The 144,179-nt window shown below is 43.1% G+C and overlaps 2 protein-coding genes across 2 annotated transcripts; both read left to right on the forward strand.

The window, feature by feature from the left end:
* Positions 1 to 36,010: 36,010 nt before the first annotated feature.
* Positions 36,011 to 71,744, forward strand: LOC149281939 (protoheme IX farnesyltransferase, mitochondrial-like). The gene is made up of 7 exons (XM_089498836.1): positions 36,011 to 36,128; positions 41,282 to 41,412; positions 42,668 to 42,959; positions 45,561 to 45,685; positions 62,287 to 62,357; positions 69,238 to 69,470; positions 71,332 to 71,744. The coding sequence occupies exons 1-7, from the start codon at positions 36,011 to 36,013 to the stop codon at positions 71,742 to 71,744; spliced, it is 1,383 nt and encodes a 460-aa protein (XP_089354962.1).
* An 11,342-nt stretch (positions 71,745 to 83,086) lies between these two features.
* On the forward strand, positions 83,087 to 95,640 carry LOC149281940 (heparan sulfate glucosamine 3-O-sulfotransferase 3B1-like). Its single transcript, XM_089498905.1, has 2 exons — positions 83,087 to 83,415; positions 95,022 to 95,640. Exons 1-2 carry the CDS (start codon positions 83,087 to 83,089, stop codon positions 95,638 to 95,640), a joined length of 948 nt encoding a protein of 315 aa, XP_089355031.1.
* The last annotated feature ends 48,539 nt before the right edge of the window (positions 95,641 to 144,179 follow it).

The following is a 144,179-nucleotide window of genomic DNA, read 5'->3' on the forward strand; positions in this document are numbered from 1 at the left end:
TCAAGCTCAGACGAGGGAGAGAGCGAGGGAGGTGGGCAGAACTGGGGGAGAGAGTGAGTAGGTAGTAGGAGAAGGGAGAGGGATCAGGAGAAGGAGTGATAGGTAGTAGAAGAAGGGAGAGGGATTAGGAGTGATGGGTAGTAGGATAGGAGAGAGGGATGAGGAGAAGGAGTGATGGGTAGTAGGATAGGAGTGAGGGATGAGGAGAAGGAGTGAAAGGTAGTAGGATAGATGAGAGGGATCAGGAGGAGTGATGGGTAGTAGGATAGATGAGAGGGATCAGGAGAAGGAGTGATGGGTAGTAGGATAGGGGAGAGGGATCAGGAGAAGGAGTGATGGGTAGTAGGAGAGGGGAGAGGGATCAGGAGAAGGAGTGATGGGTAGTAGGAGAGGGGGAGAGAGATGTGTCGCCATCTATGACACATGCTGCCAATTAGTATGATACATAAAGCCCAAATATTATCGTTCTGTTTTATTTAGAAAAGCACCAACGTATGCTGCTTGTGGGAACAGAATTCAGATAAAAGGCTTTATACAGCGAACATAGCGATATCGGGCGACATGTTGGCAACATCAGGGCCAAGCCAATGAGAAATAATGTTAATGCCTGTTGGATCCAACTAGGTCTGGCTGAATGTGCTGGGAGTTGCCAGGAAGCCAAGGAGGCTGTCTTCAGAAACTACCTGCCATGGCACAGGTTCTTTGGCACAAATAAGAGGGGCTTAAGGGTAACCTGTCAGGTCTATTGCCCCCTTTTAATATTTGTCAATGACAGAAAAATCCTATTTTTATATATAAATGTACAATCTAAATAGATAACACATAACACATCTCTCCTAAATCTCTACTAGGTCATGAAAAACATCCACTCTTCTCTTCTTGCCACAGGTAAGGGGGCTGGTGGTGATTTAAAGTCCCCCTCGCTGCGCCTTTAACACAGGTAGGTAACGGTTGCTGACTTACTGCGACTTCGTGGAAATGCTTAAAAGTCGCGTGGAAGAGAAAAGCGTTGATTAGCGGAATAATGAGGGGAAAAGTCTCACAAATACCTGGAGAAACCGCAGGGAAATTCTGCTGGTTTGTTTGGCGCAGGCCTGGAAAAAAGTTCAGAAATCGGAGCGGTCGTTTTAATTAATCGGAGCACATCTGTTTCTGGGCAGCTGAAATTGGCTGGAAAATTCGTCTCTTATAGAAGTATGCGCTAATGATTTACTTTACTGAAATAATAAGCGCAGGACTGACCTCAAGAGCACATTTCTGAAACCCAATTTCCAGGTGCCAGTTGGCAACGTTCAACCCCATGGAGTCAGCCCAGTCTATCTATAGGACATTATGGGGTCCAGACCACACCGCAAGGTCTCTATCTGCTGGCCGCAATTCATTAGCCCTCCTTGCAATGGATTGCTTGCTATAGGGTGTGTAAGGAAGTTTTACTTCACTTAGTAGGGTGGTAGAAAAGGGGAACAGTCTCCCAGCAGAAGTGGTAGAGGGTTATACGGTGAGGGTATTAAACATGCATAGGATAGACATACGGCTCCTGAATCCAAGACGAGACCAACGGCAGATGTGCGGCATCGCTGGGGGGCGCCGGCACAAACACTTAAAATCTTATCGGGTCTCCAACACCAGCGTGTGATTCTGTATCTCAAACCAAAGGGTAACACCGGGGTAAACGGCCCTGCACCAAAAGGAATTCAAGCTTTACTGTGAGTTTTTATTATTAAAAAAAACCTGAAGTCTTTGGTGGCCTCGCAGGGGTTTCTTGGGGGGAAAACGTTCAGATGTTCTATTCAGCCATGAAGAACTTTATTAGAAAGGAAAACCCACAATTCCGCATATCGTATCATGTTGTGGATCCTTCCTGGGATTCCTTTTCAAATTGTGTTAGTGGGTATGAGTTACTGAGTCACCCTGATCTCTTCACTCAAAACTTTTGTCAGGTTTTACCAAGAGTGAACTACCACCTCTGCTGGAATAAGCTCAGTGCATCCACTACTCCCCGAAATCGTTACATTCTTGCGATTCAGACCACAGCCTCCAGTTCTTAGCACTTCTTGGCTAACGTGATGGGCTATCACAGTCCCTTCTCCTCTTTCTCTGTACTTTTTAAGAAGGAATGTATTGAATTACCCGAGTCTCGAGGCTCTGGGAAAACCTTGCAAAAGCTTTTTTACCAAAAAACCCAAAGAAGGGGTTTTCTGTGCCGCACAATGCAAGTTTGTAGCAGTGCGATGGCGGCTTAATCCCTTCCATCTGTAAATCAGTGAAATCATTTTGTGGGAGCTTTCATGTTTCTAAAAAGCTTAATGAATCCTGCTTTGTTTTGGTTTAGTGATCCCGTTAGCCGGACCGCCGAGTCTCCTGTACATAAGGCTTGCCTTGTTTCGTGTTGTGTGATGTCATATGTGTACAGTCCTCCGGCTACAATGCCGGAGTTATTACAAGCCCCAATTACTCATTTATTAACGTCTATTACAGGAGGCTAATTTTCTATACCCCAGTAGGGCTAACTTCCCCCTCGCCTCCAGCCCCTGGGTAATTGCAGATCGGGGAGCTTTGCGGGTCCCGTGCTGTCGCTGCGGCAGTTAAAAGGATTAAAAAGGATTTTTTAGCGGTGTTCTAATGGTATTTTTTGGTACGAGAATAATATATATTTATATTCCATCACGGTATGCGGAGGGGATGCCGACTGCCAGATGCTAGAAGGATTAAGAATCACAAAGCATGTCTTCCAATATGTTAAATGCACAAATGTTTTATTTAGGGGTGGGGCTAGGGGCGGGGTTTTGCCAAGATTTTTTCACTGGGTATTTGTGTAACAATGAGGCATTTATCAGAAGAATAAGGGATTTTATTGATTAAAAAAAATAATTATTAAGCCGTTTCCTGCTGTTTCTATACACATTATCCGGGCTTTTAGGGCTGTAGAACCCTGCGATACCCTCATACCCAGCAAACATTCTGACCTCTTAGAAAAGAGGGGCATCAGGGGAGGAGAGAGGGGCATCAGGGGAGGAGAGAGGGGCATACGCTGTCCATGTATTGCTTCTTTCTTCGCATACATGACATAACTATTTAGCAAACCAGGCGTTGTCGGTCACCGGGTCGTTTCCAATCGCGTTACCTGGTTTTGTGAATCGGGTGGAGAGAGGACACAAAAACCTTCTCCCAAGGAACAATGATGTGTTCGGCTTTAATTAAACCCGTTCTGTTATTTTTGTTCCAGGAGTAAAACCCACTCTGAAATATCCTCGTTCCCCTTAACTAAATAAAACGTGGGTGATTTATTGCGGGGGACGCCGTTTTAGAAGAGGTCACATCTGCAAGCTGGAAAAGGCGATTATCCGACAACTTGGAGAAGTGTTTGTTTTGCGTGTTGTAGGAGTTTAACGTCTCTTTCATTCTCACCAATTCCTGCATCCAGATAATTGTCCTTCACAGTAGCCGAGTGAGCAGGTTGGAATCTTATTATTTCTAGTATAGAGTGTGAGCTTCGTTGCCCGCGGCTGGGCGCAGGGGGGTGTGTGTGCGCACGTTCCAAGTGCTTCCTATGAAACCGATCTTGTTCTTCCCCAAACTTAGCACCCAAAATGCACCTGAGCTGATTGTGTTCCTGGTTGAGATAAACAGAAATAGGGAAAAAGGCTATTAAAACATATTTGTATAGATACATTTCTTTGGATACATAGACAATGATCTTTTTAGAGGATTTTGTAAACTTTCCCCAATAAATCTCTCCACTTCCCCGAATAGTAAATCGGCGCAATCTACAAAAGCCAATTTTTTTTTATTTCTTTGCGTTTTACTGCCGCTCCATAAATACCTGCCGAGCGCGTAATTAATTGAATGTTTTTCATATGAGCATTTATTTCGTAAGTGCATCCATATGGTGTTGATATGTAAATGAAACTTCATTCTTTTCCTTATTAAAAAAAAGTGTCTAGACTGTCTGCTTGGTGTTATAACATATGTTCTCAGCTTCTTCAAAATTGGTTACAGGCACCCCGGTTATTAATAGTAATTATGGCACTCTTGGTCGCTTAATAAGCTTCCACTAATGTTAGACAAAGGGCGACGAGGCCAGAAGGAAGATATTTATTCCAAACCGGTGTATTCATTAAAAGTCATGGGTCGTTAGCAGGATGGCATATCTCCCAAGTGCCCTTGCTTAGTTTGGCCAGTCCCCCCCCCCCTTTTGGCTCCCCAAATCCTCGTGCCCCTCTCTCCTCCCCTGATGCCCCTCTTTTCTAGGAGGTCAGAATGCTTGCTGGGTATGAGGGTATCGCAGGGTTCTACAGCCCTAAAAGCCCCGATAATGTGTATAGAAACGGCAGGAAAATGCTTATATTATACATTTATCAATTTTTCTTCTTCTAAATGCCCCAAGTCTGTTAAAGCCCCGTCTTGTTCATAATGATTTCAGGAATTTATCTTCAGAAAGTCAGCCAATGTCTTTGGAGTGCACACAAACGGTTTGAAATTAATAATAATAATTAAAGGGTAGGTATGCAAAATAAGAAACACATTTCTTCGTAAAGTAAGGTTTTTTTTACTAGTATTTCCCCCACTTTAGTATATGGCTCGCTACCTCTTTATCTTTTTAACTAGATATTTTTGGGAGGAATGATGCACTCGACATGCTGTTACACCCTAAATAACTCGACCCCTCTGCGCATCGGCTGCCTCCCTAGATTCTTGGCCGGACGAGACGTTCCGTGAGGTGTCACACAGAATTCCATTCTCTGATACAATTCCACCGAGACCGTGGCTGTTTGGAGAGCTCTGTTCTGTAGAAAGCCATATGTTTTTACAATGCCATTAAAATTGATAAAAACATCAAAAAAAGATTAGAGGGTCAGCTGCCGACCAAAGGCGGGCGCTGGTCTAATTTTATTTGGGAAAACAAGCCAAGATGAATGAAGGAGCGAGAAGCCCCGGACAGAGGCTGCAATCTCTGTAACAAAATTAAACGCCGGCCGGGTCTGGGTGGAAACGCGAGCTCTTTGTGAGAAGGTGAAAAGTGTTAGATGAAGAATTCACAAAAATATCTCCTCTTTTTCCTTCAGCCCCTCTGTCCTTCCTATAACAATTATTTTTTTACCTTCCCCACGTGATTTCACGTGTACAGCGTCCAGATGAAGAATTAAAGGGGTTCTGTACCTTCTTTAATATTCTAAAGTATTAGAAAGTCTTTCTTTGGAAATCTCAACATTACTTTATTGGAAGAACTTTGTTGGTCAACCAGGAGCCCAACGCACCCAGGTCATGCCGATGGTGTGCCAGCTGGTGGACCTCAGGCGGATTACTATTTTCTGGGGGCGAAGTACAATATTATAACCCACTTGGTTCCTTCTTTTCTCTGTTTCTGTAACATTCTGATATACGTTACTATGTACTATTTCATTTAAGTGGTTTACCAGGGAGCATCTGTTTCCAATGTTGCAGAAGAGGATTTTAATTGCACAGCTCTCAAAAATACACTAATTTACACATGATTGTCATGATTTAGTTGACACCATTTCGGTTCTTCAGTCGGACAGATCCAGCAGCTGGAAATAAGGGCTAAGAACAGGGAGAAGGTTGATTAAATGCTCACGTCGATAAAAGTGTCAGAACACGTTCCTTGCCAACTCTTATGTTGGCAGCAAAACCTATTAAAAGGAAGTTTCGGCGTATGTGACAGACAAGTGGGATGACTTCAAAAATGCATCTCTATAAATCATGCTTAGTCAGTGTTAAGATATACGGTGCATGCTGAGGCTCAAATCAGAGTCTCTGGAGGTAGTTGCTATCAGTACTGGGCTGATACTACTGGCCAAAGCGTTTCTTACCAGGGCCACTTACTAACGGCTTGATTTAAGTATGAAAATAGTTTTATCATTGACTAAGAAGGAATCCTGATGGCTCCTTCCACGGCTCCTTCTTCTGGCCAACGCCACGGCCATTTTGGTTTCTTGGTGGTGCATTAACATCCCTCTTACCGGGTGAAATCAGTTACTAAACCGCAGCCAAAAGGACAAAGGGCAAAAAGACCCCATACAAGTGGAATCTCAAACCTGCTCCTTCAAACTTCTCGACAGAAGGGTCTGGTTACAGGCGAGCCCCGTATATTTAAGCTACCACACTCTATCTTTCCATTTGTTTCTTGGAATCCCCAGATATGTTCTGTCTTGCGTATCAACCTAACAAGGAGTTTGAAGATCAAAGACAAAAGATGATGAGGCTTCTCTGAGGTTCAATGTGAGGTGAGGTCAGAGTCTCTCGCACGGCACACAATGCATTTCTCCTGTAGGGCATCTCAGCGTTTAGCAACAATGGATAAAAGGTTGCGGAAAAAAAATGAAACAGAAGAATGAAAGAAATGATTTGTCATGTTGAAGATGATAAGATGTCACTCACACACAAGATGCAGTCTTGTCAAGATTAAGGACACACTTTACTGACAAAGAGCCCTGAAATATTATCTCAGGTGAGCACTTCAGAGAAGCGAAAATCGGCAGGGAAATTTCACACCGAATTCCTGTGTTTTCTTCTCCTTTGCATCGTAAAGCCGGATATGTAAATTTGGGATAGAAATCTTTTGAAGTTGGGTCAAGTATCAAAAACTCATTTTTCTAATGCAATAAAAATATCGGGACATTTCTGGAAGGAAAAAAAAGGTGGAATCCATTTATTAAATGGATTTCAATGAAGATAATTGGATGACGGCTCTGATTTGCATAGAAAAACAAAAAAATTCCCACTCACCGGCAGATTAGATATATTTACTTTTTCATACAAATGGAATTCTGGGAAAAGAAGATCGGCATCTGGAATGTCTTGTGATTCATACAGTATGAAGTCGTTTCGCTTGTATCATGTATAGATCAATGTTTTTTACTCTTTAAGATACCTTTTTTCCGTTTTAGAGCGCTAAGCACCTGGCTGGACTCTCTGTAAACGTTGGGACTGGTCTCTCAGTACGAGGATTACTGTCGGCATATCGACAATCTATAGATGGTGAACAGAAACAAAGTATCCTCAAACCCCTTATATCTCAGACCCCGCGCTAGTTATCTGATTCTTTGTATCAGCTCTGTAGATCTGGTAACATCTTGGTCTTTGAGAGCAAAAAAATCAATAATAATTCCTTGGCCCGGAGAAATTCCTCCCCGCCTGTACCTACAGCTTTGTTTTAAAGACGGACATCCTCCGATAGAGTTGTCAAGGGAAGCCACCTTATTTCATTTTTAATTGGGGATGTCGTCCGAAGACAGAGCATCCACGATTTGTTCCTGTAATTTCACATGCAAATGTTCGGCTCGGAGTTAATTAAGAGGGTGAGCGGCAGTTATCTGATTTCGGAGAGCGATGGAGCCTCCATGCAGCTGGGACCCGTGTCCCCTGCACCCCAGCGCACAGCCGGGGCCAATCAATCGCTATCATTCATACTCGTTTAGCGTGAGCAATGATGCCGTATCACTGTGCTTAGGGGTCCTCGTATCCGGGATTTCATGAGAATATAACAGATATTAAGTCCGGTCTCCGAACCAGCGCCTGGCCCCCGGCTCCCTCTGTCTGACCATGCGAGGGCCCTTTATATTTAAATTATTGTTGCATGAACTGCTTTAAAGGCGTTCGATGCTTTACTGTACCAGGAACACTTCTAGTTATTAAACTGTCTTTTTTCTTTTGTGATTTTTTTGAGCGGGTATGAAACTATACGGAATTTTACTCAGCTGCGTAAACTGCTGGCGCCATATGAATAAAAGCTAATATTAAATTATAATATTTGAGATAAAAATGTTACACTTTACGAAAACTTTCTCTCTCCTTTAACTCATCGGATTTTTTTAAAAATAAATCTGAATATTATTTGTAGATGAAACATTCTTAGTTTAGAACCATTCTCGATGTTCGGATAAGACCTCCTTAAGCATCCTTTCTTTACAGAGCTGGACCCGGGTATCTCCGACCATCAGGCAGCCGGATGGTAAATGCCCTAAATGCCCTAATGTTACAAAAGGAAGCTGCTGTCCATTTTTGTTACATTATTAAATTTTTTGAATTTATAAAGCGTTCTGGACACCTGGTGCCGTGTAATTATAATCACGCGATGTATTTAAGCAGCAGCCATGGGGCAGGGTGTATATTAAATATATTTATCATTAGAAGAGACAGGTCTTGCTATCTCATCACCTGCCCCGTGGGTTGCCCCAGCCCGAGGGCACAAGCGATTCCACAATGCTTCTCTTTTATACGCTCTGTCAACATCCCACCAAGCCCTGGATTTCCTCCACCTGCTCCCCTTTCCACCTTCCCCTGCTCTCTGATTGATGAGCTGATACTCCGGCATCTTGCAACGTTCGCTTCTGTGGCCGCTGGATCTACGGCGCAAACATCTTGCCTGTTTCCACCTCAAAAAAAAAATATAAAAGACTTCAACGTCAAGGGTGCGGAAAATCCACGTTCCCCGGGGACCAATTAGAGAGGACTTGGGTGAGATCCAGGGTCTGCCAGACTCCGAATCTGTCCGCGGTCTCTCAGATTCACACGCATTCTTTAATTTGTTATTCTTTTGCAAACAAGCAAGTAACACAGGATGCCAGGGGGGCGAGAGGTCTCACCGGTTGTAGAACTGGTTGCCAGTCGAGACCCCAGCTGTTTGCAAAAATTCAAGATATACGGTGGAATTGGGAAAAGCCAACGCTCTAATTATTCATTACCTTTATTTCATGGTTTTACCTATTAAGCGCCACGCGATTGTGCAAGGCGTTGGGAATACATGGGAATTACAAGACCCTGAATGTTGCCGGTGGGAGAAAGCTGGAGAGCTCTTAGTACATGGCGTTCATAATGTAACAAGAACCGGAGAGCCTGCTGATCCCTGAATATTTCGTCCCGATATCTTTGTTTAACCATTTAAGCCCCAGAGGAGCATGTAACACATTTTCTCATATTGGGGGGGGGTGTCACACCAGGGCATCTTTTTATTCATTCCACTTTAATTCAGAGTTTAATCCACAAAGCAATGCCTCACACGTTCCTCTGGCACTCAAGAGGTTAATGCTAGGATGTTAGCGAAATTTACAATACAATAATACATGAAAATAATACATTTTTGTTCTCGAGAAATATGATAGGTTTCCCCCTAAAATAATGTCTAAAAAAACTTTACTTCTGTGAAACCCCTTTTTTTGGCCAGTGGAGGAATTTAAAATAATTCCTGATTTAAAGTATTTACTATTTTATTTCTTAACGTTTATGAAAATAACAGATTGTGATTGTGTGTCAAGGCACTTAGTTTTTTTTCTGTGATTTATGTCCAATATATCAGATAAAATAAACTCTGATCATAAAATACATTCCCATTGAGTAAACTTTTATTTATAAATATTATAATTTATTTTGTTCAAAAAAATAAATTAGCATTTTTATTTGGGGTGGGAATCTTAGAATTCTGTACCTATATGGAAATATTTACCCGCGATATATTTGTGGATACATTTACATACACCTAGGCGATATGTTTCTGTTACTTTCCCTTATTATTTTTACCCTATTGTTTGATATCCATTGGATTTCGATAACAATGATATTTCAAAAGACAAAAAGAATCTCTGATTTTACAAGGTATTATCATTCCTCAATTTACTCCCGATCACAATGTCGTCGTTGAGAAGGAATCCTACCCCCTCTACCCCCTGAGGTTTGGAAATGAAGTCAACAGGGCTTATGAATTTTGGCCAATTAAAGAACATCCCTTTGTTTTGGGCTGACACAGAAGGTCACGATTTTCCAAGGCAGATGTGACTTCATATCTCAAGAGAGAAGATGCTTGAAGGAGAGCCCAAAAATCCAACAATTATTTCGCATTACGAGACTATCCGCGCATGCTGATGTCATGTTATTCTCCCCGTTCCTGGCTTCTCTGTCAGAGGATCCCAAGGTCCCCCGTGGCAAACGGGTTTTATATCTGAGGTGAGATCCCTCCTGCCAAGTATGACTTTGAGCTTCAACAGTTCTTAAAAATAATTTGTTCTAATAAAATACTATGAAAAATCGAATAAGAATTTTACAGTTAAAACCACAATTTTACCAGGTGAAATATTCACTGCAATAAATTCTTTAAAATTATAATTCCACATTACCAGAAAAATCCTAAAATAAAAAGTGATGAAGAGGTGGAATCCCTGAAACATTGAGAGCTCCATATCCAAAGGGATCGCCATAACAACCAATGGAATGACCCAATCAACATTATATTGCTTTCTATGACGGTGACATCACTTTTCAAACTTTGCACCACTTTTTATACACAACCTCAATAATTTCTTATTATGATTATTAGGTGATGATGTAATGGTTTTCAGATGATATCACACTTTCATGTTGTAATATGATATTGTGGTGTGGCTGGTGTAGGCATAACTGGTGAACAGGAGATTTCCATGTTTTTTAAAGAAAATAATATTGCTTGTTTACTTCAGTTTCCCTGAAGATGCTGAGAAGTCCCCCATTCACCCCAAGAATCTGCCATTCAACTAGAAAACCTCATCAACCAGCCTGAGCTCTTAGATTGGATTAAAAGGGCCGAGAATCCGTGTCGCTGACTGGGGTTCTGCTGTGGCGCGTGGGGCATGTCAGGCTTCAGAGATACAATGAAACTAAAACTATTTCCAGAGGCAAGCGCAGCCAAAGAAGAGAGAGAGACTTAGTCGTGGGGGGGGGGTCCAGGCTCCACGTCAGTTGCCAAGGCAGAGGTAACCTTTAGTACAGGAGCTTTGAATTGATATGGATAAGTCCCAGTAGCTTTTAAAGAGCTGTTCACTTGTAACAAAATGTTAAACTGGGAGTTTGCCAGCGGCAAAGTGTGTCCCAGCCGCCCCAAGCGAGAGTCGTAAAAGCATCTGTGTGTGAACAGAGCGTCCCTGAATTAATGTGCACGGGAATACCGACAAGAGCCGCTCCACAAGGACCAATAAATGGTCTCTGAGAAGGAGTATATCAGTCACATTGGAGAGTCAGCTACCTGTCCTAATCAGACGGCTCGGTGACCAGGACAGGCCCCCTATAGCAAGGAGTAAATGCATTCGTCTGAGTAGTTGATTTTTTGCTGTATTGGGCTAAACTTAATACCCCTGAAACACAACCTGAGAAAATAAAGTGTTACTTGTCCCAAATCCTGCATTTTACACTTAAATTATGAATATATTTGTCATAAAATCCATTTTGTGTGTGTGCCATGGGAGCAATCATCTTAACTCATTCTGAGCTGAAGGATTATTCCTCCCCATTAGCTTGCTCATTGTTGTTAGCTTGCTCATTGTTGGTTCAGGCAGTCTTTGTAAGGGTGGAGGAAGGAAGAAAACATCAGGGCAGGAAATTGATCAGATAATGCTGCCTCTGCCACAGGCTGCCACCCATCTCCGTGAAATAGCTAATTTTAAACTAAATATTTAGAAAACGCTGATTGGCACGGAAAATGTACATTACATCTTCACGTTCGAGTCCCCAAATATCCCGGACCCATCCTTAAAAACAGAGCGACCCTGGATATCTTTTGGTTCAAGCTAATGTTGTGTGTAATACGTCTGCCGGCTGGAAAACACTATCGCTCGCACACTATCGCAAATGATGATTAATGCCAGGATCCTAATTAATCCACGGTGACAGATTAGCAGAGATGTGCCGAGGTCTCGTCTTTTTGCCGTAAGACTTTCCTGATAGGACAGGTGGTGGGAAGGGACCAAAAATTCAATTTACTTCTCATTTACATACATATGACAACCATCTGGGCTAATAGCTTTCAAATGTCTTTATTGCGGCGCTTCAACTGCAGGGATTGTGCGACATCCCAATCACACCCCGTAATCCGGCAGCGCAGCGTGGAACTGGAGGGGAAAGTGTGTCACTTCTCTGCGTTCTTATAACGTTGCGAATTTCTTTCAAGTAAAACAGAACCTTTAGGGAAGAAGCTTCCAAGATCTGAGATTGCAGCATCATAACGGTCAAAGCCGAAAGTCAGGGCGGGCAGCACACGATTCAGATTCCAAAATGTCACAAAAAGTGGATCTGGCAAATTAAACCAGATTGTCGTCAGGTTGTAGGTAGGAGTTGAGACATTATGTGTATATTATATATATATATATATGTATGTATTATATATATATATATATATATATATATATATATATATATATGACCACTTGGTGGTAGGTCTCTTATGTGTCAGGATTCCCATGGTTGCCCGTCCTGTTTAAAGTGTGATTCCTGGATTCTGGAAGCTGCCATCACTAGATTTACAGGTTCATGCGGCTGCAGTGAGGATTATTTTCATGTTCAATATCATTTTTATTGAATATTTAAAAATTACAATAAGTCAGGCGTCAGAGAAACCAGGAGTGTAGTTGTTTTGTGCGAAGAAGCTGAATGAAGGCATACAGGGACACGATCCTCCGGAGGTGGATGAGAAATACGAGGCTTTGAGAGATAAAAGAAGAGGAAGATAAGGAAGTGCAAGCGAAGCCAAACGAAGAGTAGAACCGTCACACTGACAGAATAAGCTTGCCTTTATCAAGGGAAATCATGCCTGAAGTAAATGATTACATTTATATCCTTGTGTTTCTACTTATTTTTTAATATTACTTTAATGCATTTGAAAGTTTCACTGATGGCCACCTTGTTGGGTGAAAAAGGTACTTTTATTATATGGGGGATGCAGCATTTCTAAACAAAGCTGACCCTTTCAACACATTCATTTAATTATTGATATGTAATTCCCGATATGACCACGAGGGGCGTCTGTCATCAGGCTCCTTTGGGTAACCTTGTTCTCCGGACGTGGATCCTTTCTCTGCTCCAGAATGGACTGCTTTGTCTTTGAAACAACCAACGTTAATTATCCTACAGAAAAAAATCAGGAATGGAATCTTTCTCATAAAATGGCTACTAATTTGACGAATGCGGCTTCCTAAGGAACCAGTTTGAAAACCCCTAGCGATGTGAGGGTATTTAAAGCCGCAATCAAGCTTATTACCCCCTAAGTAATTATATCTAATATTAAGGCTCCTCTTAATCTGCCAGAAGGACTAACCTCTGGTCCCTCTCCGGAGCTGCCGTCTTCGGTATTGTGCAGTTTCGGCCCATTTCCATTTATTGATTTTTTTCAAGGTATTGTTTAAAATAAAATTACTGTTTCCATTCTCCTGTCCGTTCCTTTAATGTTTTTCTTCATTTCTTTCCCTAATTGTATTTAATGTCCTGATGGATGGATCACAAATCGAGCCTCGGCAGGCTCCGAGACACCTTCTCAGGTTGGCTTTCTTTACCCCAGATTGCGTGGAGGCTCGTTGCTTTTTTTTGCATCTGGGGCATTCATTTCCCTAGTGAGCTGGGACTGGGCTCCAGTCTGAAGGTCAGGGCATTTCATTTGCTCTTAGACTTTCTTATGAATACTCAATATCAAGCCCACGAGCTACATAGTTTTGGTAAATCTAAGGAAATGGCTTGGCTTTTCTTCTAATCTCAAATGATTTATTACGGTTTTAGTGTATTAATTATGGCGGATATACACATAAATAAACCAGCCGGTAGACAGTCTTCTCAGGCACCAAAGGAACAAACTGAGAGCTGCATGGATATAGTATCGGGGTAGGGTGTGAGCGCCGGTGATGGAGGGCAGTCAGGAGGTGCTTCGGGAGAGTCGGTAGCTTTTTAGGGTAGGAGGGTAGACGGTTAGAGGTAAATTAGGAAGGAAGGACACTTTGTGGCTGATCAGGGGCAGATAAGCTGTAACTGCCCAAGGTTCTGTAGGGAAAGTAAGTCCCTGTCCGGGGAAACAGTCAGTGGGCGATCAGGGAAGGGGAGTTGGTGGCCGGTCAGGGAACAGGAATCAGTGGCTTGTCAGGGAAGGATAGTCAGTGGAGTAATATGTTTATATGGAGTTATATGTTTGTCTATCGCTATGGCAACTGGAATGTGTGGTTATAGTGTTTGATGTAATTTCCTGTGAAATGACACATCGTAGATGGTTAATCTGTGCTTATGCCATGGATTTACCAAGACGCTGCCATTTTTGGTGAATAAAATATCACGACGCGTTTGATACTTTGCGTTCTTAAAACATGATGATAAAGTCTGACGATCTCCTGAAGAGAATGGACTTTCACAGGATGCCTCTGTATGTATATATCTCATGAAAACATGCACCGTAATGCTATAATACTGGGTTATCCGGCAGCAGCGCTTACAAGGTTAATCGCGCCGGCACCTACGATAACCTTATTTCCCCGTCCATTTAAAAGTACAATTCCCTTATTTAATTCCTTGTTGATTTGAATAGGGCACCTGACCCCGAGTGCATAAAAGGCAAAATCCTTTAGATCCACCCAAAAGCCTCATAAATCATTAATCTGCATCGTTTGCCCCAGAAACCAACCCTCCCTATCTCCCCCCACACACATACGCATGCTCGCCCTCCTCCGGCGGATGGGAATGTTGAGTACCTTTTGATGAATGAGCCCCTGATTTTGTACATACTACGGCCCAAGCCCTAAGACTGAAATCTCATTATTGGTCCCATTAATCTTGCCGGGAATTAAAGTAGAGACCTGAGATTGCGAGGGGACGTTTGGGGACCTCCGTGCATCCGAGGACAGTTGGAAAATGCCGCAGACATTTGTCATTGAAACATAAAGAGGATCGTAGCCATCGGTTAAACTTATTTGGAATCAAGATGGGCATGAGTTCTCCCTGCGCATGTTCATCTCATACATTCCAAGATCCAAAATGAGAGCCCCGTTCTGCGGGAGCCGCTGCCTTCATGGACAGTAATACGTTGGCCAGTATGCGTCCGTTCCCCCTACAGCTGCTGCCCCTCTCACACGCGTGTCCGGCTCCGGGTGGAATGATTTGTAATGTAATTATTTAGAATTTTTGTCTCATTTAAAATGTTTATGGCCGCGCGGTTAATGAGGTCAGACCGAGCTTTGAAGGGAATTGCTTGTCCAACCTCTTCAAAAGGTGGTTTCTCTGACTATAGAGAATGAGACCCAAAAGATCTGGATTCGGGGATAGAAGATTCACATCTTTGTAGCCCCTTAACTCGATATCTGTAGTGTGATATATCCTTGGTCTATCCAGTGACACGCAGGGCTGGGCTCTGTTATCTGCGATAAAAGGAATATTCATTATATATTTCAGTTAATTGTAATAAAACTTCCCCATCTCTGTCTGTGTTTGTGAAGGAAACATATTAACAAACTGTTTTCATAGCAAATTGACAACCGGAATCATTTTAAGAACAGAAAGTATTAGAAGTGAAATCAAAGGAATTTTGGCCATTTCTGATTAAGTCAAACTTATTACATCACCTGTGGTAAAGCACCATGATCCTGGTTTATAAGGAGCTCTATCCCAGTGAAGGAAGGAATTTAGACCTTGCAATACGAGCAGAAATTAAATAGTTAATTATCTGTCCGGTGACCCAATTAGCTGGTGCTTCTGGGGGTCCGACATCATTCATACACCCACGCCATGCTCACTTGCTACCAAGTGTTTGTGATACCCCGCAGGGCGCTCACACTGAAGCCCCCTCCGGTTATGGCGGGGAAACCCCTACCGAAATCTTCCCCATTCGCAGCCCCTGAAATAGGCGCTGACAGCGAAGTGTTGGAACGCCAGCCCGAAACAATGTAGCAATTAAGCTTTCTTTGTTAATTCCTTGTAAAGCTTGAAGATATCATTTAGTTTGGAAGAGATAATTATTTCCAAATCGTTGGCGTCCCGCGGTGACAGTGACATATCACTCCACCGGTGGACAATCGAACGGCGGCCCGGCTCCATGACACAGGATTTTCTCATTAGACACATTTTCCCGCATGACATACGAGCGAAGAGACCTAACCGGACGGACAATCTCATGGCAGCTTCACGAGACGGATCACTTTCTGAAACGCCTGGATTATTATTTCCGGTTGGGGCGAGACCGTCGCAGCCTCTCGGCGTTCGGCTTCTGGAATGGAAACGCTTACATTTATTTACTTATTTGACATGATTTGTCTTATATATTCCTATTTCCTAATTTAAAGTGAAATGTATCCGTTCCATTCTATGTAACAATCCCAAAAAGATATAAATATAAAGAATGAGAAAGAAATGTAACAATATAAAGAATAAAATGGCCAACTCAGGAGATGCATCGACCTCGCTGTGCGAAGCCAGGGAAGTTCTCTAATCTTTGAAACTCTTTCACCAAGTGTATAATCCACTTCTTTAATTATTTACCGGGGGGGACATTTCATTAACCCTTGCAAGGTGCGTTATTTAGGTGAAAAATGATTCAGTCAGCACTCTCATTCCACATCGGGAATGATCGCCAACTGTCTCTTTAAGGCCCAAACAGCTGCGGAGGTGAGAGCTGCTGACGCACCATATGCCGGGCGATTTTCCATCAGCGTGATCGCTCTCCGAGGACGAGAGCGCTTCTAGGACAAATGATGATACCGAGCTAAAAGTGTAATTATTCATTATTGAAACTTTCGATTGCTCTCTGGTCGGTGCTAAAACGAGGTAACGAGGAGAGGAGCGAGCAGCGCGCCGGACCCATAACCTTAGCTTCTGGCGTAAAAAGCTTCACAACACCGATAAATCAGAGGCAGGCTGGAAAGGAAGACACTTAAGTCTTCTATTAATTCATTGGGCCTCCGAGAGGACGGAACGGAAAAACGCCTGTCTTAACCTTCACCAAAAAATGCATTTTAAACCCAAAACGAGTTCAAGAACTTCAAAATAAAAAGAGGCAACGTCTGTCTCATCCTTTACTTCCTAAAAATGCTGATTTTCACCAAAAACATGTAAAAAAACATGGCTGACGATGTCTAGTGGAGGGAACTTCTCCCGCCGGTTATACCGGAAACACTCTGACACTTTTTCCACCTCCATTAATCGTCTCCATTTAAGATGGGAATATAAATAATTTACATTCTGGATATTATATGGGATTGCCTCCGGATTACATTTTCTTTTGGGACGTGTTAACGCCGGGCTTTTTAGCGAGTTCGCCTCAGAGTTTGTCTAAAGCTCCCCGGTCATTTGTCAACTTCAGTCAGCAGGCTGGAAATGTCGTCTTAACATCTGCTTTAATGGACTTTGAATATACAATTTAAATGGCCAGGACTCACGGGGTTAAGCCATCGGCTCCTGAAGAAGGTGCCCTTTTGTATAATAAATCGCCGTGGGTGGCCGGAGCCCCCCCCCCCGTCGCCGAATGTATTTCTTTGCCACCTGGTGGGGTGTTTTTTATTTCCATTAATATAAATTATTTAGACACGCGATAAACACGGACTCCTGGGCTCTTCGTGACGATCATCGGCGTGTGAGAAGAATTTCACCACCAGGGTCTGTTTATTGCGCCCTGTACCGCATACCAACGTTTTAAAGGGCCAAAGAGGGGCATCTTTGTTTTAGTGGGCGTGGTTAGAGGCGTGGCTGTACTTTGTGCCCCACTGCTGGGTATTTGTGTCACTGGGTGGGGCATTTAGAAAAAGAATAATAATGTTATTTACCCTGTTTCATTTATAAAGCCGTTTCCTGCTGTTTCTATACACATTATCGGGGGTTTTAGGGCTGGAGAACCCTGCGATCCCCTCATACCCAGCAAACATTCTGACCTCCTAGAAAAAGGGGCATCAGCGGCTTAGGAGAGGGATTGCTAAAGCTAAATAGGGCCTCTAGAGAGGTTGCCACCTCAACGCTAATCCGTGACATTGTTTTCTTGTGGCATTATCTGTATAGTGGCCCCCACGCCATATCATACTGATCGGCGTAAGACATCGGACTCTGATCCATACGTCGCCACTTTAATAAGACGTAGAACGTCCGGCGTGTGAAGGGAAATGTTGTCCTTCCAGAGGAGGCCACCCAAGCAGAACAATATCCTCATCGCTGCCACCAACGTCCAGCTGCAGACGGATGGAAGTCCTCTGAGGTCTGCATCGTGATCAGGAAATATTTTGATGGCAACAATGTTAGTGATTTCATCCAATAAATGTTTGTTATTATTGGGGTTTATTTACAAAGATCGACGCAAACAATTAATCCCTGAGCCCTGAACCCCCATCCCTGAGCCCTGACCAGCCGGAGGCCCAAGTGCCGTTAACCGCCCTGAATCGCTTCTCTGGGAGGAGGAAAGACTAATAATTCCTGTAACAAACTCTACAAACCCCGAAAATCGAGGCCGTTTCTGATCCCAACGTTCTGCTCAGTTGGTGAATTTTTATAACGCCGCTTTTGTTGCGTTTCTGTGATCTCAGCTTCTGGAATATGTTTTAGGAAAACGTCTTTTTCCCTTTTAGATAGAAGCCAGATATCGGTGTGGGAAAGAGCGAGTGCCTCGAACATCCATCACAAAGGTGATTAGTTGGAGTGAGTGATGGGAGTGAGCTCGGCTCCCAACAAACCCCCCCCCCCCAGTCTGCTAAGTAAGCAATATTTACCCTGGATCCGTATAATCCATCCTGGCGGGGGTTAATGGCAGCGATGGTGAGCGTCTGATGGCTAAATGACGTGTTACATTAATAAACTTTCTGAAGAAGTGAGACATCTGCTTAAAGCTTTCAAACAGAGTTTCGGCCCCTGGATTCCCTCTGATTTATGTCTCGTGTGTATACACCGTCAGGAATAATGCGAGCCGTGAATAATTATTATTGCCGTCTTTGTATAAACCGCCTTTCAGAAAGTAGCAGCTCTGGGATCTAGTCAGCTTTAAAAGCCACTGCAGCATGCGTTGTTACAAACATAGAATGTGCCGGCGGATCGGCCCCATCCGGCCCCCGTCTAGTCGCCCGTTTCTCCTGCTGTAAAGACTCAAACCTTAATCAGTCGTTGGTCTCGTCTTAGATTCAGGAGCCGTATGTCTATCCCATGCGTGTTTAATACCCTCACTGTATTACCCTCTACCACTTTTGCTGGGAGGCTGTTCTACTTATCTACTCTTGGTGAACTAAAATTTCTTAGATTAAATCTAAGCTTCTGTCCCTTTTTAACTTTTAATAAAGACTGGATTTTCTTTGCTGTTGGTGCTCATTCAGAACGTCTTGTTAATGTAACAGCGTATTGCGTTATTTTAAACGTTTGGAAAGACGCGCAGTTATTTTGATTGACCTTGATGATGAGCGGAGGTAGTTGAGCTCCATGGCCGCCTCCCTGGAAGTTTAGTACAGAGCGTAACCTAAGGATTACATTCCGGAAGGATCATCGCAATCTTAAAACAACATTTTCACGACCTAATCAAACTGCTGGCGAGAAGTCAGATTATACTCCGCGCCAGATGGAAATCAAACGTTTTTATACAAATATGGGAAATCTCTGCGCTTCCTCCCTGCCCCCCCCCCCCCCGACGAACCACCGCGACAAATAACAGAAAATAATAATAATGATTCATTCCGGGAACTTCAGTACACGATGCCGGGGAGCGAAGAATATTATCTGCCCGTCCCACCGACTGAATTCTACAATCAGAACTAAACGCAGCGCCAGAGAAACCTTTCCCAGAAATCACTTCAAAGCTTACATCATTTAGAATTTATTAGGGGATAATTAATTGTCATGTGACGCCGAAACGATGCCACAGAAACCCCAAAAAAGATTTTCTATTATTATGTATTATAGAGGAGAGTGCAGCTCGGATGGCCGGGGGGGGCTGGGGGCTGCGGGGGGTAATAAAATTAAAATATTCCAAAGCAATAAAGATCGGGATCTCACCTGCCAAACAACCATCACCCCTGACTGCTGGGAGATCTCATCTCCTTAATCAAATTATTCCTCCACTATGAAAACATCGCTCAGTTTACACAGAACGCCGCGGCCGGCTACCTCGCACTATGTAGCCGATCCGGGAGATTATCCATACGGGGACGGCGCGGTGCGATTGCGAAGGTCACACAAGGTAACGGCTTTAGCGTGAAATACCGGCTCATTCCAACGATTTAGGCCACGGACTCTGACCTGTAGCTCCAAACACCTCATTAACTCCCATGACTTCTAGGCAGCCAAAGGCTCATAGAGGATCCTGGGAGTTTTCGTTGAGTGACAGACAGTAACCGGTTGGCTGCCACCTCCCATCCCAGAAATCAAAGAAATGCCTTATTTTAGAAGATATTTTGATCCTTAAATATCAGACAGTAATAGAGATTTATTTAACAGTATACTTTAGATAACTGAAACTCTTATTACCCCCAGCCATCCGTCTCGGTATCGCTATATAGCGCTAAATACTTAAGAATATTACTCCCGAGATTAAAATCCCTCTAGAACTTTCAATTTTAAGTGACAATTATCTGATACATCGACAGATAAATGCAGCTGTATAAATTGGCTCCTAAAAAGTGCTTTTCAGGATTATGCATTACTTCATGCCGAGGAATTACCCGGCTGTAAATCACGAAGGATGCTACTTGTAGCCTTCCTCTGGTGATATAATATTATATATGTTATATACATTATATATAATATATGGTATAGACAGCGAGTGTCCCTAAAGCCGCATGCCCGATACTTTAATGTTACACCTTTAAAACTCTACAACTGAAAAGCTTCAAAATCGATTGGGAACCAAAATCCCACAATATTTCCTGACCTTTATTGCTGAAAATCTCATTATATTTGTAAGATTCTGTTGCAAAAAGAGCTGTCATAAGAAAACAGAACTTCACGGTGTATTTGGGCAATCCATTAATCATCGCCCGCTGACAGATCTCTTATTATTTGGAAGCTGTTTTTGTTATATTTCCGATAATAAAAATACCGTCGTATTTATGAAGTTCTGAAGCAGAAGTTCTAAATGTGAGGCAGTCACCATGGCAACCAATTACCAAGTGTTGCATTTAGAACTGTGCACCCAAACTGCTCTTTATTTATATGGTGCCATGTGTATTATAAGACGTTCCTCGTCCCTTAGGTACGGATGGGGTTAAAGATCCTCATGGATCCTATCACGTTATCGCGGGTGCAGCTGAGCTGGGGTCTCTCGCCCAGAATATCGGGTATCTTGTGTTCGTTTTAATAAGAAGGGGATTGTATGGATCCTGGGCTACAAACTCGTTATCTGGCATCACGCGGCTGCTGCCTAATGATGGTGATAAGCGGGGATTCACAAGACTCCGCGTCCTCGCAGAGTTAATAATAATTCCCAGCGAATGCCCCACGCAGCTGCTCAGAAAACACCGGCTCACGGCCACAGACCCCCCCCCGATGGCACGAAGCATAGAGAAAGTAGAGTTGTTCATGGGGGGGGTTAGAGGTCTCCAGCAGGGGCCGATAATGTAACTACCCCGTGTTTGCCCTGTAGGCAGGGGTATTGGGTAATAACTGGCTGTTTTGCATGATCGCAAAATGGGCATTTGGGGCATTTAAAGGTTCCAGTGCAGCGAGGGGTTCTGAGCAATTACCACCCGTAACTGGTCATTTCAAGGCATTCCGTTTCCGCTAGGGCTTCTGGGTAATATCCGACCATGGTTTATAATTACACATCATTCAGGGCTATTACAGGCCCGGGGAAAATGTCACAAGCACAGCTTCCTGGGCATTGAAAGGTGCCGGTGCACCAAGGGGTCCTGGGCAACAACCTAACGTATTTAAAACCACAGGGGATGCAACAAAACACCTGTAACAAGGGGCTTCTGGGTAATTATCGCTTACACCATTATTGTACATACAGAGCATCGTGGCAGACGGGGGTCCTGGGCATTCTAATCGGAGACAATATTGTTATTCAGGTGAATGTTTTGGAAGCACGTTGATACAAAGTAACTTGTGACCCATTCCTTTTAAACAATCGGTGCTCTTAGAACAGAATTTCCCATCATGCACTCGATCTCCTCCTCGCGGTCCACCACATGATCTACTGATTCAAAAACTGGTGTGGGACTCAAAACATTTGGTCATCTTTTTAATTCTTAATGACCAGAACGATGGTGAAATTTGCTCCTAAAGACGCCTTTAAAGTTGCTGAAACGTTTTAAAGAAGGTGTAATTCTGATATATGCCGTATATTTTTTTAGCAGGTCTATTTTAGAAGAGAGACCTGCGTGTTTTAAGGTGGGTCAGCCCTGGACACCGTATTCTTTTTAAAATAAGCATTATAAGAGCTCTGTTTAAAATAAAAATGGCTTATGGAAGACATAGATGGATGAATATAGAGCGGTATTATCTGCTGTTGATTTAACTTTTGAGTGCTTCGTTGTGTTAAAAATAACAAGGATTACTAACCGTGCGGACCTGAAATTTCCATAAATAAACTGTGAGGTCTGTTAATAATTTTGAGGGGGGCGACGGCCCCCGCCGGCTTCTCTGACCCAGCCACCATTTTAGGGATCAGCGGGTTTCTCCTTGTGCAGGGGATGGTAATGTTTGCCTTGGGTCAGCTCTAGCGATCCTGCAAACATCTCCCGTGTGTGTGGAAGCAGATGGTATCGAGGTGGATCAATGTGGTAGCAATTGACAGTTACTAATAGTTTCCGTCTGCTTCGGGGCTCAGGAAATCAGGCAGAGCCGGTCCGACGTGGAATGAATTGAGGGCCATTGTGGGTTATTCCTGACTTCTCAAGAACGTTACAAAATATTCATCTTCTAAAAGCCGAAGTCTACGGTGTGAACGATTCGTATTCGTATTCAAACGTATAGGAAAAAGGTCCCGAAAATGATCAGCCCCAGGAGGCCTCTTTGTCTCCGGAATCTTACGATTTGGAAATTCGTAGAAAATTTGATGCCGGTTATAATCAGGTGCATCGTATATTCTGAACAGCATGGTTCCTATTCATTTATTATTATGTATTATTAGTATTATAATATCCAATATCAAACACTGGAAAAGTATGCTTAAAGTGTTAAAATGAACTGAATTATCTAATAAATATTTCCCCCTATTACACAGAAGTATAAGTATAAATAATTCCCTATGTTAACAGACGTAAGATACTCAAATCCATATCCCCACTGTGGCGAGTAATATTATGCATAAAACATTAACATGAACCATTCCTTTTTAAGCCCAAAATTTATCTTTTCTCTCATTTTTATTCTTTCTACGGTATAAACTTTTAAAAACCTTTTCTGCTGCTATGGCAACGCAGCATTTTAACCTATTAGGATGCACTTCCTGTATTACATGGCTACAGGCTCGACATAAATTAAAAAGCAGACAGAATATGTTGTGATTAAAGAATCACTTTAGGCAAGTTTTGGGAGGTCAACAGTAATAATGACGATGTTCGCTTTGCTATTCTTGGTTTTCAGCAACGCAGATGGAACTGCAGCTTTAAAATAAAAGCTGGGAAAACAAGTGATCTCCGGTTACTTTCCTCACCTTATCAGCTGCTTCTATCTCCTCCATAGTAAACTCCACATCTGGACGTCACTCTATTCGGCCCTTTACCCTCCTGATGGGGAACCTGATTTTAAAAGATGACCTCATGTCACTTCTCTGGATTGACAGGTTACCGTGGAGAATATATTTGTATATAATAATCATATCCCCTCTTCTTCTAAAGTAAACAGAACCCATTTAGCTCAGTTTTCTCAGAGCTAAAATTCTTCTGACTCCGGGGGGGGGGGGGGGGGGGGGCGATTACCGATGCAGAATTTACAACTAAAAGCTTTAACTATTCGCTGTAACTGTTACTCAGAGTCATTCCGAACACGTTTAGGATTCTCCGTTTTTTTGATTATTGAAATGGTGATTTTTATATAAAGAACATAATACAGTTTACATTTTTTAATGTAGAATAGGCTGATTTGGGTAAATGTGAGACCGAGCTTCTGTCCTCGTATCGTATCGTAGAGCTCCGGTCTGCTCCGCGATGGATCTGGAATCTGTTCAAATCTCTGCTCCCCCATCTTCATAATTAGAAGACAGGCTATCTTTTATGTCGTGCCAGAGGACAGATCAGCCCATCGTCAGCGAGGAACCTGTTTGAAGTCAGGCACAGCAGAAAAAATGTGTATCATATGTTAAACTTCATCATTACGCCAAACGCCTGGGGTAGATTGGGGGTCTGGCCTACGGTACGTTTCAGTGGCTTTGTGATTATGCTCTTTTACCGTCGTCTGAATTATGGCGCACATTATTCATACATGCTTCGCACTTAATGAATTTTATCAGATAAAGGATTCCAGAACTGGAAAATCCTGCGCAAATACATAAAAAAAATGTGTTTCCGTCCCGAGAGATTAGCAAAGCCCAAATGATTCAAAGGAAACGGAATTTCCCAAAGAAGGTCATTTTTTACATGGTTTGGCAAAGCTATTAATAAAATGACACCAGACTTGGGTATTTTGGTTGCTTTTACCTTAAATATGCCTTACTGGTTATTTTTTTATTGATTTATATAGATAAACATTTTATTTTTGATCTGTTGAACGCGAAGCGAGGTGCGTTAAACTTTGATGATGATCGTTGTGGTTTCCCTCTAAAGGAAGACCCAACCTGTCTGATGAAACTTTATAATATTTTTATAGAATTATTAAAAATTAGCTATTATATTTTTGTATCCGGGCGCTGGACTCATTGGATTAGACCCAATGGCTCACGTCACAGTAGATTGTATTAGGATTTCAAACACATCAATGATTTTGGACCTAAAAGTTGGCTCATCATCATTATTTGCGATTCTTTGTTCCCCTCGCGTTCTGTTCTCAGTTTATAGAAACCTTACGCTCCCCGCAGAGTTTTTGTTAGGGACACAAAGGCAATCAAACGGTTCTAATGTAATAATAGTAATATTGTAACCATACAGACAGACGAGTCGATGCTTTGTATCCAATGGTTAAGAAGACTTTTATATAGAAACGTTTAATTATAGCTCTAAACAGTTGTTAGCGTTCCGGTCAGCATCGTAGTTTCAGGAGCTGCAGAGGGTGAAGCTGACGGTAACTCTTGTCTCGCTCGGAATTTTGGGAGAGTTCAACGAATCTACAATTACTCACATCTGAGGTGAAGCTCACAAGTGGAAGAATTACTCAACACGTCCATCACAGGCTCTGCTGTGCCAGACCAAAGCAAAACAAGATTAAATGGACAATAACTCTTTAAAGACCGCTGGAATTTTTTCCACTCAAAGGTGGTCTTCAAAGCTTGAAATTGGCCGTTTTCTTCTCTTAAATGGATAACAGGTGTTTCATAAAAATGACCATGGGCTGCCAGCTCCTGGGATCTCTGACATCATCCCGTGAAGAAGCTGGCCTGCTATGTCCAGCGACCGCGTATGAGCTGAAAATAAAAGCAGATACAATGTCCTCCCAGGTGAATAGGGGGACTCGTGGAGATACAGCACTGACCCTTGTATTAGGACTGAGCCCAAGAACTATCTGGTATATGGTTCCTCCGAGTGATTTGGGGTAATACCCGTCAGATCAGCCTTTGCCTTGGTGTTTTTTTTTAACATTTACATCTGCATTTTATGGGCTCTGCATCCAGGACACTTCAGTCTATAATGCCAACTAAATTAAACGTTCTTGCTGTTCTAACAAATATGAAGAGTTTTTGGTTCTTTTTTAGTTACATGTTCAAGTCACTCACCTCCTCGCTATTAAGCACTAAGCCCCACGATACCATCTATAAAATGCTTGGGGCGTCTGTATGACCTTAGTGATGCTCTACACCGTGGCAGAGTGCAAGTGAACATTGGGTTCTGTTAGGTGCTCTGAACCCTGCTGGGGTGAAAATTCATAACTGCCAACAGTCCTCATTCGAACAGTGCTTTTACGAATTTGACTTTCACATGCATCATATGTAGGTGGGTGTCCCACCCGAGATTTCTCCAAATCTGGGAAGTATTTGTAAAGTGTTTTAAACATTCTGGCTCCTCTGATCTATTGTTAGATAGGGGGTCTGTGGGGGGGGGGGGGTCATTGTGTAATAACAGCAATGGACTCCAGAAGTTGTTGGTGAAAGGATTTTATTGCGTGGTGGCCTTGAACCAATTTGCTTCATGCCTTCCTGAAGACAGCGGTGCTTACCCCTCTCCGGGGTTTATTGAATTCTCCTTCAGCGATAAACGTTTGCTTTTTTTTTCTTAAAAGAATGGGATTGTAAAATTTCTCAAGTACCTTTCAAGCCGCTTTGGCATCAATAGCGTTAATGGCTGAAAGACGAGGAATTTATTGGCGCCTTATTACAAAATGGTGATTTATTACTTGACCTTCTCCTGCAGGAACTGACTTTTCAATAAGCCCTCGCTGATGCCATCTCTAAGATATTAAACGGCACTTATTGCTTCCACTGTGAATCAGACCAGGAACCAATATTTAAAGGACTCGTTCCACCATCAAGTAGATCCTCGGGTGATGACACTTATACAAAAAGCCGGCCCTCGAGCTTACAATTACCTTCATGACAAACAGATTTAAACAATGTCCACGCCAACGCACATTCCGAATGTCACTGGATGTTCCACGTGATCGTTATAACTTACACATGCCCACTACTGCCTTAACCCTTCGAGTGACTCCACAGTGTATGTCCAACAACCTGTTGACAATGACGTGACCTAAAAAATATTATTTTCCAAAAATAATCTTCCCTTCTCCTTGTAGTCTTAGTTTTCGGCAGAGGCGGTGATTTTTATTAAGATCCCAGAGCCTGGTATGGAACATGTAATAAAGTATCTTTGCGTTAAACACGTAACATAATGTGTATACACGTGCGTATAAAATTGCTAAATCTGCTCCAAAAGAGAAATCTGATCTAATTTCTGTTTGTGCAACAGGTGAACGGAGCACATTTAGGAAAAAAGACCTTTAAAAGCCATAGCCAGGGGTAACACATTTTATTAACTATAGTGGTCTGTGTGGCCGCTGTATGTTTAACCTTAATTCCAGTAATGTAGTGTTTGGATGTGTTTACTAAATACCCTTGTTTTCCCCCCTATTTTCTCAGCCGAGAGACTTTGACGGATGTGTCCCGCTGTTTACTGGTCTCTGAGAAGGACCTGTCAATTAATCACTCTGTAGCAATATTGCTAATGTCTGTGTGTGATGAGATTGCAAAGTTAATGAGCTTCCCCGGCTGTCTCCAGCAAATTAGCTGGAAGTACCAAGAGCTCACACACAATTTCCCTTCTTATCAGAAATGTGAAGGAGCCAAGTCGAAAGCAAGCCAGCCCTGCCGATAATTAATATGTGACAACAGAAAACGCTAATGGCTTAACGGAGAACATCCCCCAAGTAATGGACAAAGCCGATGAATTTGGTCTGACGCTCACAGCCAAGATTCATGGCGACCATGTTAATTCCGCAAGTAATACTTGACTAATTTGCTTCCTTGGTTTGATATCAGTTTATCCCGGGCAATGTTTTTTTATTATTCTAACTTGTTATCCAAATGAAAGGGAGGCAAGATATTCGGTATGAAATAATAATTTGCTAATTGCCCAGGACAGGAGCATATATAATATGAGGAATATACAGGGATATATAACGGGTTATAAAGACGGGATTAGTTATACGGGGGAGAGTATATAATATGAGGAATATACAGGATATAACGGGTTATAAGGACGGGATTAGTTATACGGGGGAGAGTATATAATATATAATATGAGGAATATACAGGATATAACGGGTTATAAGGACGGGATTAGTTATACGGCCGGAGAGTATATAATATATAATATGAGGAATATACAGGAATATAACGGGTTATAAGGACGGGATAAGTTATATGGCCGGAAGGTATATAATATGAGGAATATACAGGATATAACGGGTTATAAGGAGGGGATTAGTTATACGGCCGGAGAGTATATAATATATAATATGAGGAATATACAGGAATATAACGGGTTATAAAGACGGGATTAGTTATACGGCTGGAGAGTATATAATATATAATATGAGGTATATACAGGATATAACGGGTTATAAGGACGGGATTAGTTATACGGCCGGAGAGTATATAATATATAATATGAGGAATATACAGGAATATAACGGGTTATAAAGACGGGATTAGTTATACGGCTGGAGAGTATATAATATATAATATGAGGTATATACAGGATATAACGGGTTATAAGGACGGGATTAGTTATACGGCCGGAGAGTATATAATATATAATATGAGGAATATACAGGGATATAACGGGTTATAAGGACGGGATTAGTTATACGGCCGGAGAGTATATAATATATAATATGAGGATTATACAGGATATAACGGGTTATAAGGACAGGATTAGTTATACAGGGAGAGTATATAATATATAATATGAGGAATATACAGGGATATAACGGGTTATAAGGACGGGATTAGTTATACGGGGGGGAGAGTATATCATATATAATATGAGGATTATACAGGATATAACGGGTTATAAGGATGGGATTAGTTATACGGGGGGGGAGAGTATATCATATATAATATGAGGATTATACAGGATATAACGGGTTATAAGGACGGGATTAGTTATACGGGGGGGGAGAGTATATCATATATAATATGAGTAATATACAGGGATATAACGGGTTATAAGGACGGGATTAGTTATACGGCCGGAGAGTATATAATATATAATATGAGGTATATACAGGATATAACGGGTTATAAGGACGGGATTAGTTATACGGCCGGAGAGTATATAATATACAGGCTGGGGAATATATAAACGTTAGTTCCGCTGTCTAGATTTAATCAGCTCCCGCATGTAGCTTTCGAAGGGGACTTCTTGTACCGCTACTATTAACTGGGGTACTATTTGGGGTGCTAAAGGAAAGATTTGAATCCTGCTCTGTAGGTTAACCATAGCTCACATTCCCTTAATGAGTAGATATGTGCATATATTTCAATATATTGTATACAATGTGTTCGTCACAGAAGAAGAATATAATTAAGAGTAAATGTCCTTGGATCTTGGTTAGAAGGGCAACCTTGCTGCTCTTTTACATAGTAACATAGTAACATAGTTCATAAGGTTGAAAAAAGACCAAAGTCCATCAAGTTCAACCTATATACATATTGTGTCCCTACTGTGTTGATCCAGAGGAAGGCAAAAAAACCCTTATGAAGCAGATGCCAATTGCCCCATACCAGGGGGAAAATTCCTTCCCGACTCCAAATATGGCAATCAGAATAAATCCCTGGATCAACGTTCTGTCCCTATTAATCTAATATCCATAACTTGTAATATTATTGCTTTCAAGAAACACGTCCAGGCTCCTTTTGAACTCTTTTATTGAGTTTACCATTACCACTTCCTCTGGCAGAGAGTTCCATAATCTCACCGCTCTTACTGTAAAGAACCCCCGTCTGTGCTGGTGCAGAAACCTTCTTTCCTCCAGCCGTAGAGGATGTCCCCTTGTTATAGATACAGTCCTGGGTATAAATAGGTCCTGGGAGTGATCTCTGTACTGTCCCCTTATATATTTATACATAGTTATTAAATCCCCCCTAAGCAGTCTTTTTTCCAAACTAAATAACCCTAATTCTGATAATCTTTCTGGGTACTGTAGTCCTCCCATTCCCCTTATTACTCTGGTTGCGCGTCTTTGAACCCTCTCCAGCTCCACTATATCTTTCTTGTACACTGGTGCCCAGTACTGTACACAGTATTCCATGTGTGGTCTGACTAGTGACTTGTACAGTGGTAGAATTATTTCCTTGTCGTGGGCATCTATGCCCCTTTTGATGCACCCCATGATTTTATTTGCCTTAGCAGCAGCTGCCTGACACTGGTCGCTACAGGTAAATTTACTGTTAACTAAAACTCCTAAGTCCTTTTCCATGTCAGTCGTCCCCAGTGTTTTCCCATTTAATACATATTCCCAGCCTGGATTTTTCTTCCCCATGTGCATAACCTTACATTTATCTGTGTTGAACCTCATCTGCCACATCCCAGCCCAAGCCTCCAACCTATGCAGATCCATTTGTAATCGTGCGCTGTCCTCTATTGTGTTAACCACGTTACAGAGCTTAGTATCGTCTGCAAAGATTGATACTTTACTATGCAATCCCTCTACAAGGTCATTAATAAATATATTAAAAATAGGACCCAAAACTGACCCCTGTGGTACCCCGCTGGCAACAGTAACCCACTCAGAGTATGTACCATTAATAACCACCCTCTGTTTCCTATCACTGAGCCAGTTACTTACCCACATACACACATTCTCCCCCAGCCCAAGCATTCTCATTTTATGTACCAGCCTTTTATGTGGCACCGTATCAAATGCTTTGGAAAAATCAAGATATACGACATCCAGCGATTCACCCCGATCCGGTCTTGAGCTCACCTCCTCATAAAGGCTGATCAGGTTAGTTTGACCGATCCCTTGTAAACCCAATGCTGATATGGAGTCATACACTTATTTTCATTGAGATTCTCCAAAATAGCATCTCTTAGGAAACCCTCAAACAGTTTACACACAACAGAAGTTAAACTAACAGGCCTATAATTCCCCGGGTCACTTTTTAAAATTGGAGGAAGGATTTGCACCGAGCAGAGCGGTCAGGCAGCTGCTGCAACAGTTGATTTTGGTGAAATGTTAAATGTCTTTTTATTGTTTCGGGTGTGCGTCACGCTGATGGATCCCAGTCCAGAGAATACAGGGCAGCAGCTGGATGCGGTGTCGTCGGCAGTCCGGCCGGCTGAAGTCTGCCTTCTGGCGTGGGTGGCGAAAGTTTCGGAACGAAGCCGGTGAGACTCATAATTCTTTCACCGCCTCACGACAATATTCTGTATCTATCGGAAAGGATGTTTAATTCCATGTAAACGTTTTAGAAACCTATCGAATATTTCTCCTTGAAGAAAATGTGTAAGTAAAATGTTTAAGTTCTTAGCAAGTCTATCACCAAAAGTAATTTCACAATCATCAGAATGATGTGTGTTTTGTAAAAAAAAATGTATAGAATGACATTTAGTTGTGTGCCTAAATTGTATTAAACAATACCTCTAGAGTATCCCTGTTTAGTTTTGCCAATCTCTGTCCCAAACCCCTGTGCCCCTTTTTCCTCCCCTCATGCCCCACGTTTCTAGGAGGTCAGGGTGTTTGCTGGGTATGAGGGAATCGCAGGGTTCTACACCCCTAAAAGCCCTGATAATGTGTATAGAAACAGCAGGAAACGGCTTTATACATTAAACGGGGTAAATAATATACAATATTCACAATGGATCAATCATTTCATATTTTTGGAGCATTTGCACAAAATAAGGATGAATGAAATACCCTAGACCATGAGAATTGTTTTTCTGTAGCAGTTTTATTTTCTACTCTGGTCTTTACTCCCAGAACCCCTATAGTTAAAAAGGGTCTTTCTGTACGGCGTAGGGGGGGGGGCCTTATCTGCTGTCATATTCTTATTCATATTCTATTTTATGTCTTTTACATTTCTTTATTTAAAAACAGCTAAAAAATAAACAGAACTTTCAGAGAGGCCGTTCAACAAAACAGGTACTGTACCCCTCCTGTGTGCCTCCTTCATTCAAGCTGCAGCCTCATAGTGGGCTCTGTGTTACGGAACTGCTCGGTGCCAGCGTTTATCCCATAAAATCATCTGAATGCCTTATACTGTTAGCAGGCATTTCAATCCCCCGAAAAAAAGGCTGCAGTGATAACAAGCCGGGCCCTGCATGGAAACGTTTCATTAAACACTGGCTCACTGATATGAGTTCAGAGGCAAAGGAGACATTCATGGGGGAGCTCCTTGCAGGGATTTATAAAGGTTGGGGACATGGTGGGAAGATGTTGTCAGAAGGACATTGCTTTCAGGGCCGCTGAGTACAGTCTGGATTCCAATTTAGATTTTAAAGCATGTGGGCAGAAATGTCTGCTTTGCTGGTAAGTCAGAGTGAGCCTAGAGTTAGTGCCCCCCCCGAAACTAAAACACAGGCACATACATTCACCTCACTCCAACACCAAACCCTTACACACACTACCCCCTTCTTCTCCATCCCACCACTAACAGTGGGTTCACCTTGGACATTTAAACACCATATCCCGACACACACACATGCTCACACCACATACTAACACACATGCTCATGCTAACACTATACACTAACATACATGCACACTCTACTGCCATACAATAACACACACACCTACAAACACAATTACACATACACACTCATTCTCTCTAACATCATACACGTCCATACACACACATGCTCTCACCGTTATCCATGCGGTTCACACAGCTCTCCTTCCCTGTTCCTTCGCTCCCTCTTACCTCGTCTGGATCCGTTTTCAGTGCAGTTCAGCCTCCTTGTGCAAGCTGTTGCCTGCTGTGACATCACTACGTTTCGCCATATTCACATTTAGATGCCAGGGTCGCACTAGTTCTATTAGCATTACTAAGTTGATGGGATGGTTGAAATATACGATTGCAGGTTTTTCCAATTAAATACAAGTAAAGGACATAATTAAAGAATTAGGACAGGTTATATCTCCATATAAACTCTTCTGGGGGGGGGTGATTCATATCATCGGATTAGCTGGTACCCTTTCAACAAGCAAAACTTCTATGGAAATGTCAAACCGATTTTGTATTGGGCTAATTACCATGTAGCCACTAGCAGGGATTAAATTTTATAGCACCGGCAGTCCGATTTAAATCCAAAAAGCATAACTGCTTTAATAATGCGGCCTTCACTTTTAAAGGTCAGGAGCAGCCAGTGATGATTCGAGGTCCGTCCGCGGTGACATTACACCAGCTCCCTTTAATTCCTTTTCCGAGCAGCTAAACGATAATGTCTACCTGGTATTCCGCAGGGAGCAGGGATTCATCATTTAAACTTTAAATAAAACTCTCGTGTCCTCGGATGGGATTGGAGAACATTCACAGAATAAAAGGGCTGCGGGTCTCGCTGGTTGGGAAATGGTTAATGTATGACTTATCCTCGGAAACGATTACATTATTATTCAAATAGAACATCTCTATTTTTATGGCTTGTAGAAAAAATGAAGTTTGAAAAGGAGAGTAAAATATATATTCAACCAACAAACAGTTTTAATAAGAATTAAAATAAAGTTTAATAAAATGTATCAAATAGTAACTGTTTTTGGACTATCGCCTCTAAAAGTTATTCTTTAGTGATTTATGTATCTGCATCATAGGCCACAGCGCTGCACGGGGGGGGGGGGGGTGATTCTGCTTCCAGATTAAAGCAGATCTGTTACTTTTCCTAAATTCCATATTTATAGTTCTATAAGTTAATTGCTGTTAATTTTTTGAGGCAGCAGAAAAGAAAGAGGTTCATCCCATATATATTATATAAATATATTTTTATATATTTATATATGCATATTTATGTGTATTATATATTTATATGTATTATATATTTTTATATATATATATATGCGGTATTTATACGTTTTATACATTTATATGTATATATATATGTATTATATATTTATATATATTTTTATATTTATATATATTATATATTAGAAGGTTTAAATAAAACTCATGTGGATACTTTGACCCCTTTTATGCCTTAAAAGCTGAATGTTTTGAGAAATAAATTATCTTAAATAGCTAATCCATCAAAACAATTACTTAGAATACATTTAACCCAAACTATGACTAACTGCTAATGGTACTTTTGGGTAATCTCCCTTTAATTCTATGGGTACGTTGAAAAGATAGAATTCCAAATTAGGATGCCTTTTCTAGATGTTTTTTTAATTTTTTTTCTTCCACCACAAATCTCCTGACGCAGGAAAACATGTTGTGTAATGGTGTGGAACGCACCATCTATCGATTTAATGAGACATGCCAGGTTTTTTTTACATTTTCCCCTAAATTAAAATTTGCATTAAAAAAGATGAATGTGTTACCTATGGTAAACAGAAGCCATTTACAGATTAAAGTATGCAAATAGACTCTTTTTTGGCCCTTAATATGCGTTTTAGCCGTGGGCCGGCGGGAGACTGAGGATTTTAGGAAGTAATGCCCTAAAATTATTATGTAAAGTGAATTAATATGGTTCAATTAAGTTTAATCGCTGCCGTGAGATGCATCACAAGTGGAAGATGTCGTCGTTTAAAGCTTTCTTAGCCCTTCTAAAGACAAATTGCAGAAACGTTAACTCTGGATTCAGAAAGACAAACAGACGCACGTAACGTGTATACCTGGGTCGTAGTTACATAGCAAGGTGGAGAAAAGACAGACGTCCATCAAGGTCAACCTATTCATTGGCTTTTATGACCTCATAAGTATTCAGCATAATCCATAGGGTAGAAGCTTTTTAATTAAGATTATATCTCCCTAAATACCATTTCTTGCCACAAAGTGATCCTGTTGTCCACGGGCAGCGCATTCCAGAGCTTTACAGCCATTGCTGTCATCAATGATTGTTACTTTGTAACCTGTACCTGCTCTGTCTGTGAGGTTAAGGTTTCCCCTGCAGGATTTTTACTCTTATACTCTTGATATTTGTTAATTATTGAGAATTAATATTTGTTTGTAATGAGCAGCCTCGGGGAAAGAGTAGGAACATTTTATTGGTTTCCGTAATTAATGCTTCTTGCTCAGGACATGGCCCCAGAACCCTCATTCCTTCGCACCATAATTCCTCCGCACGCAGAAAACGCAACAGCTTCTTAGCATATCTTCTATGGAAACTAAAATGTATGAAACACGGCAGCGGTGTACACGGTGCTTCACCACGATTATAGTTTAATACTGAGAGGCGGCCCTGGATCCGTGGTTTTATTTGGGAAATGTGTTAATACAGATATGTAATTAATACTATATTGTCTTCTACACAACTCCATCTCTGCCGCGATAACCAACTAACATTCATTGATATCGTTTTGACATGGTTTTAGTAATATATAGAGATATGTATATATATTTAATAGTGTGTAAATATATACATATAATGTATGTCTTTATATTTTATATGTATATGATATATATATGTATGATATAGTGTGTAAATATATATATGTGATGTATATGATATAGATATATATAATGTATTTCTTTATATTGTATATGTGGTGTATGTATAAAATATAGATATGTATATATGATATAGTGTAAATATATATATTTCTTTATATTGTATATGTGGTGTATGTATGTATATAATATATATTTCTTTATATTGTATATGTGGTGTATGTATAAAATATAGATATGTATATATGATATAGTGTGTAAATATATATTTCTTTATTGTATATGTGGTGTATGTATATAATATAGATATGTATATATGATATAGTGTAAATATATATTTCTTTATATTGTATATGTGGTGTATGTATGTATGTATATGACATAGATATATATAATGTATTTCTTTATATTGTATATGTGGTGTATATGTATATGATATAGATATATATATTGTATTTATATTGTATATGTGGTGTATGTATTTAATATAGATATGTATATATGATGTAGTGTAAATATATATATTTCTTTATATTGTATATGTAGTGTATGTATATGACATAGATATATATAATGTATTTCTTTATATTGTATATGTGGTGTATATGATATAGTGTAAATATATATATTTCTTTATATTGTATATGTGGTGTATATGTATATGATATATATATTGTATTTATATTGTATATGTGGTGTATGTATATAATATAGATATGTATATATGATATAGTGTAAATATATATTTCTTTATATTGTATATGTGGTGTATGTATGTATATGACATAGATATATATAATGTATTTCTTTATATTGTATATGTGGTGTATATGTATATGATATAGTGTAACTATATATATTTCTTTATATTGTATATGTGGTGTATGTATATGATATAGAATCACACAGACAGGTGAATTAGGGTTCTCGGCGCCGTGCGCTCCCGTCTGTATAATGACTTACAGTAACCTCAGTAGGGATCGGATGTACGTCACCGGAAACGCCTGACTGACCTCCGGGGCAAGATGGCGGCGCTCATGAAGTAGAGAGGGCAGAGCGGGCACAGAATGAGAGGTACCTGTGAAGGGAGCGGGTACCCCGGGCTGGGAACTAGCGAGCGGAGAGGGAGTAATGCCCGTCACAGGGCGCGACGCCTGCCGGGTATACCCGCAGCAGCACGGGGTGCGGGGCATTCAGAGTGCAGGCGCAGCTGGTCCTGTAATGCCCTCAGTGGGTGGCATTGTGTACAGTGGGGTGGATTTATCGTGCTGTGTGTGTGTGTGTGTCGCACGGGGCTGTGTGTGTGTCGCACGGGGCTGTGTGTGTGTCGCACGGGGCTGTGTGTGTGTCGCACGGGGCTGTGTGTGTGTGTGTTGCACGGGGCTGTGTGTGTGTGTGTCGCACGGGGCTGTGTGTGTGTGTGTGTGTCGCACGGGGCTGTGTGTGTGTGTGTTGCATGGGGCTGTGTGTGTGTGTGTGTGTGTGTCGCACGGGGCTGTGTGTGTGTGTGTGTGTGTGTGTGTCGCACGGGGCTGTGTGTGTGTGTGTTGCACGGGGCTGTGTGTGTGTTGCACGGGGCTGTGTGTGTGTCGCACGGGGCTGTGTGTGTGTGTGTGTCGCACGGGGCTGTGTGTGTGTGTGTGTGTGTCGCACGGGGCTGTGTGTGTGTGTGTGTGTGTCGCACGGGGCTGTGTGTGTGTGTCGCACGGGGCTGTGTGTGTGTGTCGCAGGGGGCTGTGTGTGTGTGTGTGTGTCGCAGGGGGCTGTGTGTGTGTGTGTGTGTCGCACGGGGCTGTGTGTGTGTGTGTGTGTGTCGCAGGGGGCTGTGTGTGTGTGTCGCACGGGGCTGTGTGTGTGTGTGTCGCACGGGGCTGTGTGTGTGTGTGTGTCGCACGGGGCTGTGTGTGTGTGTGTCGCACGAGTTGCGTGTCACTGGCAGCGCCGGGGGGTACGGGTGATGCGCAGTCTGCTTTTATGCGCATGAACCGGTAACGCCGTAAGAGAATTTGGGTGTTCTGTGTGGTGTTTCCGTTCGATAACCTCTGAGTTAATGTGAAACGCGTTGACGGACCCGACGCGCTAAACGTACAGCGGGGCCGCGTCACCGCTGAGCTGCGGTCGGGGGCTGAGTTGGTTTAATGCTTGTGCTGTTACTCGATGGATCCGGGGGCCGTTCGGGTCGTCGGACGTGTTTACGTGTCTCGTGGTCAAGCTCTTCATAGTTTTTGCCCTTCTTGATTAACAAGTTTTGGGTCATCTTACCGTCGCCATAGAGATAAAGCTAAAATGATGTAGGCTTTGTAAATTGATGAGTTGCTGTGCACGTCGGCCGTCGTCTTCACTTATGTTGTCGTCGGTGCCGCGTTGGTCCCTGTCGTCTGTAGGCGAGTTGCTCGATGAACGCGGCCAAAGCCGTCATTCCGTGAATAAACCTCGTTATTAAACGTATTCCTTCAGCAGCATTCTCATTATTCCGGTCATGCAAATAAAACGTGTTGGATCTTATTCCGTGATATTTGCCCGTGTGCCCCGCGCTTCCCGTGCGCACACAGCATCTCCGTTCCATTTATTTATATAGCGCCAGCAGATTCCGTAGCGCTGTTATAACAGTCAGTAACACCACACCCGCACTAACAACTAAACACGGACGTCCGTCTCCAGCCGGCGGTGCGATACGTAATTCTCCCAGGTCATGGAAATATGTGTCTGGTTAAAAAAAACACATAAAGAAGGTTTCAGAATCTTTTTATTATGTGTGATGTCATACATCGTGTTCACTTTGTCACAGCACAGGGCGTTTTGGTTTCTAATACCCGATGCATTCCGCTGGGCGTGCGTGCGTGCGTGTAAGTGTTAGAAACGTAGCAATATGTCTACATCAGAGGTTGTCTATCATCCGAGGGATTTATGATCAGGGAAGCTGTGTATTTATCGGAGCGACTGTGAGTGCTGAGAAGGGAAGCTTCGTATTGACGACTTGAGAGCGTCGATTGGAACATTCATAGTAAATAAAGCCGCCAGCTGCCCCGCTTGGCAGAAACAAATGTTTTGCTCGGTTAACCCATTCTCACCCGTCATCTGCTGATAGATGCAGAATGTTTTCCAGGTCACGTTAAATGCTGATAGGTCACATGTATGTTATCCGTGTGGCTTGCGTGAACAATAACATACTGAGTTGTTTTTTTTTGCTTTTCCTCTACATAAGTTGCCTTTTCTTTTCCGTGTTGTGTCTCTCCTAGCACTGTGTGGGTTAATGAAAGTAAGCCTGCCCTATAAAAATCCTGAGTGTTTTTATTAGCGCCCCGCTACAAATCCAGCCGGCCGTGCGAATATGGAAACTTTCAGAAATCTGTGCTTTCATTCCTCCAGCGTCAGGCTATCTAAACAACCCCGTGAATAATCCGCGCGGCCGGTGAACGCTTCTCAGGATTTTCTGCCCGGAGTAGTGGAAATATTCCTGCAGGATCAAACTTCCACAGATCATAAATTAGCATTTTATTGACCATTGATTTACCGGCTTCGCTGCTTTTTTATGACGTGACAGCTGCCGCCATTAAAATGGCCCTCTTCTCACTTTTGTTTTTAATAAGTGAAATTCTGTAAGCCTGAAACTGCCTTTCTTTATTGTGGGTCTGTGAAAATAAAATAAAATCCGCTCTTCGTTTCTTTAATTTTTTTTTTTTATTTTTTTTTTAAATAAAGCGTTCCCCTAACGGCCGAGTGCTTTCCTTTCCGGCGTGCGTTAAATCATTTTGGGTGATTTTGTTTACTTTTTATGTTCACACAAACATTGAATCGTAGAACCAACCGGCCTCATTCCTTCTAAAAGTGACAATAGGTGGTAAATAATAATTTAAAATCATACACAATAACAAACTGGTCCAGAAGGAGGAGAGGGTCCGGCTCCGGGGAGCTTACAATCTAGTTGGTGGTTGAGTTGAGTGAAGCAGTAGGAGAGGACGGCTTCGATGGGGATGATGGGTCAGGATTGTCTGTAGAGGTTGCTGGTCGTTCAGATCTGTCAGAATGATGGCCGAAAGGTTGTGTTTCTCGGAAAAAGAGTTTAAAATTTGGGAGAAGATGGGATGGGGAAGGGAATTGCAGAGGTCACCCCCCCCCTGAGGTGACCTTGCTTCTTGTCATACCGTCTGCTACATGAAAGCCAGAATCCCATCCATGTGAATCAGGACCATCCATGTAGTCATATCAACTAAGCCTTAAGGGGATATAGGCCAAAACCAGTGGATTTTAATAAATATGACAATCATCATTGTTGGAGTAACCCAAGTAGCCAGGTGGCGCCCAACATCTCCCTGCGCTCTCTTGGCACCTTGTGGAATTATTGCTCTTCATATGTGGATCTATCCTATCCCCTCGTAACATGCGCATACTGTACATGGAGTACACATGGACTGACGGAACGTGTCCTTTATCAGACTTCTATACGCCGTGTCCTTCCTATACCAAGCATGACATGAAATAAAAGCGCAGCGTAACCGGAGATTATCTGATCTTACTGATTATGGAGGTTCTCAAACCTGCTTCCTGGGTCTGATCAAAGTCTTTTTTATCCAGCTTCCTGAGCCTGTATTTGCCGTCTGTGCGCCGGAGTCCGTAACCAACAGCTTGCCCGTCCTGATCTAACACGACCTTCCTTTAATCTCCTGATATAGCCACACTTTGCCCTCTATCGGGGGGGTTTCACCCACAATACCCAGTTTGGCTCTCTGGTGTTGTGACTTTGTGTCTGTGTTAGGGGTTCACGTAGACTTTGCGAACATTTTGCGGCCCGGGCGGATATCGTTTGGATTTAACCCGTTTAATTTAGTTGCCGCGTGCCTAAGAGGAGTCGCACGGTCCGCCTGTTCGATGTTTCGCTTCGTGGCTCGTTCACCTCTGCGCTTGTTTGCATAATTACATAAAATGTCACATTAATCTTTCCAGTGAGGTAACTCACCGCTTGTTGGAATAACAGGGCTCTGTGTTTTCGTAGCAGCAATTTAATTTCCTCACCCTTCCACATCAACGGGCTTTCTGTAAGCCGTGCACTTGGCCGCTGGTTTCGGGAGCGACGCTTGGACTGGAAAAATCCGAGCAAGTGTTTGTTTAATGCCGGGCTAATGATCTTGTGAAAGTGCTCGGCCGACGTGTTTTTACACCAATTACGGCTCGTTCGATGACAAAACAATATCTCATGCGGTGGAAGTTTGCTTTTTCTGGGAAGTGAGAAAGCCCCAGTGTTTTTCCCCAAACCGCTCTTCCATATTCAAAGCTCTGATGAAAAGCCACCATCTGAAGGAAAGCTTTCCATACAGAGAACATTCCTGTAAAGGTTTTCTGCGAGCGTCTTGGGGCGTGCCGGCATCAAAGGGGTCACCGAAACGCTTCCCAGAACGTTCTTTAAGATCGTCTTTCATTTGTGATTTCTTCCCGAGGGGGTAAAGTTCCACGGAACAGTAATGAAGGGAACTAAAAGTTTTTAAATCCCTTCAGCCCCGGCCCCTTGGACTGCCAGAATATCCTAGCGGAATTGCACCGGACGAAAAGGGAACGTTTCATTTTAACACCGTCTCATCCGGTTTCTCGTCTTCTCTCATTATCGCATCTCATTTTAGCAGGGTCGCCACCAAAAGTGTTAATTGGTATCGTGTCTCTCTCACCGATCGTTACTTGAGTTATTTTAACCACCGTCGTGTTCTGCCGGAAGTGCAGATTCTACCCGGGATGGAATGATTGGGGTCTCGTTACACGCGCGCGCGCACAAACAGTTAATAAACTTTGAATGGCGTTAGAAGGAAGCCGATTAACCAATTAACGGTATTTTTGGAACTAAACATAACATTAGAATCGCCATTCCCGCTACTGAGAAGTAACCAAATCATGTTGCATCACGTAATACATTTGTCTCGTTCATAATATTTGGTGGGAACGCTTAATTATCATGTGACGCAACAGCAGCCACTGATAGGTTGTTGCCATAAAAACAAAAAAGGGTTCTTAAAAGTTTCAGTGTTGTTTTCATGCGAGGAAAGAATAAAATGACGTCTAATCTGTCATCTGCTGATGATGCTGATTTGCTTGTCATGCTAGTGAGAGAGATTCACGTTTTGTAAAGGGACAGCACCTTTAACTGACTGACTGTCCCCGACTAGCTCTGGCCGCAGACTATCTCCGTATAAAACAGTTTATTTACTCTTCTCACATTATTTTGGCAAAGGGCCCCGTTGCGGTGAGATTTCTGGAGTTTTGTCGCCAATGCTGAAAATCTTATTCCATTGGAGGGTTTGGGGAAGTTTTCTGTAAATGCTCATAATCTGACACTTATTTCCTTGCGTTTCACATGTGATGCTGTTTCTGTTCGTAGTCTGATTGTCTGACGTTTCTCTTTGTGCCCCTCTTCAGGTTCGGTAGGAACGTGCCTGGCGCACATTCACCGGGTAGTCTTGGTGCCGCCGTCAGCTTGCCGCAGGCTGAACATCTACACGAGGCAGAGGGGCAGCTGGACGGCCATTCATCATCCAGCCAAACGCAAGGTAGGTGTCAGAAGAAGCTGGGGTCCAGCTACCAGTGATTTGCAAACTGGATTAACCCTTCCCCAGCTGCCCCTGACCAGTCTGCTGCTTTAACCCTGTATGTGCATGTCTTTTTCCTGACAATTATGTTCCTTCCCTGTCTGGTGCTCCTGCAGCCATTAGAGAAAGTACGTTCCCTTCTTGCAATAATCTTGTCCTTAGAAGTCTCCTTCCCCAGTTCTAAGAGGGATTCATAAATCTCTGCTAGAATTGCTAACTAGCATGGAGTGGTTTTGTGTGTATGTACGTACGTATGTACTCGACGGAGGCAACCGTTTTCTGGCGCTTGGGTTTGAACGGCTTTGCAAGCACCTCTGGGTCCCTCTAACGATACATAACGTTCCCATCGTAATCTTTAGTTGTCTTTAGATCCCACACTACGTCTCCCACTCGCCCCGGAATCTCCCTCCCCAGATCCAATCTCCATATAACATTTCCTGCCCTGCTTCCGGTTGTCTTTCGCCGGCACTGATGGATATCTTAAAACCCCCACGGTCAGGAGGCAGCATATACTGTGCTTTATTGTATGGATTCCCCTGTCGTCCCATCCGCCGCCCTTATAGTTTGTAATTGTGCGTGCGGCACGGCGTAGATGTTTCGCTGTATTTGCAGAGGCGCGCTTTTCATAAAATGACCATTTATGGAGATAATAAATAAGACTCCGCGTGAAGCTCGTAATTTACTTTGTATCTCGTCTGCATGAAACCCACACAATGTAATTATTATAACTTAATAACTTCCTGAGATATTCCCAGCGGGGCTGTGTGAGGTTAGGACTGAACACTCGGGTTAGAGAGTTAGTGAGGGTTAGTGAGGGGAAGATGAGTATCGTTCGGGACTTTATGCAGTTTCAATAACGTTATTTGAAACGCCTTTTTGCTCTTATCCGTTCTCTTGGATCTTCTGATCGTCTTCCACATGTCTGTGCATAACCTCAGCACTAAACCAGAGGAAAACTTTGTATTTTAAATATCTCTGCCAGGTGAACTTGTCTACCATTGCCATTCTCCTTTTTTAATTATTTTCCAGCCTAGGGCTGAATCATTGGTGGCCGAGAGACTACAATTCCCATGAAGCGCGGGGTAGCCCTGCTCTAGGGTGTGAATCAGTGGTTTTCTGTCTCTGCTCGCTTTTGCTTGTAATGTTGGCAGTGTTAAGATTAGTGGCGAGGACTTCATTCAGCCGCAGAGATGTAACGTCCCTCTTCCATTTTCAGTATGTTACCCAGCACCAGAGCCTGCGCCAAAGAGCCAAACCAAAACAGGAGATTACAGAGCTGGCGGCCCAGGAAGAGAGAGTCGCGCAAGACTTGAAATCAGTAGCGGCCGTGCACGCTGCGTCGCCTGCCGAAGTGTCCAAACATGAGCATCCCCAGGGTCCGTCGGAGGCTGCGCCGAGCGGCACTCCGTCCCCGGCAGGCAGTGAAGATCGGGGGTGGAAGGAGATGAAGCTGGAGATGTCTTCTCTACCCGGCACCCTGGCCAGGCTCTCCAAAATCAGACTGTCCGGTGAGTGCCGCAGTGTGACTCAAAGGCTTATCCTTTATTTTCCTTTAGCAGCTAACAGAAAAAACATCTAAACAATTACCTCCGGCTACATAAGTCACATTTTTTCATTAATCTTCCTCAAAATTCAAGGTGAATTAACCAAATAACGTACATTTAGACCCTCAGAGGGACAAATTACCCAGAACCCCCTCTTTCCTGGGCACTATTACAGCGCTTAACTTCCTATTAACTCTTCCCACTCATGTTTGGTTTGCAGCCAGCTCTATAAATGAGGAGGCTCTAAAAAAGACCTCAAACAATTCTGCAATAATAGTCCCCAAATCAACATCATTTATCGTTATTGCCATTAAAATAGTTGTTTTCTAACTAAAAACGGCAATTTGTGGACAGTAAAAAGACGGAGCTCCCTTTTGTTTCCGAGTCATTTCCGTCCTTCCAGAAACAGCCCCAAAGCGTGGGGTCAGTCGCTCGTACGTATAATTAATACTTGACCCCGTGGGGCCGCGACCTGTGTGAGGTCAGCGCTATAACACATGTCTGATCGCCTGGCACTGTACGATACTTACCCAAATTAACGAGTGTAAAACAACTCTTATTTAATTAAAGCCCGAGCTTTTGTGTGAAAATGCAATTTGTGAGGCAGATATTAATTTGACCTCATCACACGATATGTCGCAATAAGAGAAAATCATTCATTTTTCTTTGGCTTCTCTATTAAAGATCCCCCCCCCTCCGAGCGCTGGAAACCTAAGATCTTTCTTTCCTCTCACAGATAATTACATATGGGTCTATTCTTGGCTGAAGTTATTGCCCCTTATTATCCAAATCTTGCCCCACAGCCACGTTACAAATAATACGATGCAGCCCGCGACACACCAAGAATTATCGGTACTTTGATTACGTCTTCTGATATTTGGGGCTGAAATGGGCTTAAGCAGGGCCAGCTTGGCATTAATTTTCTTTTCAGAAATGTATTTCAGTAGCTGGAAAAACAACATTAATATGAGCAATTTTTGGCAAGTTAAACATTACACACGGATCGGACTCCCTGCTTCTGTTAGCCAGCAGGCATTCAGCATCGGTGATGAAAACGTTTCCACTTTCCAGGGGCTGGACTCACTCCCAGGTGCCGCTAGGCACCAATATGTGCCCCAGCCCCGGACATCACCGGAGGGGTATTGTACAGCGGGGTGGGAAGCTTCAAAAGCTTCCTTTAATCCCGAGGACGTTTCTTGGCACGATTGTGGAGCCATCACCAATAATATGAATCCTAATGTCTTATTCTGAGATAATCAGAGTCCGTTTACTGCAAGGGAAAGCGGTGTAGACTACAACTCCCAGCATGCTCAGCTGTTTAGATTTAGCAGCGGCTTCAGTGACTTACTGTGTGTCATGCTGTGCGTTGTCAGATATATTGTTGGTGGGCTGATTATGCTTTGGCTAACTTTGCTGCCCCGAGGAGTCTTATTTTGGATAAGAAACAGAATATTGCGTAAAAACTGAATATCTTCTTCGGAATGTTTTCTGGGGAGCTCCAGCTTCCTCCTTCCGAGTAATTTTCCTTGAAATCTTTGGATTATAGCTCACTTTGTAATGGTAAATTAGCATCTTTATGGCTGATCTCCTTTGAAGCGGCGTTATTATCTGTTTAAAGTTTTTTCCTCTCTATTTAGTTACCTGCCCCGTCTTATGTGGCTAATTTCAGCTTTCTTAGAAGTCCGTTTCTGAGACAAACGCCGTGTTATGGATACGGTTATATCTCTTCCGGTATTCCCGTGAAAAGCTCGGCTCGGCTCTCGAAGGCTTCGTAAGATAGGAGTTGCTACAACAATGAAATGTGCTAATCCTTAATACGTTACCCTCCCCCGCTGATACCATAGACCTGCACACAGCATCGCTTCTATTGTAGGAAAAAAAATCCTGGTGAACCGGTGATAGGATGGAAAACGGGGGATATTGATATTTTAACCTATAAAAACATGTATTTTGCATTTCTAATGTATAAGCGCGTACCAGATGCTTGCAGATACCCCGCCACCCAGTATGTCGCTGTGGAAGGAACGTTACCTTTTCTATTGGGATTCCCCATCTGTACGGCAAACACTACAAAAAGCTTCATTTTGGGATTTGTGATAAATAACTTTTTTAATTAGAATGTTCATAAAATATGTTTTGTGCCTTTAACTTCACCCACTTATATTTTTTTACCAAAATACCCAAAATCAGATGAGACTTATTTACTTACAATTAAGTTCCCGGAGCGTCACTGTGTTAAGCGCTGGTAATATATAATAATATAATGTATATAATATAATGTATAAGATAATGTGTATAATATAATGTATGTAAGATAATGTGTATAATATAATGTATGGAAGATAATGTGTATAATATAATGTATGTAAGATAATGTGTATAATATAATGTATGTAAGATAATGTGTATAATATAATGTATGTAAGATAATGTGTATAATATAATGTATGTAAGATAATGTGTATAATATAATGTATGGAAGATAAGCCGTGACTGTTCGCTTGCTGTGTTGGTTGAGCCGCCTGCATCCTAAGCCCTGAACCTCTTCATCTTTTCTTTCTGCAGCCTTGGTGGTGATCACCGCGTCGGCCGGCTATGCCATGGCACCCGTGCCCTTTGACCCCATCTGCTTCCTAGTCGCCTCTGTTGGAACCGGGCTGGCTTCCTGCGCTGCCAACTCCATCAACCAGGTAGGAACACGCCATCATCACGCCATCATCACGCCATCATCACGCCATCATTTCTCAATGTGGCTCTGCCAAAACCTTCCATGAAATGTTCTTTTCTTTAATGTTTCAGGCTGTTCGGTGACTGCGGTTATTTGTCGCACGGTTTATTGAAAGCGATTCTTTGCTTACGTTGATATTTGCTGTGTATTTATGTCGCGGCGCTTGCGTTATCTGTGTGCTGTATATTGTGAGCTGCGTCTCGTCTGTTTGGTGCGCCGCTGCGTGACGTTAGAAGGCAGTTTATACAATAATGGCGAATATGTATTTATTTCAGTTGGAAAAAGGGGCTTTTGATTTCTTTTTCTCCTTGTTTTAGTGAAATTCTGCTATCTGGGGTTGGGATTTTGGGCTCGTAGGGCAGACTTAGCATTAATGCCGCTTACAGAAAATGCTGACTCGAGTGCCGGGTAACTTATAACCGGGAACAACGTCTGGCGTCGAGTGTGTGATTTCGCAGTCTTTCCACATCCTCCTGCATGCGGCACTCGAGGGGTTACGGTGTAATGGTGATTGTATTCTTTTGCTGGAATCAAAGCCTTTGAGGATAAGGTGAGGGGGAAACGTCTTTTGAAGAGCAGCTGACTGCTGTAGATTTGTTATCTGTCGGTAAGATCTGCAGATAAGACTCAGACAGATCATTTACATAATTGGAAGAGGAGGCCATTATCTACTTAACGCACACCTTTCAGTTTTTGGCAGATCTGTCCTGCTAATGGGCACCGTGGCAGACATAGCGGGATTTATATTGTATCAGAATACAGCTTGTCTTCTTTAAGCAGCCTCTCGGCGACCCTGAAGGTGCATTTCCATTCACCGGCGTGCGTCTGTTACCGGCGTCTGGGTCCGCCACACCGTCGCGTTGTGCCCAGATCATTCCGTATTGTGGGGGTTATTCTGTTCTTGGCAGGCTGGGTAGCTCTTATAGCCAAAGTCATTGCCATTATGGACATGACCGTCCGTGCCAAATGGCGGAATGTGTCCCGGTTCTAGATACTCTTCGTCCCGCCGAGTGAGGTTCCCCGACACGGTTTCTCCCATCATTATCACGACAGCTTTAATAACGTTTTCTGCAGCGTTAATTGTTAATTAGGTGTGTGTGTGAGTGCGTATGTGTGTGAGTGAGTGAGCATGTGCGTGTGAGTGAGTATGTGCGTGCGTGTGAGTGATCGGCGTTCCGCTCCCAGACCAGGAGGGTTAGCCATACGTATCAATGCACTCCGCGTGTTATAAACAGTATCCCCAGATAACAAGCCTGAGACGTGTGAGCGCCACGTGAGGTTAAAGGTCAGCTGTCTGGCAGAAGCACTTCTTTTTGTTGTGTGATTACATTTTCTAATACCCTTTTTTTGCACACCCTGCGAGTTATCCTCGGTGCGTTACGCAGATAGGGGGGAGAATGGGATCCTCCGGAGGATTTTGCATCAGGAATATCTTTGTCGTTATAGAAAGCTGCCCAGTAGCGGAGGATGGGCACAGGCCGTGCAAAAGGGGCATTTTGCCATTTCGGTGGCGCCACGGGGTGTCGGAGGTCCGCAGTTATGGGGGATATGGCTGATTTATAGAGTGGAACAGCTAATTCAATACGGTCATCCATATAATATTTTAATGGTGTTCGTGGGGAAACCCTCAGCAAACAGGGTCTCCATCCTGTGCTGTGGGGGGGGGTGTAAATATGCATATATATATATATATATAATATATCTATATGTGCAGTATATATGATTACACTATTAAAGGTTGAGCCGGTGGAGGGGTCGGCGTTGGGGTCTCCGTCTGACGCTCGCTGTCTGTATTAAAGCGTCGCTGCAGCTTCAGACTGGATCTGTCGTCTCTGTAGTTTTTATGATTAAACAAACACTCCGAGTACAAAGCGCTTTCATCTCCCTGTAATTTGAAGAGTTTATTGCCCAAAACACCCTTCAAATACAATATACCCCCCTGTCCCGTTCTATTGCCCTTTAACAGGAGAGGCTATTGATATCTGCGCGGCGTCCGCTCTCATCTAACACTTACCTTTACGTCTGAGCCTTTCAGATATTCGGCTGGGAATGACTTTGATAAAGTAAAGCGTTGTAGCCGGTTTGGTTTGACAGTCGGATCGGTTTATGAGACGGGCGTCACTCACCGGTAGGGTGCGAGCTGCACGGTTTATCGGTTTATTATAGGTTACACTGGTTCCCGGGACGCTCCAAGCTTCGATTCACCGATAAATGCCGTGTCTCTTGGACTATACCGTTTTCACCGGGGAGTGGGGGCCACCCCAAATCCCTCCTATCCCCCGATCATTTATTCATCAGACAGAGAGAAGGCCCCCAGGGGCCACTGACCCACCATGGACTCCTCATATAAAGGGGGTGATTCGCTGTCCCACCAATGAACGAGGCATCTCGCAGCTTCACGCGCATCCTAAACTCCTGCGTGTAAACTCTCCCGCTGGCCGGCACTCGCAGTGTTAGACGGACAGATTGTTATTATACAGATTTGGCTTTTATTGGTGTTGATTTAAAGGCCGTTGATCATTCGGTGGATTATGACATCGTTATAAAAGGATAGAACTGTTTTTTTTGCTTCTGCGAGTTCTGTGCCGGGGAATCAGCGTTTATTATCTGAAAGTGGCTGCTGGAAATGTTTGCGGTTATTCATTGCAGACGGGATCAGACGGGGTGAGAGCTGCGTTATCTCGGAGCAGGAAACTCTCTCCGCCACCTGCCTTCCGGAAAGGATTTCTCTGCTCGTATATCTGCTACCTGGCTGATAAACAGAACGTTTCCTTCTCACCTGCAGCCAGGTAGCAAAACCTGCCCCGGACCGCACTGCTCCCCCCCCCCCCCCCCCGGGACCACTCCGTTATTATCAGAGCTAAGCGGGGTATTCTGCCAGGTGGCAACACTCGGGGCTCAAAGGGGTGCAAATCTGATTTGTGTGGCTGTGTGCACCAATACCGGGAAGGGCAGAGAGCCCGACGACTCCTAGGAATTTATTGTCACCCGCCCTACTGGGGTATTCATCATTTTTGCTGACATTTTTCTTAAAATGTTATGAAATAAAGTCATAGCATCCTGTATGTTACCGTGGGGGCCGGCCGCTTGTCCGGAAACTGTTACTGGGAGGATTTTTCACCTTCTGGATCAAAAGCCGTAATGTACCCCGCTGGGCCCGTGCCGCGGGGTCCGTGCCGCGGGGTCCGTGCCGCGGGGTCCGTGCCGCGGGGTCCGTGTCGCCGGGGCAGAGGAGGTGCGATCCTCACGCCGCTCCCTGTGAAAGGCAATATGGATGGCTGCTCAGTAAAGAGATACAGAGATCAAAGCCACCTCTCCCGGCCTTCCCAGGGGTCACACAGACATTCCTGCAAGAGAGCTTCCCCTGGGGCAGACGGAGTGCATACTGTCAGTGCGGGGCGCAGAATTTAACCTGTTCACCGCCTGCACAGACTGCGTGCTTACCCAGGCACATCAGACTATGGCATGAGTTTATAATTTGGGTATTAATTGCTTTGTGTTAGTGAGACAACATAATGAGCCGTGGGTATACCCAGCGCTTGTCATTATTAGTCTGAACAGTAAGGGGTTGGATGACAGGAGGGAATAAAAGCTATTTTCCTGCGATATTCATAGCCCAGGGTATAAGCACTTTCACTGCGTGTTTTCCGATCGTATCTTTGATCTGTCTTCCGGTTCAAACAATCCGACCGTCTGTCAGAAAGAAGCCGCTCCTTTGATTCATTGAGTTGAAGGAACGGCGCTGCGCCCGAGCGTGAGAAAGTCGCGCATGGAATCGGGCAGGATGATACAGGCCTCGCTCTACTCCAAACAACTCTCTGAATTAGGGGGACTGCGATCCTCACTCCCAGGATAGCTTGTTATATGAATGTGGGGTTCGGTGGCGCTCCGAGGGGCCGAGCTGCTCTGTTTGTGTAAGGTGGAGGCGTTCGGCTCGAGCGACGTGCAGCTGCTCCCGTATCAAACACCCCGAGCTTTGTCTGAAACATCACAACTGTACACTTTCCAGTGTCCTGATGTCATCGCTGCGCCGCCAGGAGCCACGAGACGAGTGGCCCCTGGTACATGCAGCTCAGCATTAACCCTTTGCACACACCGCCTACACTTATTACTGGTTAAAACAGCTCCAGTGACCAGGTTTTTACTGGTTTCGGTTGGGATTACAGACTTCTCATAAACATGGAAGTGAGCTTTACAATATTTCTGCACCATTATAGCACGCCGGGTATTGCCTGCCGCAGGGGAGCATGCCGGGTATTGCCTGCCACAGGGGAGCATGCCGGGTATTGCCTGCCGCAGGGGAGCATGCCGGGTATTGCCTGCCGCAGGGGAGCATGCCGGGTATTGCCTGCCGCAGGGGAGCATGCCGGGTATTGCCTGCCACAGGGGAGCATGCCGGGTATTGCCTGCCTCAGGGGAGCATGCCGGGTATTGCCTGCCGCAGGGGAGCATGCCGGGTATTGCCTGCCGCAGGGGAGCATGCCGGGTATTGCCTGCCTCAGGGGAGCATGCCGGGTATTGCCTGCCTCAGGGGAGCATGCCGGGTATTGCCTGCCTCAGGGGAGCATGCCGGGTATTGCCTGCCGCAGGGGAGCATGCCGGGTATTGCCTGCCTCAGGGGAGCATGCCGGGTATTGCCTGCCGCAGGGGAGCATGCCGGGTATTGCCTGCCGCAGGGGAGCATGCCGGGTATTGCCTGCCTTTAGCATATTGGACATTAAGGTAGATTTATGAGCCGTATATTTCCATATAGAGTTTATTTCCAGGAAGCGGTGAAAATCGATGAACAAATACTCGCGTTCCAGAGCTGAGCGCATGAAACCGGAGCTGCTGCGGGTTTATGGGGTCCCTGTGTGTTTTTGTGGATGAATCCGCAGAACAGGTGCATAAAAACCAGGCCGCCAGACCCCAAATCAAACCCATATGGGTGTGCATTAACCCTCGCACCTCCGGGCCCCCTCGCGCTCTCTCGCCCGCAGTAGTAGATATTGGTCATTCGGTAAATACAATTATTATTGTTTGTTTTATATAGCGCCAACAAATTCCGTAGCGTTGTTCACTGAAATTGATTTCATTGTCCAATAGGAAGCTTTGATGTGTAAATGCTTTTTCAGTTTCTATAAGATTACTGTTGGGGATAAAGTACATTTTCCGAAGCTTTTATGCAGAAATATTGGATCCCTGGGAATTCCGTGGCATTCAGATGATGATCGGCTCTCTCAATAAACCGAGCGGGCGGGAGATGCCGCAAACGCTAATTATTTTTGTTGCGTTTTCTTTTCTGGGAATGAACGACGTGTTTTGTTTCAGGCGTGTTTTTTTGGATGTTTGTTGTTTCATTGAAGTGTTTACCGTGCGTCCGGTAACGTGTTTTAGGCGTGCTGTACAGAGAGGTGCATCTGAGGGACAATGCGGGCGTCAAAGCATTTTTTTTTAATAGATCTCGTTTTAGTTAAATCTGCTTTAAAGCCCTTCAGATGTAATGTTCTGGGCTGCGAAGAGGCAGCATCTCTAATCGCAGTGACGCTCTGAAGCGAAGGCTCGGTTACACGTCGGCCGCTGGAGATTAGCTTCGTTTAGTTAGCGAGGCCCTCGGCTCAGAGCGACAACGCCGCTCGTTTCTCCCTGTGCTAATTCTATGTAAATTTGCCAAGCGCCCCCCATAAGCATTCACAAAGCGGCGTTACACCAAGTGAAGCTGTCTTCCCTCGGCGGACATGCCGTCACTCTGCATTCGTTGTTCTCGATGTCACAATGAATCTGTTTTGTTTCTCTGGTTTTATCCCACACTTTGAATCCAAATTTTATTCGGCATCGTGGAAAGTGAAACGCGAGGCTATGCTCATTCATGTACCCATTCATGTATTTAAGCGCCGATGTGTTTATAGCGCCGTGCAAAGGGCGGAGGGGCACCAGATTCTGGGACATGTTTAAAAAAGGAACAGTTTCCTATAAGAACGTTCCAAAATCCTATAAATTCCGCTCGTCAGGAAAAATATCTTAAATTTTTAAATGTCTGTGTATAAAGAAATGAGTATAGTTTGGGGTAAATGGTGATTACGTTTCGATGCTAATAATGTTGTCGGCTCGGAGCTCCCGGGACGGCTGTAATAATTACAGGCAGGAAGTCTCCGAAACGGTAAAGTCGGATCCATGAACGATCTGCCGTTTTTTCTCTTATCTGTGAGAATTTCCCGTGTTTTGGTGCCGACCCCTCGTTCCAGGACCCGTCTCTGAAATGTTTCCTCGCTTCACCGTCCCTTTAAGAAAAGTCATTTTAAGGAATATATTGTCAGGTGATGACTTCATTCCCTGTGATGTCACATCGTAGCTCGTGTCACAGGAACATTACCGCTTCAATATCCAAACGCTGTTTCCATCCGGCAGCGAAGCAGAGAGATCCCCTTAAAAACATTAAAAACATGCTTAAAAAACGCTTAAAAACATGAATTATTTCTCCGCGATATTTCCCAGCAGCGACAATACAGTAAAAAATGAAATACAAACTAAAAACCCCAATAAAGGAATGCTTTAAATACATTTTGAAATGTAAAAGTCTAGAATAACCAATTTCCTTTTTTCTGATCAATATTTTAGTGCATAATTCCGTTTCTTTGACCCCGCGTTAACTTTGTGTTAATTCATGGAGTAAGGGAGGGCTCTTGAAGAGGGTGGAGGGACGGATCAAAAAGAGAAGCGCCAAAAAACAGGTTTTACGTTCTAGGAAACGTACTTTTACGTTAATAATTCTGATAAACTCCATAACCTGATCGCTTATCGGCTGAACTGACAAAGTTGAAGAATATTTGGGCCGGAAGCACGAGGACGCCAGGGTTTTGATTTATGACCTTTTGGGCGATATAAATGAAAACCATTGACTCCAAGTATTAAAAACTCCCTATCCCTCCGCACCCTGCCAGTCGGCCAAACTTGTTTTTATGAGCCGGTGGCATTAGGAAATGTCATCGTTCTAAATGAGAATTTATGGCCGTGATTGAGGAATCTCGGATGGAAATAAAGGAGCCATTGATTTTAGAATCAATTTTCTGCCGTCGCGATACGTTGAAGGCAAGTCTGGGGGTAACAAAACCGCCGTCTGTGGCCTATTATCTCTACCGCTTGTCTTCCAAATGGTTTTGGGTTAACCGTTGGAAGACTCGTGGGTTCTAGAACCGCAGAGTAACCTTCAAACGCAAAAGCTTCCTACCAATGATGAGGACTCGTTACTCTGTATATCTCATCAATCTACAGAAACTGCCGACACAGCATTTTATTTATTCAAATCTTATTGTTTTGTCCGATCCTGAGTATTTCTAGTGTCGGTTGGGTGGGCTTTACATTGATATTTAACTAGTGTTTGTGTTTTGACACACGGGTCCTGCGATATTGAGTAAGCAGTCCCTGTAACCTGGGGGTCTTGGGGTGTATATCTATTTATTTACGTTAGCAGGAGTATTGAGCACTGCAGCCCCCTTCACCGCGCATTATGAAGGGGCAACCTTAGGAGCTTCTCCGGCAGGAATGCTTTCCTCTCGCTGGCCGGATCTCTGCATTCACGTGAAAGAAAATGATTGGGGAAAGTGATTGATGAGGAGCCTAAAGCGATTCGCAGGTAATTCCTTCCTGTGTTTCGGCCGCCGGACCCCTTCGTGCACCAAAAACAGAAGCACAGAAAGGGTCGTACCTGCCGGCTCAGGTAGCCTTATAATACCTGCCACGTCAGCATTCTCTGCAGTCAAGCGTCATAGGAGTTGTAGTTGGAGCGCTTCCCGGAAGTTCAGTTTTTTGAGCATTTTACCCCATTTAACAATACTTTATGAATTACACGGTTTACGCTCTGCGTATGGAGCATGGAGTATGTATGTCCTCCAGCCCTGCCGCAGACTACTTAACCCCTCGCTAAGACTCGCTGCGGCTTCATCTGGACTCTCGCGGGAGAATGAGGTCAGCCTGAAACCATTTCCATCCCAAGCCTTTGAGATAATGAGGCGAGAGCCGGCCCGCGGCTGGATCGCTTTATTTCCAGTCACCTCGCTGGAGACCCTCTGTTTGTTTTTTTGTGTTTTGCCATAAAGCTGACAGTCTAATTCTCACCGGGAGCTCACTTTCCCGAACTTCCAGGTCCCTGGCGGATCTGTGTAATTCTTTCAGCAGATTTCATGGAGACTTCTTCCCGCCTGCCGTGTGTATTTCTCCGTGTAGCCTCGCGTTACACGTCCCTCTGCCCGATATTGTGCTGCGTTTCTGGATTATCTCAAGTCTTTGTTATTGACAGAAAACACTAAGCACAAGTTTCGTTAGCAGCAAAGTTTCTCAGACTTCAGGATCTCCCGGAGAACGGTCTGAGCGGAGAGGAGAGACGGACCCGGACCGCTCGGGTTTTTGGGGATCAATGTGGAGATCAGAACTTCTTTACGTTTTCTGAAGTGATTGAAACTCTTCAAAGAGATTGATGGAAGATCGATTGAATTTAGAGCATCATTGAAGCCGTTAGTTGCTCTTCCTGTTTTTCATGCCGTAGGGCTGGGGGGTCCGTCTGTCCGTCCTTCCAGGACCAGCTGAAAATGACTATTGACATTCACATTGCGGTTCCCAGACTCTCCGTGGTGTAAATATGTAGTAAGCGCTTTCTGTCCCAGTGGGGGGGGGGGTGTATTAAAATCTCACCCAATTTTCACCATCTTCCCATGTAGATCACGCTTTCCCCAATAACCTCGGCGATAAAAATCAAACATTGAAAAATCAAATACTATGATTCCGTCCGATACAATCACTGATCGGTTATGGAGCCGGCAGGGGGAAGAACGCGGCAGGTTTAGGTTTACGGATCAGACGCCAGACAGTCGATACGTAGAGATTGTGCGAGTCTCGCGTCTTGTGATCGTAGATGTGCCGGCAGGTTTGGGATGTGCCGGGTAAAGAGAATGACTCGGCCGACCGCATTCCCCGGGCGTTATGTTTCTTATCGACAGAACAAAGCTGCGAACACATTTTCTTCCTGCTGTTTGCCTTTCTAAGGCTGTGATAGCGAAGTAGAGATTTTTATATTTAGATACTCGGCGGTGGTTATTCACGCCGTTATCTAGGCTTTGGTATTAGCGTCCGTATCAGCACAGAGTCCGCTCTTATCTGGGAACCAACAGTCATTTTATCGCAGGTTATTGAACGAAGGCGCTGATCTGACTTGTTAAAAGCTCAGCTTTTTCCCCAAATCAAGCTCCTTATCGCCAGCGACGATGGATTGGTGCAGCTATTACTTGCAAATCTAATAATCTGCGCAATTATCTCTGAGGTTTTTTTTTCTGAGCGGCCGGATGATTGATTTGGGAGCCGACGGCCGCTCCGGGAAATTCAGCAAACATTTGGCTTTTCTTAGCAGGTCGATCGGCACAACCGAATTTTAGAGTATTTAGAGTTCAGGAGCAAAGGGATCAGCCCCCCTCTGCGAAGCGGGGGGTGAATCGTAAAGGCGATACACGGTTGTTTCACGTGGTTAAAAGCAGGCCACGCATTTAAATTTTCCCGAAAGCTGTTATCGTCACGTGAATATTTGTCTGTAGATGAGAGTGACACGCGCAGGACTGAAAAGAGGTGGACTTCCGGGTAGAATCAGCGTTTTCTCGGTAGATCGTCGTAAACCCACCGCTTTGCGGAGGGAGCGCTGCGTGGCGGGCTGGATCCCAGGTGCTTCATCTGTATCCATCCCGTTCTCCTGCGCTTTACCGGATGAGCGGTTGGGTTACTCGAGGTTGCTGGATCACAGAGGTGACTGAGGCCTCCCGAGCTCGATTACAATTAACTTTTCCCAAAAATGTGCTAATTAATCAGAAAACGCACGTTTAGAGCAGGTATCTCTACAAAGTGCGGCTGGCGTGCTATTGACACAGAAATGCGATATCCTTGAAGGAATATTTTGGGAGGAGAAGAAACCACGGCGTTTCTTTAAAGTGCCTGCGAGGTTCAGTCCATAGGAAGTGAAACGATCCCTCTTTGTAATATATCAAGAGATTAAAGGATTTCTTCCCCTAACGCGGGGCAGGTTTTCAGCAGAATCATTTTTTGTCGGTTTCTAAAGTAATTAGTGGTTTTCGAGTAACCGTAAGAGACCCGGATTATTCCTCCCCTCTATGCGTTCAGCAAGGTTTTGGGTAATATATTTTTTAACACTTTCTTTGCCAGGGGTTAAGCATTGCGTTACCTTTCAATGAATGAAATACCGTATTACCCCTTAAAGAGGTAAAGCAGCATTTGTTGGTGTATTTTTGGGTGGACGTGTGAGTTCATAGAACGTTCTGGTGTTCGGAGCGGCATGCTGTAGTCATGCTAGTGATGGTAACTTCGTAGATATTGGTACCCTATTTAGGGTACTGTGCCGGGACACCATTCCCTGCATCTAGCACCACTTATGTAATACGTAGGTACATTGGTCCTGCGCAGCGCCGTGAAGCAGCTCTGTCCCCTTCAGTTTAGTTATTCGTGGATTTTTCTGGTTTCTGTCTCGTTTAAGCTCCCCTTTCTGTCCTGAATCCTTTTGTGTAAATCAAATTTGTATACAGTTTTTGTGTTTTTTGTCACCCGGACACATTGCAGATTACAATCCCGATAGGATTTCTGTTTTATGATGCAGACCATGCAACGTTTTCTTTTAGCGTCTCGAGAACCAGAGCCGTCTCCATTGCAGCTTCGTCATCATCCCCGCCGCATCTCCTGGGAACGTCCCCTTCAGCTCTTCGCAAATCCCCAAATCCGGATACTCTGTTCCCTTCAACTTGCGGATGGACTGCGCAGGACCAATGTATTTTATATATGAACAGCCCGTTATAGCCCCAAAAAATCTTAGCCCTAAAACCCAGAGAAGACCAATTATCCTTTGAATGGCTGATCCGTCCCATCTTTGTGCTTCTTCACAGGAAAGTCTGGCTTTATTTTGGGTCATATCGCTTTCCGAAGGTTTTCCAAAAACACACAAACCGGTCTGAGGATGAGCCGGTTAATTTGCTAAATGATTTCCACAGCTGAAAGATTGGGCTAAAGACCTTGTCCGTGATGTATCACCCCATTAAAAGTTCCTCAGCTGTTATCCAATGGCCATGGCGCGTCTGTATGGGGGGATTCTGTCCGTCTGACCATCAGCCCGCGTGTGAGTCAGGTCCTCCTCATGTAGATAGAGAAGGCTCTGCCGTAGTCTGCCGGCCGCTCGGCACGGGTGAGGACAGAAGGAACGCATGAGGAGCTCGACTCGTTGAAAGATCTTAAGTTGTTGATGCAAGAGACTGGCCAAGTGTCACGGAAAGATCCGGAATTTCCAAGCACAGACTTTACAAATCCTGAATGATCTTTGTGGAGTCAAATCCTCCTATTCCGTGGGGTGGTTATATGTATATTTCACGTAGCGGATACCCTTTTTAAGGCCCAAACCTGGCAATGCAGTATTTCAGTCCTGTGTGTTAGTTGTATTTTTTTTATTTAGCTGCCGCTACATCTTCTCTCCTTAACAAAACCGAAGCCTCTTTAAGGCAGAAGTCCGTTTAGCCGGAGGAGGGCCGTGTATTACCTATGTAATGATAGATTCTTGATATCATCCCGAAGGGGCCGGTAAAGAGAGAAACAAAGGAGCTTCTAAAATAAATGATTGTATTGAATGGCCGGAAGCGGACCCTTCTCCAAGCTCCGGTTTTGTCAGATCGGATCTATGCGGCTAAATCCCGACCATAACACGAAAAGCCATCATGGCTCCTCCGTATCCCGAACCGAAACACGCAGAGCTCCGGCGCACACGTGTGTTCCTCTGTGGATAGAAAGCGGGTTTAGTCCTGGCCGAGACTCTTGGCCAAATTGTGGGAATGATGAACGTTGTGATATATAATCCAACAGGTGTCGGTTTTGTGGAGCGGCCTCCATATGGCTTTCGGTCGTAACTTCTTACCGAGAGTATCCTATATCAGTGGAAAGGCCGCTGTTTTTCTTTATCATTAAGAAGCGTATATATAAAACGTATTCTCCAAATCCCTGCGGATTATTGTGTTTTCCCTTTCTTTTTACAGCTCTTTTCCGCACCGCTAAATTCCCCCCCGCTCTCTTTTCTGAGCCTTCTCAAATATCTCTTTTTTTTGTCCAGATGTAGCAAGTTTTATATTAAACTACCGCTGCGGAGATCTGAGATTCAGGACGAATCCGAGTCCCGTTCCAATAAATGTGTTTCTTTTCCCCGCGGCCGTTTCTGTGCCCGCTTTACGCGCATGCTTCGGTGTCGCCCTTTCTGAGAGGTTTCGGGTTCCAGAGAGCTATTGATGTAAATTACCTTTTTGTGCACTTTTCATGTGGTCAGCATTGTGGGTTTTCGGAGACCTGCCCAATTACAGGATTAGACTGCAGACAAACCCATCACAATAGTGGCCATGTTTAAAAGCCCCAAAAAGGATTATTTTACATTTGAGTTTTGCCAGAACTTGAAACCTGTAATGCGTCCCAAAATGGGGAGATTTCTGGTTTTATGTATACCGGCTCCGATAGGGGCCTTTTAAAGATAATTTAAGGTAAACAGAGCGTCTCTACCAAAAACAGAACCACTTTGATAGACAGAAAGAGAAAAGGGTATTAAAGGAGCCTCCATTTTAATGGAAAAGAAAGAAAATCATGATTTGTCGTACGTTGGTCCTTATCAACGATCTCAATCAGCCATTAATAATGATATCTTTCTGAATTAAAAACCCACGCGCCGTGCTTCAGACCTCTTCGTATTCCGCAGATCCGGTTGCTTTGTGGGTTTAATCCGAGAGCGTTTATCTCTGACGATCTGCCATGTTTTGGAAACTAATTTTCACTTTGAAAGCAAACAGACACAAAGGCTCTGAGTGCGTTCGTGTTCTGAGATCAGAGAGCGCCCGATAAACAGGTCTGCGATCATCGCCCTGGCAAAATAAATGTGAATCCTTTACGCCATCCACGGCTCCGATGCCACCGGAGACTTCACGGAGCTGTCTCTTATATGCAGCGCTTTTATATAAAACTCACCAGCTCGTATTGGCCTCTAATTCCCATCATCCGTAGCGAGCCAGGACGTCGCTGAGACTTTAATACAGAAAAGTCACCAGCACGGCTTTGGCTTCTCGCTGGGAGTGTGTGTGTGTGGGGGGGGGGGTGCATGTGTGTGTGTGTGTGAGTGTGGTGCATGTATGTGAGTGTGTGTGTGTGGGGGGGTGCGTGTGTGTGTGGTGCGTGTGTGTGAGTGTGGTGTATGTGAGTGTGTGTGTGTGGGGGGGGTGAGTGTGGTGCGTGTGGGGGGGTGCTCGCGGAGTAACATCCAAAGGACAGCTTTAGCGCTCGTACATTTCACGTTCTGTTCTTCGTTAATGTTTATACGCGGCAGAGATACGGTTTATACGCGTGTTATTACGGTGAATGTTAATACGCTGCTGGTTATGAGGAGGGCTGCGAGAAGAACGGGGTCCGCGTGAAACGCACACACTCCGACTGTGGCCTTCACTTTGCATTTCCGGGCCCCATGTTTTGTCCGACGGACTTCTGTTCCGCGATGCGATTGGAATCTGCAGGAAACACTAATTTCACTTTATTGAAGTGTAGCTTAGAAAGATAAAGATTTCAATTGGCGGATCTAGATCACAAGAACAGATGCTGGATGCCCCTCATCCCATACATCACAGAGAGCGCGTTTTATCTGCACCCGTCTGAATGGTAACAGCCGGCGAGACCCCTTTTGAACTCCAGCCCTCCTATCTTTCCTATCAGTGTTTTCAGAGTATTGATCTGAGCGGGTCGTTGGATTGACAGCCTGTGAGTGTGAAGAGAGGAGGCATTCCACGCCGTGCCGGTCCTGTTTATAGAGACCATAAACAAACACTTGAGTAAACCCTAACCTGACCCCTTACCCTGCCAACCAAAGCCCCCCCAGACACCCGAGGGGGCAGGGGGCTAAAACTGAATCCAGAAATCTGCACCGGATCATTGCGATCGCGCGCAGCCCGAACCCCCCGATACAGTGTATTCCTGACCTTGAGTGGGGTTTTCTTGGAGCCCGGATTCTGCGACAGCCGCTCCCGGTGAGGAGACGTGCGTGGACTGAAGCGTATAGTCCTGAGGGTGGCAGTTCCACCGGTTACTGCCCCAACCCGGGGTATTTCAGGAAAGCTTCATTCCGGGGTACTTGGCAGAGATAAGGTCTTGCTGGAGACACTTTGCCGAACCACAGCCTTAATGCGGCACCTACAGCTATGAACGCGATATCACACGTATTAAACATTCAATATTTTATTCTCCGTAAGGGCGTTTTTTTGGTTCAGAGAAGTGATCTTTGCATTAGGAGTGATCCGGAGATTGCTTGTTTTTGTGTTTTGTGTTCTCCCTCGCATGCGTGTGCATAGCGTGTGCAGATGTGTCTTCATTACATTTGCTGCAGATGTGGTGAGAATGTCTACCATAACGGGCTTATACATCACATTTCTGATCCTAAAGAAAATGATGAGGCTTTGTGAAGGAATCCAATTAACACCTCGATGAATAAATTACCTGAATAGAACCCCATCTCCCGTGTCACGCGTGTTTATGTCACGCAGCTGTTACTTAAAATAATGGTTTGCCAAAAAAAAGTTTTATTGGAGGTTCTGCGACATTACTATATATATATATATATATATATATATATATATATATATATATATGTGTGAGAAGAGGCAGAATAGGGGCTGTGTGTACGCGGTGCCGCTGGGACCGAGGGGGGGTTTAGTGAATACTTGGCTGTGCAGGTTCAGACTTTCATTCAACAAGAATCACTTCTGCTGGGAGGCTGATCCACACTGACAGTAAAAATGTAAAAATAATGTACATGGATTAAGCACAACTGTTGTTTTCTGGTCTAAGACTGAATCTGTCACCTTTTAGTATCCGAGCCGCAGACGAGGGACGCCAGTAGCCAGCGCAGTTTGCAAAAACCCGGACATTAAACGCGTTTCACCGGAGTCTGCAGCCGCTGGCACCTTTGATGTGGTCGCTGCTGTTTACCGTCATTAGGACTCCAGTAATTGTCTTCCTGACTCTTTCATGATCAGAGCCTCGTATTCATTACAGATCCACACTAATAATTACAACTGAACGAGCGGGGAGATCCGCGGGCAAAGTGTTACTGTCACAGGCGGACAGAAACTGCCACTTACATCCGATGTGTAACTCTCATCACGACGGGGAGACTGTCATACGGCGCAGGAGTTTTGCGCGTTTTACTGTATGCGGGGAAAGCATTTTCTGCGGCTTCCCCGTCATGCCCTGAAATACGTTCTACGGGGAGGAGAAATCCAATTCCACGTTACCAAAATATCCAGAAAACATTTTAAAATACTAGTCCAGCGTGTAATGCGTCTACTCTCTTGCCTCGCTACTCTCTTGCTTCGCGACAGTTGTCGGGTTCCCTTTAATGTCTTCGGCCCACCAGTGGGACCTGCATTAGATGCACTGAAAGCATCATACGGATCTTTTCTCGTAGAGGCTCTCGTTTTCCGGCTGCGTGAAGGCTTTCTGGGGCGAGCGTGATTACCGGGGGCGTTCTGTGCAGCCGGGCGCTCAGGTCTGCGGCAGGTTCTGAATAAACACTGCCGTACAGGACAAGTGGATTAGGGGAGACGACGGAGCCTTTGAAGTGGGGAACGAGTATCCGCGGATGCTCCACTCTTGCCAAACAAGCCGCGCTCTGATTCCAAGCGTCTCCTCTGATCGCTGCTAATTAAAGCTGCAGCCGGACTGGGACAGGCTGCGGGGAAACTCGATTCAATCAAACTAAGAACATGCTTGAGAAGTATTAAGGGATTTACTAAACTTTTCAAGAGGGCAGCCTTTCTGTTCTAAGAGGGGTTTGAAATAAAGAGCATGAAGAGTAGAATGAAGGCAAACGGCCGTTTGTGGATAAAATCCTCCGTATTCCATGTATATTTTTTTATTTAGCGCCTGTAATAATAGTAAGAATATCCGCTGAGGAGGATCATCGGCGATCAGATGCTTCAGGTGCCTTTTTAGAGATATCGTCGCTCTAGAGATACATTTTATTTGCTGAGACGCTACAATGTATCACAAAGCACTAACGCCACGTCCTCCTCCGTACGGCGGATCCATTTTATATTTTATATTCGTGTTCTCAGACCTTTTCCACTCGTAGTATTTTATTATCGGTGTGCAGCGTCACTCAAAGCTTTGCGAGCAAACGCCACGTGAGCCCCGGCCCTCCTGGTCGTGTTTGATGGCATCTTTCTTCTCCCAGCTTGCTTTGCTGCGTGCTTCTGCCTTTTCACCTCCGCCGTTCTTCTGTCGCCCATCCGTCCGTGGCTTTGTCGGATTTAGCAGCCCCATTAGGATGCAAAATAGCGCGGCAGCCGCCCTGAAGAAGTGTTGATGGAACAAGAAGAACTTTTAAGCAAAGCAGCCGATGCTGGATAATATTGGTTGTCTGGGAAGCTCATGCGTCGGCTTACGGTTTAAATACTCGCGATTAAAACTTTTCTGATATTCCGCTTCCGCGTGTTACTCAGAATGTGACCCAATCTCTCGTTCCTCTTGCAGTTTTTCGAGGTGCCTTTCGATTCCAACATGAACAGGACAAAGAGCCGGCCCCTGGTGCGCGGCCAGATCAGGTAAGAATTGATTTAACCCCCGTTATAGCAGCTCAATGCTTTATTCGTATAAATATGTGTATACGGAATCTGTGCGATGCGGAGTGTGTCGTGGCCCCGAGCAAATAACCCCGATACGGTGTAGAATATTCGGAGCGCCCTCCGCCATTCATAGTCACCCAGCATTAAATTGCTTTCCAGTCCCCGGCGGCTCCCCGGGGGTTAAGCAGCGGTTTCCTCTCCGTAAAGATTAGGTTGTTGATTTCTGCTTGTTTTCACGCTACGTCGCTCCCCTTGGCAAGGACATGATATTTCTGTATTAAAAACTAAAAAAATATATCGTCATCAAGCTCATCGCCGTGTGCCTCGCGCGTTCCACTAATTAGTGCTGGAGATCATTTATTACAAAACCAGGCGTTTGCCCGGCGGCCCTTCTAAGCGCCCGGCACGCGTCTTCTGCCTCTGTTTCTTTATTTGGAGGGGGTATAGAGATGGAAACCTCCATAGGCGCCCCCAGGCTGCGTAATACGCTCCGCTGGACGCGCTTCTGCTCGTTACTCGGATTCAGGGTGTTTTAGTTAAACCTTCTTCAGGGTGAGAGTTTCAGGCGTGTTACAGAACATGCGTCGGATTACCGGCCCAGGAACTTCTCATCAAAATACATGGAATTCTCTGATAACATTTTGATATTTTTGATGCGAGGCTCTATCACGGGCCCCTGCGTTAGTAAATACAAACCATGCTTTTTACGTTCTGATGATTCTGAATCCCCTAGATTGTAAGCCTGTGAGCCGGGTCCTCTGTGCCTAACGCATCGCTCGTCCCCATTGAATGTATGGATACATATATATATATATATATATATATAACATATATGCTTTGTATCTAATAGTCTGCACCCGCTCTTTGTGATGTTCTAACATGTAGAGGTCATTAGAAGGCACCGTGTACACTGTCAGCTAATTACCACCGTTTAACACCCTGCTGTTTGTTATTCACAGCAAAGTAACTGGAAGTGACATAAAGTCAGTTCGGGGAGTTTATCCGGAGAAAAGCTCCAAGATGATCGTTTCATTGGAAGAGCTCCAGGGCGTAGATGTCGCCATTTGGCGTCCGTTCCTTGGGTAGACGAAGGGCGAGCTCGTAGACTCCTTCAGATGGGGTCACGGGTCTGGCTTCCATGCCTGTATCCCCTCCTCCCAGCGTGTTCGCTGTAGGGTTTGGCCGTCTAATCACTTCTCAATCTATCAAGTAACTTGTCAACGAGCCATTTAAAGTTCCTGCGAGTGTCAGGAGTTGTGAATGAGGGTCAACTAATTCCCCCCCAGACATGTCCTTATCACTGGGGTGAGGCCCGGACACGCTGGGAGCTTCATCCTGAGCCGATAAGGAGCTGGTGGATGGAATTAGACTCCCAGGACGAGAGGGTAGAGGTTCAGAACGCTCCCCTAGAGCTCGATACATTATAACCGAGAGCGTACCCAGCGCTTCGCACCAACCTCTACGGTGGGTAAAGAGGGCAATGCTCACAATCCAGGGGATTAAGCGTTACGTCTGATTTGCCACCGTGACCAATGTAAGCTTGCGAGCCGAGACTCTCCACCTCATGTATCGGTTTGTCTCAGTCAGTCAATTCTCGTCTAGATAACAATAACTAAATATTTTCACAAACAAACACACGACTTTTATCCTTGAAATGTCGGGGCTCCTCTAGCAGGGTCTGCGTGTTGGATTATCCAGAACCTGTAATGATTAGTGAGCAGGGTCTTCATTATTCGTGTTTGCATGTAGAGGCGCGCGGGGCCTGGTCACATAAGCTGTGCGCTTCGTGGAGGTGACGTATTACAGCGTTTCCGCTCTCTCCGGGATTGTATGATCCGCTGGTGTACGGCGTAGCAGGGGATCATCGCACGCCGCTGCTGTCAGAATAGAATCGGATTGCTTGGCACTTATTACGGATCGGGATGCGTTTGTGCAGAGCGCAGCCCCTCATATAAACGTCGCTGCCTTATTGTCTAACGGCATTCCCGTGTATGAGCGCCCGCGGGGCCAGGGGCCGCCAATAAATCCCGGGACTCGGTGTCGTATCGGGAAGCAGATGGCTCCCGCACAATGAAATAGTCATGGTGCGTTTGTGTAAATGGCTTCTCCATCTGCTTGCAGCGAGGGGCAGCATCGGCGTATGGGATCCACGTAGGGGGAATTCCTGCAGACCCCCAATACAACACAGTGACGCAGGCTTTACAGTAGGGCTGCAACTAACGATTATTTTAATAATCGATTAGTTGGCCGATTATTTTTTCGATTAATCGGATAAAAAAAAAACAATATGCAAATTTTTTGTTTATTTAAAATAATTTAATGAACTGGATGTTAAAAAACAACTTAAAATTTACATTAACATTCTTATTTTGTTATGATGTAATAAAAAAACAATATTTTCAAAGTACAAAAACCCAAACACAATATTTATGAAACAAAATAACCCCAAACATTCTGAAAAGAGGTGGACTATTACTGTTCAAGAAACTTTGCCCCAGCCCTGGCACTTTGCACCCAGCACTTTGCACCCGGCACTTTGCACCCAGCCCTGGCACTTTGCACCCAGCACTTTGCACCCAGCACTTTGCACCCAGAACTTTGCACCCAGCCCTGGCACTTTGCACCCGGCACTTTGCACCCAGCCCTGGCACTTTGCACCCAGTACTCTGCACCCAGCCCTGGCACTTTGCACCTGGCACTTTGCACCCAGCCCTGGCACTTTGCACCCAGCACTCAGCACTTTGCTCCAGCCCTGGCACTTTGCACCCAGCACTTTGCACCCAGCCCTGGCACTTTGCACCCAGCCCTGGCACTTTGCACCCAGCACTTTGCCCCTGCACCCAGTCTCCAACTCTGCCCTGCACCCAGCCCTGCCCCCACACTCACACCCTGCACCCACTCTGCCCTGCACCCACACTCTGCCCTGCACCCAGTCTCCAACTCTGCCCTGCACCCCCACCCCCACTCTGCCCTGCCCCCAGTCTCCTGCCCTGCCCCCACACTCACACCCTGCCCTGCATCCCCACCCCCACTCTGCCCTGCACTCAGTCTCCAGCCCTGGCACTTTGCACCCAGCACTTTGCCCCAGCCCTGGCACTTTGCACCCAGCACTTTGCACCCAGCACTTTGCACCCAGAACTTTGCACCCAGCCCTGGCACTTTGCACCCGGCACTTTGCACCCAGCCCTGGCACTTTGCACCCAGCACTCTGCACCCAGCACTCTGCACCCAGCCCTGGCACTTTGCACCCAGCTCTGGCACTTTGCACCCAGCACTTTGCACTGTGCCCCTGCACCCAGTCTCCAACTCTGCCCTGCACCCAGCCCTGCCCCCACATTCTGCCCTGCCCCCACACTCACACCCTGCACCCACTCTGCCCTGCACCCACACTCACACTCTGCCCTGCACTCAGTCTCCTACCCTGGCCTGCCCCCCCACCCCCACTCTGCCCCCCCACCCCCACTCTGCCCTGCATCCCCTGAAACCCCACCCCCACCCCCGCGAACCGCTCTGTGCGAACGGAGCCACACGCAACTAAAAGAAGGCGGAGAAGGCGGAGCGTGTAGCGGAAGCGGGGAACGCTCGCGGAGGTAAGTAAAAGGAGCCGAGTGCTCCAACAACGAATCAATCACTCGATTAATCGATAACGGAAATCGTCGACAACGATTTCCGTTATCGATTATTATCGATTTTATCGATTCGTTGTTTCAGCCCTACTTTACAGTGAGAAGAACTTTCTAGTGAATCAACCATTTAGCAAACATGGGCAGCCGCAGGGTCAGAGGGAGCCGCTTATCCAATAATAAGGGCCAGACATTGTGTGGTGTCTGTTATCTATAGCTGGCTGAGGTTTATAGGAGTTTATCCATCTCACAAAACAGGCAAGTAAATCACAGGAATAGTTTTATTGTTTCACAGAATGAAATGATGTCGTTCCCGGGTAACCGTACTGCGGGGGTTATATGGAGATAGAATAATATTATATATGGACCGTTACTTTGGGTTCCGGCTTGGAAAGGACTCAAAATGCTCGGGGGGGGGGGGGGTGTCATGGGGTTATTCTCTGGCTGCAGCCGTCTGCCCTGTTAACCCCTCTGTGGATGGCGGCCGACCCCCAGCCTCTGACACTGATTGCCACTTGTTTGTAAACAGGTCGCTGGGGGCATCCATCAGAGCAGGGGGGGGGGGGGGGATGTATTACCTCGCTGATGGCTGGATGGGGAAGTCGGGGCAGAAATCACTCAGTGCTGACAGCTAATGATCGCAGTTAATTGAGACGCTGCACCTGGGCTGTTCGGCTGTGTTCCTTTACGTATGTAATGTGTGTGTGTATATATATATATATATATATATATATATATATATATATATATATATATACTGTATATATAACATATATGTACCGTGTATATGTACACACCCGGTCCTGCCGGTAATTCATACCAGGGTGAGCAGACCCCGAACTCGCGCTGCCTGCCGCCATTACGTTTGGGGGTTTTGTCCGCACGGCCCCAGAAATCCCTTTCCTTCCGAATCACCGGGAAGCCGAACCTATAACCGTGCTCTGCGTTTCCCACACAAAGGCGCACGTCAGGGACAGTAATTATTAATGGGGTTTATATTAACGTGACTTTCGCCCGTCCCGATCGGGCGTCATTCTGTCTTCACCCTGAAGCCGAATGAATATATAAAGAATGAGGGGCTGCTCTTATCCCCCCAGGCCGTGGAATTAACACCCAGACTCCGGCGAATGGAAAAGGCCGGGTCAGAAGGGATTATTTCTCTGTTAAATTTCGTATAAATGTTTAATTAATGGCCTAATTACCGCCACGTCCGTCTTTGGACATCATAAGAGGAGCGGCGAGCGAATGGCTTTAAATAAAGAGACTGAAGTAACCTGTCGGGGCGATCAGACGTCCGGGTCTCGCATTCTCGTCTTTTCCTCATCAAACCGATTCTGTGAATTATGTGGCAGCGTCTGCCGCAGGTATTTAGAAGACACGTCTTTACCTATCGTCCATGCGTTGGGGCCATAGGATGGAGGGGTTATTATGTACCGCGTTACCACCGAAGGATATCACCTAGTGTGAAAAATGGCTTATAGTATACACGGAGAACATAATATCCGGGGTCCGGCCTTTAAACCTGACCCCTAAAGAGCTACTGGCCGCTATAAACCGTATTCTCTTTGAAATATTTTATTAATGATTAATACATGAAAGCGTCCAATCAGATTTTTATTCGTTGTGTTTGGGGGGTTTCTGATCTTTCTTCCGCCTGGGGGAAGAAGTTCTCCTGGTTCTGTTAGATTTAAACATCCCCCCTTTTATCTCTGTGATAGATGCCGGGGGTTTAATAAATGTACCGAGCTTCCTAGCGAGATAACGCGGAAATCGAGCAGTCTAATCCTGAATGACATAAGAGCGCGCCCGGAACGACCCTGCGATAGCATCTACTCACTGTTGTAAAGTTTGTGAATCATTTAAGTTGGAGCCCGTTAGCCGTAACCCTTGCCCCCCCCCCCGGCCATCTTTCTATTAATTAGGAAGACATATGGAACCAGAAGCACCGGCTCCTTCTAATTAAAATGGAAATTGAATTTAAAAGGATTGTTTATCATTTTTCCTCTTTTCCTATGTTTTCGTGCTCCTTATCGCAGTTAAACGCTCAACGATACAGAATGGTAATAAAGCCTGGTCGGCGCGGATCAATGTTAAGGAGCTGCATTCGTTTAGACGTCCGAAGCCATAACCGATCCTTTTGCACCAAATATATTACTGCGGCGTTTAAACCCGTAAGAAGCGCCGCCGTACGTTAAGCTCCGTATAGCAGCCGGTGATGCAGGGAATTTCTTAAGCTGTTCAATAACCACGGCTCAGGGTAACGGCTTCATATAAAGGTAAAGTTGTATGTTTGGGGCAGTTTCTCCTTTTCTGTGCCCCAGAGAAAAGCCCTAGCGGGGTTGAGGCTGAGATCTGGAGTGGAAATGCTGCCGCGGATGGGATTTCTCTGCGTTGCTCGGACATGAATTGCCCCGGGTTCTGAGACACGCAGCACCTGCCTCCCAGCTCCTCACTCTTATTACAAGTCACCCGAACAGAATCCTCCTTCCCACCGAGGGAATCAGAACCGACTACACCGGAGCCCAACCACCCGTGACATCCGGCAGCGACCTTGGTAATCCTGTTGTGGGCAGTAGGTCCCGTGGGTAGGTGGGCAGTAGGTCCCGTGGGTAGGTGGACACTGGTGAGGTGGGTTGTGGAATCTGTTACTGTAGTGGAAAGGAGACGCGTAGTGGGCGCGTGGGAGCGAGTAGGTACTACGTGAAAGGTGTCTCAGGACCCGGGGCAAGTTCACGTACGTGTAACCCAGAGAAATCCCATCCTCCATTCCCGATCTCAGCCTCCAACCTGCTAGGGCTTCGGATGCAATACCAAAGCGGCATGGGAACGCGCCTCTACTTCTCCAGAACACGGCAAAGGAGGTAGCAGCGGAGAGCAGAAACTGCTCAAAACGCACCTGCCCCCTGCCAGCGAATTTACATGACAATGCGAGGCATTTGCCCCGAGCTGTGATTAATGAACAGCCTTTTGATTGCTTCTCTCTTCCAGCGAACGCATTCCAAGTAATGACCGGTAGGTAATGAAGGGTAATGATTCTACCCAATTCCTGCCGCCGATCCCACGTTCGCTTCTCTGTAACGATGGTTAACATCCGATGAAACCCCTGGAAACATTTGCTCCCCCATTTCAAAATATCTTTGTGGTTTTACAAACTGAACCCATCAGCTGTAATATTTGCTATGTATTTTTGCATGTGCAGAAAATGTGTATTAATATGTTCCCGCTTTTCATTACAGTCCCTTAGTGGCGGTGTCCTTTGCCGCGGCCTGCGCGGTTCCGGGGATCTCCCTGTTGACGTACGCCGTGAACCCTCTGACGGGCGCGCTGGGTGCCTTTAACATCTTGCTGTACACATGCTGCTACACACCCATGAAGAGGCTCAGCATCGCCAACACTTGGGTGGGTGCCGTGGTGGGCGCCATTCCACCGGTCATGGGTTGGACGGCAGCAACTGGGACCCTGGATGCTGGTGAGTGTCTTAGTCTGCTGATTTGCGACGGGTTCCAGGCAAATGCTTAATTCATGATGTGGCTGGAAAAGGATTTTCTCTGTATTCCTGTGAGAAGTCTTACAGCAAGGTCAGGCTGCCATGGACAGATCGTGGAAAGGGCGGCCGTTAGGAGAGGTGGGGGGCTTGCGCTGTGCACAGAGAGTAATTATCATTGCCGTTAATCTGCGGTAATCCCCCTTAACTTTGTTGCAGTGATTTCTGTGCAGGGGGCTGATTGGACGCTGCTTCCTGTCTGAGCTTTAATTATAGGAACAGAGAATGATTACATTATTAATAGAATGGATAGAGGGGGGAGTGGGACAAACAGAACCCGATCCCCCCCCTTAACCGCAGACTCTGCATGGACCCCTACATTGTAAACAGTCTGTAGGGTCACCACGAGGCGTAGACCCCTGATACCCCATGTGCCGATGCAGCGAGAGGCAGGAGCAGGGCTGATAATATATGTATTATATTAACATGGCGGGGCTTGTGGAGGGCGGCTGCGTCGTAAGGCACCCGTATAGTGTTTTCGGTGCCGGTGCCACATCTATCCCCCCTTCACTGGCCACTGTGACAGCCGTCACCCACCTTCTAAACCGTGACGTGGAGCCAGAGGTCCTGCTCTGAAAGCCCTTCCTGGGGGGCACCCCCTCCAGAGGTCTGCGCCGGGTCCCTGTTGTTGGTGTTGGAGACCCCGGGTGTAGTCTGTTTAAATAACACGTTTGGAGCCCCAGGCTGGGACTGTATTAATTAGACGACTCGCAGCCGCCGTGTAAAAGGAATTGTGTTTCTGTCGTAGGGAGCAGCGAGGTATCGGCTGGCATAAAGGGGCTTTTTGTAGTACGCGAGAAATGTTCCGTTTGCTAGTAGTTTTATAGCTGTTACACAACAGTGTTACCTTTGCAGTGGGATGCGGCTGACGTCAGTCCTGGGGACTTTGGGCTGTTGGCTTCAATCATTGTTCTACCTGCATGCATTTGAATGTGTTTGAGTGGGGGGGGCCTCATGATCTTTTCCAGGTAGGGCCCACCACGCATCGCTGGTTTTCACCTGGTCTCCATACCCTGCTGCTCTCGAAGGGTTACATATGGTTCCCAGTAGTGTAGCCTAATTGTAATTGGACACCTAGGTGTGCAGCACCTGTTTCCTGTTTGTGTGCAATCACCGCCTCTCTCCTATTGGGCGCCGGCCCTATATGTCTGGAGACGGCCACTTGGCCCCAAGCTTGCTTGGCGTCCCGGCTGAAGTGGAGTCTTCGAAGTGGACAGACGACAGATAAGAGTTATACAGGAGTTACACGGGAGGGACGCGCAGGGACGCGCACCACCCCTACGCCACTCCGACCCGGCACGCTCCGTTTGCGGTAAACCCACCGCTCTCCGTAGCCTTTCCCTCTCTAACCACCGTAGCCTTCTTGCTCTCACTGAAATGCGGTCGACACCCTTGGAAACACCACCTCTCCTGCTGATCTGCCACACAGAGGTACTGTCAGTATTCCCCTCTCTCCACCTTTCAATGTCTACCACACATTCCCTCTCTGCCTTTCTCACCTTTTCTCCCCGGTCGCTCTTCGCGTTGCAGCGATCTACCAGCCTCCGGGCCCGACCTCGCATTTCAATGATCACTTTGCTGCTTGTATCATGTAGGAGCCACAACTCTATCCTAACCGTAGAGAGGATTAAACCGGGGACTCGGAGAAGATCACTGAAGGTTAAGACTGGTTGTAGAGCTTTGTATCGATGCCATTCATTGCCTGACAAGCAGCGGAGGCAGGTGTTTCCCCTGTACATACCCCACGCTATGCCTGATACCCTCTCTCTCTCTCCCTCTCACGCAGGGGCCCTGCTGCTCGGTGCCATTCTGTACTCCTGGCAGTTTCCTCACTTCAACGCACTCAGCTGGAACCTGCGGGAAGACTACTCCCGTGGCGGTTATCGAATGATGTCCGTCACGCACCCGCTCATGTGCCGCCGTGTGGCCCTGCGCCACTCGCTGGCTCTTATTGGACTCTCCACCCTGGCACCCGTCCTGGACATCACCACTTGGACATTCCCTGTCATATCGCTGCCCGTTAACCTCTACATCTCCTACCTGGGCTACCGCTTCTACAGGGAAGCCGACCGCTCCAGCTCAAGGAAGCTTTTCTTCTGCAGTCTGTGGCACCTTCCGACGCTACTTCTACTGATGTTCACGTGCAAGAAACCCACAGACCGCAAGAAGGACAAAGAGACTATCGAGGAACCCAGTTGACCCAGCTGTCCGTGAGGACTATGGGACATAGTGGCTGTTCGAGCGGGGTTAGGGGGGGCTGAAGGCTGAATGTTTAGCTGTTTGGCGCTGGAAAAGCTGCAGTGTGTTGCCCTCCAGTGTGCCTGACAGCCCCCAACAGTCATCAGACATTGTGATTGATTGATGTACTAAGGGGTGAGATGTTGACATTCAAACACTTACCTCTAAGTCAATCCACTCCTGTTACTATTTTGATTGATTGATTACTTTGACACAGTTTGGGGGGGATTCCTGATTACCTCTAGACAAACCTAATTTAATAAAAACTACTGCCTGAAAAAACACAGCTTTGGGTATAAGATTCTCCCTCAATTCTTTCACCAGTCCGAGTAAATGTTTGCACGTTCACTATCCCAATTTTGATAATGGGACTGAAGCCACAAAGCCGGGACATCTGCTGAGGACCGTTAATATACTTTTCTGCGTATAACCATGGTGTCGGCCCGCTAGCCTGCGCGTCGCACACATTCGTCTACATAGGAAGAGAACTGGTTTATCATAAAGCTCTACTTGAGCTGCAAAGTATCAGTGTTCTTACATTTTAGTTAGTTATTATAAATAGTGACGACGAGGAAACATCGATATGCAGTGAAGCAGAACGTCTATCTACTGCTGTGAACAAAAAAAGCTACCACCAAGTCCCCCAAAAACACAGTGAGGTTTTACTTATCTGTGATGATCGGTAAGACGGATCGCTCGCTCCTGGGGCGATGTTCATCCTCTTGTAAGGAATGCCCTAAAACGTGAGAAGTTACAGATAATCCACACTCGCTAGAATCCATTAGTCAGCGTAGAAGGAAATATTAACGGAGAATGTTTGTTAGATGAATATCCACGGTATTGGAGCAGAAGTGCCTATTATATGTCTAGCTGTGTTTTGTTGAGTTCTATATAACTAACTTCTTTACATATAACTGATGATTACCAGGCTTCACTTACTTTTACCAGGTTTTCCAACAAAAATAAAGAAAATAAGTAAGTGGGGGTTCTGGGAAAGCCCCCCCCCCCCCTCAATACTCTGTGCAGAATCCAATATGTCCAAAAAAAGCTTTAAAAGAAGTCAGACCATTCTCCAGATTCCAGGAAGTGCTAAATATTTTCCCCAGGAAAGTATCTGCAATTTAAATTAAAACTGCCCATTTCACCTCATTATTCTTCATCTGGAAAGTGCCAAGATATTTAATACAAGGACAGGCAAAGAGCCACGCTGTGTGTGGGCTCACGACGCACAAAATCGGGAGAAAAAAGACACAGAGTCTGACAGATAAGAACTGCCGGGTTCCTCTGATGGTCATGTGATGCTGAGAGCCCTTTCTGAGCACACAAGGGGCAGCCGGTAATGGCAAACAGTCCGATGTGGCCCAAACACACCAGAAAGGGGGCTCTGCCAGGGGAATAGAGAATGGGCAGCAAATGACTGCCAAGTATAGGAGTTCCTCAGGCACTGACGAGGTTAATACAATACCCACTGGGCACTACGAGAAAAAAAAGACATTTCAGGTGTATCCAGGCAGGTTCCACACCCAGCGCCATGCGTCCTTCTGAGCTGGCACTCCAGAACATGGCGTCTGGGCTCGCACTTGGATCACGAAACATGGCAGAGAGATAGCAAAGGTTGGCTGTTGGCGCTGCCCTGAGTCAGACTGAGGCAGGACCCCCTCCGAATACACCGCTGGACACAGCCACTGACACTATAGCTGCTGTCGCCTAAAACCCCGCCATATCCATGGGCCGTATCATGTCGTGTCGATCGTTTTACTCTGAAACAAAGAATGATCGGGACAGCAAAGCTCCAATGATCTTACGAATCCTCTGAAAGGATCCGTGCTGATATCATGGTGCAAATATCTGTAATTATACAAACTGTGCAGACTTTGCGTCAACATCCCCAAAAACGGCCCGTCATGATACAACTACAGAGAAGTATCGCTCTGCCGGCGCATGTCAGACCCGATACTGCTCCTGTCTGTGAGGTCTCCATCGTGTTCATGGCAATTGGCATCTGGTGGGCAGGAAAGTCTCGACTCAACTGGCAGGTAGAGCCAGCAGAGGAACGGCTCCACCAGCCACCCGAGCCCTACCTGTGTCAGACCACCTACACATCGCCCGGACGCCAACTAAAGGAAAGGCAGCCCCGGGGGTATTTGCCAGATTGGGGCAGGAGAGGACACCAGGTGCGGCACCTCCGAGTGCGGCATTTACAAGAAGAAGAAGAAGAATGGCTTTTATTGACACAGATGATTACTTCATAAAAGCCCTTTCTATACAGATTATCGGGAATTTTAGGGCTGTAGAACCCTGCGATCCCCTCACACCCAGCAAACACTCTGACCTCCTAGAAAAAAAGGGGGCATCAGAGGAAAGAAGAGGGGCATCCAGTGATTGAGCCTCACAGATGGACCGTGCCTTCTAAATGGCCACTCGGGAGTTACGTTTCCGTTTACAAGCGTCATCACCAAGCTGCGGATTACGTTTAGGACGGTGGATGAAGAGACTCTAATATTTCACTCTGCTGGAGGGTTAGATACAAACGTTGTGTCCTTATTTCATGTGGCAGTGGAAAGGTACAAGGAGTAAATGTTACATTTGGAAAAGGTAAGACATCTTGCCTTACAATAGATAATTTGTATTTACAGGGACTTTTGCCCGTGTTCCAGGCTCAGCGCCAGCTGGCTGCTTTTCCACTAAAAAGAACACATTTTTCTGGCACCGATACCTGGTGATCGGTAGCTCCAGTCCCCGGTATTTGGGAATGGAAATAGTCCTTTAATTTACTTAGTCGAGGGACAGAATATTTAGTTACATAGGCTGAAGAAAGACCTGCGTCCATCAAGTTCAGCCTTTCCTATATCTGTTAATTTGTTTCTGTTGATCCAAAAGAAGGCAAAATAACCTATGGAGAAAGGACCACTTTTCAACTGGTTACTTTTTATACATAACCCCCAATGAGTTGACATAGAGAAACCCTTTACCCGCTGCCAAAGCAATCAACTGCCCTGTGCCCCAAACAAAGTCATGTGACTACCGAGGTCACCTCGGCCTCAGCAAACGTGTTATCAGACCCCAAAAGCAAACAGAAAAATACGTTTCTGGAGAACTTTTTGTTCCTAATTGTGTCCCCGTTGGACGGTTTGCCTTAGTACGGTGTAACGGAGGGGTTTTAACCTCTTACCTATCATGAGATTTGGGGGGTTAGTAACCCTTTGTGTGCTTCCATTCTTTGGACTGCGCTCCCTCTCTGTACCGAGGGTCTCAGAATGTGCGGTTAACACATCTGCTGACTCCGCGCTGAACCCTGACTCTGCTGCCGCCACGGCCCTCCTCGCACTCCCTGACCTGCCGTGTAAAACACAAAGGGCCCTCATTGTCATGCTAATACACACCATACAGGGACAAGGGCCCAAACAGATGTGACAATGCTGGAGTTCATTTATCGGCCTCACTCGGGTGGAAACGAGCCTCCACTTCAAGGGCCTGATCATCCCCTAACAACGCGGGATGCAAAATATCGATAATAAACACTGCATCAAAAACGAGTGCAGAACAAATACTATCCCTACAAACACGGCGTGACAGAGGACTGTGATCCATACGTAACAATATTACAGGAGGGAATCAGAATACCCCCCCGGAAAGGGTTATGGGGGGACGTCGTGTGTCTAATTCCTCTGACTGTCTATTAAGCGCTGCACCTTTCTCAGACAGCTGTTTCGAGTGCAGATCTTGGAATTAAAGTTCTGTGTTTAATTTACAGGCGTCGGGACTGCCAAAATCCAGCGGTGGAAAGAAAGAAAAATCTGCCTCTTCTCTCATTGTAAAAAGTTCCAGGATTAACTTTTTCCACCCCTGTCACTCTCAGACTCTCAGACACTGGGTTAAGCTGGGTGGATTGTAGAGCAAACAGATCGCCCATTAAAGCCCCCTGGGATGGCAGACTGTGGCCAGAGGGGCAAATCATGAAACAAATGAAGGGGCATTTACACAAACGCCCTGCTCTGCACCTCGACGCGCCCTCAGATTATTATTAGCTCCATAAATAAGAAGCGATTTCCATAAAGTTCATTACCGGTCGCAAGCAAGGAAAAACTGCAGAAATGGAAAAACCCCAATATTCATAAAACTCGCCGACACGGCTCCCCCAGAACGAGACACGGCTGCCGCCCAAGAATGCTTTCCTGCAGGCGGAAGATTTGGGGTTAAATATGACAATTTCCACACACCTAAGAATACCAGAAGAACCCCGTCGGCAAAACGAGCCCACCACCAAGCAGCAAATGGTTAATGTTTCATTGTCACATGGGGTACAACACGCCCTCTGTCATTAAAAGGGGTTAACGGCACATCCAAAGTAACAGCCAGCGAAAAGGGGGTACGGTCTGCCACAGAGAGGGGTTAGGGATACCCCACACAGGCCCATTTTGGTTTAACCCTCTAGAGCCCGGAGTGTCTTTTCACAGCACAGCTGCTCCGTGTTACTGTGACTTGGTTAATAGTCACAGACGTGTATTGTTCACATCCGGCTCCGCGCAGGGTCACCGGATCCAGTGTTGGTTGATCCCATTTATAATTGTGTTACTATTTACCTGCGCTGCCCATTAAGCTCGCTCCACGTACCGGTTAAGCAAATTAACATGTAACCTTTTGAGCTTTAATAGACTTCATGCAAAAAGGCGGCCATATTTAACGCTAAACCGTCTCCTGCCAGTGACACAATAACCACATTCTGCCTGCGACGTAGTTTAACCATTCCCTGGCCAGAGAGTTAAAGAAACTCTGTCTAAGGGGAATGTTATTAGGGATCTAATCTCCCCCCCCCGCGGGGCTAAACCTAATGCTTCCTGATACAGAGATGGAGATTTCCAGCCGCTGAGATGGAAAACCCACCTTCTGACTAATAACTAGCCATGTATGTTCCGGAGCCCCCACGGGTGCGTACACAGGTAGTTAAAGCACATGGGACACTGGCTTTACCACCATGGCCCCCCCAGTGAAGGGCTGCCCATTCCCCCCCGGCTCCGATAGCGGGCAGCCCGTGTGTCTGAGGCTTTCTGTTGCGTGTGACAGAGGGGGGGTATCCACCCCACGGGGCAGAAGCCTCTCTGAGAGCAGATCCAGGGCAGAGTCTGTGTGACTATTAGTAACACAGTATTGGCTTTTAATTGTCCTAATAGCTCTTTGTGGAGGGTTTATGGCGGCCATAAACCTCTCTGGCATTGACTAAACTCACACATTACGGCCCTGCTGGGACCTTAAAGGGACAGTCGTGCTTCCGAGGAATATGGGGGCTCTTTCACGTTCGTTTTGGAGAGTCTGACCAATAAAGATGTGTTTGACCCAAAACGTCCCAAAGTATTCCACCAACGATAAGATCCAGCAGGTAAAACGGCTAATCCTCCTGTCACCGGTACCACCGGCGTTATTTAAATTCCCCTCTAAGAGAACTTTACAGAAAAAAAAAGAAAAAACTAACCCTGGATGTTCTTTATACATCAAATGTTTCATGAGAGCAGCCGTGGAGCTCCCGATAAACAGGCACTAAAAGAACACGTCGTCCCCTCTCCCGATTTCCCAACTATTTACACAAAAAGGCTACAAATATTTAAATAAAAGGAGATACAAAAAGATCCCAAAGCTCAGGTGCGTAAAAGAGCGTTTCGTGTTCTAGGCTCATAAAACACGTAATGTGAGTCACCAAAACATTCGGAGAGCCGCTGATCCGTTTAGAACGTTAAAGCACATGGCAGACTGTTATTTCTGCGGCGTATTGATTAAAGGGACAGCTCCTCTTTAAAAAGGGAACCCATCACCCAAATGTTTTGGAGCAGCTTTGAAGAACAATGAGGCCGATCGATACATTGTGTTGGTTAAACCGCCAGTAAATGTATACAAGCAGAAGAAAAGAAGGCCTGGGTTTTTGTTTCCTCTCTGTCATAAAGTAAAAGCTGAGCCGGCTTGATTTAAGGATCGGATAAAAACGTTTCGCAGATTGAAGGAGGCTGGACGTTTATATAAATAGATTTTAAGAAGAATTAGATTTAGCTCCTCGATTATAAGTGGAATAAAACTAGATATTTGTTTGCATATAAAAATGATTTTTAGTAGACATTCCTCCTTTAACAGGACTGCCTGGTCAGCCCAGGACACTTGGTTGGTACATGATACTCAGCGAGGCAGTATCATGCTGCCGACGATCCCGTTGGAACCCGACTATGAAGCTTCATAGATCTTTGTTACGGCGGATTTCGGCTGCTCGGGATCTTATTAACTGGCTGTTTCTGCCACAAGAGAAATGATCAGGAAAGACTAACGGAATCAGTACGTCCGACTAGGAAAGAGGAGAAAGAGAGGATGGGAGGGAGAAGAAAGAGAGAGAAAAGAGAGAGGGGATGGGCGAGAGAGAGAGAGGGGATGGGGGGATGGGAGAGAGAGAGAGCGAGAGAGAGAAGAAAGAGAGACAGAGAGAGAGAGAGAGAGAGAGAGAGAGAGAGAGAGAGAGGGGATGGGAGAGAGAAAGATGGAAGAGAGATGGGATGGGAGAGACATTTAAATACATAAAGGGATTTAAATGGCTTTATTCCAAAGCAGGAGAAAAATTACAACAAGAGACCGGAATCTAACACTAGAGGGTCACAGACTGAGATGGAGGGAAGTTTTACTTTACTGTGAGGGTGGTAGATAAATGGAACAGCCTCCCAGCAGAAGTGGTAGAGGGTAATACAGCGAATCTAAGACGAGACCAACGACTGATTAAGGTTTGAGTCTGCCGACAGATCAGACCCTGTAACCGAGGCGTCTCCACTTACCCCCTTACCACGTCCATCACCATGTGCAGTAAGGTTTGACACATGCCACTGATGCCCTTTAACCCTAAAACCACCAGAGTTGTCAACTAAACGGTAATATTTTCATTTCCACCAGTACCCCTCCCCTTTACGTTACTGTCAAAGTAATACTAAAAAAATCAAAAGACGTGACGTTTGAATGTAAGCCCCCCACGGCCCGCTAATCACGCTGCGAACTGAACCCGTTTTATAATATATTATAATATTATATTTTAAACAAAGACTGAATGTGAAGCAGTAATAATAATAATAAAGTAATAAAGATCTTCTCTATGCGGGCGAATGGATTTTTTCTTTGTACTGAAGTTTAGAGTTTTACAAAACAACATGGGTGTAACGGGGGACAGTTCCGGGGGCGCGGGTAAAAACAGCGGCTTCATGCCGCTCTGCGTGGATTTTTCTGCTGTCTACATAGTGGTATCAAGTTTAAGATACTAGAAAAAAAAAGTGTTAAAGTTTATGGACTTTAAATCAAAAGGGAAGTGCGATGGGGGGACTTCCTTCCCTGAAATTCAATAACTTACTCTCTGTTCTTTCAACCGCAAATAGAACATTCTGCAGAAATATGGGCTTTCGTAAAATAAATACTCTGTATACACAACGTACTTCATGGAATCATTTAATCCACTCGGGGGCTGGGGGGGGGTATATTTTAAGACGTAATAATAATCCAATGAAACGCTCACCAGAGACTTTCCAGTATTATATAGAATACAAAAACAAATAGCGGTAACCTGAGTTATAATATACATAATGCACACGCGGCTGGGAAAGATGTTATATATACATCTGGCAGGAGAAATTGCATTAGTCTAGATTGTGTTATAGGAGTGATTTTGGTATATGGAAAAATAGTAGCCAAAGTGCAGACCTGAGAGCCTTCCGTGTCTAAAGTAACAGATTAATAATTTATAATAGATACATAGATTGATTAATATTTATAATATATAGATAAATGATAGATAGTTAGATAATAGTTATAACAGATAGATAGATTGATAGATAGATAGATAGATAGATAGATAGATAGATAGATAATAGTTATAATAGATAGATAAAGTTATAGTAGATAGATAATAGTTATAACAGATAGATAATAGTTATGATAGAGATAGATAGATAGATAGATAGATAGCTAGATAGATAGATAGATAGATAAATAGTTATAATAGATAGATAAAGTTATAGTAGATAGATAATAGTTATAACAGATAGATAATAGTTATGATAGAGATAGATAGATAGACAGATAGACAGATAGATAGATAGATAGATAGATAGATAGATAGATAATAGTTATAATAGATAGATAGATAAAGTTATAGTAGATAGATAATAGTTATAATAGATAGATAGATAGATAGATAGATAATAGTTATAATAGATAGATAAAGTTATAGTAGATAGATAATAGTTATAATAGATAGATAGATAGATAGATAGATAATAGTTATAATAGATAGATAGATAGATAGATAGATAGATAGATAGATAGATAGATAGATAATAGTTATAATAGATAGATAAAGTTATAGTAGATAGATAATAGTTGTTATAATAAATACAGACAGGCGGATACTGTAGATATAAAAGGGTTATGATTTAAAAAAAAAAATAAAATAAATAAAACGCTTGAAATCTCATGACTCTCTCTATTTTATAATATCTTATATATATGTTTTTGGTTTATGGAAAAAATACTAGCCAAAGCACAGAACTGCGAGCCTTATGGGCTTGAAATGATAGATAGACAGATAGATAGATAGATAGATAATAGTTATAATAGATAGATAAAGTTATAGTAGATAGATAATAGTTATAATAGATAGATAGATAAAGTTATAGTAGATAGATAATAGTTATAATAGATAGATAGATAGATAGATAGATAATAGTTATAATAGATAGATAGATAAAGTTATAGTAGATAGATAATAGTTATAATAAATACAGACAGGCAGATACTGTAGATATAAAAGGGTTATGATTTTTAAAAAAAATAAAATAAATAAAACTCTTGAAATCTCATGATTCTCTCTATTTTATAATATCTTATATATATGTTTTTGGTTTATGGAAAAAATACTAGCCAAAGCACAGAACTGCGAGCCTTATGGGTTTGAAATGATAGATAGATAGATAGATAGATAGATAGATAGATAAAAAATGGGGTAATTAATTGCCTTACAAAATATAAAATTCCTTTGAAACCCCACATTATAATCCTCTCTGTCTTCTCTGTTTATAATGTAGAAATAGTTCTGTTTTTGGTATATGGGGGAAAATACTAGCCAAAATGCACAACTGCAAGCCTTATTGGTTTGAAATAATAGACAGACAGATAAAAATGGGGTAAAGAATTGCCTTTATGGAGTTTTGGGGAAAATTACTAGCCAGAACTAGTACAGGACTGCGAGCCTTATGGGTTGGAAGTTATAGGTAGATCATAAAATCGGGACACGCCATTTCTTTAAGAAATCTCCAACTCCTTTGAAATCCCGCGTCATAATCCTCTCTTTCTTCTCGCTCTGTTAAAACGTAACTCACTCAACGCAACAAAACCCTTTCTTTCTTAAGCTTTTTTTGTCATTTCTACTTTTTGATCATCTGCCTCTTATTATCCGGAGATGAAACAAATGATTTGCCTCGTCCTGTCCTTCCAAAGCCTGGGACCCATTGTCCCATTAAATGCCAAAATCACTACAATCTCCCTCAAAGTGAACTTGTGGCTTGTTTGATGTGAAATTCATGTATCTGCATTTACAGGCTTCCCCAATCGTTACCAAATCAGCTTTATTTAAAGTAATTTAAAAAAAATAAATGTAGCCGCTTGTATCAAACTCTTCTTAATTCAATTTTTTCCAATATATAAAAAAAATTACATTAAATAAAATACCAACACAACTGCATATACACAACATTTCACACTATTTTAAACATCTGCTTGTAATTCCGCCCCAGAAAAGCAGCATATTGAACCTGTCCCATCTGAATGGACATTTAAAATAAATAATTGGACATTTGGAAAGCCATTGATCAGCTGCAGACACTCGGTTTGTGACTTAAAAGCTCTTCACGGAGAGAGAAGAAGAAACACTCTCTTTCTGTATTGATTCAGAGGGGGGTCTGGCAGTGAATTATTACAAGAAATGATTCATTCTGGGCACTTAAACCCAGTTTGCATACAAATACTTAACATTTACCAAACCCACATGACACAGACATCCTTTTAATTTCAATTATTTTCCTGATTAGGGATCTAATTATTGGAATTTTCCCTTCCCCCTCGCAATATGTATCATCCAGATTAAATCGTTCCATTAAACAAAGACAAATATATATTAATGTGAATTCAAAGATTATATTGATGATCATATATTATTATCATTATTATTATCTTTTATTGATGTAGCGCCAACAGTTTACGCAGCGCTTCTTAATACAATCCATATATTCAAGGGGTCTGACAAGATGAGGACAGACAAAGCGATACAGTAGGTGGAGAGGCTTGTCTCGCAAGCTTACAATCTTGATATTTTTTGATACTTTACTGCCTATAGTTACCTACATTTTTGCAGAACTATAAAAAAACAACTATGATTAACAGATGCATTTGCAGAAAAAAAAAAAAAAAAAAATTCCTAAATGTGTCCTACATATAATGTTATGCTGGAAATTATACATTTTCCCCAAATATGATCCATTCTTGGTCTGATGCATGTATTTGACCACTTTGTTGTGGTAAAGGGGGCTAATTCACTCATTGCCCCCTGATTCTGGGTATTCTGATGCCACAGCTATGCCCATCTCTCCCAACACTGACTGCAGCTCAGCGCACAGTCTCCTATATAAAAGCATGAGCCAATCAGAGTGCAGAGACAGCTCCAATGGTGCCTACCCATTGGCTAGCCTTTATCAACAAATGGCTAATTAGCATACAGTGTATCCCTGCCATTGGGCAGCCTGCTTGCCTGTCACTGCTGGAGCTCCTCCCCTGAGGCAAGCATCAGAAGCAGGCAGCGAGTGGCTGGCAGTAGTGAGAAGGAGCAGTCAGGAGAAGGCAGCAGCTGCAGGGACTCTCAGTGATACAGAGTATCACCCATCCATCCTCCTGGATCTATGGGGATGTCTACAGGGGAGCAGCTGAGCTCACAGGCTGGGGGCCACTGGGGCTCACTCAGCACTATTCCTGCATGAAGCCACCCTTTCTGATGTGCAGCTGGATCCGGGGGTCCCAGGGCTGTCCATTGATGAGAAGTCTTTAAAGGCACGAGCTGGATTTTGGTGTTTGGGGGGGTTGTTTCTGAAGGAGACTTGCACTGAGATCTCTGTGAGGGTGGGTCCTGGATTGGGGTGCGGAAGGCAAGATGTGGCAGATGTGGAAGGACCCTGAATGATGCCCCTATGGATGCCACCCCTGTGTCCCCACTGAGAAGAAGACTTCTACTGCCCCTGTGCACCATGCTCTTCCTCTGCCTCTACATGCTGTACTCCTGTGCCGGCTCCTGCGCCTCCCTCCCCGGCTCCTCTGCCCCTAGGCAGCCCGGGCTGCTCTCCCAGCTCCTGCTCAGACCCGAGCCCAGGGGCCCCACAGAGGAAGGAAGCCCCATCTCCACCTTCTACAACGGCTCTGGGAGCAAGAAGCTTCCCCAAGCCATAATAATTGGGGTGAAGAAAGGAGGCACCCGGGCTCTGCTGGAGTTCCTGAGGGTGCACCCGGACATAAGGGCGGTGGGAGCTGAACCCCACTTCTTTGATCGGAACTACGACAAGGGACTGGAGTGGTACAGGTAAGAGTCCTCTATATGTCCCACCCCGTATATACCCCGTGTGCGTGTGTCAAAATGCGTGGTCTGCATGTGCAACATGGCTTAAGGTGAATGTCTAGGATAACATGTACCATCACATGTAACATGTACCATCACATGTAACATGTACCATCACATGCCAGTGCTCACAAGTGCCCAGCGGTCGGTGGATTTTCACCCCCACACACACATATCACATGTATTACACCCATGTAATTCACTCAGATATATGTATATTTTTTGCATCAGAAGTACCCCAGCCTGGGGCAATATCCCTGATGATTCAGTTGCCCCATCCAGGCAGGTGTAAGCCACTCACGCAGCGCCCCAGGGACTCGTCTTCCCCGGGGATTCCCTGTTAGCCCCCCATCCTCTCTCCATAGGATTGACTCCTCTTCTCTGTAAAAGATTTCCTTCCCGTAGATCCATAATTTATCAGCAGGGCCTGAAACTCACAGAGGGGCCGCTCGTCCCTGCAGCTTGCGATCATTCATTTGGGGCTGGAATTATTGCTTAATTTTCCTATTTATGTAAAAGTAGGCGTTTTAAGGTACAAAAGGTTTAGGCTACGGAACCTGCCGGAAATATATAAATATAACGCAGGCCCTGCTGCGATCATTATGTCTGTAGTTTAGGGACTGAATGGGGTGCATTAAACCCCCAATGGAATATGAAGCAATAATCACCGCACTGATTGTCAGCCTCGGTGCCCAGTGAACTATTTCATGTTTATTTTGACTACAATAAACTTCATATATTTTTTTTTGAATTCCATTTTTTATGCCATTGTTCAATTTTGCTAAATCTGTCAAACGAGGAATTGGTGTCAAAGAAGCGTAGAGGTTATTGGTAAATAAATCATACGGGATGTGCGAATGTTACTGTAAATAGTTTTATTAAGGGAGTGGATGGTGTTGCGTAGCGTTCAAAAGTGTATTTATTTATTTTTTTGGTATGAAGAGTTTCATGTTTAAGTTTTTCCTTTTATAAAATAGTTATTTTTGTTGTCTGTGGAATGAAATTTGTGCCAGAATGTTGGCGCGGGGTCTGTTTGGCCGGACGCGTGTTAGCGCAGGGTAGCAGTGATCCCTGTTGGGAACATACAAGCATTGCAGCTCATGGGTCCAACTGCAGTTACTAGTAACCAGCTAAAAAAAGAAAACCTAGAAATGTCTCTAAGTAGATCCAAACGATCAGGATATCTACATTTTTAGGAAAAAAATTCTTTTAGGAAAAAATTCATAGAGTGAAAACGTGGCATTCTGTGAAAAAAGAAACGTGGCTCAGAATTTTAACCTGTCCATTTTGCATTAAGTGTCGGTAAATTTTAGACACTTTTATGCAAAATCAAAAATACAAGCGGAATTTTATTTTCCCCAAAAACATCCATTTTACAAGAAATGAATTCCAGTGCTGGGGCAAGTAACGCTTTTCACACCGGAAGGGATGCACCACCTTCGTCGACCCCTATGGCAGTAAAACTCAAGAAAAAAGGCTATAAACACCCAAAGTAATATTAACTGAATAATACTGTTCTTGATAAACTTTGGAGTTCTTTAAAGCCATGAATAATCCCTGAACACCTTCTAGAGACCGTAACGGAACTCCCAACGAGTGTTTTGATTTTTTTCCAGGTGCATGTATTATTTTATATTCATCTCCCTTTGATTTTTGAAGGAACTTTGATGTTTTGTTATTTTGTTCCCCCAACTCAGAGACTTTTCATAGAAAACGTCATCTTCCTCTAATAATGAGCTCTGAGAATGTGCAAACATCAGCGCACGTTCTTTGAACTTCTCCACCGAACGTAAATCAGCTCGATAAAGGCTTAGAGACTAAGCTGATATTTAGAATTTCGCTACTTTTGGATAAAAATGACACTTTTTGAATTTAGACTTTTAATCTGTCTTTTAAATAAAGTTTTACAAAAAAGTGGCAACTTTTTAGCAGGTCGGACTTTCCCAAAGCTCTGTCACTTAATTTTACGGAAATTATTCTGAATTTTATTTCATTTTTAAAGATTTTCTCAAATACATTTTTCCTTTACCACATTTTCACGTCTGATTTATTTTCTGAAGTGAAATATTAGGTGGTTACATTTATCGTATGAGATTTTTTTGAGAAGCTGGTTTAACATTAAAATAGGATTTTAGGGCAGTCTGTAAAATGGAATTGGTAGACGTCCGGTAATCGCTCGCTACGCTAGAATTATCAATAAAAAAATGGACTTAAATGTAAAAAATACGATTTATTATTTTAAAGGGAAGCCGTGGATGTTGTAGAGTTTGTTGTTTAAAATAAAACTGTAAGGGTCGGTTGTTCTGCTGTCAGGATGAGTGAATGGAAAGATCACGTCGAGATTACGCTGGAAGTCATTGTTCAGCTTAAAATTCACCCAAACCTCCCCAAACGCTGCGGTTCTTGTTCAGATTTAAAACGCGTTATTAATAATTTACTTTTCCCAGAAATTCTGAGTCAGTTCTTTTTCGGCATCTCATTAATATAGAACGGATACAGTTTGTAGTCAATTAAGATTTCTATCAGAGTACAGAAAACAAGTGTCTCCCGGCCCCGAGAATCGCCCCTGCGACCCCCCCCATCACACAAACAATTCTACCTCCGCTCTTAAAATCCTGGGTCTGAGGACTCGATGCCTTTAGAAAATTGTGAGTATCGGCAAATTTACTAAACTGCTAATCCATCCACCACATGTCAAAACCTAGCGTCATAGCCTTAGAGCATAACGGAGCTTTCTAATCCAGAACATGCGCGTTCCCATAGCAAATCTACGTTCCCATTTAAGTTATTCACGCACATCGGGGCGTATAATAGGGATCGCAGACCTATATTATATATATATATATATATATATATATATATATATATATCTATATATATATAGCCTGCTATTTATAACACCTGATGACACATTTTAATTGCTCCCTGCAGACCGGAGGACACAAGGGGCCTGGAGAAGCATCGGGCATCACAACAATTACAAAGTAGCCCCTTAATGTGTGGCATGGAGAAGGTGCCAGCGACTTAACACAGCGTTCTGGGTAGAAAGGGACACTTTGACGGGTTGGTTATTTATGGTCTTGGGTAAAAGTGGCAATGGGCTCAGACTGAATTGGTCGCCTCCTTTGTACATAAGAGGTTAACGTTGCATTACAAAATCTTTGGATTTCCCGTAACCCTTTGAGTCCACTGCTCTGCTCTGATCGCTGAATATATAAGTACGTATACGTGTGTCTTATGTCGATACCGAGATACTCTGTGACCTTTCTGATGCAGGACAGTTAAGTTTTTTTAGTTTGGGGGCTTTTTTACTCCCTTTGGGGGTCCAGGAGTGTGAAGGCTATAAAATGTGCCGTTCTCGCGGGGTGAAAAAAAATAATTATCTCTGAACATTAAATCTAAATATCTATAAATTAAGAGGCACTGAAAATAAACCTCCCTTAACTTCAGATCTAATGTTAAAATAAACCTGACATCTGCGTGTTAAATAATTCAATGACATTCAAATACTTGGCCCTTCAAGTTATCGACTTTCATTTCCTACTGCGGAATTTTAAAAGCGTTTAGAACCTTGTACAAAGAGCTAGCAATCCGGGCCAGCCCGTATATAATGGAGACACAGCAAGCCAGGGAGTAAATGTATCAGAAAGGCTGGAAATTATCACTGGCCTGCGACCGAGTTAAAAACGTAATGTTTTTCAGTATTCTTGAAAATGAAAGAAATAATCCTTTTCCGTTCTGAATGATGCCGCTTTCAGCAGTTTTTTTAAGAAAATAGAAGCGCGAGGCGCGTGCCACTCAGTGTTCTACGGCTGCCAGGCCTCTGCCAGGACGGGCCGCCCGTATATTATCACAGCGACGTGCAATCGGTTTGAATTTTTGGCCTGTCATACATGATTGAGTAAATAAATAGTGTTAAAGTCACCACTCAAATTAACTGCGAGGAATGGGTTTGTGTTTAAGTGACGAGGGTGTTGTCACCCCAGGGAGGACCTTCTAGCCCCCGGCGAGATGCCCGTCTCGTTCTCACACCTGGAATTTGAGATGAGGAAAGTTGGCCAAGTTTGTTAAGCTAAAATCAGGATCTTCTGTTGAGGAAGCGTCCAAATCAATTGCTAATTATTACTCTTTTGGCCAGTGATTCCGCTTTGCTGAATTGAGATAAATCAAGGTGTTTTGGGAGTCCCTTAAATCAGAGGCATTAATTACGGGAACGGGGGCCAGGGGCGTTTCATAGCATTTGGCTAAACCCCTGGGTTCCTGAGCTACAGCTGGCTTTATCCATGAAATCAAAATACTTGCCTGATGATGACACTAAATGCCAAAGGGCCGGCCGGACGGACGGCCAGTAGACTCCCTCCATGCCGTCAAAAGGCATTTCAATTTGTACTTACAAGTCTAAGGTCAGCTACATAGTTACTTTTTGAAACAAAATCAGCAAATAACAGAGGATTCTCCTCTCGACCGCCATCTTACATATATGGTTTGGGTATAGCAAGTATTTGAGTGCTAAAACACAACTTCTTAAAAAAAAATCCAAAATGTCCTCCTCTCTGGAACCAAAACTACCCATGAATTACCCATAAATTCACAAAATAACCCGCTAGATGGGGTTCCCCCAAAAACATTAACGTTGCGTGCTTCCTTGGCTACCCAGAGCCACCTATCCATCCCTTTCGTTGAAGTTGCTATAGAATACCTGCCTTCGCGCAGGGGCGTCTTTCTTATTAAACTTTTACGCTCATTCCACTTTCTCTTATTTATAATATTTAAGAAGATCAGGGTTCAATAATAGGAATTTTAGACTTCCTAGAATAGAACTATTTGGCAAAATTAGTTTATTAAAAAAAAAATACAACCCAAATTGAAATTTTCATAAGTTCACGCACTGTGGTACGGTTCAAATTACCGTTCTAATTTTTGAGTGGTAACACCGCCATTTATTATAATAATTTACAGCACTCACTGCCAAATGTATCTTAATAAACCAAATTATTTGGATTAGAACGTCTATTTTCTTAACATTAAAGAAGTAAAGTGGTGTTTTCTTTTTTTTTTTTCGCATCTGTAATGTTTCTTTTGGAGGCAGAATTTGAATTGGCGCCAAAAACCTTATTTTTGATTAAACAAACAGAAAAGTGATTTCACTAAAAGGTGTTTCAGGTTACAACTGGAATACATTCACGTTATTTTACACAAATTAATGCCACATTTACCTTTTTTTCTTCAAAACCTTGGTTCAAGAGTTAAAAAAATCAAAATACCAATATTTGTCTTATTTCTGCCATACACAAAAATAAAAGGTTTCATTTAGTATAAGGAATAGATCATTGAGCTGAATGATACTCATTTATATTATTATTTTTTCTATGACATCTAATAGATATTTAATACATAACACAATTTGATTAAAAAAAAAACCTTGTATACATTATAATACGGATTCTGTACTCACCCTTATTGAAATGTGGCAAACTGTGTCTAAAAATAAAGAAAAAAACATGGATGTCAAAGTCCGTTATAAAAAATACTTTTTTACAATAAAATATAGCAAAATTAAAATGTTATGGTGCCCAAAAAGAAAAAAGAATAGAATTCTCAATATGACCTTAAGATGAATTAGGACTCTGGAGATCGACACAACGTGCCACTAACATTGTGGAAGTGGGAGTGTAAATGTGAGGACGCACAGACTGCGCATGGTTGGCGCCATATTATTCATTTCTTTATTTAAAGCATCCATTGGGTTTTTTATTATTTCTTTATTTAAAGTTTCTATGACCATCAATTGGGGTTTTATTATTTCTTTATTTAAAGCATCCATTGGGTTTTTTATTATTTGCTTATTTAAAGTTTCTATGACCCTCCATTGGGTTTTTTTTATTTTTTTTATTAAATTTGCTACGATATCCAACCTCGTTCTTTTGAATTTCTGAACACGTAAAGACCCCCGGTTCTCCCGTATCACGATCCCAACGCTCTGAAAGTTTTTCCACCAAGTGCCAGCGAAGCTCTCGCGTATCATATCCATCCCCTCCACTTGAAATTCTCATATTTACCATGACGAACGGAACGCAGATGCACAAATTACGCCATGAGCCGTTTATAAGTAATGACGGGACTTACATTTAGCAGAGCCGGCGTCTTATATTAACGCCGAAAGGAATGATTTCGTACAAAGATCACGCTAGATGCTGCTTTTACAAACAATTTCCGACGTATACATTTCATTTCACATTATTTATAATTCACTGCATTTTTTTTACATAAAATATATAAAATCACCGTTATCATAAACCCATTGCATGCTGGTGTAATATTTTTTTCTTTAAAAAAAAAAAAAAAAATACAAATAGAAATTGTATATATATATATATACCAAAAAATATTTTCTAAAAAATGCATATGTTCATTCCCTCTTCAAATAATACTACACACGGCCAGTTATACGCTGCCCTCGCTTAGAAACACGCATATAAATGTCAATGCATTTGAACAACGAAAGAAAAATACTTGTGATTTATTGAAGTTTGTAAAGGTGCTGTTACCGGCTTGAAAACGTATTTTAGAATAATAATTTAGCTGTAAATCCCACTTTATTGGGTCATTATTGTGACCATAAGTAGGTAATGAGTAAATTTAGAAGTTTGATGCCCAGACCAGAAATATTAAATAAAACTTTCAAATCTACGAAGTGGAAGGAGATGAGACCTTGTGAGTTGTAACAGCGGGGAGCAGACGGTGGATCCCAGTGAGCTGATCTGGGATCCAGTGGATTAGCTCTGGGCAGTGCACTGGTGGTTGAACACTGGGGGAAAATGTTTGTCGGAGAAAATTCACCTTTTTTGGGGATTTCCTTTTTTTGGGGGGGATTCCCTTATTTTGGGAAGGTGACAAAAGGCTGATGGCTTTACAACTAATGCAAAGAAAACCCAGATCTGAATTAAAGATGCTAATCCCTGTCACTTAGTGGGGTAATTATCAGCAATTAAGGATATAATTGGTTTCCAAATGCTCTAATCAGCGAAGATCAAGAGAAGTCCCCTCGCAGATAAGGACGTTTGTGCTCCTTATAGACACTTCTTGCTTCCACTCAGATTACCGGCACGGACGCTGCATTTTTGGATTTGTTCCTCTCCAAATAGGATTTTCTAGTAAAAATATTTAACGTCGATGGTTGTTTCACGATATGTCTTACACCGACCCCCTTGCTCCAAATATTTGAATTTATCAATGTTTGGGACGAAGCCCATTAGGGAAGGATCCCGGTTAGCACATTGTGCGTTATTGCGGACTTGTGCTGACTTTGAGAACTTTGGACAGGTGGCAGAGATAATAAGTCACGTAGGGAGGGGGAACAGACATGCTATGAAGGCTCTGTTGCCCCCGTGGCATCATTTCGCATCTCTGGGCTTTCAACAGAGAAGGCACGGTCTCCTAAGCTCGGGTGTCGGGGCCCCGTCACCTGTTGTGTGGCTGAAGGGTTTGAAACGTTTGGAAGTGGTCTGCCAGCGATGTCTTTGATATCCCCCCGCGAGTGACAGGGATTTGCACTCCGGGATCAGGGAGGATATGAACATGGCCGTAATAAAAATGCCTCGCTTCGTCATTGAAACGATCCAGGAATGCTTGGCTTCTTACGTCGGATCCAGATTAGACACATTTGTGACAAGACACACATTTCATTTGCAAGCTGTTTGGGGACTTTGCCGCGCGTGCACGCGCATGTTTGTGTTCTGTGAGTGGGTTATAACAGGTGAAGATACCTATAACCCTAAGAGTCGTTCTACTGGCCTTTTCTGGTCTGCTTCACACATGAGCTTCGGAAATCCTATAGAAAAATAACAGGTCTCGTTATTCCTAACCTTATAATTAGGGGTGTTTTTGGCTTTTAAACCCCCCCTTTCCTGGGTACCTGTTACGGGGGCTGATGGCAATCTGCTTTGATTAAAGAGTAGAGATGAGGCCAGTGGTATTAGAAGCCGTTTGAAGGATTATCCTCGAGGTGGGATATCCTTTTTCCTAATGGAGGGGGGGGGGGCAGTCACTCTGCTTAAGAAAGCAAAAACCTCCAGGACAGAAATCTCTTTTACCGGAGGACTTTTTAAAGTTCTCTTTACTGGCCGGGAATATTATGATATTTCTAACGTATGACGGGATGGGGAGAGCGGAGTTCTAAATGTCAAAACCTCGAATAGGGACGTAACCCAGCGAATGTTACTAAGTTTTGTAATTCTGGATACATTTTGCCTTTTCACTAGCATCAAAAACTAATATATATATATAGATATATATACATAAAATCCCAATGCCGGCTTTTATTCAGGGGCGGCTCGACGCCCTAAGCATCAACATAAAAAGTTAGGGGCATTTGACGGCTCTGTATTTTGTGCGTCTGAAGTTTGCCCTTTAAAAGAAGCCATTGCTGCAGACGAACACAGCCTCTTATTATATTCCAGACTTGTAATTAGCTGCGGAGCAGTTACCCGCGCGGCCCGGCACCAGTTACCCTCCCCAATTAAACTGTCCGTAGAAAGAGGTGTTCGTCTGGAAGGAGGTGAACGCTCGGCAAGAGTTTACATGTTTCTTGACAAGTTAAGAATTAGGGGTCTGCGGCGGACGTTTCTTTTTTGTATTTAATTTGATACGACCTCCAAGATGTCTGGGCTTTACCTTACAGCATACCTTATTGAAGGGTTTATAAGACATAGCTTAGTTTTGTTGCAAAGCAGCATCACAATAAATAACACAATGAAGGCAGTTGTGAAGGCTAAGGTCGTACAGTCCGATTCAAAGTAATCACTACTGGGATACAAAAACAAAAAAAAAATGTATCAAAATAGTACAGTCTCTCATTCATTCGCCTTCCACCATCCGCAAAATGCAACAATCAGGAACAAGCGGTGGGAAGCGGTCACATGATTAGACAAGTCTCGTCCAATCGTGTTGCAGCTTCTTAGTGGGACACAATGGTTCTGTGGCGAGGTCTGCACCGAGGGGGTAGATTATGGTTGGGTTTTTTAAAGGGAACTGCGGAGAGCTGTGTGAGGGGGCATGACGAGAGACAGAGGGTAAGGGGGGGGGTTTATCCCCTCTACAGGGTGGGATGGGGTGGTTTAGCTTTACCCCGGATGAATACAACTTGCAACAGTTGAGAAAACATATCTGTGGGAGACAGGAAACCCCCGCTGAATCTCCGAACAAAACCCTGCTCCGTCCCCCAGGATCTAACGTGTCGCCTTTTCATGCGTCCTTTAAGGCTTTTGCACACGCGGACAGCCTCGCGGTATTGTTCCCAAGGTCTCAAGCTGCTCTTAAGACATCCAGGAAGGTTTCTGCAAAGGCTAATGAGTCTGACCTACAGATATTCACAATAACAGCCCTGCAATTTGTCCTTTATCCCAGGCAAAACGTTTTATAATAAAATAAGGGTTAAATCACGCGGTTAAAGGGATCCATATGCTGAAGAAGATGATAAACTGTAAATGTCCCCCCCTAAATATTTTGGACAACAGGGAATAAAATGCCACTTTGAGTTGTTAAAGAGTGTTTAAGTTGTTTGGTTTTAAGACAGCGAGTCAGGGATCTGATTATTTAGACCAGCCCACCCATATCCATGAGAGGAGATCCTGATGGTTATGGGGCAGTCTTGTGCAGGGTCTTATCTTTGCTTAATAATAGGTGGTAAGGAAGGTAGGGTATATGTCGGAGAGTCAGGGATCATAGGGTTAAGCGGTTATCTCTGTCCGAGCTCCTTGGGTTACCATGTGTCCGCTGCATTGACACAGAGTAGGGTTGGGAAGGGAGGTAATGGGGAGGCTTTAAACAAACAGAGTAGGTAATTAGTCTGATTAATGTCCTCCGTGTTTTCCTGAGGGCCACAGTTTGAGATAATCTCTCTTTCTGTAAGAGCCGTAATGAATGATGTTTGCGGAGGGCTTGGTGATGGGAGGCATCAGAAATCTGTACCCTAAGATACACAATCACATTCTTAGAACTCTCCAGTTTCATTGCAAGGGTTAACAGCGACGCAATAAAAGGAAAATAAAAAAATTTAAGAATTTGGATGTAAAAGTTTCTGAGCCAAACACGGGAAGCCAACATTACCGCAGCTCCCTGAATAACAAGCAAAATAACGGAACCTTTACAGCATAAAAATCTCCCAAAATGCTGTATTTTTAAAATGATTCCCGTCTCTTGTGCGTTAACCATAATTCCCAGCATGCACCTGGTCCCGGCTCCCGACGGACAGCTGATGTTTCTATGAACGCTCTGCATTCCGGGTTCCAAAATGTATCTCGCCTCCCCGGCCTCTGATACATTGTATCGCTTTCAAACTCTACGGGGAACCCGGATTCCAAACGGGAGCCAATCGGAAATGAAGCGCAATGGCGTAGCGCTCTATTAGAGGGTGCGGCTCTGCACATTTAAAAAACAGGCATTATCTAAAGAGAATTTACCATCATTTGAAGCAATTTCACAATCTGCTGAGTGTCGGGGAAAGATGTGTTCTCATCGGACATAGAAAGCTACGGTTTCTCCAGGAGATGGAGCGCAGGATGTCCCGTTCTATTGCTCCATTAATAAATATCAATGTTAAAAGGATAAAAATACATAATCAGGATTTAAATATATTGGCGACCTCAGAAGTCTCTCCGTCAGATGGAAAACCAATATATCCTGTATGTTTTAGCAAGACTAAGACATCATAGAGTCCTATATGAAAAGCTAAAAGGGAAGTCTTTATCTGCCTTTGCCATCTCTGCTGGGAGATGATTCCATGCATCCCCTATGTGTGTCATACAGGTGCTGGCGTCCCAGCAGTGCTCTGTCTTCTGCTCAGAATGCCCGATGTCTTGTCATACGCGGGGTTTCGCTGATGCCAGCCCAGCTTCCACTGTGTTTTACAAAGCGGAGAGAACTAAACCGTTTTCGGACAGAAAGGATAAAAGAAGCCCTCGTCGCTATTGTCGGGGTCTTGTTTTTTCTCGTCCTCTGCCTGAGCGATCGACCGGATTGCGTGCAGAGAGGACAGAACTTTCCAGGGCAACTCTCTGCAGGGGCGCAATTAACATCCAGGCTGAATGCGCCTCGTTCCGAGCCCCTCGTTGGCTGAGATAACAGAGCTAAAAATAAGAACCTTCCTGTAAACGCACAGCTTACCGGAGGAGACTAAACAAAGATATAAGAGCGTTCAGAAGGGTCAGAGTAAGTGTTCTCCAGGGGTTTTGGGATCCAGTATTTGGGGATGGGATATCAGTCTTTAACGACCGAGGCCATAGAGTTAAACATCCTCTCCTCGTTAGTACAATGCAAGGAGGTGTGTAACGAAGAGCTTACAAATCAAGCACGTTTTCTGAATGTAAACTAATTGCTGATTGGAATGACCAAGTGTCTCGCGTCCGTGTGTCGGTCCAGCGGATATTTTTTCTGATATCCTCTCAGTATGGATCATAAGCTGGCGTTTGCCTCCTTTACCCCGTTTCCGAATCTGCTTTATTAGCCCTGATTTGTAGATGTAACGCTCGATCACGTTGGTCACTAATATGATTTTCTTTATTGATCCTCAGGGAATTAATGCCGAGGACTCTGGACGGTCAGATAACGATGGAGAAGACTCCCAGCTATTTTGTCACCAAGGAGGCTCCAGCCAGAGTCTCCGCCATGTCCAAGGACGCCAAGTTGATCGTGGTGGTGAGAGACCCAGTAACCAGAGTTATATCTGACTACACCCAGACGTTGTCCAAACGGCCCGATATCCCTACGTTCGAGGCTTTAACTTTCAAAAACAGGACTACGGGTCTCATCGACACAACGTGGAGCGCCATTCAGATAGGGATTTACGCCAAGCACTTGGAGAACTGGCTCCAGTACTTTCCCATGAGCCAAATCCTCTTTGTAAGTGGGGAGAGACTCATTACGGACCCGGCCGGGGAACTTGGGCGCGTCCAGGACTTTCTGGGACTCAAGAGGATTATTACTGACAAACATTTTTATTTCAACAAGACAAAGGGCTTCCCGTGTTTAAAAAAGGCAGAGGGGAGCAGCAAGCCCCACTGTCTGGGGAAAACGAAGGGTAGGACTCACCCCAACATCAACCCCGAAGTGGTCAAAAGATTACGAGAATTCTACAGACCCTTCAATATGAAGTTCTACCAGATGACCGGACATGATTTTGGTTGGGACTAAAACCTTTTCAAAGCTCTAGTATTATGTGAAGTAGAAACGCATATTTATGTGTGTGCCTGTAAAAATGTACAGAGATCTATTTTATTATAATTTATTTCTAATTCAATTAATTCACTAAGCTGCCTAACCACGTGGTCTCTCGTTTGCCCATAACGTTAACATTCCATCATGTTTAACCCCTTTAGTGTTGCCCATCACTCGCAGGGATCCCCCGCCGCATCTTAAGGGTCCCCCCCCATTAATATATATATATATATACATATATCAGCTGATGGCGTTCCTTTTGCAGTCGTATACAGAGAAAAAAAAAGCACAACGATGTTTCCTTGGCATTTGTTATGTTTACGGGTATTTCTCAAAAATCCAAGTTCTCGCTGGGTTTTCTGCATCATCTCGTCTTGAAAACTTGCTACAGTAGGCATTGCTTGTTACGGAAACCTCGAAGTCTTTGCTTAGGAAGTCACAGACGCTCGCTCGCCTCTTCCAAACACAATGCCATGTTGGTGCCACCAGCTGTACGTCTCAGCGCCAAACATCCAAACGTAGATTCTGCAATAAGGCAATTAATATTTCTAAAGATCATCCAATTTGGCAGAAAAAAAAAATAACCGGCCGTGGTCCGCGTGAGATTCGCCGAGCTGCTAACGCACCGATTAGCCAACGTATGGTAGAAAAATGTCACTTTTATGGCCGCGTATTCCAGTGGATAATGGGCCATGTTTGCGTGTTCTGGTGCTTTGAATCATTTAGGGGTAAAATCTCACTGGTTTCCATGGCGATAGCTCCATGTTTCCCAATCTTCCTCAAAGATCTCATATATAATGCCCCATCATGCAGTGACATATTTGTTATGTTTATACCTTGTTAATTGAATTAATTATAAAATATATCCCAAGGAATTCTGATTAATTTACCGGCCTCATCCGTAGTTTTGACCCAGGGTACATTTTGAGGAGAAATGATAAAACCGGCAATCCCTGCTTGCATTCAGGTCATCAAATCTGAATTTTGTAGCAATATTTAATCACCTGTGATCAAGCAGGGATATCAGCACTTTTGGCCCGATTTCTTAAATCAATAAATTCATTTAAGCCAAGGAAATAGGAGTCTGTTTTTAAACAAAACAAAAAAAAAAGGTTCAATTGAGCCAAGGTGCCTTGCTATTTTTACTTGGAAACCTTTTCTGTAAAAAAGACGATTCCCGGCCCAAAAAATTTGGGGTTTTTTTTCCCTGTTCTTGAGCGCCTCGTCTCCGGCAAAACATTGCACATTTCTGTGACTCCTAACCATAGGTTTGGCTGGCCGTCATGATCTCCTTAACTTAAGGGGCCCTATACAATAGCGAAGAGTAATAGATTCATCGTAATAGCTACGATGGCGATTAAGATGCTGCTACAGAATATATAAATGGCTATGCAGATATCAGTGTTTAAAGGGGCGCTCACAGCGTTACACGCTTACAGTGACTGCATTAAAGATGCGTGTGGCTGGACGCGTTCACGGTTTGCGGAGGCTGCTTCGAAGTTCCCCACGCGTTTTACTATAAGGGCCCGTTTGGTGTGGGCGCCCCATTTGAGATACAGGTCTTAGAATATGTGAAAAATGCTGTAATTCAACCCAACAGGATGAAGCCATGACCTCAGTCCCTAGTAAGGTTAGATACTCAGCCCGACGCATTTCATGCCGTGGATCCGAGGCCCACTCATTGGCTGAGATCATTGATGACCATCCCGACGGATGGATCCGTGGTTAGATTTCGCACTCGAGACATAGCGGTTGAGTTTTATTCAGCCGGGTTACTCAAAATTCACGTCTATTTTATTGCTTTTCTCTCTGTAACCTGTTAGAACAGCAAATTTCTCTCTATATAAAAATAAATATATATATATATATATGACAAGACGGTAAAAAAAAGATGCAAGCAAAACAGAAATGTGTACATTGTAAATCGAGTATTTTGTGGTACGTACAAAAAAAATAATTTTACACAGAAAAAAAAGAGGTTTTTAAAGAATATTACATTCTGAGAATTGATACTGTGTCTTTGTATGAGCAAATAAAACTATATTTTACCAAGATAACCCCAGCTTTTCTACCTTTTTGCACGGGGATGACAATGAATATTATGCATGTATGGGGGGGTCATTAAATTGGGATCTGGTTGCAAAAAGTGGGTCCAAATAACATAAAATAAGGGGTCCCCAAGCACAGAAACGTCTGAAATAATAATATTTTAAGAATATATAAACAGTCAAATTACATCATTAAAGGTGTTGGAAAAGAATCAGCATCTGAGACAAATATTTGAAGAAAATGATGTAGCTGCGTACAGACGCCGGGATCGGGGAAGACCCGGAACAGGTGAGAGAGGAATTACTGAGTTTGCTACCAAACAAGGCACCGGCCATAGAGTCTCTGGTGGCCAATCCCAGCTTTAAGGATATTTGTACCCCCGCACCCCTTGGTGGCCTATACCAATGTTTCTATTGTTCCAAGAGAATATAGTTTAACGAACTTCACGAAGCCCCTTGATGAACCAGCGTTCAGTCACGTGAGCTTTGAAGACGTTAGCTGTGCCTTCTTCTGGTGTATTAAGTCTTAAAAGCCTGGGATAACCGGATCCAGAGGGTGCGATTGTCTCCAGGCTTCTCTTTGAACCAAACATTGTAGCAATTGATATGTTGGAGGTTAGTACAAAGTATCACTGCCCCAGACCAGAACTCTTTTGTAGGACATGCATGTGCCAGGAAAGACAGAAACTGCCCCTTCTTTCCCCGCCTAACAGTCCTGCTCTGACCCACTGGGCTTGCACTCATTAGCTGCTCAGGACGCGTAGCCTTCACCAGCCGTGAAACAGGATTAATGGAGCTGTGATCTAGGTGTGTGGGATCGTCGTGGGCGCAGGGCCAAGGCCTTTCAGACTAAGATAAATATTCTCTCTCCGGTTTGTATAAAATTATGATAAGTCTGCACATCAGATGCGTGGAGGGCGGCGTGTCGGTTCATGTCGTATGTCCTCACAGCACACGTGAAAAACAAGAATTACTTTCAAACACTCTGCGATAATTACGTGTTTTCCCAAAGACCTTCCCAGTCCCGGCATGCGAATGACCTACTTTTAAAAAACACACACGACGGTGACCTCCGCGAGCGGTTAACCCTTCAACGCCACAGTATATATTTCATGCAATATTCCCCATTTAATGTATCTGGGTTCCCCAGCGTTAGGAAGTCGGAGAGCGATGCCGCATACACCTAATATTCAGCCAACGTTTACACGTCCGATAATGTTTGCACCAACGCGTTTCAAATATAAGGAATACAAATTCTGGCGCTTCCGCTCCAGGCTGTATCTGTGTCCATTAAGCATGGTTAAGGGTGCGGGCAGATGGGCATCTCCCGGGGTATCTACGGCACTGAAATCAATATTGACGATGGGAGCGGGAGGAAGGGGAGCAGATACCGGCAGATAGCCCCTGCATTGTATCAGGTGGGACAGCTCATGCCTCGGCTGAGGTTCCATTCCTAGCATCCACCACCATATAAGTATTATATAACTCTGTGATTTTATTGGCTGTCTCTGCAAGACGAACAGACATCCAATTCGTCTTTGATGCCACCCTAAACTTTAAATAAACCACTACTCGCCGATTTGGTGCGCAGGATGAATCACCGCCGAAGCATCTGGTTTGATCAAAAGCCGTCGATTGTTCTGCAGACTCTGCTGGTATGCTGTGGTCTCCACACAGAGTCTGACAGAAGAGAAAGGGTTTGTGCCATCATCAGAAACAGATGGCTTCCCTGCTTGGGCTCCCGATTTCTCCGTACTCGGAGGCTTCATGTGGTTTGGCAGGTTTTCGTGGCGTGTATCCCATACATTGTATGGACCATGTCTGCTCATTTGCTAATTGTTTTGGAAACAGAGAAAGATGTTGTTTTACGAGGTCCTGCGCGCTCACCAGATTGTAAGAGCTTATCGCTGGGGGTGCTTGGCTGAGGAGTGCAGGCCGGTGTTGCTGACAGGGAGCGTATTCGAGTTTGAATTTATTATTATAAATACCTATTATACGGCTGGAAAATAAAATATGGAATCACCGCGAGAACCATGAGAGATGATCGTTTGTAGCTACAATCAAGTCATCTGCCGCCTAAAATGCCGTCTCGGAGGAAACTTGCCCAGCGAGGGACCGTGCTGCAAACGGTGTTACGCAATCTATACATATAGCAAATACGGCTATAATATCAAGTGAAACTCGAAAATTCAGGAGCCATGCGCCTATCCCATGAATGTTTAAATTCACACACTGTATTAGCCTCTACCGCTTCTGCTGAGAGGCTGTTCTTATTATCTGCCAACCTTCTCAGGTACATTATGTCCAACTATAGTGTCATAAACACACACACACTAACGACTCTTCCCGTCCGCATACACAAGATAACAGCTTTAAGCCAGCGAGATTCACCCCATCAAAGCTCTTCCAGTCCTCGTTCTTGATACCCTGAGGCCAAGCCTTTCAAAGCCATTAACCTCATTTGTAAAACATGTGACCTTTTCCCTTTAAATACCTTTTTATTGGCCCTTTTACGGAGTTTGTAGCCTCCGTCAGTTTCATAAAATACATTAATGTTTGCCAACACGGGCAGACAGAACCTTCAGAGGTTACCGCTCTCTGAACTTTGGCCTGTCGATGAATCCGATATCGATAGGGAACCTGACCCCTGAATTGTGTTTAAAATTGTTCTGGGGGGACCGGCAGCAAGCGGATTAGAGGTTTTACCTGTTTTACTTTCCTTTGTTGAAGCCCAATATGCAAATTGATTTTTCTTTCCTCTGCTGCTGTAGCTCATTTGCATACAAGGCTGGGCTGTGATGTCATCAGTGTCAAGGTTGGCAAACAGTGGAGGTAATTTCAAGTCAAAGTATTTCAACGGAGAGAGACGTTAGAACTACAGAAGCAAGAAGATTTGAGCCAGGCGGCAGAGAATAGAAAAGCCAAACATTTTCAAAAATGTATATTTTTGGTAAGAAAAACCGATTGATGAGTTCACATTTTTACTGCCAGTTTCAGTATTAAAAGCTACAAAGTCACAGACGCTGGATTCAGAAACAGATCCCTCCAGACAGAATCTTCTTGGATTTTGAGAAGTCTTAGAAGAAAGATTTATCCTTTCCATATAAATTTGGCCTCCTTTTCACTTTAATGTAGTTTCTGTTCACTGAAATCAGGAGACTTTCCTTTTTTTTTTCCTCCCCGACCTGGATCAAAATTTTATGAAGGGAAATGTAAGTGTTTTAATGCCAGTCGGGATTATCCGGAGCGGCGGACACATGAATAATTTAAACGCTTTGTCCCAAAGCTGCGGCTCCGAGCGTTGGAGCTAAAATCGCACAAACCTTTTCCCTGATCCAAGAGGCTTCTTCAAGGCTTTGATTCAGCGAGGGGGTCTCTGCGTGCAATAAGTGCTCACACGCTGACTCAGGCGCCCGCCGCTGACACAATCAGCCGCAAACGGGCTAAAAGCCACTTTGTAGGGATACGTTCTATTCTCGGCACGAACTACATCTACTTTCACTGCACAGGTGCCCCCATTCGCGAGGCGCTCATTCTGTTGTTTGCCCGAAGCATAAAACCGAGCAAAACCCCATTGCCTGATTCTGGCTTTACTGAGAAGGTGGTTGATAAGGGGAACAGCCTCCCAGCAGAAGTGGTAGAGGGTAATACAGTGAGGGGATTAAACATGCATAGGATAGACATACGGCTCCTGAATCTAAGACGAGACCAACGACTGATTAAGGTTTCAGTCTATACAGCAGGAGAAACGGGCGACTAGACGGGGGCCGATCTGTCCCTCGCCCCCTCTATTTTTGCCCCATACCCCCCTCTTTGAAATCTGTTTAATCTGGTGATCCCTGTTGGCCTTCTGTAGGGGAAGGAACGTCAGGAATCGTCTCTTGATGCTGATCAGATTGGCCCATTAGTGATATTTCTCCGGATAGACAGACGGCGGCCGCTTCTCCCATCGCCGTTGGCCGCGAGTCTTGAGGTTTCGCAGCAAATTTTCTCCGGGTTCGGTGGGAATTTTCCAAAGTTAAATTCTTTTGAGGAAACATCACATTTCTGTAGAAATTATAGTGAATTAAATAGAGAGGCGAGTGTTGGTATTTCTATCGGGATTGTGGTTACTGGAAGAATCCACCAGTAACATTCCGCATTCCTCTATAAATTTCATGCAAAGGCCGGGCGCTGGCGTTATTACCGGCTCGCCATTTCAGTTTAGACGTAATTCACAAAATATTCTGAGTTGTGGCACTCTGGAGAAACGGGCAAAGTGTATTAATGTTTTTAAACTTTTAACCCTATCCATGTAGCCACGGCTGTCACGCAAAGAGATTTTTTCCACTTTTATAGGGATTACAGCAGCTCTTCGTAGCAGCGAAAGCAGACGGCCGTCTGCGTGCAGGGTAATTGTGGGTTTGGAAAATAAAGACCAAGTACAAAGACACCAAAATGAGGAAGAAAAATAAATCTACTTTGTAAATATATTGTTTGTTTGTTTTTCCTGGTACTTTTGCCCATATATTATCTATATTACGACCACGTATTTCCCCGGTCTTGCGTTGATGAATCCCGGCCGATACGTTTATGCGGTAAACGCCCACCGCGTGTTTATTTGAGCCGTCCAGTAACATACAGAGTTAGCGCACCTCCGACAAACTCAGGACCCTTCAATAATTAGGTTTGGGTTTTCTAATTAAGACAAACTCTCGGGAGTTGAATGCATTCGGTCCGGAATATTCCGCAGGTGCGTCGATGACGTATTCTCACGCCGGGGATTAGAAGGTGACTCATTCGCGAATCTGTCAAGGTTCCTGACTGATGTCACGGGACGAGCGCTCCATGAAAAGCCTCTCTCTTCTACGTGCCTGAGCTCATAGCTCACTTGTGTTTGGAAAGCGGCTGACTCGTCGTCTCTTTTGATGAAGGCCTCCCTTGTTCCTTGGCTTTGATCAAGGAGGTGCACACACACACACACACACACATATACATACATACATATACACACACACACACACATATATATATACATATACACACACACACACACATATACACACACAAACACATATATATATATACACACACACATATATACATACATACATATACACACACACACACACACATATATACATACATACACACACACACACACACACATATACATACATACATATACACACACACACACATATATATATACATATACACACACACACACACATATACACACACAAACACATATATATATATACACACACACATATATACATACATACATATACACACACACACACACATATATACATACATACACACACACACACACACATACATACACATATACACACACACACACATACATACATACACATATACACACACATATACGATCAGGGGCCAGAGTGCTCATCCATCTTATCAGATCTGGACCGGTGTCAGAACGGAGCTTCTTCAGGAAGAAGGGGGAATAAAGAGGAGAAAGGAGAGCCGTAGGGGAGAAGTGACAGCGGAATCATCGATTCATTGCGCTTATTGACTGGTTCTGCCATCGCAGGCTCGACGTGTCTTGAAACGGGCCATCATCCAAGCATTTGTACCGCAGCTGCGCTAAATAACTGCACCGCTTTTGACTCCAAATCATTTACTGCAGGAGAAACGGGAGACTAGATGGGGGCCGAATGGGGCCGTTGCTTCATCGATTCAATAACCTTCTGTTCAAAAAGAAAGTTTCAGAATGTTTCTTAATATAGGATCGTGAACACACTCTTATTGTCTGTGTTGAAAATGTTTAAACCCGACTGTCAGTCTAATTCCTGACCTCCTCCTGGGAAAGTCATCGATGTATCTCGGGCTTGATAAAGAAATCACATCCAGATCACGCATCTCTAGTTCACCAACGTGTCTCTTGTAGTCGAGACTGTCAGTTCCCCGTTAATTGGCTTCTGTGACAGCAGCGAGGAGGTTAAACACTAAACCTGAGATCAAAATGTTCAAACCTGTCTTTCGTTACACATTTACCAAAGCAATTACCCCGGGGCCCTATGATTTGGAGCTTAATGATCCAGCTCATTATGAAGGGTCCTACTGAAGGAAGATCAAATGAAAGATGTCCTGATGCTGTTTGCTTTCCAACAAGGTGTATAATCTGCAGCTTTACATGTTATGGAACAGCCAGGTCAGCCAACTCGCTTCCCGTTGGATCGTTCCGCTTGGTTATTGAAAATTAATAGGTTAACAGCGCAACCGGGCAAATCATAGAAACCCAGAACCTGCCGTGGTTCCTGCTCTAAGGATTCAAAGCTTAACCAGTCGTCGGCCTCGTCTTATGCGTGTTAAAATTCCCTCAATGTATTAACTCCACCACTTCTGCTGGGAGGCTACTGCACTTATCTATGACCCTCTCAGTAAAGTCAATATTGGAGCTTTTATAAATAACATTGAAAAGGTCAACTTTTGGGTCCTGTAGATGAGTCGATGGCATCTTCCTAAAGTCAGTGGGCCTATGCATGCCAGTGTCTCTCCTCTCTAATCACACAGGTCGCTGGGGTTATCACCTTGACTGTCACGCAGTTACAAGTTAACCACACAGGTACAGACAAAGGGTACCGTCGGCCAGTAAGTCACACGTGTCCCTCGTGGGCACAGACCCTTGCGTATAAGACATGGCTCTCCGGTGGTGAAGTCTTTAAAAGTTTATATATTTACTGTTTAAATAGTATGCAGCTTTGAAACATGTTTTACCTCCTCTGCTTGTTAGATAACCCAGAGGGGATGGATGGTGGTCTCCGTTTGAAGAGAACCAGACAGAACATCTTCTGTTTTGAAGGAAAGCATGAAGATAAGATTGTCTTGGGGTCTTCACTGCAGCAGGAAAGAGACGAGAGTTATAAACAATACAATGTAACAAGCAAGGAGTAAAAACGGAGGCGGCCGGAGCGTTAGATCCTTCTTGCCGACTCCAGTGACGTAGCAGTCCATATAAGATGCACTTCGGCGATGCAGATCAACGGGGCTTAATGTCCTATTATACAGCACATTCGGGGGTAAAAGTGTTGCCATTAGAAAGGTGATCGGCTTGGAACAGCACAGGAGGGGGGTGCGCATTTAGCCGTGCAGGTGGAAATGGGGTCTTTCAGCTTACTTCTGGTTTTGAATTGTGTTTTTCAGATGAGCGATTTTAAAGGCTAATGGTTTGAGAACCGCCGATGGAGTGGAAATGGAGGGGTCTGGGTCCTTTAATGATTGCCATCACTCTGACGGGAAGAGCGACATTAGCCGGGGCCCATGCTGGGCACAGAGGCACACAAAGGTTTGGATGCTGAATGAGCTTGTTGTTTTTGCACAGTAAGGTGTTTTGAAGGGAGATCGACCCTGGCCACAGCTGACTAATTTCAGCTAATTGCAAGCTGTATGGGTCAGCGGTTGGGGATGTGGCTCCTGAGCGTTCACCACCATCACCCCCAGCTCCCCTGACTCTGCCTTATCCAGCACCTAAAACAATAGGTCCCACAGTAGCAGCTCCAGAAGACTCCATCGCGTGGAGAAAATCCCCTTTGTTCCGTGAGAAATTCCTTCAGTCTGTTTGTCCCCGGCTGTCAGCTCCTTGGACCCTCAGAAGAAAAGGACTGATTTCTTATTATCCAGCGCAGTCTTCTAATGCTTTAAACTCGAGGGCCAATCAATCACGTCTCTTAAGACTAATACTAAGACTTTGCTCGCAAGACAATAGCCTAAAATCTTTAAGACTTTGAAGGGGGGAATACAGGACTCCATTAAGGGTTAAGAGGAAAAATCTAATGCAAAGAAGATTTGGAAAACAATAAAGCGGACCTTTTACCAAAAAAACTATGAAAAAATATTGCATTGTGTGTAACCCATACGGCCAAGAGACTCATTATACAAATTACATTTAGAGATAAATTGTATCATCCGAACTTCACTAGTTACAATAAATATTACAATATGAAAATATGGTTGCTAACTGAAACATTTTATTTTATTTATTAAAACTTTTAAGTTTGATTCATCATCCATGCCGCAGAGCAGCTCCACGTCACTGAGAAATTTACAGCTATTGTTTTTCAAAAACTGCTTATTACTAAAGAAAGTATTATTTTTGCGTTTAAACAGCTTGATATAAATGAGCCCCTATAGGAAGTGAGAATCTTCCCATGGGAATCCAATCATCCAATAAACACAGGCCAAGAGGAACTGCTTAGCGCATGTTTAGTTTTAGCCCCTATGTTACTAAATCTGCAAGGAGGTTCTCCGGTTTTATGTTTTATGCATGTACTTTGCACGTCCCCTTCATACCACACAAAACATTCTTACGGAAAACACAGAAGGTGGTACCAGTGACCCAAAGTTCATTAGAACCAACAAAAACATGAACGAATATGACTCCTGAATCTAAGACGAGACCAACGACTCATTAAGGTTTGAGTCTTTACAGCAGGAGAAACGGGCAACTAGACCCGGGGCCGAATGGGGCCGATCTGCTGGCAGGTTCCTTATTTCTATGTATCAACAATGAGACAGACTTGCAATAACCTATACCTCTATATGATGCCCAATGAGGAAAGATTTGGGTTTATTTTACATTATTGGTATTATTTGAAGGCCATGTGTTCATCTTCCAAACCCTGCCAGAAAATCACAATTATAATAATGTTACATTATTGACTTTATATGTTTGGCCCCGGGGTCTACCCTTTCATGCAAAAAGGTAAAGAGCTCAGGCCTGGGTAGGAGTTGAAAGCGGTCTCTGAAGCAAACTCGGCTGGGCCCAAGATACGCCAGGACCGCTTCTCTAGGGGAGGTCTATGCGAGTTTAGTAAATATCCAAATCAGTGTCTCCGGTGAGTGAGTTATCAGAAGTTAACTATTAATGGCTAATCCACTTATCTACCCCCCTCTCAGTTAAACTTCCTTCCGTTCCATCTCAGCCTCTGATCCTCTAGTGTCAGATTCCGGCCTCTTGTTGTAACTTTTCTCCTCCTTTAAAATAAACTTGGAGGAGGAGAGGAGAGAATGTGATAGAAAACATTTAATTATATGAAATCTTTTTATATATTTAAATGTTTATCACATTCTCTCTCTTCTCTCCTCCGTGGCCAACGTCTTGAAGATACGTTTGGTACAGAATTTCGACCTGCCCTGGAGACAACGTTGCTCCTCTTTTAAACACACGGCAAGCGTAAGGTCTGTTCATAAGTGACCCGGGGAGAGACGACAGAGAGCACTCTTGGGGTTACCGATTATTGTAGCCCCCAACTCTCTAGTTCTCTGCACCAAACGGTTAACCGCAGCATAATCCAACCCCGGTTGTGAGAAGTCGGAAGTCAATGGCTAAAGGAGTCTGATTTAGGCTGGAAGTCTGATGATAACGGAATGGAAGGAGATTAAGACACATTAAACTATATTTAATCAAATTAACACCTTTGCCGCTTTGAAGTGTGCTCAGAAAACCGACACAAGCTGTAATTTGCGCCCCTCCGCTGTGTCTGCAGATGTTAATTGGTGACTTTGTGTTTCTAGAACCTTTGGAGTACCGAAATCGTACGGAATGCTTGGAACCAAAGTGAAACTTATACATATTATTCTAAAACGCGAAGCATCTGCGGTTAACGAGGTCAGCAGTAAATGTTCGGTAAATTACTATTGTAACAGTGCTACGGAATCTGCTGGCGCTATATAAATAATGTGCTACAGGGTAAGATTTGATAAATACATTATTTTCACCAGACGCTTCCAAAAACTGCTGCTACTGAAAAGGTTAAGAAGAAAAACCTCCAAACGAAATCGTTTGGCTGACGAGCAGAGGCACCTGTCTGCGAGGATTCCTTCTGCTCCGTCTGAAGCCCGCGCGGCCGGGATAGACTCCGCTTCCTATCTCGGGGAATCTGTATCAAACACTAAGTACTTGCTGGGAAGTGACAGCGGAACACGGGCCGAAACGCACCGACATGTTCGCAAATTAATTCATATTCACGGCTCTCGGTTCAATGTCATCCCTACAGAGCTGGGGCGCCTGCCGGTTAACGCTTTGTCGCGGCTGAATCAGAATAGATAACTTTCTCGTCACAACTCCCCATAGACCATAGCCATGGAAAAGCTTACCAGTGGTGGTGGTTTTTAGAATGATTGGTCTAATAATAGTTTATAGATCCAAAATTGGCGGGTTGGAGGCTTTTTAACCCAATATGCATATAAAGAAAGATTATACTCAAATAAAAGGGTTAAAAACAGAGCCCAGCATTTACTTTTTTTTTTTTCTTTCAAAACGTTCCCTTTTTGATCTCCAATATCAGACCACAATCCCCGGGACGTGCTTTACTTCATAAAACAGAGAAGGAAAAAATGAAAATAATTGCGCTGGCATGAATCCCCCACAGCTCGACTTGCATTCCATTATCCAAAGCCTTGTTCCGGGATCCTGTAATTTCTCTGGTATATAGATAAGTCCTTCGCTACACCCCACATAGGGCCTTGCAGTCTCTTATCTCACATAGGCTGATTTTCCTCCTTAAGTAGCAAAAAAAAGAAAAGGCAGGTTCTCCACCTAAATGTATAATGAAGAACTGAACTCCCCCATTCCGTAGTTCTACTTAACGCTGCTTCCAGTTTTAGAGCTTACACTCAGGATGGGGTGTTCAGGGGTTTACATGAATGGTCTCGCTGCCAAGAAGTGCGCTCGGAGGAAAAATGGTATAGTATGCAGTATTTTCCTGTTCTTGGTACAATCAGATCATTGAGAAGATCACGTCTGAATGGTAACTAGCGCCGTGGCTCTCTAATCCCCTTTGCCCTTAAGCCCCTCGAGTGCTTTGTCTTCAATCTCCTTGTTAATCATCCAGTCCTCCGACGTCCTACTTGATTCTATACAATCGAGGTCTGAGTCGTAGATACTTGGCTGAGGCAGCCCTTGTAGAGGCAGCCAAATGACTTACCCAAACCCAAATTTAAGCGCCCCCTCTTTATACATTTCAAAGCTGCCCTCCGCCATTCTCCCCATTAGAAATACATTCCGCTGGGCTGTAAGACTCTGGAGCTTCTCCCGAATCCCCAAAACTCCTTTCAGAAGGTCCATTTCTTGGCCAGCTTCTCCTAACACCCATTAGTGTTGGGCCAAAAGTATTATAGGATCTGCCCTCCTCTGTAGTTCACCATCTCATACGTTGGCGAGTGGAAATACACAAAAATCCCAAATCCTTTGATCAATTTCACCTCTACCTGATGACTAACCGGCCCTGGAGCTTTAAGGCATAGTTTTCTTTTTACCTTTGAACCAATAAAACCAGTAGAAGCAAATTAAGAGAGCTGGTGCCACGTTAGGATATCCCGCCAGATAGACTGATAAAGATTTGGCAATATCAGGAACTCATCGTTCTCATACTTCGTTGTTCCTTGTAAAATTGAGACAGCACTTTTAACGACTTCATTTTTGTGTTTACGAAGTAGCTCCCAAAACCAGCTTGTTTGCTTTATGTTATCTGGACGGGTTTCTTTTTTTTTAAACAAACATAAAAGGTCGGAGGTGAATAAATTTAATGACAGCCTTGACCTTGCTGTAGTTCTGGGGGTGGAAAACAAATTTTGTGCTTCATGCAAAAGAGGAACGGTCAAAGGTTGTCTACGTCCAGACCAGAGCTGGCCAACGATGAGAAGATAAGAGGAGAGGAAATCTCGTTTTACACAAATTAAAGACTCTCAGCTTAATTCTTTACTTCCTTTGATTTAAAGCGTTACAGACGTTTGTACTTTCCTCCATCACGCTATGCTGTGGTGAAATGGCAATTTAGGAATACGAGATAGCAGGTAGGCAGCCAAGTTTGCAGAAACCATATTGGATTAATAAAAAAGATGGGTTAAAAGATACATTTGAAGGGCCCTGCGGTGAGAATACGTAACACGATTATCTCATGGCGCCCTTTGTCATTCTGTAGGGACAAGTTTCCTGAGCAGCCAGTGATCGACTACCCAATACATTTATTATTGGGCTTTGTCAGTATTTGTAGCGCAAAAAAACTGATAACGCTTTAACGGGGAAAACTCTTAGAGAAAATGTTTCCCCTATAGCTTAAACCCTGCGTTTGTGTCGTATACGGCAATAACCCCTGGCGCTGTAAACAGTAACAACCCTCCTGGTGCTGTATACAGCTTTAACCCCCTGGCTGTAGATGAGGCTTATATAAAACAGAATGAGAACTTAATAATAATCATAATTAAATGGCTAATACAAAACTGCCTGTAGGTTTACGTGAGATTGTAGTAACGCATCTCTCCCGGCCCCAGTGAAAGTTGAAGAGTTAAAGCAGGTCCTCAAGATGTTTCATATCAGTACACATTGGAGCTTTATACATTTTCATCTACCGGAACATGAAAGGCTGCCTTAAATCAACAGGTTCTCCCCCCACCTGGGGTCACCTAATCCATTTTGGTTTTGCACTTTTGTCTTTAATCTGCTAAAAACCCTTCTGTGTTTGCGCAAGCTGGAATCCATCCGAGCTACCATGTAATATTCCATACATTCAAATGTACAACAAAGCCGAGATGCTCCGTACCCCGGAAAGGGAACAGAATTGCTTTTTCGGAACAGCTGTACAAATACTTGTGGAATTGAAAGTGCTGGAGGAAAATAAAAACACTGCGTGCTTTTTTTTTGTTTTTCGCTTCCAAAATACGCACCCGTGGGGCGGCAGTCAAAGAACACCCATCTATGCTTGGCCGAGGTGTTCCATGTGAGCTCGTCCTTTCCCAATCAGAGAAGCGGATGCAGGTTAAAATAAAAAAAAATTAAAGGGATGGAACAAATTCCATCATCTTAACCGGCCAGGTTTTTTTTTTATTAATAGAAAACACAGAATTCTGACAGCCATGACAGCCATGTTTTGTTCCCAAACTCTGTGATGTCATCATCAAATTATAGTACAAACCATACTGATATTAAATAACATGCATATATAAGTAACATGCAGTTATATTACATATAATACATTGTAAAAGAAGGCAATAAATTTGGTACAGATTAGAATTATAACCTTAACCGGGATTCTTAAGAGTTGTCAACTCTATAAGGAAAGCTTTTTATTTGTTGCATATAATAACAGATGGTATTTTATGGGCTTTTGGGTCTGTATTCAGCATATCAGCTGACAAACAATGTGTGGACTGGGGATAAAATTGCGATTGTAAGCTCTTCTGCCCAACATTGTGCCTGTGCTCACTGTGAATGCAATTTTCGATTAAAGATGTAAACCAGAACGATGGCCGTGTATGACACTCTACAATATATGACCGTGTATGACACTCTACAATATATGACCATGTATGACACTCTACAATATATGACCGTCTATGACACTCTAGAGTTTGGTGCTAATCCTACGTTCCAATATAAATCGTAAGCTCTGTTGGTCAGAGCTGCATTTATCCTATGTGAGCTAAACTAGAACATAACATCTATGGCATGGCCTATTTTTTAATACTTTTAAATAAATCGAATGCTGTGTTTGTTCACATTACACATATGTCCGCCCGTTAGTAATCTTATCTTTTGCCCTTAAGTCCATAACATGCGGTGGTTTGAAAAAACAAATATTGCCCTCTTATCCACTGGGGGGGAATGACCTGAGAAGCATCTTTGAAAGATACAGATACATTTCTCTCTGTACAAACACCCACAGTCAGAGGGCAGGCTCCGGTTAATATGGAGCGCGCGTATTTGGGCGGCTGGGATTACTTCTCATTAATTGTACCGATTAGCGGAGCCTTTAGACATTCAGGATAATACGGCAGAACCTGTGCCCTGACTTCGATGAACGCCCTCTAATATAACGTGTAGGGAGTTTACGTCGAAAGCAAAGATATTTCTCAAATGCAATTCAAAGGGAAACGTTTCTATGGTACAAATTTAAACGGTGCTTTACCCTTTGCTAGCTGGAGCATTTTGCATGTACTGTCTCCCAGCAGAGGTGGTAGAGGGTAATACAGTGAGGGTATTAATCATGCATGGGATAGGCTGATGGCTTCTGAATCTACGACGAGACCAACAACTGATTAAGGCGAAACGGGAGACAAGACGGGGGCCAGATGGGGCCGATCCGCCGGCAGATTCTAGGTGTTGATGCCTAGACTTTCTCTCTTTTCTTTCACTGAAAAAAAGGGTTGGGAACACCTGCCTTTAGTGACAAAGTCTCGTTTCATTTCAGTTCAAAGTAAAGCATCTCTCCAAACCCGAGGAATTCTGCCCCCTATCCTCTCGCCAAGCCCTAGCCTGTCCCTCCTACGGGGCATCGTTTGCAAACACTCAGTAGTCACTTTCAAGTTCTGGCTTCCTTGTCTAACCCGTCCACCGACAGCACGACACATACTTTAAATTTCTCACCGGCTCACCAAAATATTTACATTTATACTCATAAGTTCCTAGCCGACGTCTTACACGGCGATGTTACAGATCATTAAGGATGACCTCTGATCATAACAAGGCCAACTCGCTCCCAAAGGTAAAACGCGATCTCCAGGGGCAAAGTAACAAGACTGCAAATTCCCAGTAACCTTCCGTTCCATGCTATTAAATGTATCTCAGATTAGTGTTTTTATACGCTTCATTAAATGTAAAGATTTCATATAAAAAAACGTAATAATGACTTAAAAAAGATAAAAAATCCCTTACATTGATCTTTGTGTTTAATTAGCGGGTAAGGCCAACGTAAATCCTAAAAACCTTCTGTTATTGTGGAGTAAAAATACTAATATCAAAGACAATTGAAACCTCTTTTGGTATTCGAATTCAAGGCTGGAAACAACTTGTTTCACGGAACGCTGAGGTTTATCTGGGCGACTGATCGGGACGGTGTGTTCTGTTGTGCAGGGCAGGTGCTGGTTAACTTTCTTTGCGTTTTTGGGTGACTTTCCTGCCAAACACTGACTCATCGTTCACTAATTAGTTACCCAAGAGGAAATCAACAGGTACCGCTGCCAGGACACGCGATTATACAACTTAATTTCATGTTTTCATGTAACACGAGATTCCTGAACAAACCTAGAAGAAAAATCTTCAGTGATCTTAATAATAATAATAATAATAATATTAATATTAATAATGATCACTGGTTAAAAAAAGGGGGTGGAAGCAGGCAGGAGAAATTAAACGCTTTCACCAATACTTCCATTTGCACCCGCAGCGATCAATGTTAGAGGAGCGTCTGTCACGTTCTTAACATATAATGAGGAGTATGAATTCTGTTCTTGAGCGTTGACCTAGTCCAACGTCTGTATATACTCTTAGATCTTCTAAACCATGCTCCACATTTCTTGTAAGAGCAGAGGGTTGAAAGACTTGGCCTTCTGGATGTGGCTAACTTCCATCGACTATGGTTTCCTCGATATTATAATCTATGAAACCAGCTGCTAACTGGGGCTCAGAATCCACCGTTGACCACAAAAAAACTTAACAAGTCGGGCTACAGGGTTCCAGAGACATTCCTTTCCGGTCATATAAATGCCGTGGCCGAGCGGAACGATTTGCTCCGTCTAATGGAAAAACCTTGTCGATGATTTCAACGTTTTATTCCATCATGGAAGAGCGGCCGTAATCCTGTAGATTCCGCACTGAAATGGACGCCGTGCGACTTGGGTTTCAAGTAGACGCTGGGAATGTGAAACGCGGCGATCTGTCTCATGTCTATTAAGGAAGGCCATGAAAATCATTAGCGATGCTAAGAATAACTGTCCGTTAATGGGGCCTTAAGCTAATGATTTCTAAGTGTTTTCTTTTAAGTTGCTTTTCGGAGTCAGGTTCGTCCATATGGAAGATCTCTCCGTCCGGCGTGACAAACTTTTACCCTTCGCCACAGCGTTAGCGGCCTGGGAAATCGCATGATGATATTTTAATAGTGCGAATGGCGGGATCGCTCTCATCTGTCTCCCTAATCCCCCAATCCTTGCTTCTGAGAGGACTGAAATTGAGATATTTGAGAGCTCCAGACCACAGCGAGAATCAACAAGATTCAATGTGCTTCGCGTGATTCACGCGTGGAGAATCGGTGTCTTCTACAGCTTGTTTTTAATGAAACTTTTAGATTTTACTTTCTATCCGTCCTGTTCTCCATCTAGCCTTCATTCGTATCATGACTATCTCCCCTAACGCCCCCCACTTTCTCACTGCCCTCATTATTCCAGCACTGCCGCCGGAGTGCTAAATGAATAATAGAGAAGTATAGAGAAGCCGGTGAGCAAAAAACCCAAAAACATTCTTTACAAAACAACCCAGTATAAAATGGCATAAACGTGGCTACTTTCCAATGTTCCAGACTCAAAATTTTAAAACTTACCCTTTTGAGGTACAGTTTTTTGGGGGGTTTTTTTAGAGAGTATTTATTATTATGAAATTTTAAAAATAAAACATGTTTTTTTTGTGGCAACCCAGACAATGAACTCCAGTAATTATTTTGAGACGTAGTTTACTGAAGCTGCTTGTTACGTTAATCCCAAAGCACTTGATGTATGATTTTGCTGAATCTTGAAAGTGAAAATGCCTAAAAGCTTAATTACTATAAATGGATTATCTGAAATGAAAGTGAAGGATTTCTCTGATGCGCTAATTGCCTCTAAAGTTTAAAGTCAATGTGTCAGGGAAACGCGTTTTCTTACAGGAGCTGAAGGTGTTCCCGGATTGTCTGAAAATACAGAATTCTTTCTCGAACCTCAGATGAAAGAGATAAGGCTTTGGAAACGCCGGCAGGTATTTGCATAATATGTAATGCGCTATAACTTTCCATCACTCCTACAGGACCATAAAGAGTACTTTTCCTATTGAATAGATTTTTTTACAGTAATTCTCTTTTAGGTAAAAAATGGCAGATTGCTAAATATAATAAATTAATATTTATTTCATTTAATAATTGACATTTGGTTAATCATGACCCCATCAGGAGTTTTCTTGTAAAGATTCATGGTTTTAAAGCTCAGAATTCGTTCTGGAAAAGTGGTATTTCTGGAACGTTCCCTATTAAGAACATCAAGAGTGTCCCCGGCAGAGGGAAATCTATAATTAAAGTGTTGTATAAATGAAGCAAACACAAAGACGCGAGCCCCCAAAAACTCTTATAATAATAATATTGAACGCTCCAACGAATTCCGTACCCAGACAGCTGCCAGATGAACAATAATTATTGGAAGATACGAAAAGCTCAGGTCTTTCACAGACGGCGAGGTGCTCAGAAAGGGGTTAATGAAGAGCGTCAAGAGCGAAAGAGTCAAGTCGTTCATCTCCTGTTACCCCAGGCATGTGGCTCTAATTATTACAGGAGACACAGATCTTGCAAGTTGGGTTTGAGTGGCAGAGCTAAGACTTAGAGCTGCCAAAAACGCCTCTGACCCAACTTCACAGCATAGCGGAGGAACGAGGCAGTTCCGTTATGCTAGCCTTATTTTCATTATTGATGTAGCCGGGGCCCGCACAAAGAGAGACGGGATCGCGACGTGAAGTCATCCGATTTTCCGAACGCTCTAATCTCTGCTTTAACATTTACTCATACGTTCATTAAACTCAGATTTGAAGCAACGTGTCCTGTCTCAGGCCGACTAGGTCAGATCCATGGCTGGCATCCCCCTCTGCCTCAACACGGGGAGTCGCTGCTCAATGGGTCGGCTCATTTACTGTGCCGAGCCGGCATATAGAATGCACGACAAGGCGCTGTGAGCCTTTAAGACACAGAGCCCTGGGCCATGTCCGGCACTCCACAGGGAGGATGGCTGCTGGAGGTGCTAACGTTTTTGGATGCTAAGGGGAGGCAACCCAGAATGATTGTCCTTGATCTGAATTAGCGCAGGCTGAGTTCAGGTTGAAGATCTCCTATTGGCATCAACAGGAGTTCAACTATACAAGAGGACTTGTTGATAGCTTGGCACAGATGGAATGGGTTCCTTCTATTCATCCAGAAGATCTACCGGCTTCATGCGCACTTTAATTGGCTGGAACCTCACAGCGAGACTTTCTGATTTGCCCATAATATAATATACTTAAACAATTCAACATTAAACAATTATTTTGGATCTAAGTCCTCAAGATTTTAGAAAATTCCTGCATGTGCTTCTTCTTGCCAACCTCCACCCACCAAACATAAGATGAATACGGGAGACACTCGATACATCTTTTCCTCTCAAAAAGGGGCAAAGAATGTGACTTTGCCTGTCTTGTTTATTGAGTGAGGAACCCGTCCTTCTCTTTTGTAACAAGTTATTGATGGCTAGAAAGTGACTAAATGGATGTGTTACAGGGTTGGATACTGTTTCAAGTTGAGAGAAAAAAAAAGACATGCCAAGTCCACTAAGGTGTAATGATGCTCTAGAATGGGAATGTATATATATATATATATATATATATATATTATATATATATATACATATACATACATACAGTATATGAGGACCTCCCATCTAAGAAAATTGAATTTGGGGAGAAACAAACTCACTTTTTTTTCAATGTAAAATTATACAACAGCAATTTAATGTTGAAATGTTCCTTTTGTTTATGGGACTTTTCCTTTTTTGATGATCGATTGGTGTGCCTCCAATGTATTCCTCGTCCAGTCATGCTCAGCACTCATTAATATTGCGACATGTTCAGCGGCTGGGTGGAGGACGCCCGGTACACATTTTATATGTAATGTTAATAGCCATTCATTATTATCTGTCCCAGCGGATCTCAATGTGCGGTGTGATGGGTAAAAAAAATCTACGTTACTAAACTAAATGGGAAAGCTGGTTTAATTATTACACAGAGGAGGGGAGTAATGATACTTACAAATAATTATTGAAACTGGCGGAGTCACTTTCCCTCACTTGCTGGGAACCTGCTCAGCCGGTACACACGCAAAGGGAACCTCTTTCTCATGGCACTTAGTAGATGGTCATGGTCTGGCCAGCGTGTCCAGCAGGGTGATTAAGATTCTATTATATTGTTTCCCGCAGGCAGTATAAGTCAGGGTGTTTATTTATATATTTATATAAAGCATTATATTATACAAAATTGGGTGGGTTTTAGTTTTTTAAACCAGTTGTAGTTTTTCCATAATATGTTTTCAGACAGCTGCATATCAGCCATTTGTATGATTCTCGCTCTGTTATCTGAGCCCCGATCTACTAAACACCGTGACTCCTTATCATACTGCCTGTGGGGGACAATAGAATGGCTCGGTCGTAATCACCCAGCCAGACACTCTGACTAACGAAGGTATATGGAGAAATTGACCTTATTAGCAATGCCACAAAGCATCAGCTCGGGGTGGTGTTTAAACCGGGAAATTCACCCAAAATATCACATGACTGACAGCAGTCATGTGATAGGCCTCCAGGTCTACAGATAAGCTTATCCTTGTACCCAATGCTGGGGGTTATTATTTTATACAGCCCTGAGGGTTATTACTGCATACAGAACTGGGGTTTTATGCTAAAAGGAGAAAAATATTTTCCATGTAACTTCCCTATTAATTTAATAAGTCCTGACCCTCTGGTCCGAAGACACAGTAGTAGATTATTATCACCATTATCATCGCTTTTTTCCCTTTATTTTTGCCTGTGGGGTGTGGGGTCTTAGACCTCTGGGAATCTGAGCTTCCTGCATTCAGAATCTTGAAGACTCGGACGCACAGATTTCCAATTCTTCCCAAGACTTCTAACGGCCTCATGAATTTCTTTTAAGGCCGTGTAAATTTAAAAGCATTCCTCTCGGACACAAACCGTTTGCGTAAAGGTAAATATATATACGAAACGTATCGATTTATGATGCGTTTTATTAGGGAATCGTAAATAACCTATAGGGATATTTGGTCCATTTTAGAGATTCATCGCGGAGATATTTTTAGGCAAATCGGAATTCTCAGGCGCTCCGTGGATGAAGGTTAAACTAAGTTCAGAAAAAGAGTTGTGTAAACAGAAGTTAAACTGTTGAGTCGTATTAGGATTTTACACCCAATAATTTCGGACTCCACCTCTCCGCGTGACTCTCCGGAGTCCACGCTTTTAATTGTCACAGTAAATTTCCACGGCAGGGCGGCCTGAACAGCTGTCAATGCCGGTGACGGTTGAGGGAAAACAGATAACCATATTATCTGGGAGAAGGGGTGGAAGCAGCTTAGGAGGGGCGCAACGAGTGAACTTGGCCGGTCTTCCCACAGCTCAAAGGTGAGGACTCAACGGACCAATTTCTGGATTCTGCTGGAAGTCCAGATGGAGAAAGTATGGGATTGAGACAAAAATTAAGCATAGGTTTCATGTTTGGGCCTCCTCTTACAAATGATCTTCACTGACACATATTCTTTACTCCATGGTGAAAACCTCATTAATTTAATGACAAAATAATAATATTTTTAGCCATTACTTCACCGATGCTAATAAATTATCAAATCAACCGATCCTTTCAATCAAATATAAGAGATTAAAGAAAAGTATGATGGAACCCAAACTCCTAAAGTCCTTCTGCACGGGGAATGTACTGAATAATGTAATGGAGTCTCCATTCACTCATAGATTCACTATTCACTGACACACAAAGAGCAGAAGGTATTTTATCAATGAGCGGAACACAAGAATTGACGAAAGCGGCCAGATTATTTCATAATTCTAACCTTCTGTGTGAAGTCTAATACTGATCCACCTGTATTCAAGCAGGGAACTATAACATACCACTGGATTGTTGTTTTTTTTAGATTTGTGTATCACATTGAAGTCTGTCCATCCAGATAATTGCTTTGAATCTGCCCTTTTACCCTAAGCCTCATCATTCCCGGGTATATGAAGCTACAGAGAACTGGGAGAGAAAGCGGAATTAAAAAACGTGCTTTTACTGAATCTGAGGAAATATGGCACGTTCTTTGGCTTGTGCATGATAGGAGTTGTAGTCAATGGAATGCTGGAGGTTGCCTATTCCCGGCTGAGGACCAGAAGGCTGTAGATATGGCTACATGGAACTGCGAGGGTTAAAATCTGTGGTTGAACAGAAAGCAGCAAGGCAGAGGTGTGGAGGGAGTACGTAGAATGAGGTGGGCAGCGGGTCACACGCTTTATTGCTTTGTGCTGGTTTTGTTTGCGCTAATGAATTTTCTCATATCCGGTGACTGCAGAAAAACTCCCAAAATATACAACCTGCTTCTGAGGCCAAGAACCTTTAATGCAAGAAGGGAAACGGGGGATCCGCATTTCGAGAGAGAGCGAGAAAGAGAGAAAAAGAGAGCGAGAGACAGAGCGAGAGAGAGGAAGAGGGAAGGAGAGAGAAAAAGAGAGAGCAAGAGAAAGAGGCAGAAAAAGAGAGAGCAAGAGAGAGGCAGAAAAAGAGAAAAAGTGAAAATGAAGCGAGAGTGAGAAAGAAAAAAAAGAGAAAAAAGAAAGAGAAAAAGAAATAAAAAGAAACAAAAAAAGTCAAAAGAGAGAATAGGAAAGAAAAGGGAAAAACCTCAAATCGGCATCAGATTGCCGCTTAACCAGAGGAAGTATAAAAAAGAAAAATACTTTTATAGAGCAGATATTTGTTACATAATTTTAGTCTACACCTTGGCTGAGAATTTGTAGCGATTTACCCAAAACCCTTTTACATTATTCATTATCTGTTATTTATAAAGCCCCTGACAGTAAATACACAATACCACAAAAACACAAAATATAAATGACATGGAAAGGGTTGAGGGTCTTGTAGAGACCCCCAGATACATCAGGGAGATACAGGTGGGCTTTATTCTAATGATATGATGGATGTTAATGGATAAAGTGGAATCCTGCCGCTAGAGGTGCAAGCAGAGAGAATATTCAGCCGGTTGCTATGCCGATTGCATCTCTTTGCACCATAACCGAATAACTAGAACATGCAGCATTCATACTGATACGAAAGCTCACGAGTCTCTCGGTGGTTTTGAAATAAGGATTAAGTCCCCATTGAGGTTGGACAGGGATGCCCAGACAGGGGAAACAAGTTAGTGTGTAATAAGTTTAAGAGCAAGAGGAAATTTAGCGCGTCTTGGGTTTCTCCGCTTTTTGAGATGTTTATCTCTGTGGTTTCTCTGTAACAGAAGCTCCCCCAAAAATGTCACCGCGTGACGGAGCAGGACTCCAAGCAACAGCACGGAGATCGAAGTGATCGACGGGCTATTCCCGGATAAGGGCGATAAATATCGTTTCACTGAATTACGCAGTTGTTGCCAAAATTATGCCATAAGAGAACATAATTTGTCAACAGGTACTAAGTCACATTTTATTAACGCACTTGTGTCCGTCCTCCACTGTCCCCATTTTTACTATGACCCTGCGAAGATGGGTCCTTTCTCTTATCACCTGCTAAGTACCCACATTTTCAAACCAGAACTAACTGGAGATTCCCCAAGTAAAAAAATACATAAAAATAGAAAATTTCATTGAATGTTGACTAGCGTTCGGATAAAAGAAGCAAAACGGAAGCCCTGAAATGATGAAGAGGTTTCTACCTACTTCTCCCGTAACTCTGGGGAGCAAAGATGAGAGGGAACTGTGACCAAGCATTTCTCAATTATCATTCCCACCTTATCCACAGGAATACAATTTCATGCATCTACCACTCTTCCTCTATAACAAAAAGGATAACGTTACACCTAAGTCTCCCAGCCGCCGTAACACAGCCGTTCCCTACTGTTCCTTGCTAAGCAGATCCGAATGTCTCATTCCAACCATCTCCATAAGAACGCAGATCCCCGCACCTACAACTCTTCTTCTATAACTACAATGTATCATGTTCCAAGTCATTCACCCACCGACATGCAGCCATACCCCAGTCCTAGCCACCTTAAATGATGACTAAAACATACATTAATGACTAGTATTTAACCCCAAAATGGAGACCCCAGAGGTGTTTACCAAAGGTAATTGAGTTATTTTTATATAGAGGCTTAATATTATACTGGTTCCCTACTGCATAAAGTCGGGGAGCTCTTAAAGAATCCAAAAAATCCAAAGTTGTATCCAAAAATGTAAGAAATGTAGGTAATAACGAGCCATTTGTTATTGCTTACATAATGAGGGGTCAGGTGGACCATTTAATTCCCCGTACAGTGTATTTACGCTAAAATGTAGCACACCTGTGCCGCTTTCCTGAACAGAGGTAAACTGTACAGAGATCAGGTACGGATAATTAAACTTACATTAGGGCTTGTTAAGCAGAACACCTGGACCAGGTACAATGGGGCTTACTGTGAAGAGACCCGCTCATAACCGAGGACAGACCTCTCAGTCTACTCATTTTTCATCCTTTTGTACCAATTAAAAGCCAATTAATAAAGATACTGAATTAGAACCAGAAAGAAGAGGCCAAAGCTCACCTTGGCCACATAACACACGGAACGGCTAATAAAAATGTCCCCTATATCATATAATTTACTGATTGTGTTTATTCTACACAACAATGGCAATATATAGTTTCTTTGCGGATGACCATTTTAAAGTATTTCTGTAACAAATGAAGTTAGTTTTCTCTTCCTACGGAACCTCTGCATTGACCCAAAGAAAGGAAGTCCTTTTTAAAGGCAAAAGAAAACGAGTAATTTTATCCACGTTAAAGAATTTGTTTGTGTCCATTTGTCTGGCTGAAGATGTTAAGAGGTCCTCCGAAGCATGAAGAACCCAGCACACCCTTTGTATGAAAGGTCTTGTTCTATTGTGAAGTTCGAGAGCCACCGGTGTTTGCATCGAGCGGATTCCCGGGACGCCGCTCTGTTTTGAAGTGAAGCGGGATCATGTTCGCGGTCAGCTGGCAAAACATGAAACTTTACCTTTGCAAATCCAGTTTGAGAAGCTTGAGATACAATGTATCAGTGTCTCCTTGTATTTTGCCTACTACCTACAGATTAGTCACGGGCAGCGAGAATTACCGCGCTGTCCTGTGGGACTAAAATACCTCTTTTAACTGTTTTACAGCCAGAGGGACTGCTGGCGACCAGACAAAGAAATCTTAACCTACGTAAACCTGTTTCTTTTTTACTTAACTCTATGGAATCTTGACTTTGTTTTCCCACTACTAATACAGAATTTTGTCACCCGGAAGGCATCATTTTTCCATATCGCACACATTCCAGGAAGAAACCTTTTTGTTATGATAGTTTTAAGCTGTCTTTGTATTTGTCCTCTTTATTTTCCCGAAATATATGTACTTTTGTATTCTCAAATATTAACAAAATGCTATATCATCTGATCCTCCAGTCTAACCCTCAATAGCTCCTTGTCTATGGGACAATAATAGGCGATTTCTGTTCTATAGGGCTATTCATTTTTCTTAAATCTCTTGGCATTGCAATGGAAAATCGAGCCATTTTTTTGGTCTAGCTGGAGATGTGGTATGGTAGCTGGTGGAGTGTCTATAACCAGGGGGGTAGTTTGAAGGGGCAGAGGGGAGGGGTAGTTTGAGGGGGCAGAGAGGGGGGGGTAGTTTGAGGGGGCAGAGAGGGGGGCTAGTGAGGGGGGGCGCCAGAGGAGTAGTCCGCACAGGGCGCCACAACGCCTAAGGCCGGCTCTGCATCCGGGGCAGTCACAGATAACATCACTAATACTTCTCAATAGCATGAGGGTCTCTTTATGTTAAATGTAAAGCAGTCCCACTCATTCAGCTACTTGGTAAGTGAGTTAGCTATGAAAAAATAGATTGGGCTCACCAAACGTGGGGTACTTTGACGTAATAGCTGTATGGTGTGATGGAATCCCCAATATTTATGCCGTAGGTATGTGATTTTTGAATTCTTGCTTTGTTTTGTGTACTTATTGGTCATTAATATTCCAGCAGTAGCCCAGGAATCTGAATGTGTATGTCTTTTATTATTCTTAGGTTGTATGTTCTCCTTTCAGTATATTTTTTGCTATGCATATTTGCAGGTTCTGACTAAACCTTAGGGTTGAGCGGCCCCTCCTGCCACACAGGTGCCTCATAAATGGCGTCCAGAGAAGACTTTAAATTGCAAGAGAGTCTCATTGACGTAAAATCTGATAGAACTTGGGGTACTTTCACATACCCCAATACATGGCCATATAGTCTGACGGAATCTCCAATATTTATGCCCTAGATAGGTGTTTTTTTGAATGCCGCTGAATTCTTGCTTTTCTTGAGCAGCAACACACGCATCTTACATAATTTTCGCACCTTTCTTTTCCATGGAAAAGAGAAAAAATTTTGCTTGAGGGAAGGATTATGGCCAACTTTGCCACGGGCTGTTAAGAAATGTGTCAGGTCTTAGTCGCCAGCGAGTCTCATAATAGGTGCTGCTTTCTGGGAGCCCAGTGGGGTACGACTCGTTCCTGAATTTTTCCATGAGCTCCGTCCACACGATGTGGAAATCCTTTCAATGCCTCGAAGAAGTGAATTCATGCGTATAAACTAAACATCAAAACCAATTTTTTTTTCCAGATCCTGGAACCCCATAGTGGAACAGGTGGCCCATTTCCAAAATACTAGAGTATTCATTTCATTGTGGGCATTTTGTCAAGCATAACTGTAAAATGCAACAGAATAAACAACAATTAAACTCAAGCTGCGGGTAAAAAAGATTATCTGAATCCATGTTGACCCAACACAGCCCACGATCCCTGTACTTGGAGAACGTTCATTCAGCTAAGGGCCATACCAAGGTTCACTTCATTTAAGGTTCCAAATGTTAATTTTTAACGTCATTTAGTCTGGGAAGCAAAGTATTTAGGTTGCTCATCAATGAAAACTACTTTATAAACATATTTTAGAATCTCCTTTCATTAACCAAGCCAAAAGAAAACAGCCGGGGGAGCCGCACACGCTGCGGTAGCAGATGGCTGACAATTGCCGAGGGCTTTATGGAATCGTCTGCTTCTAGATTTGTATTCCGTTATGCTAAACACAATTTTTTGCTAAATATGAAACAGTGTTTCTATTTTAGAGCCTTCCGCAAACAAGAAGCAGAAGTATGAGGTGTGACAATAGGAGATTGCTCAGCTGAGAAAGGTATAACGGGGTTCTCGTGAATGCTCCACACTCCGTTTTTGTGTAAATCCTTGCTGTGTTGACGACAAATGAATGTGAGATTTATTAAAAAAAAAGGATTTGAGGGATAGATGTCGAAGAGTCTGTCTGCTGTCCGCAAACCGGAGTAACCAGGTTCCTTAAGTCATTATATGCCATTAGTCTCGAGGACAATGCAAATCACGCAATTAAGAGACAGCGTTAAAAGATTGGCAATCCTTGCAGCCAAGGCCTTTGGGCTAATGTAGCACATCGTAAATGCGGGTTGTTCCGATAAATACGTTGATACATGAGTGACCCCTGCTTTCCTTAAATGAACGTCCTTCTCACAACGTAGGCAGAGGTTGACTCATAAAACAGAACGTTATGTCCAGGGAAACTTTCCGGTACAGATACAGAAGACTTTTCCTGAATTCAACAAAATATAGGATTATTATTATTAAGTCAGTTTTTTGGGGGTTTTTTTTTAAATACAGGTATCAGAACCTGTTCAGATGTCAAGAGAATATGTATCCCCAAACATATCATAAATTCAATAGTTTCTATAAAGGTATCGCTACAACCAAGCAAGAAAGAAGACTACCCATTATAGAGGTGTGGACGTAGCGGGCGCGTGCACCTAGCGGGCAGAGGCTGAGCTGTGCTTGTGCATCCCCTAAGGTGAGTGGGAAGGCAGACTTCGTCTCACGTCATCTGCAACACACTACTGACTTGCGGGAACGCCTGAAATGCTGATGGTCTGCAAATACAAAGGGCAACTGAAGGAACGAAACCCCTTAGAAGTCATAAAACCTTTATTTCCAAAAGTTACTTTTATAGTGTTTCTATACGCCCATTAGTGCCCTTCCGTCTTCTTACACAGCTGAAGTAATTATATCCGTCAACAGGAAAGAAATTAAAAACACCAAACCGAGTCTCTAGCGCTGAATATAAGATAAAGAGTATCTGTTGAGTGTCAGCCTGAGCGAATCCTTAAGGGCAATCATCTCAGCTTTTTAAATTGTGTCAGTCTCTCAGCCTCTAAAGCTGCTGGGCTCCCCGGTCTTCCCGCGGAAGCACAATGTGTTTGCTCTTTGTCCTGGAGAGGTGCGCATTTGTGCAGACGACAGATCTTTAGGGATGAGCCAGTTCTATTAATATTAATGAACTTGGATCTAATTTGAAAGATGAAATTGAAGATAAGCCCACGGTGGTGATAAGATATTCCATGGTTTAACTCTCTAATGTATCTGTTCTCCTACACCACACTTTTAAGATTTCTCATCAATGTTCTGCTTTTTTTCTTCTTAATAATGAATTGACAGCAAAGACCCAATGAGACTCACCAATTCTAGTGACAGATGAGGTTTATCCCAAATACTTAAAATGTACCGTGTGTCTCCAGCCAGGAAGGAAGTGTTATCCATCAACACTTCGTAAGACACCAAGTTCATCCAAATGGTAACGTATTAGAGTCTTCTGTGCAATGTTTGTCCCGTGAGGGCATCCTGAATACCTTGTTACTCTTCTACATTTTACAAACACTCCCAAATTCAGGCAATCACAATGTCATCGCAACAACTTTTTTTCCTGGAAATATTGTCTGTTTCCAATTTGTCAGTCTTTCCAAGACAATCGCGAGTTATTCTGCACGAAAAGTCGGATTTCTCAGGTCCTCTACAACTGTGAAACACATGGCTGACATCTTGTAATTGTTCGTCAAAGTCACAGAGATAACATATGGATGTCATCAACTGCTTGACTTTTTACCGCACTTGAAGGATGGATCTTAAATCTTCACTTGGCGAGAAACAATGCCTCGTTCCAGAACTCCACATTAAGTGTGCTTCCATTTTAGCCATTTTTAAATATCCTGTAAAGGGTCCGTTCGTATCCCACGCTCTCCACTTCCTGCACGGATATACTCCCTAACCTCTCTCTTCTTCCAGATATACGTTCTTCAGTCTTGGGCCAACAGATACAAAAGAGTTCATGATATTACCATCAAAAGCACAGCCTGGAAGGTGGGGGGGTTTAAAGCGTTGCCTTCAAAACATTGCATTATAATAATTATAAATTATTATATTTATATTATATATTAAATTATAATAAACAATGTGGGCTGTGCATTTTTGTTTAAAGATGGACAGGAATCCTTGCTATTATTTTTTCACTGATATAGCACCAACGGCACCCACAGTTATGGCCAACCTAACACAGCGTGATCTCAGCCGATGGCCGGTTAAGCCCCAAATACAATGGAAGGTCAGAGGTTGAGCTAATTGAAGGAAAACCTAGATGAATTCCAATCACTGTCTTTTCGTGGTCTTCCAAAAATATGGCTTGTTGACTTGAAGTGGAATGTCGACCTGTAACTCTGGATGATTATATTACAGCAGATGATGAGTCTGGACAGAAACGACGGGGTCGCAATGTAATGAGCGGGGTCAAAACATTACTCCGGAAGCGTTTTATTAGAATTTTTGGTCTCTAAAATGAGTATTCGATTTAAACGACAAACCTTAAAAAATTTGTGAACAGAATCTTCACTTGCTTCCCAATCATTGTTTTTTTTGTTGTTGTAGGCGAAGACGCGCCAATAAGAACCTATACAGAAACAGGTAGTCTGATGTGGAAAGGAACCTCAGGAAAGACGGACGGCCATCAGGTGCTGAGTTCACCCACAAGCCAGCTAAACACGGACAGAACTAAGATCTTTATAGTGCCCTTTAAAGAAATATATTTAAAAAAAAAAATTGTGTTCTTTAACACTAAAATAAAAACACTGGGTATGCAAATAGAGAGGAAAAAAATAAATGTTGTGAATTTCCTGTTTTAGTAAAATAAAAATTACCCGTCTATCTATGTATCAACAGACAGTTGTCACTTTGCCAATATCTCTGTTAAAAAATGTGCTACAAGCTTCATGAAAGGAATGGACAGGTTCATGGAAATAACACCCCCCCCCTCTTGTTTTTTAATCCTGCACATAATTGGCTCGGAGATATTGCGGGGTAAAATCGGGAACAGCTGGGAAATACTTGTACAGAGATTAGTGTCCTTATCAAGTTGCATTTAATTAAGCCAGTGTTTAGCAAATCGTGCTAATTAAAATGCCACATCTGGCATTATCTTATCGACACCGAACGGCTCTGGTTTTGATCTGCGGTGGTCAGCTGGTCCTCCACATGGGGATCTGAAAAAATCATTCTTTAAAAAAAGAAGTATCTACACATCGGGAACCACCTGGTGTATTTCCACAGCATGTGTATTTCCAAAATATTTCTCTTTGACCGTAATATCTGGAGTGAGTAACTGTCTGGGTATTTTTTTTCCAATCAGGATCATTAAAACAAAAAGCCCAGGAAAAAAAGAGAGTTATAATTAATTATATAAACGATACTGCAATATTGAGGAACAAGTACCTGAGATCACACTGTGTGCTCGTTTTGGGAACCCATCTTTCTTCTATTCCCTGATGAACTTGGCACAATGGCAGCTCACCTACCCTCATTTACCATCAACTGCCAAAATGACCATGGCTACAGATTCTGCTATCAAAGGCCCAAATCATTACTGGCAGAATCTCAGCGACCATAGTTACTGCCATTTAATGCAAAATTCTGATTTGGAGCAATGTTAAACATCGACTGCTAAAATCATAGAAGTTCCAAAACAGCACCATCAACTGCCACAGAAGCTTCAGTCCACGCAGCATCAACTGTCCGAAATAGCTAGATATATCTAGAGGAACACCGAAACAACTCCCTACAATGCCATCAACACGCAGGTTTTATGCGCTGAGGTCATGGAGGTGCATTCTCAGTAAAGTAAAATATTTTATAGAAATTCAGAATCAAAAGAGTATAAAAAAAAGAAAAGAAAAAAAAAAAGCAACTAACAGGAACAGCCTTTTATGTGAGCACTTAACATTTTTTTTTCTGGACACTAAATGCCCATAAAATTGACATAGGATGTTAGAGGAAATGTTTCCTAATCACATATTAAAAAACTAGTAAAAAGACGCAGCAATTAGCCAAAGAGATTTGTACCATCTCCAACACCCTGCGTGTTAGCGATAAGTCATATTCTTAAAACCTTGGCGAGCTAAGCCGACAGCTACGTGCAAAGCTTGTTACAATGTGACCAAATCTCAATTGTTTAAGAATTATCTTAAAGCATTAAAAAAATATGTTACACATATTATAAAAAGAAGAATAAAGACATGCAGAAAAGTAATACTTCTATATTTCTATATTAACAGCCAATCCAAATATTGTTTTGGGGGGGGGGATTAGTTAACTCTTTGTCTACCCAAGGTACAGACCCAATCAGACCCAAAGGAATTGACTTAGATCATGAAAAGGCAATAAATCCATCAAAACAGAATGACCTGGGTGTTATTGTTATGATATTGCCATGTTTAACGTCCTGAAACCATCACATACATGTAAATACACTGAAATATAGCAAGTGGCCACGGTCCAGTAAGCCTAAACCAGTTTTTCCTTCTCCTTTAACAGACGCCAAGGCTTTTAAACAATTGGACAAAGTTTGGGGGATCTCAATTGGAAAAATATTTATATTAAAAGTAAAAAAAAATAAAAATGAAATAACCGGATATTTCTTGCAATGAAAGCGTATATTTGGAAGTCATAATGAAAGTGGTTTAGTGTTACTACCATGATCACGGCTGCTTGAACTGATTATACAGCATTAAGCGTTTCACTGTTCTGCAGGGCAAATTTATTTGTTGTGATAACGTATCAGGCAGCGTTATGGCCTTGAGAAAACAGTTTGTCTAAGGAAAGCCACATGATTAAACTGAATTCCAGGCTCTCTGTTTAATAAGTCAATTCAGAAACAGCCAGCCTTATCTGCCCCCTCCTTGGGATCATGGAGGCGAGAAATTGGGCAAATTACAGAAACAAGGAACAGCCCAAGACCAGCTGCGAGGCCTTAATTTTGCTAGCAAAGTAAATAAACAAGGTTGTTGGTGATAAGACTGGTTTGCGGGAATGGCATGGCTCCCATCTGAATCGTACCAGAACCCCCCCTTCCAATTATAACATACAGGGGGAAAAGGGATTTTGCTTAATGATGACTTTACTGGGCTCCAAGGTCATTGTTAACTTTTCCAAAAGCAGCCATGCTGCTGCCTCCAAGCTCGGAGAATCCCCCTCATTCATTACGCAGGGCTGACCTCGACAAACCTGTGGAGCATGGTAACCCAAGACACCCATTACAAAAAGGCATCCTCAACCACGAGCATTTGTTAGACTAATCACAGCTAGAAGAGACAGATACAATTATTTTTTCTTATGTTTAGTTTATGCAGAAGAAGAATTCCCTTTAATGAGATCTGGCCGTGATTACACGAGTCAACCTACACCCATCACTTCTCCCTACGGTTCCTGGGCATTGGCTCCCAAAATCATCTTGGCCAAAGTGAGACTTGATCCTTTCAGAACCAATGACGAAACCGGACACTTTATATTAAACATGATAAAACTAAAAGTATGTTGATCCAGAGGTTGGAAACGCCGAAAATTGCTAATATGAACGGTCGGCTATGCTGCAGTTACAATAACAGAGCGTCAGTAAAACAGGGTTCCGTCACACGGAGTGTTCAAAATATGTATCAATAAATTGAGATGCCTAAAGGACCAGCGTAAAAAGCTTTTAATAAACTCAACACTTCCAAGGAGACATCTGGAAACCATTGTCACAATAAGCCGATTTTCTGTGTCTGCAGAGCACCATCTGCAGGGAGATCGTCCTTTGTCTTAACGGCATTACTTCTTGTTTGTTGAAATAATTTTTCTGTAAACGCAGAATAAATATTTGTTGCTTGCGCTGAGCCCAAAACATAAAAAAGCTAACTCCAGGCCGTCCTGTCACAAATAAAGCAAAAAAAACCCAATGTTCGGTATACCGCAGGTCTCCTGAGAGGCCAGAAACCTCATCTAACGGTCAACGTCGGTCCAGAAGTTATTGGTTTCCAGGATCACAACATGGAGGAGCAGATCCTTCTGTACACCCAAAAACGGAGGAAATGAGGCTGGTCTGTTCCTGAGGTCAATTTTACAAGGTGGTCCCCGCTCAGTAATATACTGCAGAAACATGTGTGATTATTGGGATATTAAAAAAAGACCACAGCTGTCTGGGCTAATTTTCTGCATTTTAAGCCATAGATTAAGAGAGAGAGCAGGACATGTTGCTTAGGTAGAAGAAAGTCACTGGAGACCCCGCATAGTGTAAACTGATATTCTGTTTGCCGGCTACCGACAGGTGGTCAAGTTAGTAAACCTCCAAAGATACTCCCTCTGGAGACCATCATCAAGAACGTCTACATACGTGGAATTTATTTTTCGTGTGCTCGTTGGGTGTAAGATGCGGACCTGAGTGAAATATTGTTCTTAATGTTTGGTAATGTTATAGAAAGCTAGATCTTCAATCCCGTTATTTGAGTTAACTATTATTTATACTTGTTGGGTGCAGCTCGCATGCGACAACAGAAGGCAATGTGTCCCAGAACTCATTATAAACTGGAAGGGGTGACGTTAAATTGTAAAATGCAACTGCCAGCACCCTACTTTATGACGTAACCCCAAAAAGATACTTTGCAAATACAAATGGCTTTTAGATTCTATGCAAACGGTATCCCACGAATCTTGGGGGACACTGTGTAAGAAGTACCAACATTTTCGTATAATGGTTCTGTAAAAAATAAGAGCCGTTCCCATGTTTCTTCAACCTTACAGGGTAATTACGTTTTTAAATGCAGTTTGTGGTATATACGAATCTGTCTTAAATTATACCTTAATGCTGCTTGCAAACAGTATATTAAAAGCCAAGGTTGCAATGTAGGAGAGATGGAAACTTTCTTCGGTTTATGATGACTTTGTACACATGGTCGATGGCGGCCTTCAATAAAAAGTTTTGTTTACAAGCTCCGTGTAAAAGGTAATTTGTTTGCCCCGTTTCCTCTTTCCACCCCTCCTGCTCCGGTTGTGGCGATACAGAAACCAGCAGAGAGGCAATTAGCTATGACACTAATACCGGGCAGGTTAAGCAACCTGGAAGTGACCTGCAGTAGGCAGGAGTGGAGCCGATTCCCCGCAGACACCCCAAGTGAGGAAATTACAGCTGTCGGGGTTTGAAGACAGGAAAGAAGAACATCTGGATAGATTAAACTTACGGTCACTCGCACTGCAACACTGTATCAAACAAATGTTTAAATACTTCCACTTTTATTGATGTTTCAGAAATGTTCTCTTTATGTTTTAAAAAAAAAACTATGGAGTCAGTTGGGTGAAGTTGGAGGCTAAACTCCTTGACAGTTTAACTGGGATTCTGGTTAAATTGTGCATTTTAATCACGCTTATTTTAGAGGGTCAGAGGCTTAGGTGTAATGTAAGGAAGTTTTACTTTACCGAGAAAGTAGTGGATACATTGGATAAACAGAAAAAAACAGGCAGAGCTCTTTGTTTCTATGTAACTAAATAAGTCCAGCAATCCATTCTTAGGTCAGTGGAGCACGAGGAACGCTGAACTTTTTCTGAAACTGGTGGACCAAAATTATTTTTTGATGTGTGATAATAGACCCAATGGGATACACGTGCCCCATGGCTCGATCCTTCTGAATTTAGAAGCCAAATGACACAGCCCTCTACCTAGGCTTGCCATAAAATATAAACATGAGATAACATGGTAGATTCATTTTTACCCAATCTGGATTACAAACTATATCGGAAAAACTATTTTCCAAACATTCAGCGTCTCGATTACCAAATTACTTTGGCAACTTAACTTTAAGGAGCTTTTAGTTTTGCAGAAAGTGAACGCCTGGTTCTTCTTACATAGTAAAAAAGTAACACTCATTTGGCGAAAGTGATTTCTGGATGTCAGGACTCAAGGCTTGGTGCGTTGGCCAAGAATGACTCCTGGCAGGTGTTACTTCATTTGGCTTCACCCGTGGACACTTGTAGGATATCCGCTGGCATACTAATTGCTAATTGCAGTTATTGACTGGGTTTCACTTTTTCCCATGCGGCTGACGTTGGTTTCTAGATACATGTTGAATGAGGCCGTTTGTGAAGACTTAGCACCAGCTGGTTCTTAAATTATGTTCAAGTGGCAAGAGCCGGAATTAATCTGGAGTCTTTCCTGTACGCCGAATATCGTCACTTTCTCTGCAAAGTGTTACTAAGTTGCACTTCTACAGGAAATAACATATTAAAGTGTCATCTTTGTCATCAACGATACATTTGCCTAATAATTTGCCCTTTTAAAGATTGTACCGGAATAAAACATAAAATTAGGGTAATACCTGGATTGCATGGGCCAAATTTAGGAGGGATTCAGCAAAAGTGAATCCTCTTCTATGAGACATCTATTATAAATCAAAAAGACGAATGGCTATGAACGCAGTGCTTGGTGCAGCCCATCGAATGGTGAAACCAGATGCACGCGCACCCAGATATCACCAGTATGAGTAATTCAATCGTAAAAGCTGCAATTCCTGGGTTTTTATCGAGATGTTACAGAAATAGGTTGTTTTGGGAGACTGTGTAGACAAGGGACTCAGCCCAAAACCCTTTTCTTTTCTGCTCATTCAACGTGCTTGTCTGACATCCCCGGGTGACTTGCTCAGCCATCAGGGGTTAGTTGCAGCGATGATGGAAATGTACGGGGAAACCATTCACTGGATAGAAGTTTACTTTCTCTGCAAACACAAGTGGAAACATCCAGCCATGCCATTCACTAACACTCTGATCACTACATTTTGCAACCAGACTAATTTATATTAAATTCCTCGGGATCACAATTGACTGTGTGAAATGTTTGGAAGAGAATTGTTAGGATTTGTTGAACCCCTGTCAACATGGTACTTAAACCCCCAAGTGTTACCAATTTGTTTAGAGTCTATGGATGCCTGTAGCCCCTGTAACTTGGAGCTAAGGACTTGGCTAAGAAAGCATCACAGGGATTTTTCAGCCATGTGGCTTCATCAGTTGCTGTAGCACTCACAGCACCTCAGACTACGCATGAGGCCAGCTTCTAAAAGAAAAAGACATTAACAAAAGCGAGAGAAGAGAAATTGAAGAGAAAAAAAAAGGAGAAAAAAAGAAAGTTAGTAAAAGAAAGGTAAATGAAAGGAGGGATAGACTGAGTATTATATTATCAAAATGGTAAAAAAAAGGAGAAAGAGGAGAAAAGGCTTGATAAATTACCTTCATGTGTAAGTGGGTCAAGGTGTGACCGATTATTTTAAAATTTAGGCAATAGATTTCTTGTAAAAAAAAAATGTGACAGCTACACCTTTACGAGCAAACAGCCGGCTATTAATCACAACATGACTGATTATTAGGTTAGGAGGGATTACACAAACTATTTTATGAACGTGTTTTTTTGTTAGACTAATGTGGCTTATAATAGAGGGATGACGAGTTGATGTCAAAACCTTACATTCGGTTTGATTTTGTTGCATGCACAACTGGCTAATGATTACCCCATACAGAACAATTAACAGGCATTTACTCATGCCAAGTCCAATCTCAAGATTTATTGATCTAGAAAGTAAATATTGATCATGGAACAGGCAAGATCTTTATTGGGCTCCCAAGACAATACATACTTGGCGTTTAATGTGAATAAGTCAATGTTACGCTTTGTGACTCGAACACAACTAGCTCAAACAGCCTCTAAAATGAATGTGGAACTAACATTTAATTGTTTCTAAGTAAACGCACGTCTGGTGTCTTCAAGACCTCACAAAATAATGGTATTGACACAGAACTTAATTATTTTCCCGTATTTGTAACACATCATGTCTCCCCTTTGTGTTTCACTTGTAATGGATGATGTTTGCTTTCTGGATTACACAACTCGAGGTGTTCCGTTTTGACCCAAGATATCGTTACGACTCTTTTAAAGGCATGAATGCCCAAATGTAACCCAGAATGGAGCAAGAATTACTTGCTAAAAGAAAGCTCCCGACATTTTAGATGGCAAAAGATGGGCATTTTTTTAGGGTGCGGCTCGAGGCTTTTGTATTTGTGCAACTGAGCGAGGCATTTATAACGGATTTTATAGTTTGAGTTCTAAAGCCAATTTATTCTGTTTCTATACACATTACAGGGGCTTTTATGGCTGTAGATTCCTGCGATACCCTCATACCCAGCAAACATTCTGACCTCCTAGAAAGGAGGGGCATCAGAGGACAAAAGAGGGGCATCGGGGTTTGGGAGAGGAACTCTACAAACTTAATATGGACACTTGGGGGGTACTGAGGTATCATTAAAAATGATAGATAGCAACCCTGAACATGGTTCAGGTAAATTTTCCAAGTGTTGCGTTATTGGCAATCTGTGCAACTTACTGCCTATATCACGATGCATTTTGTTTCTACACAAACCAGAAAATTCTTGTGCAAGTGACATCACAGACGTATTATCTGCCATTCCGCAGCCTTCCAAGAATCGTTAAAATTTCTCTTTATATCTGATAGCGTTTGAAGATGTCAAAAAGGAGTCCCTTGAAGGAGCCGCAAGACAAAAGGAACACAGGAAAGACTCGAGAGTAAACATGGGTATGGATTTCTTGTAAAAGGCTTTGTATTCACCATGATGAATTCACCAGAAGGGTTTTGATTCCCGGAGAAGAAGCTCAAAGCTTGCGCTAGGGCTCACTGAGCGTAAAAGATACATACTTTCCATCCCCGCACTTCTCTCCCCTCCTCTTATCTGCTCCATCTGACACCGTTAGGGTCTGCATCTCCTTCTTTCATTTTTAATCTGCAATACTTAAACATCGCACCCTCCCATGTCCAAGCTCCATTTCCGGAAAATAAAAAATTGACTCGGGGAAGAGGGATGGGTTTAAAGCCGGCTCCACGGCGTGAATCCTGTGCCTGGCTGGAATCTTCAAACAAAAGCCTCGTATGAATTTAAACCATTGAAGGATATTGTCTTTTCAAGGGTTTGCATGCGAGAGCCTCTGACGCCTGTAACAAAGCCCTCTGCAAACGGGATTTATAGCTTTACTGTAGGGAGAATGGGAATCAGCAAACATAATCCGGCCTTACAAAAAACAAACAGAGAAAAAAGTCACTTTGACTTCTTCACATTGTGTGCACGTCAGCCCCAGTCAATATAAATACATCAAGAGGAGGGGGGGGGACATTAAAAAGGGAAATTATTATTATTATGAGAACATACACGGGTGTTTTTATCTTCTGAAAAGCATGTCATTATAAATTATAAATTGTTCATAAAAATTCTAAGAGTTTTATCATAATTTCAAGTAGTTTCAAGAATTAAATAAACTTAAATTCCAGAATTCCATAAACACAGCTAGATTTCTTCCTAATAAATCTGTGTCGTCTCCAAATTATTCATTTTTAGTAATCGATTAGTAATTTAGTAATTTCCACTGCAGACTTTCAAAAGTGATGTCCAAAACTCAACATTTTACATATTATTTGTATATATTATTATTTTATTATAATTATCCCAGGAAATGGCTCTTTAGTTTTACAGATTTTTTTTTCATGCTGTGTTAAGTTTTGCCCCCATTTGGTACAAGGGACAAACCGATGATTTTGAGGTCCTGTTAGTTAAGCGTTTCTATGTTAAATTGTGAATTATGAAGGTTTGCAATTCATCGGAGGACGGGTGATGTATAATGAAAGGCTTCAGATGTTCCTGCCGATGATGACGGTTATTAAACATGACACAACACTGACCTCGAACGCACTGCGTGCGCTTGAATGAAGTCTTTCCGAGTTACCATGGGTCCAACTTACTAAAAGGCTTTGTAGCAACCGAACTTCTGGTTCCTTTATAAATGTAATGCCACGAAGATTTGCACCTTGATCATAGCTGGAAGCATTTAGTAAATGGTCCATGCCACAACATGTTCTTCTCAAGGAACTCTCTCTAGATGTCCACTTTAAGACCACAAGCGTTGGAATCCTTTTTTTTTAATATAATACAATGCAAAGGTAAGGTTTCATCGAATTGTTCTTGGAAGGTAAAACTTGATCAAGAAATTGTTCTCCATTGTTTGTTTTGCTACAGTGTTGCAAAATTAAAGATCACCGAAGATGCACAAGGCTCATATGGTAGGCGCCATGTTTTATGGCCCGCACGTCAGGGGAGACAAGACAACCACGTGGGCAAATGTGACATAAATTATTATTATTATTTTTAAATTCTTCTAGTATTAAGTAACCTTGGGGAAGATACATTCTTAATGACGGCATTCAGAACATTTTACAGTGGAATGTATCATGATGCTTGGCTTGCGCCACTTGTGGAAAGTCTTCCAAAAACAGTTGCGTAAAATAAAAATACTTTTGTGTGGATGTATTTCAACAGTCAAAAACTGTTAAAGTGTGTAACTGTTGGCAGGTGGGTTTTAGAGGCCTTATGTGTCGGAACGCTTACTGGCCACTTCCAAACAACACTCCCTTCTACCCAGAGTCCACCTGGTGATCCCAGTGGCTTTGGGTGAAAAGTGATGAGTCCCAGTAGGGCAACGATAATCTCAGTCTCCATCAACAACTCTGCAGCCTCTCTGTAAGGCGCTGGTAAGCCCTTTAAAACCCATTATTGGATTTGAATCATTTGTATGAATTTCTAATTAAGGGATAAAGTGACGGGAATGCAGCTGGAATCGTGAGCCGAGCTAATTGTCACTTTACGGACACCAGCTGAACTCGCAGAATTTTTTTGGCATTGCCGTTGGCCTCCATTGAGTATTAAACGGAATTAAATCAAGTCAGAAATTAACCTTGTAATAGTTGTAAAGTACATACTTTAAAGAAGTGAACATTTTATAAATCTGTTTGGGCATTATTTCTACAAATATTATGCCTGGAAACATTTAAAATTGCAAGTGTGTAATATTATATATACGTAAATCCAAGAGGGGACATTTCACAAAAGAAGAAAATTAACTATTCCACACCCCATAAAAATGGATCCCCTTCAAGGCTATATTGACTTGTCATGTCCCAATGAGGTTTAGGCGGTCAACTTATTGCCACCAAACCATCTAGAGAAAGATAATCTTGAGAATGGTTAAGGTCGGAGAAAATGGTGTCTCAATGAAGGAACCAACAGAATTATGTCGATAGAACTTCCGCTGTTCTTTCCAGGAATAATCTAAGAAGAAACAATGCCTCTTGCTCCGACTGGGGGTGGTTGTGGTGAAGTTTTAGTCCATCAAGAGGGGCCAAGGTTGCTTCAAGAGTTCTGGATCACTGGATCTTGTATGTGAACCGCCATGTTTCCAAACAAGCAGCGTTGATGGCCGGATGAAGGCTTGAGCTGCATAGAACATAATACCGAGGGGAGGTGTTGGAATTCTGCCCCTGTCCTCTAAGTGCTTTGATGAAAAGATGCATTGCATTACCTGCTATCTGTTATCACTTAAAGCCAGGGGTACAAAAGGACCACTCTGCCTTTGTTTAAAGAAAATGGATAGAATGACACAGTTTATCCACCTTGTAGACCAATCTTGTCCAATTAGTAGGATTTGTCCACTGAACATGGAAAGAATACAGATAATTAAATAAAAAAGGTGCACTTGCACAATGTTGATCCGGTAACGATAGTTATCGGAAGATATTTTTGCCCAGTTTTAAAATTATTCTCTACCCTTATTAATTACCCGCTCTAGTTAATCCTGTGATAGCTGTGGGCCCTTTGCGCTGGGACAGCATAGAAGATATTAATCGGAAAATGTTATTGTTTCTTCCAAAGAGCGCAGCTATTTATTATTTTTTTAAATGCATTTGAGCGAGACTATCATTTTAACATACGAGAGTCCCTTTGAGCCCCTCTGGTGCCCTTAAAATAAATTTAAGCCTCATATAGACAATTTATCACAGTATTGATTAATGGCATGTTTTCCGAGGACAGGTTTGCTTTAGTGACAGAAGGGGCAGAGATAGAGGAAATTAAGAAAATACCTGTAGAGGTTCAGAATTTGAGGTCAGTAAATTTTATTTTTTTTTAAAGAAAAAAAAATCAGGCCCATGATATTTTGCTGAATCCAAAAAGAATGATTTCATTTAAAGTTTTCCATCTCAACGGTAAGGTTAGAATTTCCTTTGTGTGTCAGGAGAGTGATGGGGACGCTTAGTCTTACAGACGGAAGGGAAGACCACCGTGATCACATCAAATGTCATAGATTATCAGCCGAGTAATGAACCAAGAAACAGTAAAATGGTACTGGGATGAGTTTAACCTCTCCCCTCTGCGACAGCACCTGCCACAACATATTACAAATGGATTCATGTCACAGCTACATTCAAAAGTCTTCATCGCTGACAGTATCGACATTCAATGGTCCTTTTAAGACCACATTCCCTTTTAGAATGCGGCGTATCCTTTGCTTATATCTAAAAGGTTCAGGTGTGGTCAGGAACAGTCTAAAGGTTTTTTATGAACCAATAAAGGAGAAGGTCTTTGGCAAAAATAATATCAAGAGGATTGTTTTGTTGAATTTTGTTATTTGCTGTAGAAGAAGTTGAAGATTTGGACTTTACCATCCTCAATAATATGTTTAATGTACCCCTCCCCAAAGCCACAGATATCAAATTTTTTCCAATGTTTGTATTTTGCATAAAGAATGAGCCCAGTTTAGAGCGCTGTGACAAACACGACCCACAACTGTTAAATATATATTCTCATATAAGTGACATACACATGCACACATATGATCCAATGCATATACACATACGCAGACACGCACCAGACACATACAATGCAGTTTCTCTTGTCTAGACTGAACGCCCTTCATCGTAATTGTGGCCCAAGTATGACATGATCTGTTTAATGCCAATTATATGACAAGCAAGCATGACCTTTGACCACAGGAATGTACAGGCAACACTCATACTCCTCATTAACTGGAGTCTGACTTGTGGGGGTCACCAGTAAGCTGGAGGTTTTACAGAGCGAGATTTTTGTACCGATGCTGGTTAGGACTTAATTAAAGTTAAGGTCTCAACGATAATGGGAAAGTCTGAAACAGGCATCAAAATATATTTTGCCCAATAACTCTCCTTCAATAAAGTCTTAATGCGTCATCCAGCCCTGGTCATATTTGCGCATGTTGAACAGGAGTAGACAAGATGGCTCCCTACACGACGTCCCATGAAGACGTGAACATAGTATTTAAGAAAATCCAAGCTTGTCATTGTAAAAGTTACTTATATTCATTATTCAACTATGTTTCCCCATCCTAAAACGAGTATGACCTCATAGAAACCAGTGGAGACGAGGTCAATCACCATTGGATTTACTGAAGCCGGCAGCAATAATGCCAACCTCAAGCGAAGAGCACATCACAAGATGAGGTTCCACCTTTACCCCAGCCAGAACATCAGCTAATGCCCAAATCCTAATGAATAATGATACATTTATTTGAAATATACATCCAGCAATAAAAGAACCACAGAGAGAAAAGGTCCTGCTGCCCCCCAAAAATGTTAGTTTTCACTGATTAATGTCTATAAGGACAAAATACTAAATTCCAGTATGTATTTCTTAATTGTACGGGTGCGTGCCTGACAGTATTTTAAGAGGCTTCCACGTTGATGATAGATATATAGCAAGACATTCATTACGACGATTTCCCTGCACTGCGCTGTAACAATTTAATAGGCAGAAAATCAATCAGATGTGGGCCTCTCCGGTTACTGTAACACGCTTGATTGTGCCGTTGATAAATAGGAGGTGTAGGTGCAGGCCAATGGGTCTCTTACTTGAACGCAGACACGAATGAAACCTCCAGATACTTGTGTGGTTGAAACCGCAGCCTCCCTCGTCCTGCGTTTCCCTGACATTCCACACGGAACCTCGTACAATAATCTTGTATCATGTTCGGGAACCCAGCCAGAGCCTGCTTCAATGGGTGTGCGATTAAGCCTCGTGTTTGTACAGGTTTATTAATTGTAATATTTGGGGATTATGTTAAAGAAGGTACTTGGGGTTAAGAATATGTAACACAAAAAAAAGAACAGTCCTCTGGGTTAATAAATAATCTTTTGTGTCTGAGACTGAAAATATTCACGTATAACAAAACACCTAGACTATTTTAATCACATTTCTACTAATACGGAGTCTTAAGGCTAAACCCCAAAGCTTGAAGACCCTGCAAACACCGGAAGACTCCGCAGAAGCAGGAACTCGAAGGAGTAAAACATCAAGCCGGTCATACCCCTTCAACTGTGTGAATTTCCATGTATTGTAAAAAAATGTGAGATAAATTATCTAATTCTGATGTCACTTTAACCTACGGTGACATGTAAAAAAAAATGACTGTGTTTTCCTTTTTCCTATTTTAAGACTATTAATATCTCATCCATACAGGATCACAGTTGAGAAACTAAAAGACGGCATCAAAGCATGCGCTCCCCTACCTGCTAAGGTAACGTACGCACCCGCTAATTACAAACCTAACGGGGGCCAACCATTTATTGCTGCTCATCTAACAACCCAGCTGTTTCTCGGTATTTTATCCCCGATATCTCCCAAAATTCTAAGGCAGCCTAAGAAGATTCTAAGAAATGTTAATAGTCAGGTCTGGGGTGCTTCCACAGAAAACTGGGCGATAAATACCAAGGATATCAGGCCACTGGGATTTGTCCAACCAGGCATTATCGCCTCATAAATAATGGTGTAAACATTTTTTTTTTCTTTACTGTTGACTCCTGAACATGAATGGCAACTTTATTACAAAAATGGGCGAAGCAGATGTACAAGAAATGGTTCTTATCTCTGGTCGAATTCCACGTTTATCTCCGGGGTCCTTTTATAACATATACATACACTTACTTTACTTCAAAACATTTTTAATTGGCTACAGACAGCTCTCATGAGTTTAACATCTTCTGGAATCCAGGTATTTGCAAGACGGTTCCCCTCAAGGCCACCTCGCACTTTATCTTCATGACCACTTAAGGGAAACCCTAAAATCCCGACAGAAACGCACAGCAGTAAATGTGTCGGGCGAAAGAAACACAGAAGCCACCAAGACTATTAAAATGAGACCAGACCGGGTTTATGAGGTTTACGCTAAGATCGACTGTTTACTTTTGGATATAGGATTTTTAATAAACAGAAATGTTTTAGAGAAAAATGTAAAAATCCTCGGGAAAAAATGGTGCCAAAAGAGGTTAAAAGGCAATAGGCAGGTGGGAAAAGATGGGTCTTGTAAGTACAGAGATAAGGATGGAAGTTAATTGGGTCAAGTTGTGAAGGAATGTGAAGTTCCCAAGGGTATCATTCAAACACTAAGCAGGAAGGATAAGTAAACTCTTACCAGCCTTAAGCATGAACTTTGCTAAACCATTGAAAATCTAAAAAACCCTGAAAAAGAAAACTGCAGAAGCTCATGCAATATTTTTCAATTATATTCAGTGTTCCACACACTTAATATTACACAAATTTAATCTAAAAAATAACATAGAAATGATACATTATACATTTCAGTGTTATTTTACAAAGTTACATTTCAATACATATAATTAGTATTAGATCTCGTTATGTAGATGTCATTTTTAATAAGCTTTTTAGTATTTTCTATGAAGAGCGTACTGAACACTCAGATTTGGAATAATGCTAAAACATTTTAAAATTATTATGCTAAAATAAAATGTAGAGAAAACCCTACATCTTATACGAGTCAAATCCTGAAAGATAAAAAAAATAATAATTCCGAAATGAGATAAAAGCACCGATGTTGCGGAATACGATGGAAAGGATGACACAGGTCGCCAGAACGGTCGCTAAAATGTATTTGTACCATGGGATGAAGTTTTCCACGCCATTGACATCCTTCCACTCAACAAAACAATGATATTTATTTAAATTAACTTTTCTAGGTTGGATCTGAGATCGTTCCCCGATCTCGTATTTCATCAGGAAGTGGTTTTGCCTTTCATTGAAAATGCAAAAGGTATTTTTTCCACTAAATTGTCGAAATACTTAAAAACCTCGCTGATCTGCTCTAATTACAACAACATTAAACCTTTATATGTAAAAGTGAAGTGGATCTTACTAAAAAAGATCTACGGATCGTACAGGGAGAACACCGTTGACCAGATCAATAATTTAGCCGATACGAGGCAGTTGAAGGCAAAGATGTTGCTATGAAGAGCTTCTCCGAGACCGGGCCTTCTGGCAGCACTCTGGTTAAAGCATCTTGCACGCTCTCTCGTAAGTCAAGCTCTGATAAGAGTCTCATGAGGTTTTCTCTGTCCTACTTCCATGCTTTTAAAAAAAATCATTTCCGAGAGACTCTTGCTTCAGGTTTTATGATAAGACCGAGGAAACTTTTACTTGCGAAATTTAAATTGTGCCTAAGGGCGCAGATCTCGAACGAGGTCTTTGAGCATTTAGTCAGAACAGAGATTTTTCTGGAGAGAATGCGTATATCATAGAGGATGTGATTAATGGGTGTATTAAACTTCTGGTGGAAATGCAATAGGCATAACAATGTTGTACTGTCCCTTAGCCAAGAAAGCAAACATAGCAGAGGACTGAGTGTCCCAAAAAGCTTGCAAATGATGTGAACGATTAAAATCAATTTCTTAAGAGGTCATTAAAAACAACACAAAGTGCGGTCGGGCTCAAGATGCTACATTCATAGTGGGGAACTGGAGATGAAAATTGTTTATCTAGAATGGAGGCCAAAGATGTTTTTGTGATAATAATCACTCCTTTGGCTACTTTGCTAGATACACAAAGGGTCAGCTAAGCACGCAGCGCCTATGACGAGTGATAAGGGAGAGCTGACCTAGAAAATGTGCTTGGATTCTGTCCCACAGAGCTTACTATCTACAGCAGGGGCATCCAAACCACATGATTGCACCTATGAGTTGCCTTGTAAAATAATGTGATAGAGAATTCAAATGTATAGATTTAATAGAAGACTAATTTATTAACAAACCTAAAAGCTACACACCCAACATTTATTACAGTTAAATACCCGACTGCTTACATAATTTACTGCCCCTCCATGCAGGTTTTTCTAAATGGACCTTCTCTCGCAGAGAAAGTGTTAAATGCGACAATCAGAACGGGTCTGCAAAGCATCTTAAAACTCCTGTCGGGACAGCATATCTTCAAGGGCAGCACATTATCTGAGAAGGCAGGGCTAAAAGCAGATTTTCAAGAGGTTGTCTGTAACTCACAGTGTGGGAGGAAAGGGAGATTTCACTAAACATAAGTGCCCTGACAGCACAACCATCCAGCTCTCCCACCACAGAGAAGAAAGGAAGGAGTATGGAGGAGAGGCAGAGTGAGATGATACAAACCCAGGACCACCGATGACATTTTATATGGTCCCGTTATAAACCCAAACTGGCAATATTATATATTCATTATTTATACCTTTTGCTTGTATTGCACTATTATATCAGATTTTCCTATTTCTAATGTATATTTTTGTATCACCAAGAAAGTAAAAATTGCAAACATTGTTGCAAACAATGGCAGACAGAGAGAAGGACCAGGGAAATGGGGGGGAAATGGGGGTGAAGCGGGGCAGAGGGGTCCCACGCTCCAAGGAACGTGAGTAGCCACCAAGGAAAATTAAAATGATCCTGAATCAAAAAACATTGCGGCTCTCCTTGCTCAAAAATGCAAGTCTTGGAAGACCTCATTAGGATTTACAACCCAGCAAAAGGGGTTAGTAATTTGAGGATACCAGTCCAACCAACAGTATAAAAAACAGTCATTTTTGTATTATTATTATTATACTTTATTTATAAAGCACCTACAGATTCAGCAGCGCTGTACAAAGATGAAAACGTTACAGAGGACGACAGGTACAATAAAGCAATTGACATAGAGATATGGAACGTTCTAGCAGAATTTTCTACCCCTCCAAATTCCGTAACCCTAGTTTTCAGGCAACGTTCTAAATGTGTTTAATTCACAACGGCCAATGGCTTGGTTCCGCCTAGATCCAGAATGAATGGGTATGTAAATTCCTCCTGGGCACTTAATAACAGACTTTGTTCTCAAACTAACAATCATAGTATCAAAATATGAACAAACTCATTAATTTGGGCAGTATGGATGTTTTGCCACTAGCAGCGTTAACCGAGTTCGGATGTGGCGCATACAACGCATTCTGCATAAATCACGCTTCCAGTGGTTCTCTTACATTTTACAGCAAATGTTTAAACAGGATACATCATTCCAGCTGCCATAACAAAGAAATGTGGTGTTTTTAATTGACAAGGAATTCCCACCATCCGTGTGCAAGAGATTTAAATGCACCTTTTAAAGGCTAATGGTCTTAGCGGTAATTCCTCTTCTGTCTCCAGACATCCTCCTTCAAATCCTTCACAATAACATTAGTGCAAAGACAGGATTCCCTACTCCCTTCGCTTAATTAGACAAGGCAGGAGATAGGAGGATTTGTGTACCAGCTACCGCCCAGACACGATATGTAACACGGCTTGGCTTTCA

Source organism: Sceloporus occidentalis, unplaced genomic scaffold, assembly GCF_023333645.1.
Source record: "Sceloporus occidentalis isolate IW3139 unplaced genomic scaffold, rSceOcc1.0.p SCAF_126, whole genome shotgun sequence".
Classification (NCBI taxonomy): domain Eukaryota; kingdom Metazoa; phylum Chordata; class Lepidosauria; order Squamata; family Phrynosomatidae; genus Sceloporus; species Sceloporus occidentalis.

Coding starts and splice junctions, on each gene's coding strand:
- LOC149281939 (XM_089498836.1), top strand. CDS start 36,011: ATGCCCGTCACAGGGCGCGACGCCTGCCGGGTATACCCGCAGCAGCAC. Junction 36,129..41,281: donor AGTGGGTGGCATTGTGTACA/GTGGGGTGGATT, acceptor GCCCCTCTTCAG/GTTCGGTAGGAACGTGCCTG. Junction 45,686..62,286: donor CTGCCAACTCCATCAACCAG/GTAGGAACACGC, acceptor TTCCTCTTGCAG/TTTTTCGAGGTGCCTTTCGA.
- LOC149281940 (XM_089498905.1), top strand. CDS start 83,087: ATGCTCTTCCTCTGCCTCTACATGCTGTACTCCTGTGCCGGCTCCTGC. Junction 83,416..95,021: donor AAGGGACTGGAGTGGTACAG/GTAAGAGTCCTC, acceptor ATTGATCCTCAG/GGAATTAATGCCGAGGACTC.